The following is a 110384-nucleotide window of genomic DNA, read 5'->3' on the forward strand; positions in this document are numbered from 1 at the left end:
TCAACCTTAACCATATTTTGAAACTCCTTATTAATTTGAGTTTGGCTTGAACTCGGTGCGATCGATGTGCAAATAATCATTCAGGGATTATTTAAATATATATATGTATATATTTTTAACTTGCGCCCTTTATAGTTGTATTTAAAAGTTTACATCATAAGTTGCAGAGTCAAATTAAGCATTGCCTCACTTGTACACCTCGTTTGTCACAAATTGTAATTTTGATATTGGAACATCATCATGGTGATCATGGAATATTATAGATGGAGTCTTCAAGTACTTATAGCTATGTACTTCATTGGATTTCTCTGCTTGGGAAGTGTTGGATACATTATGGGTGGTTCTCTTCCAAATGTTCAATGCATGGAGAACGAGCAGGAAGCTCTTCTGAAGTTCAAAGAAGGCTTGGTCAATCATTGGGACCGCTTATTCTCTTGGATGGTTGAAGAAGAAGCTGATTGTTGCAAATGGAGAGGAGTTAAATGTAACCGCACCACAGGTCATGTCATGGCTCTTGATTTACACAGCCAAAGCCCAAATGAGTCCTTGCAAGGTGAGTTAAATTACTCTGCTTTGCTTGATTTGCCATATCTAACTTACCTAGCCTGGAACCTCAATGATTTCAAACAAAGTCAAATTCCCCAGTTCACTGGCTCTCTTCCTAATCTTAAATATCTCAATCTATCTAATGCAAATTTCAGGGGAAATATTCCCAGTGACCTTGGAAATCTTTCACGGTTACATTCCCTTGATTTGAGTAGTAGTAGTTACCACTCTCTTGGAGCAAACAACCTTGACTGGCTTCGAGGTCTTTCTTCCTTGAAGATCCTGGATTTGGGCGGTGTTGATCATAGTAAAGCAGTGAATTGGCTCAATGAAATCAATATGCTACCTTCTCTTGTTGAACTGCACTTGTTTGATTGTAACCTTAACAAGCTTCCTTCATCTTTGCCTCGTGTGAACTTCACGTCGCCTGAAATTATTGACCTCTCACTTAACAGCTTCAATTCTCCTATACCTTGTTGGTTGTTCAATATTAGCCATAGTCTTGTTTATCTAAACTTGACAAGAAATCAGTTACGAAGGCCCCATAACCGATTCTTTTGGGAACTTGACTTCTCTCACTGTTCTTGATCTCTCCCATAATAATCTGGAAGGTGGAGTACCCAAGAGTTTGGGATTGATTCAGGAAGGAAACCAACTCAAAGGACCTTCATCCTTGAGAGAATTGCATCTTTCCAATAATCTTTTAAATGGGACGTTAGTGCAAAGTCTTGGTCTACTTTCAAAACTTGTAGTATTGGATGTTGCATTGAAATCATTTGCAGGTGATATCACTGAGGCTCATTTTTGCGAATTTAAGTAGCTCATGAGTATTAGGTTTGTCTTTCAAATCGTTTGTTTTAAACATGAGCACAAGTTGGATCCCTGCTTTTCAACTTGATATAATACGCCTGGCATCTTGCCGTTTAGGGCCACAATTTCCAGAGTGGCTTTGCACACAAAAGGACTTGTTGTACATTGACATCAGTGATGCTAGTATTTCAGACATCGTGCCGGATTGGTTTTGGAATATCTCTACAAAGGTAGAGCACATGATACTTGTTTCCAGTCAGCTCAGAGGAAAAGTGCCCGATTTGTCACCATTGGCCAATTTTTCACATCTAGATTTGGGTGAGAACAATTTTGATGGTCCCCTGCCTCGGTTCTCTGCCAACATGAAGTCATTGAGACTCTATGGAAATTCGTTTTCCGGACCCATCTCCAGCATATGTGAATGGATGGTTGCAAATAGTTCTTTGGTTGATGTACAATTGTTTTCTAATAAATTATCAGGACTCCTCCCAGATTGCTAGACATATAGGCAAAACTTGTTCCATCTTGATTTAGGAGACAACCAGTTATATGGCAAAATCCCAGACTCAGTTTGCCATCTCTCTCTCATGTTTTTGTATTTGGGTGGTAATAGGTTTTCTGGAGAACTCCCTTTGTTTTTGATGAATTGCACAAGTTTAGTGTATATGGATCTTGGGTATAACAAATTATTTGGAAGCATACCAGAATGGATTGGGGGAAGTTTACGAAATTTTGCAATACTGAGATTAAACTCCAACAATTTCAATGGAACTATCTCTTCGCTGCTGTGCCAACTTAAGTATCTAAAAAGGTTGGATCTCTCTTTAAATCATATTTCAGGAACAATTCCAACATGCATCAACAATATTCTGGGTATGGCTAGGACAAATTATGATCCTTATACTGCTCAAGGGATGACATGGTCAGGTTATTTGGAACGAGATCATCTATCCGCAGTAATCCTCGAGAATGGCCAGGTGAAATTGATCTTTCGTCAAATAATTTAGGGCAAACTACAATGACCTTTTGAACTAATTGCAAGTAAACCAAAGGTTTGAAGACCTCCCTTCGGACAGATTTGAGGATTTTTAGATGAATTTACTCAACTACCCTTATTATTATATTGTTAAAAAGGTTTAAAATATTTGAAAATAGCAAATGACCATTTTGCCTATGACACCTTTTGTTTTTTCTCTTCCTCCAATCCATTTAGTATTTTCTCTCTCCTCTATCCGTTCCCTCTCTTCCTCCACTTACTGCCCCAACCACGACCCCTCCTCCCACCATTACTTCCACCAAACCACCCCCAAAAATGGCCACCGCCCACCTTACCCTCAAATCGCCACCACCACTCAACCTCGTACCTCTACCACTACATTGCCCATCTCAAACTGAACCACGGGCCAGCAAAATTCAGGTCACCGGCGAGGCCAGAATGTCACCGTCAGAGACAAAACAGGAGCATCCATTAAAACCGACGAGCTCCGAGCGGCAACGCCCATTGAATTCCTCGTGTTTCGAGCAGCTCCATTGAAAACCCAAAACTGAGAAGCTCCATTGAAGACTTAAAACTAGTGAGCTCCATTAAGGTCAAAGTGTCAAACTGATGCACACTATTGAAGACCCAACTGAAGCCACGCTATATATTGAAGACCCAACAGCTCCGGCGAGCTTGAAGATTGGTGTCCATGGCCTGAGTATATATATATATATATATATATATATATATATATATATATATATATACATCCACATACCGACAGAGAGAGAGCTCCATTGATGATCAGAGTGCTTCAGCGACCCAACCGAAGTTGAGTACAGAGCTTAAACGATCCAAATTAACCATAGAAGACTGAGCAAAAGCTTGATATAGAAGAGCTGCCCTGTGTGTACCGAAAAGGACCAAATCAAAGCCCTAATCGTCCCTCTAATGCACAATGCGAATCCAATCCCAACTCTGTGATCAGCAAGCACGATTTCCCAAATCTCGTCGCCATCGTCCAGATCAATCTCGACGTTAACCCCAAACCAACATCATCACGCTGTCGCCACCAGACCAGCATCATCGCATTATCGCCGCCACGGCGAGATCAATCTCGACGTTAACCCCAAACCTCACCGCCGTTGCTGTCCAGCCATCTTCTAAGGTTCTCTAGATTTTTAGGGTTAATTCTCTGTCATGTATGTATACAACTGCTTAAGGAGCAAGGAGGAACTAGTAACGGGCTAACCTGGGCTGTAGCCCAGGTTCGATTGAAAAAAAAAAAATAGTACTATCGTTCCTATAAACTCATATACTTCTCTTCCTCTTCCTATCAATCCAGCCCAATCCATAATATTTCTATAAATAAAAGAAGTTATAAAATTTACAAAGGCTAAGCCTTAAATATGAGCAAGTCCACAAACCATGGACATGCCTAATCACAAAATAAATCATAATAAAACATAACAGGGCCAACATAGTAAATCAAACACATTGTTAGTCTATGGAAGAATACCTAAACTTTTTGTGTGTAAGGCACTAAGATATAGGTGAATGGATATCATTGATTATTATTGTTAAACTAGTGAAATATTGATTTTTATTTTTGTAAAAAAAAATAAAAAATAAAAAAAAGGGCTGTGTTGATGACTTAATGATTTTTTGTTAAATTGGGTAATTTACTATATAATGGATTAATAACTAGTAAGGGGTGGAGCACATAGGTCTTTCTTTCTAATGTAAATTTGTTGATAAGGAACATATCTATTTTGCATTATTGCAGGTGTTTATTTTAATATTTGTATAGAGCATATTTCAGTAGATTTTTTACTGTGAAAATATGTTTGAATTTGGAAGTGTAAATGTGTTAGAAGGTTGTAAATTATTGAGTTTAATTGAATGACTGATGCATGAGAATTCCGTATTTAGAGCATGGATGACACACTAAGCAATCATGGATTTAATTATTTTTAGCCCCCCTACTTTGCAATCCTGGCTCCGCCCCTGTTAATGAGGCAACTAACATCTCATCGGTAGGATTTAGAATAGCGATCTGGGTTAGCTTATTAACTCCTTGCTCAATCTCTCACCCAAGCAAGCTATAATGTGATCAAATTGGGGTTTGGAACCCGTTACAAAGGAAGGAATATGAATCGAACCCTTTTTTTGCCATTGAGTGAGTATATATGTATTGCTCTCTATATTTGGCTCACTGTATGTGTGTGTATATATATAGCTCTGTGTATATAACCCATTGTATTTGTATGTGTGTGTAGATATATATATATAGCTACGAGGCTTTCTTATTGGGTCTCAGTTGGAGTGGCAAGAAGCTTCGATTGAGTCATTATTTCGGTCTTGGAATGGATATGATCTTCAATGGAGTTTCAGTTTGGTTCAAACTGCTTCAGTGCTTGCTTCAATGGAAGCTGCTGCTCAGAGCTTGCCCGTTTCAGTGTAATTACTGTAGCTTTTGGGTTGGTGGAGAGAGAGAAAAAGGGTAGGAGAGAAGGGTATTTCTGTCCATTAAAACAAGGGTTTTTTTTTTTTTGGTTATTTCATGAAAGTATAAGGGTAATAGAGTCTTACACTCAGTTGATGGGCATTTTGGTCTTTTCAACTAATTTTTCTAACAAAATGTACTAATTTTTGTAGGAAGGGGAGGTATTTGTAAAATGGATCAAACCTCAGGGGAACACATTGCAAAAAAAAGGTAAATCTCAGGTTTACTTACAATTAGGCCAAACCTCCGGGGAGGTTATTGTAGTTTGCCCAATAATTTATCCGGAGAGATCCTCAGGACGCATTTTTCTAACCAAACCAACATAATAGGGTATACTTAGCTTACTAAAGTTCAGGAGGGTAGCGTGTCCAAACAAGATCTTTCCGAGCATCCCAGGAGAAGTCACGAGCCTTATTGAATTGACTAACTTAAATTTTTCAAATAATCATTTGACGGGTGCTATTCCACACGACATTGGTTCCTTGGAACATTTAGAACAGCTCGATTTATCCAGGAATGAGCTTTCGTGCTCCATGCCCACCAGCATATCTAATTTAAATTCTCTTAAATTTTTGAATGTGTCACAAAATGACTTGTTGGGAAAAATTCCATCGACCATGCAGCGATTTGGTAAAGCTTCGTTCATGGGAAATCCCAACCTATGCTGGCCTCCAACCGCAAATGATTGCTCGAGCAATGTGACATATGAGGATGCACTTTGTAGAGGTGAGGAAGGAAGCAACGGAAATGAAAGCGGTCAAGTTGAGAATGGGGGTGGGCTCGAAACTACTTTGTTCTACATTAGCATGGCAGCCGGATTCGTTACAGGATATTGTGGGTTTTGGAGCGCTTTACTGTTCAACAGTTCGTGGAGGAATGCCTATTACCGATTCTTGGGTAATGCTTGTGACAAGATATACGTGATGGTCGTTGTTAACATGAATGTTTTGTGCTTCTTTTACCTTGTTATTGTGTTGGCACAACAAATTAAAAGGCACAGTTGCATATGGAGCCTTCTAATTAGGAAGTAGCCACATGACTGTTTGTCATGTTATTTTCATGTAGATTCAAGATAAGGATCTTGAATTGCATTCATGATGCGCAGCTCATTATTTAATAAAGAACGAATTTTGATCATTTTAATGTATATGCCGTTGCCAAAATTACTTGTCGCATGCCCTTTTGTTCACATTTTAGATTATTTCTTTGACAAAATTATAGTACAATGTAGTAATGTCGCACAAATTTATCGTAAAAAAAGGGTTTTGTGTTCTTCACCAACAAATAAAAGACAAAAAAAAAAAAGTAATTAGTAATGGCCTAACCTGCAAGGTAGCCAATTAATTAAGGTGTCTCTTGAACACATAGACTCTCACAAAATATAAAAATATTAGTCATAAATAATAATGTGTACGGAATTGAAAATTGTGTGTGTATTTGTAAATATTTTTTTATATATAAGAAACTAAATAATAATATGCGATATTAGGTCGAAATAACAATGACCTTGCTCAGTAGTGATCGCCGAATTAATGTCACAAGAAGCTAGCATAAGTGCATAACATCCATTTTGTTTATAATTTCATGCTCGGAAAAGGAAACTAAAGCCCACCAATATTAAGGCCCAGGAATGGAATTCTAGGCCCAACCCAGGACCGGACCCAACCCGACCTCTACCCAAATTTGGTGAAAAGCATGTTACTGATTTGTTGTTCCATAACACCATGCTAACTCAGCTTATGATTACATAATCATAACTCTATCACAGTAATTTATAAAATTAAGATGCCCAGGATAGAGCGGCGTTAATAGAGTTTCGGAAGGTAAGTCTTTAAGGTCTCGTTTTTAAACCACACTTCTAACTTGAATGGTGCTTATGTTGTGAATCACAAGTTTATGTCCATCAAATGACATTAAATTTACATAAATTTCAAATATAACTAGAGGATGCATTGTTGAAAAAAATTGACCAGACACTCTCAAGTAAACTTGCAACATAAATAATTAAATCACTGTGCTTCATAAAAATTAAATCACTGTGCTTCATAAATTAACTGAATCAAAATATATATATTAAAGAAAGATCATAAATAACTTAGCTCGATTAAACAATTTTTTTTAATGATTGACTACCTCCCTTACTCAAATTATAAAATAAAATTGATTAATCTAATTTTTTCGCTACTATTTCATAAAACAAAAATGAATTTCTTACGAAATTCTAAATAACTTGTCCAGTTGTCCGGCTTACACCAACTCCACGAACAAATTATTATTATTTTTTTAATCCAAAATATACATAAATGGGTTATGTGCAGTGCACAATCTAATAAGGTAAAACAAGTACTATAATATTATTAAATTGCCATTGACCAATGAAGGGAAGCCACGTATTAAGGTGAAGTATCAAGATCTGAATTTGAGGCACAGACACAGAGCGCTCATCAATTTGAACAAATGGATTTGATTTGGTTGGACTGTTAAACGGTCGAAAATTCAAAAAAGTTCAAAAACAAAGCGGGTCGATTTGCTTCAGTTAAAAAAATTATTAAACTAAAAAAACCCAGAAAAAAGAGGTCCCCACTCTCACTTTTTTTGAAATTTGAAAAACCCTCAACCCTTTTCGTCTGTAAGCGCGCCTTCTCTTCTCTCTCTCTCTCTACACATTTTCTAGAGGATAAAAGGAGAGGAGAGGAAAGCCTTTTTAGTTTGGTTGTGAACAGTGAACGCAAAAGCTTAAATCTCTCCATTTCCTTTGCCATTCCTCAAAGGTCGCATTCAAATCTCCATTTGTAAGCTCTCTCTCTCTTCTCTCTCTCTCTTTCTTACCTACACAAAGGAACATATATAGATATTTTTCATACCTCTCTTTAGTTTTGTTGAATGATATGAACTATTTTATATCCATTAATTACTCATAGAATATATATACCGTGGACCTGTTTCTATCTTGGAGCTTCAACTCTATAATGTAAATTAAATCTGCTATCTCTCAATCTCTCTCTCTCTCTCACACACACACGCACAAAAGATATGGGTCTGCACTAAATAGTTCATTTGCCATCTGGGTTCTTCTCAAAACTCTTAAGAGATTATGTGTTCGATCCAATATTTGGGTCTATAGGATTGATACCCGTTTTGCCCTTGCTAAGAGATGCGTATCTTGAATGTTTTTACAGGAAATTCATCATGGACCATTCAATTTAACCCTACTTTTGTTTAATTCAGCTATATATATGTTTGTTTCTAATTTTGTAAATTTAATGAATAGTTGCTGTTGGGAATGGCTTTATAGCTTGTCTTACAAAGTTTTTGACATTGTAATTATGTTGATTGATTTTGTTAATTTATGAAATTCTGTGGCTGACTAAAGTATTGAGATCTTTTATGTCTCTTATTGCAAATCTAAAATCATGTTTATTAAATCACAAGATATGGATGTATAGTTGATATAGATTAAAAGCTTTTATGGCTATTCATTTAGATTTTGATTATATATTACTACATGATATCTGGTCAAATAATTGTGTTTATATACGAAATTTAGATGATTTTTTAATTAATGGTTGATTGTGCAAAAGTGCTCATATTTTTGTTTCCTTTTGTGGTTGTTGGAAATTGACAGTTACCTGTTTGATATTTGTCCTAAGAGAATGGACTCTCTTCCCGATGCCATTGTTCATTACATTTTGTCACACATGAGCAATGCCAAGGATGTGGCATCTTGTATTTGCGTCTCCAAGCGATGGAAGGAATCGTTGCCTTATCTTAGAAGCCTTTTCTTTCCTCGGAACCTTTTTGATGATCTCACTGGTGGGGACACCTCCGACTGCATTGTGAGGCAGATGATCTCATCGATCCCTCGCTTAGAAGAGCTTGTTGTTTATTGCCCTTTCTCCAATGCAGGCCTTGCCTCGTGGCTATCTCTCGCAGGACCATCCCTCCGGCATCTTGAGCTCCGACTGGACAATCTTGTTGATCAGAAGTCATGTGTTGATAACCCGTCTAAATTGGACTGCATTAGAGCTGCATGGAATTTGGAGTCTCTAAAACTCTGGGGTGTCCTAATGATCCAGTCCCCCAAATGGGACATTTTCCATAAACTTCGAAATCTTGAAATAGTTGGTGCAAGATTGGAGGACCCTGCATTGTCAGATGCACTCCGGTCGTGTCCTAACCTGACCCACCTATTGCTTCTTGGTTGCGAGGGCTTGAGGTCTATCTCCATTGAGCTTCCCCTCCTAGAGCAGTGTAAGCTTGACTTTTATGGCTTGGGTAATTGCTCACTTACCCTTGCTTCTCCAAAGCTTGAATTCCTTGAGGTACATGGCTGTAGTTGGATTAGGGTTCGTGATACCCAATGCTTGAGGAATCTTTCCATCGCCAATAATACCGGTAAATTTATATTAGAATTCACTCAAACTACAGCTTTTTACGATATAATTTTATCAAATATCATTGAAGCTTATTTGGCCAAGAAAATTACTTGATCATTTAATCTAATTGTAGTTGTTTTCCTTCCTGTCACTGACTTCAGGTAGAGTTTACATGGTGGATTTTGGAAAACTAGTGGCTCTTGAGTCCTTGTCCATGAGAGGAGTCCAGTGGTGTTGGGATGCAATAAGCAAAATGCTTCAATTGGCAAGTGAGGTGAAGCATATCTATATGAAGGTGGAGTTCACTGGGGATTTCGAAGCCCTTCTGCCCTTTCCAGAGATTGATTTTGTTGAATTCTTTAACAGTCATCCCAAACTCCAAAAGTTTGACATTCATGGTGCCATGTTTGCTGCTCTTTGCCAGAAAAACAGCCTGAAAAATGTATGTAACGCATTGAATAAAATGTTCCTTTTAGGCCAAAGAATGATTCTCAAGATTTTTCATATTTAAAACTAATATACTCTCTCTTTTGCAGGTGGATTCAAGTTTTGTGATTCCTTGCCTGGAGGAGACGGTGATCACGGTTAGATCACCTTTGAATGCAGAACAGAAAATGAGCACTCTTGAATCGTTGATAAAGTATGGGAAGAATTTAAAGAAGATGGCAATAAAGATTCTCCAAATGAAGAGTAGCCATAGCAGTGCAGATGATTTCTTCGAGGATATCTGCAGGTTTCAATACATGAATCGCAAGATTGTTTCAATACATTAATAGCTCATGGAGCATTTTTTTTCCCATCCTTCATTCACTTTCCATTCAAGACATTCCCATTATTCTCTAATCTCTAATTGAATGCTAAACTTCTGATGTTTTGGATTAGATTTTGACAGTGTTCCTTTACATGCTCAAATATTTCTCTTTCAGAGCCTTCCTTTTTAGTTTAAGTTGTTGGTTTTATGCTAAATTGACCATTTGATCTGAATTTACAAGTCATTGATGTTAGGCTTTCAATACAAAAGTTCTGTTGTAGAATGTCACGACTGTCCATCTTTGAATAGGGTTCCACCTGGTGCCTTGCTCATCCAAAAAATGAAATTGGACGGTCATTGTGTGCAAAGTTATTTTCTTAAAACAAACTAAATTTTCTGATCTGCAACCTGGGTTTTACACATGCTAGAGATCTCTTGGTGCAATTGACTGGTGTTTCGAAGAAGTAACTCTCTTTCGTATGTACCTAAGGCATGTGTCTAGTTGTAGTGTTTGAACATCCATGTTTTGTGCTTTTATGTTCACCTATAAGAAAGAAAGAGAAAATTTGGTAGGTTCCAACATTTTCTTTTAAGCATTTGGAGAACTAGGGTTCTATGGGAGGAGCTCATTCTACTGTCATCAAGATTCTACCTGCTAAATTCAGTTCATTTTGTTTAGCTCTGCCAGTGTTGAATGTTTCCTAATAAACTGCTATTTCATTTGTACAATGGAAACTTGTTGCTTGCTTATAAAACAGTTTGTTCTCAACTCTATGATGTGGCAACAAAAAATATACTGTAACTTGTTTATTGATACTGGAGTAACTGGACTTTGAAACAAACTATCATTCTAGTGCTATGACCTTAAGATCAATGTCATTGTCAAGCAAGAAACTAGGCCTGGATTCAATTTTCTGAAAATTAGAAAATTGTATAGAATTTTGTTTGTTTATCAGTTTTAAAAAATCTCAATTAAAGTGTGTTTTAACTTTTAAGAGAAACTATCTTTTATTTTGAAAATAGTTTCTATTGTTTTTTCAGTTATTGAAAATTGTTTTTAAGTAGTCCGAGACAAACAAATTTTTATTTTTATTTTTTTCCACAGGCTAAGTGGAAGTCATTTTAAGAGATGGGATGAACTAACTTAAGCATGGAGCAATAATAATATCAGTAACTTGCATATCCATCCATGATGCTTTCTTCTTCATCATATCTGTTGTTAAGTCGTTACAGGAAGAATAATTCTTAAATTATAACAAATTGTAACGATGCAAATAAATTATAATGTAAAAAATTTACATAAATAAGAATGTATAAGACTACATGATGTCCATAACAAATTGTATTAAGAGATGCCTAAATTGGTTACAATTTTTTTTTTTTAGACAAATATTAATTTAATTTACGCATTAATCTGATATGGTGACAAAAGGGGTTTGGTTAGGGGTGGCAATTTAAGTCCAAATTCATTAAACCAAGAATCCCATAATTCAACCCAAATAAGCAGTGCGACTCCCAACTTCCTCAAAGTTACTGAGTCCATAAGAACAAGTTGAGCATTTCTGTTTTGGATGATTTTATACTTTCTAAAAGTTTACCAAAAATTCGTAGTCATTATTCACTTTAATCATCATATTCATAACACTAACTCAGAAAGGGAGTGCCTCTGTAAGGTTAACCAACCTCGGGGGTGTTTGTGTAATTTATTCCAACTTTTTCTATTTATTTTAAACAGTAAAAAATGAACATTCTATATAGATTGTATAAAAAAATTCATTGTCAATAAATAAACAAGTTAAAAAGAAAAGACTCTAAAACTTCCTCTGCATTCACCAAATATAAGTAGATCAGCAAAGTCTAAATTAGTTTCTTCTTTTGGAAAAATCGCTTCAAGTGCATTAACTGCAAAACTGAAACCACAATGCAGACTCCCAACGACATGATACTGAACCATGCCACTCTCTCGTTTGTTGTTTCACTCATTGACCTCATCTCTGCTTCTCTGCAAGTATAAATCCCCGAAAAAAATTAAAAATTAAGAATAAGCTGATTTTATAGAGACGATAAAATCGTGTGAGATTCATTCAAACTACATCAATAATAATTACCTGCTCTTGAGGTAGAGAAGATTTTCATGGATGGCATCCACTGCCCCTTCAAGCTTTACCAGCTCCAGCTCAATACCCTAAACATGCACAACCAAGGTGTTGAAAGGAAAATCTATCAGGAGGGGCAGGAATATGAAAAGCATTTCTAAGCCACAACTTCGACTGATTAATGTGATTGGGTACTGATGTTATCATGATGTCGTTAATATCCATAACGTCATGATGACATCAGCCCTTACTCACATGAAATTAGTCGGATTTGTTCGACTGTTGGACTCCCTATCATTTACTCAAGAAAAACTAGTAAGCTCAAGAAATTGGTTTTGTTCCTAAACTTCTGCCCATTAATTCCTCTTTGAAATTAACATGATAAATTACAACTACATTATCCATAGAACAAAACAATAGCTTCCAAACTCACCAAGTCATTTGTTCGGCTTTCAATTTTGACATTCTTTTGGAAATGGTGCAGTTCAGATTCTACAACCAATTATTAATTACTCAATGGATTAAAAAAATGTTCAAATGTCAAAATCATATCCTGGTTATGGTCACAAAAACTTGGTTATAAGTTTGGACTATAGAACTTGTTCCACAAATATATTATGCTTCAAGCTATTCTACTACCAATCCTTTTCATGATTTACCCAATGGAAAAGAAACGTTCCTTTGATCCAACTTTTTCTGTCGATGCTTCAGGTGCAGAGGAATGAGAATAGACTGCATCCTTCCGCTCACGTTATTAAATATTAATCATATTAGTCATTCGTATGGAGCTTGCCCGGAATGTCAATTTTTCACTTTTCGACTAGAAAGGAAAAAACTACTCGTTTATATGTATAGAGAGAGAGCAAGATAACACTCACCTCAATTTTCTCCTTCTTTGCAACTGAATCCCAGTCCTTTGCAGCAATTCCGATTTTCCATTCAAGGTTAACACTTAGATCTCCAGAAACCGGATGATGAGCATCCACCAAAAAACATGCCATGTAGTTCCCAGCCTCACTAGTTGTAAATGCAAACTGACCATGTGTCACATTCTGTTGTTGGTGAAGAAGGATTCCGTATGGCGATGTGACCTGTAAGAGTAAAGACATACCACTCTATTAGTCGTAGGCAGAGCAGAAATAAGGCGAGTCACGAGTATAAAGAATTGAACTTGCACCGATAAGCTTGGCTAGGTTGTTTTTTTGTCACATTTTGCAGCTTAATCTCAATAATGAAAAGGAGTTCATTGAAGAGAAAGAGTGAGAGAGGCTGCACAAGAATCAACATAAAGAACTTGCAACATCCCGCCGCCTCTACCCACAAAAGTGACTACATATTCATACCAAAAAAATAAATGCATCTGTCTGAAAATGACTACATCTTCTGCAACAAAATTATACTTCCATCCAAAATAATTAAAGGATAAAAGTTTAGCAGGCAAATTTATCGGTACTCATTTAAGTTGACCCGAGTTTTTTCTTGATTGACATTAGCTTGGTTAAATTAGATGTTACTCGAAACAAGCTTGGCTGATCTTATTCAGGCTTTGACTTTCCATTGTTCAAGGCTTCAAGCTCAACATTCTTTGAGCTCGTTTCCCCATCTCAAATGCATCAGATGATAAGGAAAAGGGAAAGGAAACAAGAAGGATCAGTCACTAATCAGAACTCTTTTAGATAAAGTAGTCAAAGCTTGCCATATCGATATCAAGTAAACATCTCAAAATGCAAAAAGGCGTTGGTAAAACATCAACTTTTTGTAAATACCCAAGACGTGTCAAAAAAATCCCATAAATCATCAAAAATTGTATATCGGGCAATTACATCAAATCAACGTTACAAACAACATTGAAATTACCAAAATACGGATCAGTAAAACTACATCGTCTTATTTAGCTAAAATTCATCAATTCCACCATTTACACCATGTCTCAATTTTTCAAAATGAAGAAAAAGAAAGACATGCCAACGACACACACCTTTTAGGATGTGTTGTTTCATTTATTATTTTGTATTTGTTTCTTCATCATAAAAATCACATGTGTGAGTGCATCTACTGTATCTGTTAAAGAGAATCAAGAAGAGAGGAATGGTTTTCAGCTTTTTATGTGGCTGCAAGAACGGTGTTGGCAGCCACATGAAAAACATATTAAAGCTAAAAATTACAGAGATGTTGGCATAACTGTGAGTGGTGATAATCGAGTCGGAGACAACAAGAAGAGCAGTGCAATATTGGATTGCTTGTGCAATACTGATGGCTCGTGATGCGTCCATGTTGAACATGGTCTTATTGTTCATTCATAATAATTTTTCAATCCAGCTGATTCTGCTATATTTCATGAAGACATTGTAGTCCCCTTGATGAAAGTTTTAGCAAAAGAAAGAGCATGTTTGAGAAAAAAAAATAATATAGTGGACCTAAAATCAACAAATTAAAGAATCACACATGATGATACTCAACATACAGCTTTAAAACCTAAGGCTTGGATTTGAAAAGAAAAGGCATTCATGTCATGATTCTGCAGCTCCATCATCGTCATCAACATTGTCAATCCCAATTGAATTGGGTCCATCACACTTATTATCTTCATTCATCCTTAATACAAACTAAAAAGAAAAAAGAGTTAGCCCAGTGCACAAGCTTCCTGCCATTGTAGGGCTTGGGAGGGTTAGATCCGCGGAGAAATTATTTCCTGTTTCAAACTGACCTTTTTTTTTTTTTTTTTTTTCCCTGCAGGTATTTCAAACCAGCAACTTCCAGGTCACAATGGAGCGATATTTTACTACAAACTATACATGCTATTATATCTTCTTTTTTTTTTTTTTAAATGTTCTTAAACTTATTATTAGTTCTTACCAAGTTAGTTTTGATTTGGCTTTTTATCTCCTTCATTCAATTTTAACTAGTTTTTCTTTTCTTACTAGCGCACTACTAATCTATGTTAGGATATGGCAATTGCATTTAATCAGTATTAGCCTATTAGGTGCCATTGCTAATTTCCTTCTCAAATATATTTATCATAATCATATCTCTTCTAATTATTCATATCACAAAGGAGATTGTTTCACCCTCATTTTTTGAGGTTTCCAAATTAAAATACTCTTGTCATCTCTTGTTCTATTTTATTTTAAGGCTTTATATTTATTAAATCTCTCAGATTTTAAATGCCGGCTTCGAAACAGTGACTCACAAATGTGTGATTGATTTTACTTTTTATTTGATAAAATTTAAAATAATTCAAAAATCAATCTAAAGAGCAAGTTAAACATTTTCGCCCTCACTCTCGAGGTCTTTTGTCAAAGATCTAACCTTCCACACCAGACTCACAAATACGTCACTGTCACCTATGCCACACACTTTTATTCAGTAATTCACATTTCAAAAGATATATATATATATATATATATATATACAAACACACACACTGACATTGAGATTAACAAATCGCAATGCAAAATAACAAAAAGACAGAGATGAATGAATTTATAAGTAAAAATGAAGGGCAAAAGTCGGAATTCATCTACCGTGGCGGAGATGGTGCGAACGGGGAGAGAGTGATCCCCGTGGATGAGGACGTAATCGCCCAATACGACGACGTTGTTATGGATTTCCTCCGACACGCATTTGGTTCCCGTCGGCGGCAGGTTCAGCCAAATCGCCTGACCCACCGATAGAAGATTACTCGTCAAGCATAGAATCAACACAGTCCACACCACCCCGGTGCGCACGTTAGCGCTCTCTCCCATCCTCTCTCTTTCTCTCTCACTCCTCAATCTTCGATCTTCAATCTTGTATGGTCCCCGCCAGATCCAAACCAACAAAACCTCCAATTGTTTCTCATAAATGTGATTACAAATTTGGCATAAAAATATGCAAATATCCATTTTCAGGAACAATATAAATGTTAATAAAAATCTTATCTCAAAATATAATTTTTGCCTTTTTATTTATACACCGATATTAAATTAAATAAAAAGTATTACAAAATATTTATTTGCTTAAATATCACAATAATTTCATATTTATTTCTTTAGATATTTTTATCTCGATTATATATTCGATTATTAATATATAGTGTTGGTAGGCTACTAACATTTAATACAGCGTGTCATTGAATTTAACTAGAAAATATGAGTATTATTTATTAAGATTGAAACATATATGAAAATATATATAATTTTTAACCATACATCTATATGGCAAAGATACACATTTTTCTAATTATGCTGCATTTTTCTTTTTCTTGAAAAATTTAAGCTCACACGTACCCCTCCCAAGGCTCTAACAGTGTGTGTGTATATATATATATATTTGGTATATTATATATTAAGATTGGTGTTTGGTTGGGGTAACATATTTATAAATAAATAAAATATTAAAATTTAATAATAATAATTTATCTAACAATTTTTCATAAGTTATTTTTCACTTTCCATCACTTGAGCTCAGTTTTGACTTCCAAAACATAAAAAAAGAAAAATATATATATATATTTTTTACCTGAAAAAAAAATTTATAATAAAAATATTTTACATTGAAATAAATTAACCTAAATTTTATTTTTATAATTTTATTTATAAATATAATATTATAAAAGTAAATACTGAGTATCATTTCAGAACGAAAATATTAACTCTCCAATCATGTAATACATATATAATATTTGAATTTGATTTAGATTGTTTATTGAGAGCTTAATTCAAATTAAGTTTGGATTCAGATTTTTTAGTTAAAAAATACAGTAATAATTACCCAAACGTAAGAAAAATTGAGTTATATTTAGGTTAAAATGGGTAGGACCCATCCAAATTGGACTCCTGTCACACATTAGCGCTAGGTAATTTCCGTCCTTTCCCATCTTCGTCTTCTTTTGCTGCTGTTTGGACACCAAAGAAAAGCCAAATATACCTTCAAATCCCTCGTCACGCGACTCACTACCAATAACCCTTTTTCCTCCCTTCTCCCTCTTCCATCTAGGGTTTAGATTCCACCGCTCTTCCCTTCTCTCTCAAGATCGCCGTCTACAGATCTCTCGGATTGTCGTGACAGGTAATTCCGACTAAGGGTTTTAAGAGTTTTCCCTAAGCTTGTTTGCTTTGACGGAAAGAGACATTTTTTCCTGAGAAAATTATAATGAACTTCAAGTTTAGGGGTGTTTAACATATATGCCCCAATATATTCTATTTCACAGATTGATCGAAACTTGATTTTTCAGGTGATATTGCTTGTGTTGTATAATCAGTCGTGGGTGGTGGTGATGTTGGTATAGAGATGGCTAGGGACAGGGATTTGTCAAGGTCGCCGTTGTACCGGCGAAGGTATTCGCGATCACCATCGCCTGTGGGGCACAGGTATAACAGGAGAAGTCGAAGAGATAGAAGCATTTCCCCGTATTCACATAGCAGGTGATACCCGATTACTTTCTATTTATTATATATGTATATACACACACGTACAGACGCAACCTAGAAAATTGATTACTGTTAAAAAATAAAAAATAAAAACCTAGAAAATTGATGTATATATGTATGTAGATGCAGCCTAAAAAATAGCTCCCGCCATTGGGGTTTGGGGAGGGTTAGATGTTCGTAGCCTTACCTCTATCGGGAGAGAGAGTGGTTGTTTCCTTTGCGAACCAGTGACCTCTGAGTCACAATAGAGCAATCTTATCGCGCCTAAGCCCACTATCATATAAATGATCATAAATGATCAAAAGTGGTCTAAATTAGGTTTGTTAGACAGTTTCTTTTCTGAATTTTGGGTTTTATCATAAATGATCTTTTGAATCATAATTGCTTATAATATTGACTTCTTTGTTTTACATTGACTTCTTTGTTTTACATGTTCTAACAGATGAATGTTGATGGTCAAGTTGTGTACTTAATGATATTGCTTATGACATCTTATTGCTCTGAGAGTTTTCACTTTCGTTGGGACTATGATAATCTATATGCTTGCAGTTGATGACCGTCATACTTTGTTCGAGTTTTTGTCCATTCTTTCCTCAATCTCATGATTGTGCTGCTCGGTTTTTAAGCCATAATGTTAGGTTATCTGAGTTTGAGAATTTATCTTTTGTACTGAAAATTGGAACAATACCAAGAGAGATATTTGAGCAAAACATCCAGAATGTTATATGATCAAGATAGTATACACCTCTTTTTACTAAAAAGTAAATGAAAGCAGTTGCTTTCCTTCAAAAGAAATGGTGCCGATGGGTGTCCTATCCGTTGCTCGATTGTTAGGCGGTTTCTTGTGATAAAAAGATGGAGCACTGTATATTCTTAGCAATGTATGAGGTAACTGCATGAATTTTTATCTCCCCGTGCTGGATGGTGGGTGGCCATGATGATAACGTATAATCTATGATGCCCAAAATTATAGTTGTTGCTTAATATTTTCTATGTTCTTACACAGGAGAAGAAGTCGTTCAATTTCTCCTCGACGCCGCAAAAGTCGTTCCCCAACTCTAAAACGGCGTAGAAGTCGCTCTCCAACACAAAGGCGTCATAGAAGACAAAAAAGTAGGAGTACTTCGTTGTCTCCTATTAGTAAATCTTCCACTCCAAGTATTGGATCAACAGATCGCAAAAATGCCAGTGAAAAATTGAGAAAAGAAGATGAAGAAGAGAAGAAAAGGTATTTTAATCCCTTAATGTTAGTATCCTGTTTTATTTTAGTGCTTTTATTTTCTTTTTCTTTTTTTAACCGCTTTTCTTTTATGCAAGTTATTTCTATATTTGTTCAATTGTCCAAAATATTAGCTTTTTTCTTTGTTTGGAATCACATAAATCATATTCATGGTGACTTTTACTGGGGTGTAGAAATTGTTACGTGGAACTTGCATTATTTATATTCTATTGTTGTAGAAAAAAATGCTTGGATATTATTGTTACATCCATATATCTATTTTATTTTATTTACGCAGTACACAGACATACAGAGTAATGCTAGAAGGGAAAACCATGGCTTAAACTTGAACCTGTATTAACATCCCACTGGAGTCTTGATTGCATTCAGGAAATAAGTATCGGCTCATGTGTGTTTGCTTTTGATTCCCTTACTTGGTAATTAATAAAGGCACGTCTATCTATTAGTGTCCTGGCACGCATACAGCTTCAATTGTTTTGTTCTTTCTTTGATGATTTGCCTAATTTATGCCTCTATGAGGTAAATTCTGTCCGTTTAGAGTAAATAAATGTGCAGGATATTCTTCAATATTCTGAAGATACTAAGTATGGATTGCATGTTCTCTTTTGAAGACACTACGTGGAACACACATGCAATTTGTGGTTTACCTTAACATTGAGCTTGTATAAGTTATTACAAGGTTATGTGGGTCTGCTCATCTGAATGTTTTACTATGCTTTTCCAGAATTCAGTCCTTATGAAAAGTTCTCATCTTCACTAATCTTTAATGTGGAATCAAATATTTCATTTTGAGCAAAGCTTAAATAATGTCTGATTAACATTTGGTTATTCCGACAAATTATGTTGATTGATTTATTAGATTATTACTTAATGAAGCAGTACTGTTTAGTGATCTGGCAACAACCAAAGTTTAAAACTGTTTGTCTCAGCTTGTAATATCAAGGGAAATTAAAGACTTCAGTTTTTCATCGAAAGGGGATCCTTCCACTCTTTCTGCCACTTCTCTTTTACATGGATGAACATGCTACCGTGTGTTTGTCATGCCACATGATTGAATTTTTCTGTTGTTTTTTTATGTTGAATTTTCCAGTGAGGTTTCGCGCCAACCTATGCAAGTTTACTGTCATGTCCTGTACTGCCCCTTCTCAAGTCTGTGATGGGTTTTGGAAGGCTTTATCGCTTTGGGCTGGGGTCGGAAGGGTGCTGCCTGGTCCCATACCCACCCAGTTGTTTCTCTGAAGACACCTACATTTCTATTGTACATGATTAAGTAACCTCCTTAGTCCTTACTGCAATCCATATTTCTTAATCAGGAAGGATTTCTAAGATACATTTTTGGGAGGAAGTGGACAATCTTCTAGAATTTTTTAAGGAGAAATTATGAAGAATGCCATTCAGTAATATGCTATTTCATTCGGTCAACACGGTCAGGATTTTGATATAATTCGTTAAGCCATTACTCAGTATTTAATTTAAGAACTCCAACAACGCCAACCCCCCCCCCCCCCCCCCCAAAAACAAAAAAAACAAAAAAAACAAACGCGCACACGCATGTTAAAGGTGGTTTTTTCATAGTATATATTGACAATGGAATTTTGGTAATAGGTTCTCAGATTTAGCAACTATTCACTCTAGATGGTTATTTAACAAATGTGCCCAAACAAATTAGGGTTTTATATTCCGGATGATGCATTTTACATTAAAGGGGTCCCAGTTATTTTAACACCCATGTTACTTTTCTTTGTCTAATACTTCTTCTATTCTTTTGTTTCATTTCAAGTAGGCCATTTTATTTTTTTTGCCTTCATGGGGAGATGAGAGAAAAAGTTGTCATTGGTTGTATAGTCACAAATGTAATTGTTGTACATGCTTGGTTGTATTCACTCTTTAGAACTTTGCCCGCCTTACTACTATTCTTTGGCCCTTTTCTGACTTTTTATTTTTAATTTTTTTTTTTTATTATTATTATTTTTGTGGGAAAGTTCAAGCAAACACACACTCACCCACAATATTGCCCCTAGCAGGGATGGAACACTCAACCTCCCCTTTGCAGAGGAGAGATCATACTATTCATCATATTCATGGGCTAATGCCCATGGATGCCCTTTGCTGATTTTCTCAGTATGACTTTTGCTTATTGTCTAGAAGGATGAAAGCTTTATTGAAGATGAACTGGATTTTTTATCTCTTGGTTTATCATATAATCTTTGCTTTGTAAATCCATTCTTTAGCTATATTACTCTTAATAAGAGTTGCATTTCTCTGTATCTTCTTTGGTAAACTCAAAAGTGGTACAATTTGGTGTTCCTTCTTTTTATTCCTAAACTGGGCATGTATTTTTCATATTTATTGATCCAACTATCCCCCACCCTTTCCTCAATCTTTCTCCAATGTTTTTTAGGATATATTTGCATTGCTTAGTTCTTCCAAGTGACACTGGATTTCCTTTGTTCTTTTATATTGTACTAAACTTCTTTATATGAGTGCTTATTGAGGTGATTCTAGTTTGATCTTGCTGTAGTTGTCACCTTCATTTGTTTGTACTCAAACCTTTTTCCCACTTCCGGGCTCGAACCCCTCCACCGCTCCTTGTGGATGGGGAGGTTATACGATTGGGCTAGAAGCCCGTTGGTTCGTTTGTTTGTTCTTTCTTTGGTCCTAGAAGCATGTTTAAGATATTGTCAACCAAGCCAATCAAATATGACCAAGATTCAATTCCGGTAGATGTTTAATTTAATTTGCTAGGATTCATTTCTTCTCTCCGTATAGGGATTTTTGAACTAATTTATCGAGTTCCCTAAAATATCATTTAGGTGCTGTTTGAAAACTCAAATCAGCGCTTAAGTGCGTTTGATAACGCAATTTGAATGTCACTGAAAACGGTAGGCGCCACTTAAAATGGAGTGAAATTTTAAGTGACAGGGTTATCACTAATCACTGAATGCTAACGCTGAAAATTCAAAGAGACATCAAAAAATAATATTTACTTTTTAGTTACCACTTAAAAACTTCAGCACTTAAAATTCATCTCTCAAAATTTTCAGTTTTATCAAAGAGCACCTTAGTGATTTCATTCAGTCCTATTGGGATGCGTAGTGATTGTTATTTTTCAGTACAAGCTCAGTTGATCATGTATTTCTTTATCTACGCACCTTAAGTTTATTTATTTTTCCAAACTATCAGTTCACTATAAACTGTAACTTTTTCATTCCTGTGATGTCTCTTTGGATGCAAAATGTCTGTAATCATCACAATTTTGACCATTCCCATATTTCCTTAAAATGTAATAATAGGCAAAGGCCGTAAATTCTATGGACCAGTAGTCTAGGTTTCATTTTGTAAATAGTTGATGAAGTCAGGAAGAGGTTTTCAGCTTTTTATGTGATTGCCCATCAAGATCGCTTGCTGTTTACAATTTATAGTGTAAGAGGATTGTGAAAGAGGTCACCATCCTTAATTTTGGTGAATGTTTCTTGTCTTCTAAATAATGAAGTTGGAGGTTTATGAATACTGAAATGATCGTGTCTGGAGGTTTGCCTTAGTTGGCTCTCTTTAAATCGTCTAGAATCTTGGTGAAGGCTTAAGAATGTTTCTTGTGTACTGAATAATGAAGTTGTTGGCTCTCTTGTCGTCTTTGTAACACATAAACTTAAACACACACAGAATTATGGCCACATATATAAAGAAATTTAGAATCTTGTTTTATAAAGACTCTATTTCAATATAAGAATTGAAGTGTTTTGGTGATCAGTTATAAAACTGCAACAGGTTACTTGACATTCTTCTCTACAGGCTTTTTGAAGGAAGATACTGCTATAGTTCAACTTGTTATATTTGATGATGAAATTGGGTGCCTCGTTTATCTACTATTCACCAGTTTTGAAACTCTTTTGTTTGGATCAGGATTCGGTTAGAGGTATGCCTTATAAGCATATATTTAGTTCCTTTGTCGACATGGAAGGTTAGTTCGTGATTCATTATAGTTATGTAGAAACGAGAGAAAGAAAAATGGAAAAGCTTGCTATGTCAGTTGCCAGTTCACTTCTACCGTTATCCATCTTGAAAGATTTCGAAATCGAAAATGTTCTTTCCTTGCATGGGTGGTCATTCGCTACTTAACCTCTCTCTTGTTTAATCAGGCGTCAACAAGAGGCAGAACTGAAGCTCATAGAAGAAGAAACTGCAAAGAGAGTGGAAGAAACAGTAAGAAAGAAAGTTGAAGAGAGCTTGAACTCTGAGGAGATCAAGCTGGAAATTCATAGGCGATTGGACGAAGGTCGGAAGAGACTTCTTGATGAGGTTGCAGCTCAACTTGAGAAAGAGAAGGACGCTGCTCTTATTGAGGCAAAACAAAAAGAGGTGAGTATTTTAAACAGAGTCCTGCTAACAAATTCACTTTGTTTAACATTAACCTTTTCAATCACCTGACTGCAACACAGATGTTTTTGTCGTGGTACACGAACACCCTTTTAGGTGTTTAGGGCATAATGCAGTTAATTTTTTTTTTTCCTCACCTTCCTATCCTATTAATCACCAGCAACAGTATTTTGGTTTGGACAGCTCAGGATTTGCTGCCTTCCAGAGAAGTCAAAAAAGTTTCAAAATGCGTTGATATTAACAATTGATTAAAGTATTACATGTTTTCGTGAAAACAAAATTAAAGCTAATTGCCTGAGCTAACCTAGCTGCTCTGCATGTGCCTTGTATCAAGGGGCATTGCTGTTATGATAGATTCCCTTTCTACTGTTAATCCCTACCTATTTGTTTCCATGAAGAACTCAGGATTTGCTGTCTTCCAGAGAAGTCGAAAAAGTTTCAAAATGCGTTGATATTAATATTTTGGTTTGGACAGCTCAGGATTTGCTGCCTTCCAGAGAAGTCGAAAAAGTTTCAAAATGCGTTGATATTAATATTTTGGTTTGGATAGCTCAGGATTTGCTGCCTTCCAGAGAAGTTGAAAAAGTTTCAAAATGCGTTGATATTAATATTTTGGTTTGGACAGCTCAGGATTTGCTGCCTTCCAGAGAAGCCGAAAAAGTTTCAAAATGTGTTAATATTAATAATTGATTAAAGTATTACATGTTTTCGCGAAAACAAAATTAAAGCTAATTGCCTGATCTAACCTGGCTGCTCTGCGTGTGCCTTGTATCAAGGGGCATTGCTGTTATGATAGATTCCCTTTCTACTGTTAATCCCTCTACCTATTTGTTTCCCTGAGGAGCGCTCTTATGAGGTTTAGTTAAGAAAGAGATTGCTTGTGGCACAACCACTATAGTTGCTTGCTTATTATCTTTTGTGGAGAGATCAGTTAACTAGTTGGAGCGCTGTTTATGTCCCCACCACCACACGAGCACACGCACCCGACCAGTATTGTTTCTTGATGTATGCAACAAAATAAACCAAAGCAATGCAGTTTATTATTTTCTTTAATTTGATTACGACAACATGATTTGTATTTTCATATAGGAACAAGCTCGAAAAGAGAAAGAAGAGCTAGAAAGGATGCTTGAAGAGAACCGGAGGAGGGTGGAAGAATCCCAAAGAAAAGAAGCTTTAGAGCAGCAGCGTAGGGAGGAGGAACGCTACAGAGAACTGGAAGAGATTCAAAGACAAAAAGAAGAGGCTATGCGTAGGAAAAAGCAGCAAGAGGAGGAAGAACGGGCAAAGCAGCTGAAATTGTTGGGCAAGAACAAATCCCGGCCAAAAGTGTCGTTTGCAATTGGTTTGAAATGATTAATAACAAAGGCCAGGTCATTAGATCGCTCTTCTATATACATGGCCAGAGTTCCTCTGGATGTGATTCAGAGGAAGTTAATTGTGGAAGTGGTACAGTATTAATGTCTTCACACTTGTTTTTTCTTCTGAGCTGCTTAGTTTATGTTTGTATGAGTGGGGACATGGAATGAAGTGATACAGGTTACACATTCAGAGACATCAAGGAGGAGGGTTTTGTTTTTTTGAAAAGTAAAAATTTCTTTGAGAAGATATGTGAATGCACAAATTACTCCCTTCAACTGTTACTTCAAATCCATATTACAGTAAGCTCTAAAATTTAATGTATAGATTGAGAACAAGTGTTAAAATGGGGGCACTTTCTCTATGCCTTAGTCCTTAGTTGACATGTCCTTCAAAACCCTATCTTGATATAATTTGGCTTGTTTGTTGGTTTAAATGTGCGTACATTGTATATTCACAAATTATATAGACGCTCTTTTCGTTTTACTTTATTTAATTAAGAAGTTTATCGTTTCATAGTTCTTTATGTTATCATTTCATGTACGAACAATATTGCTTTAAGAATCTAGAATAAATATAATAAATTTTTTGAGACTTCATTTTTTTTTAAAATATATATATATTATAATTTTTGTTTTAATTATTACTAATATAATGTATATCCTAACATAAAAGAAATAAGGTTACTTATAATTCAAGCATATTTCGTAGTGCTTATGAAATTACTTTTTTATTATTTTACAAATTTTGTAATGGCCTTTAACACATGTATAAATATTTACACGCAAACATAATAGCGTACTGTGTACAAGCGCACTCATTCTGAAGAAAGTAAAAATTAGTCGGAGTCTTTTTGGTCCCAACCATTGACCAGGATGTTGATTTGCCTAACTGGGCCAGATTATTATTGGGTCGGACCGGGCTGAAAAATGTTGGTCCATTAAGATCAGCCCCGTTGTGATAACGAATTCAGACTGGCAGGAAAGTTTTCAAAATTCAGGGTAAAGATGGGACCCATTTATTTTTTCCAAAACTTTATTAGTGATTATTTATACCAAGTAGTTACTAACGGTGATTTTGCATATAAAAAAATTGCCCTTTCAAAACCTTCATTCATAGTTACCCATATAGCAACAAATGAGATTAATTATGACTCCTCCAAAGTCTTTAGTCTTCTTGTTAAAAATTCGAACCTTGTAGAAATTTTTTTAAAAAAAAATTGGTGTTAATTATTAAGGTTAAAATCATTAAACTACGCTCTGCTAATTAAATTATGCATAAAATTTGGTGAAATTAGAAACCCCTGAATTAAAAGAAAGTTATCATAATCATGAAATGACAAAATTAATCTTAAAATTTAATGTTAAATTAGAAGTTGATATTAATTATTCTAAAATTATAAAATACCCCTTCAAGTGATCAAGTGGGTCTTCACCCTCTCTCTCTCTAAGGCCCCATATAAATTAGGGGTGTACGGTTCGATTTAGACTGGTTTAAGAGTTTTTTGGAACAAAATCAATTCTAACAAATTTATAAAATTTGAAATCAAACCGAACTATTTGACCAAAGGAACCAAACCAAACCAAATCTAGAAAAACCAATTTGGTTCGATTCGGTTCCTTCTTCTTTTTTTCTTTTTCTTTTTTTCTTTCTTGTTACAGAATTATTCATATTTTAAAATTCACATACACAACAATAAACCAAGATACCAACACATTCAGAACTATTAATATACTCAAAACTTTCAAATCATTCTTTTCTATCAGTTCTGGAGTTGAAGTGAATAAATTCAGAATTGCTAGTAACCTAATACATTTAGAATTACTAATTCAACAATAAACAATTAACCACAATTCAAAATTCAACCACTATATATATATAAAAGCATCGTCTAATAAATTGATAAGACGTAAGAGAATTAAGGGTGGACCATAGGATTGATAGTTGTTACAAACTTTTAAGTGATTTGGATTGTAGGATTATATTATATTGTATATATGGTATAATTTAACAAATACTCCCTCCGTTCCTCAAACATGACACTTATCACGGTTCCTCAAACAGGACACTTATTATAGGACTGAAGGACTATATATATATATATATATAACATAACGGTTCGGTTCGGTCTACTTCAGTCCTAAAGGATCTCAAACCTTGACCAAATCAAATCTTTACGATTTCACAAATTTAAAACCGCGACCGAACCAAACCATTAGCAAACCAATCAAAATTGTCCGGTTCGGTTTGGATTTTCAGTGGATTTTTGTGCACTCCAAATATAAACTCTTCTAAAAACTTTTTTTTTAAAATAAAAACTCTTTTAAAATTAATTAAAAATTAAATGGAAACTCAAAATTGTATATAACCTAAAAATTAAAACTCTTTTTAAAATTAATTAAAAATTGAATAGAAACTATTGTACTTTTAATAATAATAAGTCTGTGTGTGTGTGTGTGTGTGTGTGTGTGTGTGTTATCTATTTAACTAATATTCTTTTCATTTATTTTACTCCCATATTTAATGGATATAATCTTTAAAATATACACAAAAACAAAAATTGTTGAAATTATTTTATTTTCTTTTTAAAATTTAATTTTTTATTACTATTTTGGTTTTAAATGAATATTTCTAATTCTTCTGTGGTATCCAAATCATTTTGAAAAAATATTGAATTTCCGAGAATAACAACCATGTACATAAAACTTCTCATCAATGAATATTGAAAATTTTTAGTATAAAAATATAACAACTAAATTTCGGAGACGTTCTCGATGCCTTGTCCTCTATTTCATATACAGTAACTGGGTTGACTCAATGACATGAGAGGGTCGACCCAGTGAGTCAAAAGACCGCCTCTCTGATGAAGAGTCTGACAAGACCTGTTCTCGGCTTTCAAGAAAAATGATGGTCCCCCACCTCTTTCTCTCACTTCATCTACTATCATCATTAACGTATGATTACCTGTTAGTGGGTCCCATATTCAGGTCAACCAACCACATCGTTACACGTAACCAAGTTTACTGATTAGTGTCAATGTGGGTTTTGTCTTGTCTCCTCCAGGTGGGACCCAAGTCAAACTGTACAACAAGTTAACGTACACCAGCATTAAATTCCAGCACGTGAAGGCTTCCCACCGTTGCATCACGCGCCTTCCATGCTCGTCATTTACACTTTCGAGACGGTTTCAAAACTAAGCTTTTTGCGTCGATACTATTCCACGCGCCGATATATAGCGCGTATATGGAGTTAGCGGCGTCGAAAAAGGCCATCGGCGAATAAACGGGTCTCCCAATTCCTCCGCTCCCGCTGACAATCGCCGGTGAAAGTACAGGCTGTTTTTTTAATTATACTTTCATTTTTTCATCAATTCTTCTTTTCTCTATTTTTTTTTTCATTTTTTTGTTGGCCATAAAAATAAAAAAAATGAGTATAACTTAAACTTATTTTAAAAATAATTGATGTTTAAATTTACTTTTTAAGCATGTCTAATAAAACAATCGCACATTAACACTTGGTAAAGAAAGGGATTAAAGATTTAACTTATTAGATAGAACATTGTAATAAAAACATGTATAAATATACTTATTTATTGAAGAAAAAAAAAAAACCATGTGTGTGTGTGTGTATATATATATATATTCTACTCTATTTTCGTATCAAATTTGAGCTCGTGTTAAATTAAACGAGTCAAATAAATAAGCATTAAACTTGACAAGTAGTTTGCCAAGCTCGAAGAACTCCGCTTTGATCCATTTTAAGGGGTCAGATATTCACCGCACTATGTAAATTAAAAAGTATAAATAATAATAAATAAATAAAACAACCTTCATATAATCGAATTAGAGCATTACAATATAATTTTAGAAAAATCACAAAAATAATTTTATTTATTTAAATTTTCCAACAATCATCACCGCAAAATTTAAGGGAGTTAGGTTACAAGCATGCAAAAAATAATAATAATAATAATAATAATAAAATAAAATAAAAAATAATCTCTTTTAAACCCATAATCCCTAAGTTACGATGGAGCAATTTTACTTTGGTACGTCCCCAACATAATGATGTACAACGACATGATCGGTACCAACACAACAACCACTACTAACAAAATATCATAAACCCTTTTTTTTGTGTTTTTTTTTTTTCCGGCTATATGATAGCCACAACTATTATTGTACCTACTCTCATTGCCCACGGGAGATACATATTTTTGTATTAGCTAATTTCAATATCAAAAGTGTTTGACCGAGTTGTAATTTTTATTTTATTTTGAATTTTAATGTCAAAAACAAAACTACATGTGTTATCATACTTCAATTGGACGAGATCATTATTTAAAGAAGGTATGTTGAATGATGACACTTTGTACATTTATGTTTTAGGTTGGATACGATTGCAATTAGGATTTTTGTATAAAATTACAATATGACATGTCTGAACCATCCTACCTTTCATGGTGAAGAAAAAAAAAAAAAAAAAAAAAACCATCCGACCTTTCCCGACCACCACACTTGGCCATCATAAATAATATAATAATACTTAGGTCCTAAGATCAATACCATACTCATTACTGATGTGAATTAATAATAAATGAACATGTCATTTTTAATTATTAAATTATAAATAATAATTAAATCGTTATATCTGATTTGATAAACAAATATCCTAAATCCAATCACACCCTTGATGGATGACATGGATTATGTTTTGAACCGCTGACCCTTTTAAATGAAATGCCTTTCCACTTGTGTCATACCATTAATTATCATAAATTAATACTTATAGTAACTCCAAGATTTGCCGGTGGGACTTGATCAACAAATATGACAATGAATTCATAAATGTTTTTAAAAGAAGAATCTTTCTCATATTCAATGCAAAGAGAAAAGCTAAGTCTGACTTTGTTTCTTTTTCTTTTTTCAATAGACAAACTAATCTGATTGTTCCATTATTAACCTTGACCCTAAATAAAATAAAAAATGAATATCCAAACCCTACTCGTGGACAGTCTCAACTTTTGTTTGTTGTAAGCAGCTGTTGGATTTCTCTAGCTAAGGCATCTGGTTAATTAAAAGGAAAATAAGTAAAAAGTTTTGGATTTGGTCTGCACACGTACTACTCCCAAGAGTTAAAAGCTAATCATAAAGAACAACACACACCTCTCAGTTATGTATGAATGCACCTGTTTAAATTTTTATCCCCTTTTTTTATTATTATTATTTTTTTTATTGCTAATTTGAGGTTTTTTTACTTTTTTGAACAGTACCGGATTAATCCTCTTTAGTACGTTGGATTTTTTTTTTTTTTTTTGGGTAAATAGTAAATAGTATATAAGATCTTTTGCTTCACTTGCAATGAGAAAATGAGATGAAACTCAATTGTTGAAGAATGTACAGTAAGAATAGATATTGAGTACGACGGGTATACTGAGTTATTGGCATTCTTCACCCAATAAAAAATGTATCACACCTACTTATAAAAATACTGATAACAAGATTTACTTCTTGTATTTTTATCAATTGGTTATATTAATGACATACGTGGTATATATGCTCCTAGCACCCAATGTCTTATCGTCTAAATTTTCTTAGTTGTTTCTCATGCCACTCCCTTGACAGTGAGTTTTGGAGTAACGTTAAGTTTGTTCCATTATAATATGTAAGTAAGATCATAAGTTCGAAATCAGAAATGCTCAACTGTCTCTTTCACAGTGATGAAAAGTTTAAATTAAATATTTTTTCTCTTTCGCGGTGATGAAAAGTTCAAATTATATATTTTTTTTCTCTGTCAATTGTTAATATTGTAATGTTGAAGATATTTCGATTGATTTCAATTTATTAGAGCAAAATGAATAACACCATCCTAGAAGAGTCTGAGTTCATTCATTGAATACATTGAATTGGGAAAATACATTTAATGTTGAAGGAATTTAAATTATAATTCAAATAAAATAGATTATTTTTTAAAAAAGAAATTTTTTTTAAAATAACGCGTTTGACACGCGCTACAAGAATTGGTGTGCCTATCAAAATTTCTGGTTGTTTGAGATGTCATCAAATGAGCTGTTCACAAACACACACTCACAAACACTCTCTCTCCTCCCCTCTCCCTCTTTAAAGCAACATGTGGCCTAGGGTTTCAAAGTAGGGAATATTAGTAGCAAGTTTTGCTTCCCATCTCCCTCTCTCCTTGAAGGCCGAAGCTTTGTGCCGAGAGAGAGGATCATGGGTTGATGTTATTCTTTGTGGGTTGGAATATATATGTGTGTGTGTTAGTGTGTGTGAACGTGTATAGAATTAGCAGAAAGAAAAATGGAGTGGTGTTTGAGGGGGATGTTGTCTGGCTCGACGCATTCAAGATTTTGAAGGCATCGGACCAGGCTTCATTCCTCTCAAACCATCTTCTTCATGTATATATATAGTGCGTGTGTGTGTGTGTGAGAGAGAGATCAGTTTAGATTATATGTGGTGTGTGGTGTGTGGTGTGTGGTGTGGTGTGTAGATCTGATTGAGGGTAATGTTGTCTGGGTCGAGATCATCTATATAAGGTGATCGATCTCGTCTCTTTGAAAGATTTCTTGACGTTTTGGGGTTCTGTGAAAAAATTTAGACTTAAACCCTAGATCATAAGGGATCAGGAGCTTAATTCTCCTCAACAAGCGTCTCTCTCTCTCTCTCTCTCTATATATATATATATATGTATGTATATATACCAAACACATATATATACATACATCTAAACCTAGGTCATGTTAAAAATAATCCATTTGCAGGGTTTGTTTGCAGAACTTTGCATATATTGTTAGATAATACCAACAAACTACATCACTAGGTGCCATTGACTTTGAAAGGTATATCTTTCCATGTTGACCATGCTTTTTTTCATCTTTCTTTTGTTTTTTGTTTTTGTTTTCGTTTGTTTTCCTATCTGATACTATTCTCTCTCTCTCACGTTTTCCCTAGCTATAAGGGAACAAGGAATTGATGTGATGTTTTTTAATGGCTGTTTGGATGATGATTTTCTCTTGTCACTCAAATAATCATCTTATATATGTAGGCTGGACATTATGGTAAGGTACTGTAAAACTCAATGCTATAACATGAAAGTTTGTGTTCGATCAGTCTAGCTAGCTAGGTTTCTAGGCACTTAGGGTTTGTGAAGTTCAACTTCCCTATTTATCATCTGTGTGTGTGCCTCTGTGTGTGTGTGTGTGTGTGTTAGCCCTTGTAACAATTATTTTTTGTTAACTCTTATATGGCGCGCAGTTACTTATTTCTAGACTGGAAAATAAGTCTAATTTAGAGCACTTGTGTTAATATATTTTCCCAAATATTAGGTAATAAAATGAAGTGTTATTAATTTTGAAATCAAACAGATATGTATACAGCAGGAATAGCATTGTCATTTGACTGAATGGTGTACAATTAATATGTAAAAAATATTAATTAGAAGCACACCATAATAGCTGTGGCCAGCTTCAATGGTTTATTTACTAGTACTCATTTTTAATATATATATATATATATATATATATATATTTGTTACTTATCTAATTTAATATATGGGTTCAAAATATTAAATTTGTAACTGATTGATGGCTTAAATGGTTGGTTTGTTGTGAAGTATTTAAGAGACACTGAAGCTGATTGAAAAATGTGGAGGCTTTTCTGTTTCTCTGCTACATGACATCTGGAGGACTGAAACATGTAAAAAGAGATTCCATGCATGCACTCATCCAGGACACAGAGAGAAGAAGTTTCAACCCACTCGCATGCACGTACTGCACGTGCAAACACATTTTTTTTTTTTTTTTTTTTTAATTCAAAGTCATCTTTGTTGTTTTAATCTGAACAAAAACACCAGCTTGTTCATTTTATGATACTATATTTGAATGTAAGTACAATTGAATTATTTAATGAGGTAAAAAAAAAAAAAAAAAACGTACAGTTGTTTCAATTTGTAGCTCATGGCACTTGAAGGATCCGGTTTTCTTGGGGGCCAGCTTCGATCGATTGCGAAAATCATGGCACTTGAAGGACCTAATAAGGTTGTAAACATGGAATTACCAGTCTATTGTTCAGAACCCGAATGAGTTTGACATTTATTGGTTTTACAGTTTAGTCTTCTGTTTTATAGTTAGTTAGTCCCTAATGCTGATGTTTCCCTCCTAGGGTTGTGGCTTCATCTTTTGTTGTTTGGCATTTATTATCTTCAAAGGGTTCTAATTAATTATTTACCACTTATTTAGTGGGAAATCACTATGACCTAATCAAAGGGCTGTAGTACCGGCTCATGCTTCTCAGATTGTGGAGGTGCTTGGGTGTGTACCGGTTCTTACTCCTCAAAAGGGAGATCTAGAGTTTAGAGGTTGGTGTGTGTTTGGTTACTACTTATCTATGGATGACACAAGTTCTAATTTATAAAGACACCATATGGAGATGATCATATTTTCTAGGAATGCACTATTTTTACTGAGGAAGACACGGGAGTAGGGTGAATACCGTTTTTACCGATGAGATGATATTTTCTAGGAACGCCCTATTTTTATCAAGGAAGACACACATGCAAGGTAAATACCATTCGATGAAGACATAAGTGTGGGGTGAAAATCGAGGAAGACAAGTGATTAAAATAATAAACATAAAAACCTAATTACTTGAAGAGAAATACAGAGCCGATAAAAAAATACTTAGTGCAAGACTATATGATGAAGTATTTTAAAAAATTAAGTGAGGATGTATTTAAAAACTTTACAAAATATATAGATTGACGGGCCGAGAAGTAACTTATGGTAACTAAAAAGAAAGAAGGGGATGAGATTGAGAAGATAAGATGAGGCTAGACCGAGGAGGTGAGAAAATAGACGAAGGAAATGAGAAATCAAACTGAATGAAGTAGGATAAATAGACGAAGGGATTAAGAACAGCAAGAACACGAGGGAAAGTATTTTGGAGAATAGTATGGCTGCTCACAGACAATGTAAACTCCACGTCATAGTAAAAGGTTTAGTAGATTGAGTGAAGTCATGGCCTTTAGATGCGAATTCCAAACATTGTTCTTTCGATTTAATTATCAATTTTCTTTCCTTACAAGTAAAGAGAAATTATCTCTTTCTTTCTTTTTTCCGTAAATAAGTACAGAAATTATCGATCACAAAAATAAAATAAAATAAAATCGATTAAAAATATTTCCCAATGCAAAACTCTCATGGCATATACTGATTGCATAATCATTACAACATAGAACATCTGTCAATACACTCCAATTATCAACTACCAAATCCTTCCTCTGGCATAAATGATAGTAATTAATACTTTCCTCTTGCAGTAATTAAAAATAATAAATTTTCGCCAATCTGAAGTCACCACTGTTATTATTTAGTACCTTATAAAGCAAGTTATGTAACACGGAAGCGCACCATACCATGATACTCTATATATAAATAACAATCATTACAAGATAATCAACTAGGATGGACTATTAGAACATGAGAGAGAAAATAAGTACATTAATTGATGTTTTGTTTGAGAACACTGAATCCGCGCATTACAATTTGAAATTGGATCATAAGTATCATGCGTATATTAAGCATGGCGATATTCATGAGCTGAAAGATGTAGCATACATACGAAAGAGTGATCACAAATCCAGTAACTCCATGCGCTGAAAGTTACTGTACATACTAAAAGAAAAGCACATTTATGATGCCAAGGGATAAATTTACAATGAATGATAAAAGAATTGCATGCAATACAAGCTCTGCAAAATAAATATCTTCTGACCTATATATAAAAAGTACATCGAAAAAAAAAAACCCAAAATCTTCCTTAACGTTGTTCGGGGAAAACTTTCCTCAAAAAGTTGATGAAACGTTCGGAATACAACTTGGGTTCAGCAACAGAAATTTTCATGGGGTCGAATTTCAGTGATTTGTATGCGCGCTCTACTTTCTTTTTCATGTTGTATTCCTGCAATATATCGATTACGCCGAGATATAGGACAACATCATAAACCTCAAAAAGTTCAACTTCAGCTGAATCAATATTTTCCTGCAGAAGCTTGCGATTAGCCTGAGCTGGCATGTTTACTCCTAACTGCACACGTAACCTGAAGAAATTGCAAGAGATTGACAATCAACTACCGTAATTCTTTTTTTAAAAAACAAGTGTGATCTATTGCTGTTCCCAAAATGTAAGTTTGCGAGAAGTACGTACTTTAAAGTAGAGTTGCAAGGTGGCATCTATAGTGAATAAGAGCATAAAATGCATGTTAGTCGTTTACTCGTTATAGTTTGGTTACCTACAGTGAAGACCAACAATATTACACCACCAAGAAAGAAAGGGGACTGTGACAAAGGATACGGGAAATGTACTTCGGGAAACATAAAATGAATTATGATTTTTAAGCAAAGATGGATCAATGAATAGAGATAAATCAGAATGGTAAAGAAGGATTGTTGTAGTTGACCCCCAAACTAATAAGAAAAGGCTTTTGAGAGACAGATTTCTAGAAAAGGCAAACAAATAAAGATGAAGAAAGATGGACAACAGTAAGAAATAAGAGAAGACGGAAAAATATGATATTATATTGATATAATGAAGATTACACGAAGGTACTATATATAGGAGAAGGTTTGGGGTTAGGCGAGTGATGAACAAGTAACCTATAGATAGTAATATGATAGGTGTAATCATATATGGTAATTTGTAATATGTAAGAAACCTAGATAGTAGGTAAAGGGGTAAACTTATAATCTAACAGCCCCCCTCAAACTCAAGGTTAGTATGAACCCAACTTGAAATTGAAGGTAAAATCATGAAAGCAGCCTGACGGAGATGGGTTTTTACCCATGATGCAGATGGAGGCACGCTTAACAACTGACGGGACACTATTGCTGGCTGGTTCTGACATGGCACCACTACTGGCTATGTCCGACATGGCAGTTGTCGTGGCTGGTGATGTGGCACTACTGCTAGCACCGATGACGAGGCTGTGTCTTACATGGCAATGGCTGGTGATGTGGCATTACTACTAACACCGCTGACGAGGCGGAATTATGGCATTATTGCCGTGGAACTGCATTGATGTGTCTTGGAGGCTGATTGGGCAGCCAAATAAGACTTTTGCTTATTATAAACTTGAGATTGAAGGTTGGGATAGCATAAGTTTGAAGGTTAATCGCCGCCAAGAACTTGAAATTGAAGGTTGGGATGCGGAAGCATAAATTTGAAGGTTGGTCGCCGCCCACCGCCGGTGACTACGATAAACTGGTATATTATTTACTAGATATCGCAAGGCTCTGATAGCATGTTAGAAATAAGAGAAAATGGAAAAATATTATATTGTATTGATATAATGAAGATTACATAAATGTACTATGTATAGGAGAAGGTTTCGGGGTAGATGAGTGATTAACAAGTAACCTATAGATAGTAGTAACATGGTAGGTGAAATCATATATATGGTAATTTGTAATATGCAAGAAACCTAGATGGTAGGTAAAAAGGTAAACTTGTAATCTAACAAAAACAAATTGCCACAAAAATCATTTTGTTAAGTTTATTTCAAGACTCACCTATGACATTGAAAGGAACAGCAATTGCTGGGAATACGAATGCATAGAAAGGGAACAAATTATTGTGGAAGGAAACACAATCAATGTTGTTCGTCATGAGAGTTAATAAACGCAGAGCCTTGCTAGTTAATCATTAAGAAATTAGGGTCATAAGAACAAAACACTCGGTAAAAAGTTGCCTAAAGAAGTGGGCCAATATAATCAGGCATAAGTCGACAAACTCACTCAGACAATACTTTATAAATTAGAACTTAATTCTCAAGCCAATCAAATCTATGGAAGTGGAATTCAACCATCAACAACCCATAAAATATTTGAGACATGCTTCCCAGTTAATGTATAGTGAATGTTTACTAGCATGTTGTGTTGATTAGATGTGTATCAGGGTTAATCATTCCATAAACTTGAACAGAAACTCAAGGTAGTAATTTCAGTCTACCAGCTAGAGAAATTGAAAAGAAATAGAAACTACCTTCCAGTACCAGGCAGAAGGAGGTCAACTTCCTTGTCACCTACAGAGAATGCTCTCAAATTATTTCCTCTAATGTGAGGACCTGGTGTGGTGTTGACAGAGCTAGGTTCATGAGTTACTAAAAGCAGACCATTTGGAGGAAAAAAGAGCTCCCCATGTGACGTTGCACCTGGAGGAAGTCAAAACATAAGCTGCACACCATTTAATAATTAAAATATAGAAAAATCAATCTATAGCGGGACAAATTCCAAAGAAAATTTTCAAGCCAACATTATGTCATTAAACAACAGATACACACGCATATTCCAAGTCAATATGACATTTTCTGATCAAGAATGAGGGGATTGATAATTGAAATTTTATAGTGGACAAGCATGATAATTGACATGGACATCAAAATCACTTTCTACTTTTGTAGCTTCCGACTCTTTTCCAATCTCCACCAACCACCATCCTAAAATAAAAACAGAAATTATTCGTTTGCAAACACAGTATATAACCAAGGACATAGAGGAATGGGAAGTACGAAGCAAGTGCAGGAAATAATTTCTCCTTCAACTCTTGTGAGGTTTAATTTGACAATATCAATAATTCACACCAACGACGAACCCAGGAATTTTATTTAACGGGCCAACCTTGAATAATAATAAATTTTAAATTTATTTGTACCATACAAAAATATAAATGTTGATTGATAATATTTCCATTCAATACATATAGGGTTAATTATCCTGACCTCGCCAGAGGTTTGAGCTTATTACCTTCGGATGAAAGTTTTGCAAAAATTTGAGTAAGCTCTCTTGAAGTATGGTGAAATTACAATCAACCCCAAGTCCGTTAAGGGTCCATCAATGCTATTAGATAAAAAAATTTAAACACCAAAAATACCCTTCAATATACAAAATTCCTACTAACTATTGTAAGATAACAAATTTAGCCACATGCTATATCACAAAAACAATAAATTTATATCTTTTTAATATATAATTCTAATATATGTTTTAGCAGAACATGTTATATATACATACATGACACACACACACACATATATATATATGTGAAGAAGAATTAGGCAATGGGCAACCAACACCACCAGCTGCTCTGCAACCATCATCTCTCCTCCCCCTCCACCGCCGCCTCTCTCCTCCACAACCACCATTGCTCCTCTCTTTCGGCGATTCCAGATCCAACTCCTCTTCAAAACCAAACACAATTCTTCTGCCAAAAACCAAATTCTCTCTCTTTGAATTGCAGTGAATTGATGAAAATCATTCTTTTTGTGGGAAATAAAAAAAAATAAAAACAAAAACAAAAATTGGGATCATGAGATCCTTGGTCAACTCTCCAAATCAATTGCAGAGGGGGAGAGCGATCAGAGGCAATGAAACTGGGGCTTTAGGCCACAAAACTTTGAGGGATTCCATAAGTTTTGAAGGATGTATTCCCGCAACTTGAATGCACTAACCTCGCTGCATGTATACTGGGGTATAAGTACTAAGCAGTGGCGAGAGATAGCCTAGGACGATTACTTTTGGAAATGCTTATGTGCCAACTGCCAAGAGATTCCCTTGGGTCAACCAATAATATAAGGGGCTACATTTAAAGTGATATATATATACACGAAAAAAGAGAAAATGTGGGGTGGTGGGTCAGGTCAAGGTGGTGGCGATGGTGGTGGTGGCGATGGTGGTGGTGGGGTTGGGTTTGGCAGCGGCGGCGGCGGTGGTGGTGGTGGTGGTGAGCCAGAACTCAAATGTTAAGTAGTAACATGGTAAATTCGTTTTTATGCTTACATCAGCAATAAGAGTAAAAAATAAATATAATAACAATGAGGGTAATATGGTAAAATTACACTGAACACTTAGGTCGTTACTTTGACAGGAGGTGTCAGAGTAATTTTTTCAAAACTTTCATCTGGGAGTGATAAACCTAAACCTCAAGGGAGGTGAGAGCAATTTACCCATACATTTAAAATTGTATTCGTTGAGTTTTCACCTTTTGGAAACACAAGTTGTGTAAACATGCTTCTTCCTCCCTTCTCTCTCTCTCTCTATTCATCTTTGTGTTGAGTTTTAGGATCAAGGGTGTTTTTATAAATTTATAGGGGAATTATACAGTGATTTAAAGATAGACCGACAAAATTAAAATAACAAAAAGGCATTTTTTCTCACCTTGTCAAAAAGAGGAAAAACTACAAACAAGAAACAAAAGAAAGGTAACTTTTAATGGGATTAGAAAGCCGTGAGATTAGAGTTACTAAATTAGGAAACAAACCTCCACAATATTGATCAACGGAACCAAGTCCATAATGCATCGTGTCACTTTTAGAACTACAATTAACCAATCCAATCATCGGCCTTTCAGAAAATGGAAGTAGTTTCCCCAAAAGTTATCGTCCATTAGCTTCATGACCATTAAATAGTCTTCTCAAGTAAACAATTAAGCTGTTTGAAACAACTCCAACTAACTCTTTTCCATTTCTGTTATCCTCAAGGCATCAACTTCCCAAAATACTCGAGAGAAACAATTAATTGTCCAAAAAACCAAGATCCATATCTTATCCACTTGAGCAATCCCCCACAACCATGCAGATTTTGCCATGCACCACTTTCTATTTAAAATACCATAGCTTAATAGTAGAAGAAAAAAATTACAAGAAAATGAGAACACAATAGAAAGAGAGGCAGAGAGAGAGAGAGAGAGTTGATGTTAAAGCAAACACCAATGGCCATCTTTCCTTGGGTGAAATTACCAACTTCATAAAATCTCACGAACAGAAGTGAACAAAAATAAAAAAAATCCCTGTTAGCATTTATGATACCACGATTTATGGAATAACTTATCATAATAGCAGAGATTTGACTATGCATATAATAGCACATATATGATACCACGATTTATGGTATGACTTACCATAATAGCAGAGAGTTGAATATGCCATAGAATATGCTTTAGAATAACTTGTGATTTGATTTTGATTTGATTTAGTTTCTTTTTTTGTAATATGAGCATGTACTCATTTTATCTATAAATACTAGAGTTCTGAATGAGTAATTCATCTCATTTCAAGCCTTTACGCAATTCTCTCTTTTCTCTTCTTTTTATATATTTCTACTTTGTATCAGAGCCAATACCTTTCCACACCTTTCAGCAGCCTTGCTACTTATGTGACAACTACCTTAGGTTGTTTGTGACATCGTGTGACGTTGCCTACACATGTTTTTCTGTATTGCTGTTTTGTAATCGAAAACAGGTATTTTTAAGTTTTACAATTTCTTTTTCACTCTTCTGGGATTGGGTAAATTGGGATAGTTGGTTTCCAACACCTAAAAGGGCTTGGGTAATAAAAAAATTAGTTTACAAAGAGGTTCCGAATATTAAAAAGGAGGCTGTCTGGCTATATGTAAGCGGGAAGCGCTCCTTAAAAAAAAAAGGTATGTATTTCGATTTTTCGGGAATGGTCTGAGGAGACCCTTTGATTTATTAACAGAATTTGTGGTGTTTTTTGGAGTTCTTTTTATTGTCGTGTGACAGATTATGGCAGATTCAGGATCCTCGACTGTTAATTCTCTTGGCTCACGTTCTGTGGGTGGTGGTACCATTTTTCCCACCAACTCATCAGAAAATCCAGCACTTCAAATCACCACAGTGAAGTTGGATGGTTCCAACTATTTGATTTGGGCACAGTCTGCCAAGATGTTCATTGGTGGCAAAGGCAAGATTGGCTATATTACTGGTTCTGAGAAAGAGCTAACTGAGTCAGAGAAGGCATATCCACAGTGATTTGCAGATAACGCTATGGTTATGTCTTGGCTAGTCAATTCGATGCAACCAAACATAGCTGTTGGCTATATATTTATGAAGACTGCTAAGCAGATTTGGGATTCAGTTCAACGCACTTATTCTCAGAGGCAGAATAATGCATGAATTTTCCAACTGGGGCGAGATATCACCAAGATTTCTCAGAGTGACTTGACAGTTTCAGGTTACATCGCCAAGCTTCGTGCTATTTGGGAGGAGATGTCATATTATGATTCCTTCCACTCTTGGAAGGATCCAGATGATGCAGTTTTATATGCAGGAATTGTGGCGAAGAATCGAGTGTTTCAGTTTCTTGCCGGGTTGAACGACGAGTTTCAGTATGCTCGTGTTCATTTATTGGGCTTATCTTCATTCCCTACTCTTGAGGATGCATATTCCTATGTGTTGTCAGATGAGAACTGCCGAACTCATCCATTAGGTGTTGTTTCTGTTGATCGTTCTGCTATGGCAGTTCGGATTCCCAACCTTTCAGGAACTTCACCATCCCAGTCAGTTCAAAGCACTACCACCGGTCCTCCTCTGGGACGACAACGTGGACGGTGTGACCATTGCGGAAAAATTGGTCACATCAAATCTCGTTGTTATGCTCTACATGGACTTCCCCCGCAACAGAAACAACAGCCTGGATCCTCTGCACATTCTGTTACACAACCAGTCTCGTTGTCAACTCCTGACAAACCTGCCTCTACATCTTCTGCCACAGTTACCTTAACTCAAGCTGATTTGGACAAGTTCAAGCAATTCTTCAACCAAATAGAGGCATCATCTCAGCCAACCTCCACTTTTGCCCACTCAGGTACTAGTGCGTCTGCACATAGCGTATCTACATCTTCAACACCATGGATCATTGATTCTGGTGCTTCAGACAATATGACTGGTATGTCCTCACTCTTCCAATCTTATACTATCTGCTCTGGCCAACGCAAGGTCCGCCTTGCGGATGGCTCTCCATCTTCCATTGCTGGGAAGGGTCACATATCAGTTACTCCTTCATTAACTTTGTCAAATACACTTTATGTTCCAAAGTTGACTACAAATCTTATTTCTGTTAGTAACGTTACCAAACAATTAAATTGTAGTGTAACGTTCTTTCCCTCTCATTGTATTTTTCAGGATCTGGTGTCGAAACGGACAATTGGCAGTGGGCGTGAAGTGGACGGTTTATACCTGTTGGATGCTCCTTTGTCACCTCAAGCACATTCAGCTTCATTTTCTAATATTGTTTCATCTAATAAAGCCCAGCTTATGCGTTGGCACATGCGTTTAGGACATATTTCTTTTGGTTATTTGAAACATTTATTTCCTTCCTTATTTTGCAACGTTGCAGTGTCAGATTTATCCTTTGAAACATGTCATATGGCTAAACATGTTCGTTTCAATTATCCTGCTAGTAGTAATAAATCTGCTTTAACACTTTTTGATCTTGTTTATTCAGATGTGTGGGGTCCTTGCCCAGTTACTTCTAGTCTTGAATTTCGATATTTCGTGTTATTCTTTGATGATCATAGTCGTGTTACATGGGTTTATCTTATGAAAACCAAAAATGAGGTATACACCATTTTTAAAAATTTTATGACAATGGTTCAGACTCAATATGGTCGTACCATTAAAAAATTCCAATCTGACCAGGGTACAGAGTACACTTATGGGGAGGTACAATGGTTATGTACAGAATTTGGGATTGAGCATCAGCTAGCTAATGTTAAAACTCCTCAACGAAATGGTCGTTCTGAGAGAAAGAATTGTCACATCCTTGACTTAGCCAGAGCAATCTGCATTGGCATGATTGTTCCCCAGTCATTTTGGGGAGATACAGTTCTTACCACTGTTTACATCATTAATAGGACTCCTTCTAGGATTCTTAACTTTGCAGCCCCACTCTCAATCTTAAATCCCAATTCATCTCTATTTTTTATTCCTCCGCGAGTCTTCGGGTGTGTGCTTTTTTTAGCAGTTGGGGCAAACTCGTACAAAGCTTGACCCCAAGGCTTTGACGTGTGTATTTTTGGGCCATTCTCACTCTCAAAAAGGTTATAGGTGTTACCATCCTCCCAGTCGTCAGCGGTTTATATCCATGGATGTTTCTTTCTTTGAGAATACACCATACTATAGTGGTTCAGTTGGTTCTCAGAGTGAATGGTTCCCATTGAATATAATGGATGATCACCTTCTTCCTTCTTCAACTCCTCTACCATTACCTGTTTCTTCTTCTATAATTCCTCCTCGTCATACCCCTCCAGCAAGGGGAATTGTTCATTTTTCACAGGTTTATAGTCGGAGACAACAGGTACAAGCTTCTACTCCCACGATCGACTGCCCTGTTCCTTCGGCACCAGCTCCACCTTCTCAAGCTATTGTTTCGCTTGATGATCGCCCCATTGCTCTTCGAAAGGATAAGCGTTTTTGTACTTACCCTATTTCTAATTTTGTTTTTGATTATGCTCTCTCACCCTCCTATCGGAGTTTTCTTGTTTCTGTTGCCTCGGTTCCTGTTCCTTCCAGTGTTGTAGATGCACTAGCACAACCTCAATGGCGTGATGCTATGACAGAAGAACTACAAGCACTCGAGAAAAATCAGACTTGGGACATGGTTCCGCTTCCTATTCGACGAAAGGCTGTGGGTTGTCGTTGGGTGTTTACAGTTAAGCATAATCCAAATGGGTCAGTTGCTCGTTACAAGGCCCGATTGGTTGCCAAGGGTTATGCTCAGACTTATGGCACAGATTATCAAGAGACTTTTGCCCCTGTTGCCAAGATGAATACCATCCGTGTATTATTTTCCGTTGCTGCAATTCGATCTTGGCCTCTATTTCAGTTAGATGTCAAGAATGCATTTCTTAATGGTGATTTGCAGGAGGAGGTGTACATGGTTCCTCCTCCGGGCTTTCGTTCTCCTGCTCATTCTGGTATGGTATGTCATCTTCGTCGTATTGTATATGGCCTCAAGCAGTCTCCTCGAGCTTGGTCTGATCGCTTTGGCACTGTTATGCCCAAGTTTGGTTTCCATCAAAGTGCAGCTGATCATACCTTGTTTTTACGTCATTCAGGCGATAAGACAGTTGCTCTCATTGTGTATGTTGATGATATTATTCTTACCGGCGATGATACTACCGGAATTAATGAGGTTAAGAGCTATCTTGGCCGTCAGTTTGAGATTAAGGATCTTGGTCTCCTACAGTACTTCTTAGGCATTGAGGTGGCTCGCTCCAAGACTGGCATTTTCATCTCTCAACACAAGTATATTCTTGACTTGCTTTCTACTTCTGGTCAGCTTGGCGCTCATCCTGCTGATACTCCGATTGAGCAGAATCATCGGTTGGCTGATCCTGAGGGGGAGTTGTTGTCAGATATTGGTCAGTATCAACGACTTGTGGGGAAGCTCATCTATTTATCCATGGCTCGACCTGACATTGCTTATGCTGTGAGTGTCGTGAGTCAATTCATGCACTCTCCTCGTGCCCCACACCTTGATGCAGCTATTCGGATTCTTTGCTACTTAAAAGGGTGTCTAGGCCGTGGTATTTTGTTTGCTAATCATGGTCACTTACGTGTTGAGGCTTGGACAGATGCTGATTATGCAAGTTCAATTTCAGATAGGAGGTCTACTTCAGGTTATTGTACCACTATTGGTGATAACTTGGTTACTTGGCGCAGTAAGAAGCAGGATGTTGTCTCTCGATCTAGTGCAGAGGCAGAGTATAGGGCTATGGCTCTTGGGGTAGGTGAGTTGCTTTGGCTGAAAACCTTGATGACAGACTTGTGCCTTCCAGTGTCGCTTCCATTCTCACTCTATTGCGACAACAAGTCTGCCATTAGCATAGCAGCAAATCCCATTCAGCATGACAGAACTAAGCATATAGAGGTGGACCGTCACTTCATTCGAGAGAAGATCATCTCTGGTCAAATTTGTACTCCATTTGTCACAAGCTCTCAGCAGCTTGCAGACATTCTTACAAAGGGCGTCAGCAAGATTGTGTTTGAGAATGCATTGTCCAAGTTGGACGTTTCAGATATCCACGCACCAACTTGAGGGGGAGTATTAGCATTTATGATACCACAATTTATGGAATAACTTACCATAATAGTAGAGATTTGACTATGCATATAATAGCATATATATGATACCACGATTTATGGTATGACTTACCATAATAGCAGAGTGTTGACTATGCTATAGAATATGCCATAGAATATACTTTAAAATAAGTTGTGATTTGATTTTGATTTAATTTAGTTTCCTTTCTTGTAATATGAGCATGTACTAATTTTATCTATAAATACTAGAGCTGTGAATGAGTAATTCATCTCATTTCAAGCATTTACGCAATTCTCTCTTTTCTCTTCTTTTTATATATTTCTACTATCCCAAATGTTAAAAACAAATCCATTTTTCCAGATCTGTCAAATGGACTTGGAACCAGTCGTATAATTATCAAGGAGGAGGAGGTAAGAGTCTCACACGCTATATTAACAGCAAGAAAAATATGAACCAATTGGGTTTCAAATCAGATTCATTAGAATAGCTGGGATATGATCCATCCAATTTCAGGAGAAGTACAGAATCCACAGATGATAGGGGTGTTCTGCAGTTTCATATTTTTTATGTGAAAGTATTTTCATTTCTAAGAGTATTTCAGATACTACGAGGCAGCCAAGAAAAGTTGAGGCTGGAGAGAATTGAGTTTTTTCATTAAAGTAGTACATGAAAACAGAAAACAGCAGCACCGGCTAATGCTTCTTTTCTTTTTAATTTCTTAATTGGTACTCACACACACATGCCTCCATTGAGGCTCAAACCCCTGACCTCCCTTTGGGAAGTAGGAGCCTGGTACCGTTAAGCCATTGGCCTGTTGGTACAACAACTAATGCTTCCGTTGTAACATTACGGACCTGTAGCAATTAAAACCACATTACAACAGGTAAAAGTCACAACCAAATTTAATGAACATATCCATGCTATATCATGATCTCACATATGATCTCAGCTGTTAAATGTTATCATCATGAGCAGAATATATAAATAAAATTGACAGTGAGAGCCAATATATTTTAAAAATTATCTAACTGAATATATGTGTGTGTGTGCACTAGTAAATCTAAGTAAAACAATTATGAGTTCAAGTGTGATATTTTCAAGTTGGAAAGGGATATACCATCACTGGGAGGTATACTCTCATGCTTGTGCGGTGTGTCAGGAGGATGTAACAGTGACTTCAGATGCTCAGGAGCTCTAAAATGTAAACCTAAAAGGAGGCTATAATCGATTATTTTTTGAGATTCTAAGAACTTGCAGTCTAGAGAGAGCTGTCTGCAAAAGAAGAGAGGAAAGAAAGAATTCCATTGATAGTCAGAATGTGGATGAAATTGCCCATAATTTTCAAATGCATATCTAAGATACAAGCTGCATATTCATTTAATCAGAAGTGAAATACATTATAAACACAAGTATAAGCACAACAATAAACCACATAAAAACTTCAGAAAGAATTAGTAGAGATGAAAAGTGAAAAAATGAACAAAATTATAGGGGGAAATACTTCTTTCATTTTGGAGTTGATCTCAAAAAGTGACAGTGACATTTATGAACCCCCCGTCACCAAAAATTGTCTTTATATTGCCATTATAACATGTAATGTTTGTTACGGCTGTTTTTTTTTTAGTTTTATTGGCCACCGATGATCATGTAATAGTTGTGACAAGTATTTCAAGCTATATTTATGTAAGCCGGGCCATGAGTTTGTGATTTTTTTTTTTTTTTTTTTTTATTCTTTGCACATAACAATGAAAGTAATCAACAAGACAACATACACAGCAAATCTTCAACAACATAAAGGGACATGGCTAAAAGGATTTTTGTATTAAAACAAAATTCTATAAAGATAAAAAGTCAATGATATGCTATAGCAAAGGAAGAACGAGATATTCTCTCAAAACAAATGCCCTTATATTTAAACCCACCCAACCCAAATCCATAGATGAAAGACAAGATGAAATGATCTGAGCTCCGTCAAATTTCAAAGGGGCTAAAGATTACATCTGAAGTCCTCCAGAATAGCTAACCCCTTTCTTTGCCAACAAATCTGTCTCCTCATCCCCATACGGAGAACCTGCAATTTGTAGAAGGCATATATAACTATACCCTTTCCCTAATATGGTGGCTATACTTCAAAGAATCCAGTCCAGCTTTCTTCACCTAGCAAACTACAATAATTGTATATCATACCATTATAAAACTTCATTGAAGACACCTCTCTTTAGTTTTTAAGAATAACCAGTATCTTCGCTTTACAGTAACTACTATATTTCCTCCAAGGTCTTTGAATATGCCACCAACGCGAAACCTGGACTACTAATGGAGCACCCATCAAGATTGAACTTCATGACACCATCGGTGAGTAATTTCATATTAGAGATGGCTATACTCTACTCAAAAAATAGAGATATCGAATATAGATTATACACAACTGGTAAGAAGTCTGCCTTCTAAAATTTGAGAATTTATATTAAAATCATGGATACGAGAGGACTACTATAAAAAGGAGTGATGGTGTCCAACATCGACATGGCTTGTTTCAAATGTCTCAATTCATATCTTGATCTTGTGAAGAATTGAAAATAAAATAAAATGAAGCAACACGAATTCTCAGCTATCTACTGATATTAATAAAAAAATAAAATAGCTAGTAGAAAATAAATGGAAAATAAAGCATTTTAAGTCTTGTGTCATGCCTCGCCGTTGGCAGGACAACCCTAAAATTCTAGATTTATATAGAGTTGTAAAGACTTGTGTAACATTCTCTAAAATACTGAGTTGTGTAGTAGTCTTGTAAATATCCTAGATATTCTTTTGGTGTATTCTACAACCCATTCTACAATTCTCCCGACCATTGGATAGGCAACAGGTGTATAAATTCTAAATAAAGAATATCACAAGCAAGCAAAATGAGGAACTTACTCAAAAAGAGACTCTCGCAATGATTTATCCATATGAAATTCATATGGTAAATCAAGATCTTTCAATGTGGTACTTTCATTTATCTTTTCTTTATTTGTAATTCTCCCTTGAGTTGAGCCCTTCAGATCAAAACGACGATGTATTCGCAATTCAGTGCAAAACATATTCCCCATGACTACAAAGCGAACCTGGAATGCAATAAATTTAATGAATATGTACGGATCACTGGGAAAACTCACAGCAGTAAAGAAAACTAGGATAGAAAACCCATGACAGTAAAGAAAACTAGGATAGATACCTTTTTTCCGCCTCCCAATGTCAACTGATGAAGCCCGAAAAATTTTGTTATAAGAGTATTTTCGTGCTCTTTTACATGATTATAATAGGTAGGAAGCATGTTAAGTAGCACCTACAAAGCATAAGAAAAAAAATTAATAAAATAAAAAATATACGAGGCTAGAGTTACAATCTAACACAATTTGAATATCTCAACCTGCTATTCCAGTAAAGGCTAATTTCAGTTAGAATGTCCGCAGTATCATAGACAATGATGTGAGATTGCAAAAAAAGCAAAATAAATAAAAAAATAAAATGAACAAACAAGTTAAATGAAAAACTTTATTCCCAATAAGGTAAAATGCAACATTAAAAAGTACTTATCATCATTGAGCATTTGCAGAATAATTTACCAATTCTGTAAAGAACTGGAGAAATCATCACCATCACCACTACCGGCATCACCAACTTACCAAAACTTTACCCACCTGCTTATAAGTTGACATAAACCCTATTTTTCCATTACTGCCTACAGCCTTGCCCAGGACCATTAGTTAAATTATGAGGCCATGTGTCAACAGTTATCCTTTTAGCTCTATTCTTTTCCTTTTAGTGCCTTCAAATTAAACCTGGAGAGACAGATGGACTACCAAACATATAACATATATCATAACCACAAAGGGACTGTCCAATTTTTCAAATTTATAATGCAGAAAGAAGTCACTAGACGCCACAACTCAAGAAATAAAATATGGTGGCAGTAATTAATCTCTCGTTTGCATTTGTTTTCCCAATATGTTGATTTTTTTGCACTTTGTTCTTCAAGGAATTCGTTATACCTGTATGTCCTTGTCTCTACATGTATAAGAAGGGTTCATGCGTTAGGGACAATGAGCAGGCTTGATATTGTGTTGGGCAATCCTTGCCATTTTAAACTTTTGGAGTAATTTGGTTGTTTAGCACTTATAAAAATAAATAAGTTAGTGAAACTTAATGTTGCCAAAAAAGATATGTCATTGAGGGGGAAAAAGAACTAAAGAATCAAAATCAAGAAAAAAATACAAAAGAACCCACGCGCCAAGGAGATGCACAAAAACAAGATCTTGGATCCCTTCTCGTAAACCAACTAAAAGATATTGAAGATTATCCAGGATCAGACATGAAAAAACATAATAAAGAGAAAAAATACAAAAGCAACACAGAAGAAACATTCAATTTCTTCCTGAAAAGGTATATGCCTTTTCAATTGAGATGGGATGGTTCAAATACTATCTAACTATATTGTCTCCTGCTTAAAATGATAATTCAAGAGAAAATTATACATCCTCTATCCAAAGGAGAGAGATCAGTGTAGATACAATTCCGATTTAAAGAGATTTTAATCTTACAGAATTGATGAAAAGGGGATACTGAATATCAAACCCATTCATCAATTTGTAAAAATCAATGGACCAGTTTTTTATGTATCAAACCCTAGGCATTTCATTGGTTCATAAAGTAAGAACCAAACTATTCAAACATACTGAGGAAAAAGGTATCTTCAGCCCATGTGAAGGTTTTGGTTGATTTTATTAATTTACTTTTTCATATTCTTTTAGTAGCTTCTTAGTTATATTTCCTAAGGGGAAGGAAAGGAAAAGATGAGGGGTGGAGAATGCTTCCATTATTTGGGGAAGGGGAGAAGAAAATTGGAAGGATTGGAGGACTGATTCATCAGTCCTCTTAGCCCACTATTTTGTTTCCATCCAAAATTGAGGGAAGAGGGGAGAGGGAAAAAAAAAAGAGGAGGATACATGGTGGATAAAATTAAAAAGACTTTATTACCATTATTTAACTATAATAACTTATTTAAAGAGTATATTAGTAAAATAACATCCTTTCCACTCAAGTTACTCAACCGAAACAAAAGGGAAGATGGATACCCTCCCTGCCCTAGGAATGTCTCTCTCACCCGTCCTCCTCCCCCTTTGACCTAGTTTCCCATCCAACCAAACAGAGCATAAAACTCAAGAGTCTATATTTCGAGGGGTCAAAGCAAGAAAGGCACTTTGAAGATTTTCTATTTATTTTTCTTCGTTAGAAAAAGAGAGAAACCCCTGCTCTTTCCCTTGAAATTCAATACTCAATTAAAAATTCAATAAAATAAATAGGAGACTGGAAATGGAAATATCTTTCTCATATTCGTTCTCCATTATATTGTAGGAACAAGACTGTCTAATGTATCAATGTGAAAATGTTTTAGTACTGAAGCCACGATATTTACTTTGATGTTCCATTTTCCAGGTGGATCTGAAAATTTTATATATAATCTGAAACCTCAGCAAGGTAGGATTCTTCATGTTCACAGGTTATGTTCTATTGGTCTTTCTTTTTCCATTTTCTTTTTTTGCATTTTTTTCTTTTTTTATGGGATAAAATGAGAAATACAGTAATTAAAAAATGGATTTGAATCCAACATAAAAGGAAAGTAAAGCAATGTTGCTTGTGAGATACCCTGAGGAAACCGCAATTTTTCACAGGAAATTTTTTTCCTTGTGCTTCATAGGTCTTCGTAGAAGATTAAGTTACTATTCACTCATTATTACTAAGTTTGTGTGAATACAAGGTGAATTAACTAACATGGAAGGTGTTATAACAACAATATTAATAAGTTTGTGTGAATAGAAGGTGAATTAACTAACATTGAAGGTGTTATACTAACAATACTAATCAAATATAATTGTAGTACGGAAACATGTTCAAACCTTCAGTTCAGATTTTCTTAAAGTCTTAATGAAAAATCTTTCATCATGAGAAATATAAAAAATGCTGCCACTTTTCCCTGGAGAAGAAAGCTCCCTTAGACCATCATCGCCACATATGGACATCATGTACTCTGCAGCATCTAACCTGAACAGCTCCCTCAGATTCCTGAGAATGTAATTTTTATGCATACATAAGAGCCTTTCTAAAACTACAATCACATATTCAAAACAAAGAACAACGACAACGGGCATTGAGAGGCGGTATTTTTCAAACAATTCAAACCTTAAAAAGTCGAAAACAATGCTAGAGGAAGGATATAACTCACACAAAAGCTGTAAAGACAAAAAAGTTAGCTTCAAACTACAAAGAGAGTGTGATGCTGATGATACAAACATAGCCTAAATTATTTGCACAAAGTATCTGTTCTCATCTCTATTGAAGATTTAATGGAGAAATCAATGGAGGAAAATCTTTTAATAATTTATGTTGTTTCCTATTATTGAAGATTTGGTGTTACTATAAGAATCAGTGAAAAAAAATCCTCCTCGTTTCCTATTTTCTAATTCTTTTCATTCTCATAATTTCTTCTCCTATATAAAGGAGCCTCCACCATTGTATTGTATATGAATTGAGAGGGTATTATAAAAGTGATGTAGCCCTTTGGGCTCTTTGTGCCGTGGATGTAGGCCCTACCACGTAATATTTGTATGTTCTACTTGTTTTATTTATCTCTTCGTTTCCGTTATATGCTTTACAACATGGTATCATAGCTTAATTTCTCTTCCTAGGTTCGGACCCCTATTTTGGGGTATTCCCTTGGCATCTAAAATGTTGCTAAGGGTTTCTTAATGCTATTTGTGACTTGTTTGGGCAGCCGGTTTGTTCGGCAGTAATGTTCTTCACCTTTGTCGTGTCTCCGACAGTTTTTATCGACTTGTTTGGGCTACCGGTGTGTTCGGCAGCATTGTCTTCATCTATACCGTGTCTCCGGCGGTTTTTATCAACTTGTTTGGGCTGCCGATGTGTTCAGTTGCATTGTCCTCGCCTTTGTCGTGTCTCCAGCAGTTTTTTGTTGACTTGTTTGGATTGTCGGTGTGTTCGGTAGCATCTCTCTTCTCTCTTCATCAATCACACTTGTTGTTAGGGCTGCAACTCGGGCAGGCCCAACCTAAAATAACCCGAGCCCAACCCGAAATTATTTTGTGTGTTTGGGCAATGTTTTTCTAATTTCGGTTTGGGCCTGAGCTATATATTTTGAACCCGGATTCAATTCGAGCTGGGCTTAGGTTGATATGAATGAAGCCCAACCCGAGCCCGAAAATATTATATATATTTATAAATATACTTAAGTCACAAGAGTGTAATAGCCAAGTTGGTAGTGTGCTTGAAATTTATGCTTAAGGTTTCAGGTTCAAGTCATGGGTGCAGCATTAATTGATTTATTTTTTACACACAAATTCTTCTGAGGTGGGCTTGGGCAGCTCGGCTCGGGCTTAAGGCGGGCTTGAGCTGGGCTTGGGCTTGGGTTGAAGATTTTCTATATGAGCCTAGCCCAAGATGAGTGCCAAGCCCGCCCGAGTTGCAACCTTACTTGTTGTTACTCGTCATCTCAATGGCAAGTTAGGCATTCATGCTCCAACTTGAGAGGGAGTATTGAAGATTTAATAGAGAAATCAGTGGAGGAAAATCTTTTAGTAATTGATGATATTTCCTATTATTGAAGATTTGGTGTTACTAGAAGAATCAGTGGAGAAAAATCCTCCTTGTTTCCTATTTTCTAATTCTTTTCATTATCATAATTTCTTCTCCTATATAAAGGAGCCTCCACCATTGTATTGTATATGAATTGAGAAAGTATTATAAAAGTGATGTAACCCTTTGGATTCTTTGTGCCGTGGATGTAGGCCCTAGTGGTTGAACCACGTAATATTTGTGTGTTCTACTTATTTTTTTTATCTCTTCGCTTCCGTTTTATGCTTTACAACAATCTCAAACTCAAATTTTACATTCTCATTGTTTTGGTGTTATTCATTTCTTAGTTTTAAAAATAAAAATAAAAATAACTTTTCACCCCGCTTCCGTTTTATGCTTTACAACAATCTCAAACTCAAATTTACATTCTCATTGTTTTGGTGTTATTCATTTCTAATTTTTAAAAACAAAAATAAAAATAACTTTTCACCCTCTAACTTCTATATATGTTCCCTCTATAGTCTAATTTTCATGAGCCGCCATCATCAAAAGTTTCAAAAGTCTAAATTCATTTAAAATTAATTTAGTCTCGAAACTCAAGTACTTTAAAAGAGGTCATTAGAGAACCACATAGAGGTTATCAAAAATTACATTTTTTATAAAATGCTTACATCCATGTTAATACTTCAAGTCCTATTATGCATTGTTGAAGAGCTATTTTCACGTACTTCCTAACATTCTTTAAGTCCTCAAAAACACTTTCAAAATGGTCATACATATCAAAGCCAACGTTAGGCCCTCTAAAGGCACTTTGGTTATTTTACTTGTTGGGTCAAATGGTACACACTGAATATTTCTGGGTCAAATGAAGTTCTTATTATATCTAAAGAACTTGATCAAGCCCAGAGACACTTCAAAACTATCCCAGTAGAGTCAAAATCAAGTTGTTTATTCTAAGAATCGATAACCTTAACCAACGGGTCAGTGGCCTAATGGTATTAGGCCCTTGCTTCCTAAAGGGAGGTCATGGTTCAAGTCTCAGTGGAGGCATGTGTGTGTGAATACCAACTATGAAAAAAATAATCGATAACCCTAAGGAAGGCCGAAGTCTTATAGCCAATACAAAATCAGGGAATAATTCCTATTTCTACAACCGAAAAACAAAAATGTATGATTAAGACTTGATTCTATGTACAAATGCCAAAAACCACGCATTCAATAATAAATAATATAGATAACCTTGGGACATTGCAATCATTACTTCATGCAATTGTAAAAGCTTGAATTGACAAGTATAAAAACGCCTATTCAAGTTTGAGAGCAGTTATTTTGTAAATATAACTGAGTGTGTATTTAAACCAGCCCTCCAAGCACCCCACCTCAACAGCACTAACACTGGATAATGAGAAAACCATAGAAGTCATGACGCGCATGTAGAATCGCGGTATTAATGTATACCTGAAGACCATAGGGCAGTAGTCCTTCCAATAGAAATCAACGGAATAGTGTGGAGGTGTAAACTGGGATCCCTTTCTGGGAAAGTACATTCTTATTCTAGCCCGTTCTCCAAAATCTGAAGCTCTCACTTCACGCATGGGCACTGGTGTGATTTTGCCAACAGTGTACCTGTGAACTTCAAATGAGATAGTTAAATGAGATATTCGAGCAATAAATCGTTACTTTTCATGCATTATGAAAAAATATATGAATGCACAAACAGTGAGCTGATATATATTAGCAAAGGTCAGTCAAAAAATATGTAAATAATCAGTGTACTACATACTATCACCAGTGCTACTACAAATATAATAACAAGAAGAATTGTCATAGTAGAAGGAAAGGAAATTGTTCTCTCTTCATGTTTTACCTTATACCAAGTTGCAGATTGAGCATCAGACAATAGCTCTGATGGCCTTCAAGAATGTCCCCACAGAACTTTTTTTTTGCTTCTTTTGCATGAAACTTGTTCTGCTGTTTACCTTTGAGTGATAGTTCAGCACTATTTGTAATCTTTTCTTTAATCAAAACCCCCTGCATGTATTCCCTTTCATAAACTACGGTACTATTATCTTTAACCTCATGTTGACCTTCATCGGAGGCAAGAGATAATTCGCAGGAAGTGTCACGAGATGGAAATTCTCTAACAGAATCAACGGTCCATTCTTCGTCCAATAAAGTAGTTCTATGCGATATTTGACCTGAACCTCTTAAGAAACCATTAATAGAAACCTTCTCAGAAAGACTGCGCTTAACACTAGGTTTTGGAGCTCTGCACTCCAATTTGACTGAAGAACTCTGAGACAGCAACCCTTTCCTCGTGTCATCATGTCCATCATAGCTACACCACTTCGCTAGAGATGGATGTTTACTTCCAGCAGGATAGTATGTTCCTTGTCCATCCTTTAGGCCCTTAGTCCATGTCCCAAAATAATAACCCCCATCTGCAAATTTGTAACATCCTGATCCATGTCTAAACCCATCCAGCCAGGAGCCATCAAAAAGATCACCATTGACCCATTTCATAACTCCTCGACCACACATTTTCCCAGCTTTCCAATTCCCAATATACGTGTTACCATCACTCCAAGCATATCTACCACTGCCTTCACGTACTCCCTCTTTCCATGAACCATCATAAATATCTGAATTATGATACAGCTTTCTTCCTATCCCATGCTGGATGTTCATCCTCCAGGCCCCATTGTATAAAGACCCATCAGGACTAGTAAAGGTCCCAAAGCCATGACGGTAATCCCCAGAAAAATCACCCTCGTATTTTGCTCCTGATGGCCAAAAAATCTGTCCTTTCCCAGTCATTTTTCCCTCTTCCCAGTCACCCTCATAAACTGTTCCATCTGACCAAGTATATCTTCCCTTAACATGGGGAAGCACTCCCTTGAAACTACCAAGATAGACGTCTCCATTTAAGAAGACTTTCTCACAAAGACTGAAATATGCAAGTTAAATTTAGCATAAATATTGTGTAAACAGGTATTCTTTCAACAATAAAAAAATATGAATGCTAAGGAGTGAAAATCACCTCTCACCACTTTCCATGGCCAGTTTTTGACAACTGATCTAGCAGTCCTGGACAACTTTCAATTAACTCATATCAGACACCTTGGTTAACCTTAAGCAAGTCACTCAAGCACTTCAAGACAGAATTTTCAGTCAACAGCCAAAGCCAGAGTCAAATGGTGATGCACTGACAATGAAAACAACCATCTTATTTGGAATGGGCCCTGAAACAAAATGAGAATCAGAACATTAGAGGAAGCTCCAAGTTATCTATAGTACAAAAAGTAATTAACCGGGCTTTTATTCCTTTTTTTTGGTATTTAGTTTTCCTAAAAAGCAGTGTGGCTAGATAGCAGCTGCATATCGTATGGTGTATAATCTAGCAACACATTATTGTGCCTACAGTAGCAGACCATGATGTTGGTTGTTTTCAGATGATGACTCGTGTTAAGTCTATTCTTTCATTTAAAAAGAAGGAGTTGCTTCTCAAATACATTTTTATGCGATTCTGCCACGCAAAATGGTTCCAGTTTAGTGGTTCCAGTACAGGCTTCTAGTGTGCAGAAGGAAAATCAGAATGACAGATCATTTAAGATGATTTTTTCTGGTAGCAACCTATCAACTACTTTTAGCCCAAAAAACACCTCGTTATACAGTTGGTGTCTGTATCAGCAGATCAGAAAACCTTAATTCAACCACTTAATGAGTTTTATTTTCCTAAATAGTAAATAAATCTTTGTAGCATTTTCACTTCAGAATCACTAGGAAAGGAAGGGGCAAAAAAATATATATAACAACTTGTGTGGTGCAATCTGTGGTGAGTCATTTTCTGTATCAGGAGGAAAGCTATAATCCCAAGATGAATATAAATTTACAGCCATGTGGGTCAAATTCATAATCTAAGAATCTGCAAATTAGCAATCCATATTGAAGTACAGATCCAAAATGTCAGGTGGATCTGAGATGAGCACTTCTATAGATAGGTATATTGAACATTTAGGCCCTTTAAAATGCCAGTGCAATTTTACTAAACTTTCCAGGTGTATCCATGATTAAGAATTGTATGCAGATGGCAAAACAATACAATGGCAGACTGATTCTTATTATAAAAACCAATTTCCAATTTACAACCAAAATACCTCTCATCTTAATGATAAGGATGACTCGACACTTATGTGTAATGAACTCTTTTGTAGAACAAACTCACCAGCAGAATGTGATATTCCAAAGCATAAATATGCCCACAAACTTCCTACGGCAGCTGAAAAAGGTAAAATGAGTATAGATTTTATACAAACCACAAATATTATGTGAAATGATGAATAATGAAGGTCTTAAGAGAATATGAAAGGAAGGAGACTTTATAAAGAAGCTTGGAGGTGGAATCATAAGATTTAAACAGCAGTCTAATCAACAAAAACTTGTTAGAAAGCTAGGCAAAGACGTAGGAATAGGTAATTTCAAAGGATATAAATGATCTTGTAAGAAGCTTAAGAAACAAAATGAAGCTATAATACAGTGTATGATCAAAAGGGCATCACTCCATTACCAAATGCCGGTTCAGCCTATGTGAGGAAATGGGATGGGGAAGACCGGAGAGAGACCTAATAGTTAGTATTATGTTGCACAATGTAAGTATACTAACTCGAATCCACATCATTACATTTGCCAACCCGAGCTTATACCATTGAATCAAACAATGGCCCCCAAATCGAGGTGTATGATTATTTTAACTAAAAATTGTGTACAAAAGGTGGGCTGAAAAAGAAAATAGAAATATGGGAACTAGCAAGAATAAAGATAATTTAAAAGATAATTTAGAAGTTGGAAATTGTTGATTGTAAATTGAATATTGTCCAGTAAACTTTACCTCTTAGAAAAGCTTTACAACTCTTTCTGGAAAATCCTGCTAGTTTTTTTCTGTTTCTTCTTTGGACAATATTCCCCAATTGCAGGCAAGCATAACTTTTACCTTGGCAAGAAACACACTCACACACCCACTTGCCCCTATGGGAACTAGAACCCTCGACCTTCTACTTTGGAAGGCAAGGAAGCACCACTAGGCTAGAGCCTTCCAAAATAAAAGCTGTTGCCTATACAAACAAAGCTGTAGCCTAAACTTTATCCAGTACCACTAATCATGGTTTATACATTTACCTTAGAGATTACATTCAGTGCTTCCACAGAGATAAATTTTTGGAGGGAACGGAAAAACATTAAGAGGGCAAAATAGAAAAATTAAAATACCGTAGGAAACACTAACAAAAATGAAAAATATAAACCAGAAAACTTGAGCAGAAAGCAGTGATGTCAATACACCGTCCACATGGAAATAGAATAACATAGAAGTAAACATATTAGCATAACTACACAAATCGCATGGAGTGAAGCATAGAAAATAATTATTCAAAGCATTTGTTTAATTTTTTTTTTTTTTTTATGATAAGTAAAGCATTTGTTTAATTTTTCAATTCCTATTTTGAATGAATCATAAATTAAGACTTGAAAAGATTTCAATCAATTGGTTTCAAAGATGATTTATTTATAGGTCATATATCCACTACAACCTAAAATATTTCAGATTTCATGTACACTAATTAAGTTCAATAATTGGCTAGAAAGTGTCGGAAGAAGATTGTCAAACATGGCCTTATACCAATATCATGAATGCATAATACCATTTTAAAGTAATCATCCTCACAAACGTGTCATTGCAAAAAAATAAAAATAAAAAAAGGACATCGCATTGTCCTTTAAAGAAAAAATAAAGCCCAATATTGATCACATACTACCAGGAGTGATTATGCTCCCATTTCTTTTCTAACCTCATAATTTAAAATGACCTTTATCTCCCTTTAAATGTTACGTACAAGACCATCAATTTTATATCACATCCAAAAATTTCCTTACTACAAATCCTAATTAACTACCTTCTAATTATGGAATATTACTAAATATAGTCTAAATTACAAAGTTGTATATAATAGATCAGGTGATACATATGATACAACGCAAAAATGCACTGTTTTCTGGTTCTTTAATAGCAGATTTTTTGGTTGTCTTATAAAATAAGAAAAAGACGGAATAATAAAAAATTTAAAAAAAAAAAGCCAATAAAGAAATTCGATGAACTCCAGAAAATGCATATAAATTCTCCATTGAAGCTTAAATTTACAAACTTGCATCTTGTATGCTAGAAATTGAACCCCAAAAGATACACCAACACATTGCACATGTTGTTCCCCATACCCATACAGAATGTAAATTTAAAGCTGTACTTCTACAAATCCATTTTTCTTTCTAGAAGTGTATTTTTAAAAGATTTGTTGACTTCAAGAATTGTAAATTTTTATCCATATACATGAACCAATGCAATAAAATTTAACACTGAACTCATCTAAACCTTTACATATATTAAGTTAGATATGACATAATTAATCTCGAAAATCTCTTTTCTTTTTTCTTTTCTTTTTTTCTATAACTTTTTTTTTATACTGTATACACATATGCATTAAATATGTATGAATAAATATTAATGTCTTAAATATGTCCATTGGAATCAATTTGATACTCTTGAAAGACTGAAAATAAAATAAAAGTAATTCCTCACCAAATCAAAAGTAAACTATTTCATTGTTCATTAATTTTCAATTGAATAAAGTAATGAATGTGCAAAACATTCTTGTTAAACATACACAACAAAGCTAAGATTTAACAATTCCAACTGGTACAAAGACGAACTAACCTCAGGTGGATTGAACAGGGACAGAGTATCGAAAAAAACCCTAAAATTGAGCAATAGAGTGATCCAAATCGATTTCAGAATCGGAAACCAGCTGTGGCGTTGAGTTCCACCGATTAAAATTGACACTTCAACTTTCTCTCTCTAAAACCCTCTCTCTCTTTCTCTCTCTCTCTCTAAAAACTCTTTCACAATCTCTTTCCATACTGCTGTCTGATTCATAATAGCAAAGAATGGCTTGGAGGATTGTCTGCTACTGTTCTCAGGTGAACACGTGTCGTTCATGCAAGTGGTGCGATCCATGTCCATTTAACTTTGATGATCGTGAAGTCACGGTAGTCACCGTCCCTACGGGATCAGTGCTCTGTGGGACCCACTTTGATTGTGATGGTGTACTGATATAGCGTGGTGCCGAGTCGTAGCGGATGTTTGTGGCGTTAAACTATCTGCCACGTAAAGGGCTGCGATTCTCTGTTTGGATGCTCGGCTAATATAACGTGGATTCTTTTGTTCCTCTATGTCTCAGTGATCATGTGGGGGAGGGGTATAAGATAAAGATGTGAATTAATGATCCTTATTCGTTTTATTTTTTTTTTAACGCTCCGTTTGTACTTGGGTTTGTGTTACCGTAAATTTTAAAAATTATTTTCACTCTAAGATTAAAAAATTATTTTTATATAAATTATTTTATTCTCAAATGACGAAAAATGATTTACTAAAAAAATTTCATGTAGGCCATTTTTCACATATTATTTTAAGTTATGTAATCATTCCTATTGTTATTGAATTTCTATATCTCTTTCACAAGTAATCTTTTTTAATCTTCTTAATTTAAAAATTAAGAAGTATGGATACAAATTTGAATTGATCCGGAAACAAATTTGAGTCTAGATCATATTATGGTATACAAAGAGAGTGGAGAGAGAAATATTCGAAATATATATTTTACATGAAATGTAGCCTTAGTACCTTACATCTTCCCTAAAAAATTTTTTTCTAATCTTGTCTGCGTCAGGCTGTACTAAATAGTACAAAACTAGAGTACTATGCTGTACTTAATAGTACAGCATATATTAAATTATCCAAATACTAAAACTAGAGTTTGCACTGTATGTGACGAGATTAGAGGTTTTTCTATAAATGTATAGTTGCATCAAAAGTTTGTGCTAAGTTTATATTATTCACATTAATCCTAAATGAAATCACAAAAGAATTAAAAGAAAACATCATTTGATGGGTCATGGTGTGTTAATCTATATTTATGATATTAAATATAACTATCAATAAAGATTTTTTATACAAAAATTAAATTTTTTTGCTCATCGCATGATGTCATCATTACATCATATAGTGTACCATAAATTGAATTCACTAATCACCGAATTCGGTTCTTAAATCATTATTCTTTTTTTAAAAAAATGTATTTATAATTATTTAAGATAAATTTACGTGTAATCCCTTCAAAGTTTGATGAATCTGTTCATAATAATTATTGGAATCCACGCTACGTACGGATTATTTTATAGTTTATTATTCATATTTATCTGCATATATATATATATATTATTTGTAACGAATTACAGATAGAAGGAAAAAAAAAAAAAAAAAATTTGACACTTGAGATATGCAATAGTTCTTCTTCCCATTTAGTCCTTATGGACTTGTTTGGTTAGCATGAAATAGATAGAAAGGAAAAGAAACATAAATTTTTTAAATTTGTTAGGAGTTTGGTTAGCGTGAAAGAGAAAAAATTTAGGAAAGTAAATTATCGCAACTGCTTAATTTTCCTCAAAATATTTCTCGCAAAAAACACAGAACACAGGGAAATTTTACTTTCCCATAAAAGTGGTGCATTCATATCTGAAAAATTAGGATTAATGTTTTTACGTATACAATTTACAATTTAATTCAGACATAGACTTTTCTCGACTTTAGGACTCTAAATAAATTAGATGTACCAAACTAATTTAGTTTTAATTCTACATATGCAAGATGTATCAAACTAATTTAGTTGAAGCACAATATTTCGTTTAGACTCAAACTTTTTTTTCTTTCTAACTTGTACCTATAATCACAGATATCAAATTATTAAATATCATATTCATTGTTTCATTTTGAATTTTAAATTTTAATTTTGTTCATAATTCAAAAGATAAAGTAATGTCTTAAAAGAGTACAAAGTAATCTTATAACTAAAAGGGTAGTTTTGATAACTACAATTAATCTTATAACTAAAAGGGTAGTTTTGATAACTACAATCATTTTCTTTTCATTTTGATGCTTTTCAAGCTCACAAAATAATATTTTCTCACAACTTTTTTGAAAAAAATTATTGCTAACCAAATGCACGATGGAAACTTAATTTTATTTTCCTTTCTTTTACTTTCTTTCACTCTCACTTTCCATCATAATTTCCGTCTAACCAAACGGACCCTATATGATTTATAAACATACTTTTAACAAAATACATTAAAAATAAAAATATATATATTCTTTACAATTATTTTATTTTAAATTGTAATTTACTAATTTACCCCTGAATAATTATTACTGGATCCAATGACATGGTACTATAATACTCCTGAACACTTCTAAAGAAAACATACTACGTGTTAATTAGTGGGGCTAAAATTGAACGCAAATTTAGTAAAGAATATTAATGATGATAGTTACGCTTTGAAAATTAAATGATTCCCCAGGGTTAACACTTTTGGCACTTAGGTCATTAATACAATAAGCATGGTGAGATTGACAAATAGGATAGGCTGGAGTTGGAATAAACGGAGGCAAGTAGTTAGTGATGTTTTGTGTGACAAACAAATATCATATAACTTAAACATATACATATATATATATACACACACATATAGAATAACTATTATGCTAACTATTTTATATGGCGCGGACGGAGTTTTAGACGTAAAATAATAATAATAAAAATAATAAAAAAGAAAAAAATATAAGAAAGATCAATGTAGTAAGATGAGAATATTAAAATAGATGATTGGAGTGATTAAAAAAGATAGCGTTTCGAAAAGGAAGAAATTAGGTATAGCATCTATTAGTGACAAGAATAAAAAGATAAAGTATATTTAGATGCATTGACAATAAGAAAAGAGATAATTTATATAAATGGTAGAAGGTGAAAAGGGTGTTCAAAATTAATAATGAAATCATTAGAAATGATTTTAAAAAGTTAAATATTAGGGTGTAATAATAAAGAGTGAAAAAAGAGAATTCACTTATAGATCTACACATATGGAATTAAATAAAAAATAAAAAATGATGATGGTAGTGGTGAAGAAGGAAAGGAAAAGGAAAGGAGAGATGGCAGTAACCTCTTGCTGTGGTTGGTTGGTAAATGAGAAAAAAAATGATATTATTAACACCTAATTATGTTTAGTACAGAAAATAAAATGATTTATTTTATTGAATTTTTCTGTATATCTTTTTACATTAAAAAAAAAAAAGAAAAAAAAAGAAAAAAAAAAAAAAGAGTTTTCTTGATAAATAAAACCCATTAGTTTTAAAACGCCGGTTGGACCGGTAATGGACCTTTCGGGACCGTCCTACTCTAGATGAAACGCTGGTTCTTGACGGTGCGCGACTTTGTTCCTCAGTTTCTCTCTTCAATCTTCCCTCTCTAGGGTTTAATCAGTGTCCATGAAATGGAATCAAATCTCTCAAAAGGCAATGTTGTTCACACTTCTACAGCCACTTCTGGAAGACCCACTTCCCCTTTCAGCATATGCACCCATTTTCCAGTTCTTGACTGGCCACAACTTCCTCAAACAAGGCCAACAACTCCATGCCCACATGATCTCCCGAGGCCTCCGGCCCAACGCTGCCGTTGGCGCGAAAATGGTGGCAATGTATGCTAGTTCAGGTGATATAGACTCAGCTATAGTCCTATTTGATCGTATTACTCACCCATCTTCTCTTTTGTATAATGCGATGATTCGAGCATATACACGATATGGGTATTATGAGAAAACGATTGGAACCTACTCCCAAATGCATATGCTAGGTCTCAGTGCTGATAATTTTACGTTCCCTTTTGTGCTAAAGTCCTGTGCGGATTTATCGTATGTTAATTTGGGAAGATGCGTTCATGGGCAGAGTTTGAAAGCTGGGTTTGAGTTTGATTTGTATGTGGGGACTTCTTTGATCGATATGTATGCGAAATGTGGTGAATTGGATTATGCTCGTTCGTTGTTTGATGAAATGCCCGTCAGAGATGTTTCGTCTTGGAATGTGTTGATTGGTGGGTACATGAAAGAGGGCATTATTCATGTTGCTGAGGATTTGTTTGGGAAGATGTCGAATAGGAATATTGTGTCTTGGACTGCAATGATATCGGGGTATGCTCAGAACGGGTATGCGGCACAAGCACTGGATTTGTTTGATGAGATGTTGCAGGAGGGCTCGGAGGTAAAGCCCAATTGGGTAACTGTTATGAGTGTCCTCCCTGCATGTGCACATTCAGCTGCTCTTGAGCACGGGAAACGGATTCATAATTTTGCAAGTGAAGTTGGTTTAGACTCTAATTACTCTGTGCAGGCTGCACTTGTTGCAATGTATGCTAAATGCGGAAGTCTTGTTGATGCCCGGTGCTGTTTTGACCGGATACATCCGAATGGGAGGAATTTGGTTGCTTGGAACACTATGATTGCTGCATATGCTTCTCATGGCTGTGGCATGGAAGCTGTGTCAACTTTTGAGGATATGATGAGAGCTGGTGTCCTGCCTGATGCTATCACATTTACGGGCTTGTTATCAGGATGTGCCCATTCTGGTCTTGTTGATGTCGGCCTAAGATACTTCAACTGTATGAATACAGTGTACTTTGTGCAACCAAAACACGAACAATATGCTTGTGTTGTGGACCTTCTTGGCCGTGCTGGGCGATTGGTAGAAGCAATGGAGCTTATTTATCAAATGCCAATGACAGCTGGACCAAGCATTTGGGGTTCGTTGTTGTCTGCTTCTCGGAAACACCGGAATTTAGAGATTGCAGAGACAGCAGCTAGAAAGCTGTTTGTCTTAGAACCAGATAATAGTGGAAATTATATTCTGCTTTCAAATATGTACGCAGAAAGGAGGATGTGGAAGGAAGTAGACAATTTGAGAGCCATGCTAAAATCTCAGGGTGTGAAGAAGAGTCCAGGATGCAGTTGGATTGAGATCAATGGGAAGGCTCATCTATTTTTTGGAGGAGATACATCACACCCACAGGCAAAGGAAATTTACATATTGTTGGAGGCATTGCCTGAGAAAATTAAAGCAGCTGGTTATGTACCAGATACTAGTCTTGTGTTGCATGATGTGAGTGAAGAGGAGAAAGAGTATAACCTAACAACTCACAGTGAGAAGTTGGCCATTGCTTTTGGGCTTCTTAACACAAGCCCTGGTACTGTTCTCCGTGTGACTAAAAACCTTCGAATATGCGGAGACTGTCACACGGCCACCAAGTTCATTTCGAAAATGTATGGACGGGAGATCATTGTGAGAGATGTGAATCGGTTCCATCATTTTAAAGATGGGTTTTGTTCCTGCGGTGATTATTGGTGAATTAGAAGACGTTAATGCTGTTCTGAAGAGTTGTTGATTAAGATTGAAATGAGGCTTTAAGTCCCCATATGCACCATAATTGGTGCACAATTTGAGAACTCTTCAGAAATATCAAGGCAAGTAGGGTGCAGTTGGGTTGTGTTCGAATTCCAGTTGTTTCTTCAAAGAGGGGTTGGAATTTAAATGTTAGTCTTTTACCGAAGTAGCTATTTAGATACAAGATATAAGCATATGGTTACAATGAAGAGGCTTTTACATGGGCAGCTTTTTAGATACAATATATAAGAATGGTTTCAACGAAGTGTATAATATCATTACTGAAGTTTGATACTGGCCATTGCTTTGGCTTCTTAACAGGAACACTGGAATTTATCATTTACAATCTCCCATGGCCTTCACTCGTTTGAAGGCACAAAAGTTCTTTTTACACTATTTTGGAAACCCAAGGACTCAATCGTATGGATATGTGAAATACAGGATTTCAAATTCTAGCAGGAAAATGCATCCTCCCTCCTTGATCGATGCTAAGATCCCGACAGCTCACCTACGTTTGGTTGAAGGAAAGGAAGGAGAAGTGATGGAGTAAAGATGGAAGGAGGGGTGAAGTATCTCCAGGTCCACCATTTTGCTTTCATTCAAAAGTGGAAGGAAGGGGAGAGAGAGAAATGAGTATTTCTTGGACAAAAAACTTTTCAAAGGGAGGTCATGGTTCGAGCTTCTGTGAAGGTAGGCAGCCTGAGTGAATTACTTTACCTTCCAGAGAGATATATATATATATATATCCTCTTTCTTTTCCACTCAACTAAACAAAAAGGAGGGATGGGCACTCTCTTTTCTTGAAATGCTTCTTCCATCTCTCTTCTTATTCCTTCTATTCATTTTTTTTTCATTCCTCCTACCAAAACAATTTACAAACTTCAAAGCTTGAATAAAAAGTCGTCTCTCTTTATCGGATATGCCTCAGTCTCGACATGGTTTTGTACCCGCCATCAATTTGTGAAACGTATTTTATAATGGTATGAATTTTATATCACTCTTTCAATCTTGTTCTTTGAATTTTTAGCAGAAAAGGCCAATCTCAATGCATATAACGTCATTTGGAAATTAGAACCCTTCGTTCTTTGTTATTTTGGAAATTGACACTTGACAGTGATGCCATGTGATTGTAGTAGACCATCTCTATGTTGAGAGATATTTGACTTAACAATCCTCCTCATGTGATGGTGCATTGTCATGTTTTGCACTTGAATTGACATTTAGACTCCGTGTAAATTGTTTTTCTCAGAATTTTTTTTTTTTTTCATGTAAAATATTTATTTATTTTTTCTGCAGTGTTTGACAAAAGTTTAGGTCGAGGTTGAGATCGAGTCCATCGGGTGGGAGTCTGAGACGTAAGAAATAACTTGCCGAAAATTGATTAATAAGTTATTTTTTTATATTTTAATAATTTTTTTTTCGTAAATATTTTATGACGACCGGACACCAAAAAATATTTTACGGATTAGAAGAAATTTTTTTTCTAATTCGTGAATTTAATTTTGTCCCTCAGAAGCAAATTCTTTTTTAATTTCTGAATTTAATTTTATTGTGGGAAACACTAAATCGTCAAATTAAAAATAAAATAATAATAAATAAAAAAATTCAAAGTTTAAACTATAATTTTTCCATTCTCAAATTCCCAAGACCTCCAGAAATAACACACAAATACATGTGACATTTACCATAAGCAAGAATGAACTAAAATGTACCTAAACACAAAAAAACTACAGAAAAGGTTCACAACTAAGAATGAATCCTATAATTACAAATCTTAGTTGTCATGCTCATCATTTTTTAGTTTCTTTTATTTACTTAATAGATATCTAATTACAAGTTCTTCAAAAAGAATATAGTAGTAGTCTAGAAATATCAATTGGGTTCGAATATATATATACATATATTTGCAATAAATTATATACACACTTTACTTTGTTTAATTAAGATGCTTACTATTTTAGAATTTCTAAACCAATCCTTTCATTTATAAATATAAAACAATAATATCTCTGAGACTTCAAAATAAATGTATAGATTTCAGTTGCAATGTTATAAAAAATAATATTAACTTTTTCGATTTTAAAGTACTAATACTGTGTATGAAAAGAATCCATCACTCCTAAGTCGCAACTTACACACTTGTGTCCTCTCACAGGAATCTCTTTTAGAACATATGCTAAAGAATTATAGCATATGCACAAATATTTTTATACATGCACATATCATATCTATATAAATATAGTCGATCAAAATTTAAAGATCTTTTGATGCTTTCTCCATTTTCACAGTGCTATAATTCTTTAGCATATGTTCTAAAATTACTGCACAAGGCTATGGTGTCCTCTCACAGGAATCTCTTTCCTCTTGGAAAGAAAGTAATCTGTAACTGATTGACGCCATCTAGAATCCTTCTGGTAGAGAAGGCCAAGGGCTTTACATGGTTCCTTGTGAAAAGCAGCTTTTCAAATTTATCAATGCGTCTGTTCAAAGCATCATTAGCAGACATCCTTTCTCTAATATTCGCATCTTGTCGATCACTCCATGATCAACAAATGGAAGTTACGCTACTCCACGGGAGGGAAAAAAATACAAGTTATGCTATATAATTATATTCACACTATAAAAAGGTAATTTCTATACATTCTGAAGCAAACAATACGGTTATTTTTGTACGTTGGACTAATGATTTGCTTATAGGTAACCGAGGTTACTTTTCTTCCCGTCCACGTAGAAGTGTAGAACTCAGGTTTAAAAATAGCAAGCATAAAACCTTATGGTGATTCCTCAGTTGGAACATTTGAGTAGCTGCAAGTGTAACTCTCTACCTTCGTGTCACTTACTTCAACTTTGGTCCATGAAATTCTCCATGCCTGTAGCAAACTTCGCCTGCATCAAAAAGAAATAACAAGTGCATGAGAAATGGAGAGAGAGGGCGAGGAGGGATGGGGTTACAAAATGCATGTACTAGCCAGCATGAACTGAGTCTTCACTCTTCAGAAAGAGTTCAACCAAACAGTGGCATGTTTTGCACGTAGGGAAAAAAAAAAAGGGGTAAATGAATTCCCAAAAATAAAAACAGAGGTAAATCTATATTTCTTCAGGGCCTTCAATGGAGCAGCGAACATTCTGGGTTAGGTAGTCGCAGCGGCCAAAGTAGTTAGAGCATGTCGGTCTTGACTAAGGAGCCACACAAATATCATAATTTGGTAAAGTAAGCACACTGATGATTATCAGGGCAATGGATAACATCCTCTTTAATCAGTCAGATATGCATCTGGTACTTCTTTTGGCAAAGTAAGCATACCTATACCAAATACAATGAAACATGCAGGCCATGCCAACGCACGTTTCACATCAATTATGTCACCAATGGAATATATTTACATGTCCCAAATTCATCCCACCAATATTCTATATACTTCTGATCAACATCCCACTAATTTAATCATGACCGTCAGACTCCAGTTCTCTAAAAATTCAACCCTAAAGGCCCATTTTGAGCATTTTTCTTCCAAATAGTGGGGTTGAACATTGGTACTCAAATTGAGCACCAGATCACAATGCTGGCACATACAATGGCAGAATGCAATATATGAAGTTCCTAATTTTCAAAGCTTGTCCTAATTGATTTATCATCTTTATCATCCAATCCTTATCCCATGTGAATGGGATCTGTCACATGAATTATCTTTTTTATTCTTTCCTATGACACTATATTTCCTCTAACATTTAATTTTTTAAGATCATTTTTAATTATTTCATCACATGTAAGTTTTGGTCGGCCTCTTTGTCGTTTACCTTCTAGGCAAACAACTCTACATCTTCTAACCGGGACACTCTACCTCTTCTCCGAGACATTTTCAGATCCACATTGTATATGGCCATACCACCTTAGTCTATTTTCTCGGATTTTAACATTAGTATATGCCTAGTTTTCTCCTCACACGTTCATTACCTAATTGATTTCTAATTTATTTAAAACCTTCCTCCAAATTTATTCCAAACACCCCAAATTTATGGGAAAATATAATCCCAATTCAAATCGTATGGATAGTCAAATAAACTTATTTCAAAATCCCATTAAATGCATTGATGTCATTTCTTTGTGGTCAACATCATATTACTCTCGTAATTCCTTGGAGTCTAATATAGAAATACTTAATAAATAACCAGCGATGTTAAAACCAGTATAAATGCATGATACACTGTCAACTCTATGTATGATTCCACAAAAACTCTTTAGTAGAAAGTCAACTTACATAATATGAACCATTTGAGTTAAAGCCAATGTGCTATCTGATTCTGACACTCAACCCAAAATTGAACCTCGGATTATTTGAGTTAAATCAAGTGGCTTTGTGAAGTATTAGGGATCTATTTTATTTGAATGTTGTTGGAACCTTGCATATAATTCTAGAACTATTGAATTATGGGTCTCATTTGAGCTCATGCTCAATGAAAAAGTTGGATTTATGTACATAAGTTCATCACACCACTTTTTATATAGGGCATCTATTTAAATCATTGTAGTGAGCCACTGGATTCCCTAACACCAAGTTTTATGGAGGAAGTCACAAGAGGATGACCAAAAATGAAAGAGTACCTTTCCGTTTCAATACTCCTCTTTGCAAGCATGAGTGTCAAGAATACGGGAACCATTGCAGCACACAAGTGCTTGAGAGTGTGCCCACTGACAATATGATAAGTCCATTTGTAAATCGGTTTATCTGCCGCTTCTTCCACCTTAGCTAAAAGATAAAATCCTGCAAATCATGGAGTGCAATCTCACTCAGCACAGCAGAAAGCATTCAAAAAATCAGGTATATGAAAGAAGAACCATTTGATAGCGAGTATCAACCTGCAGCCCAAAGCCAATATGTGGAATGTGTATACATTGGAGGCAACAAGATAGCCATTAATGGAATAGCAATGCAAGGTACAAACTGTACCAATGCATATGGGCGAAGGTCATCAAAAAACCTGCAGAATGAATCGTACATTGTCAGAAATTGTTTGATTGGAAATGGCTGGTGTCAGCCGTGCTCATGCAATCCTCTAGGGAGAAGCTCAGACACTGAAATTCATAATTTTTTTATTTGTTATTTATTTATTTTGTAAAATGGCATCGCAATAAGATGTTAAAGGCCAAAAAGACACTATTTCACTTGGTGACAAGTTCTCCCAAATCCAACCCATGTGCTAACTCCAAACTAGCCTAGCACTTTCTCCCTCTACAACCACTACCAACTGCAATGCTATTAATCTTGACCCATATTTGCTGAGACAAAAACATTTCTTCAGAAATATTGCAAGGAATCCATCAAATAAAATGAACAAACATAATCCTTTTTCATTTAGGAAAGAATAAGAATCTTACCTCCAATACAAAATGCTTATTACGCCCGCCAATAGTAGGGGAATAATGGACACAGTTCCCTTTCGCTGATCGATTCTTTCAATAATAAAGATTGCAACAATCGACGTAAACGCAATAGTCATCTATGATAATTACAATCAAATGTTAACAAAGTAATACTTAAGATACAGTCAGAATACTGTGTTCAATTTCATCAGAGAAATACACTCACCGGCAAGCGATCCCACACAAGACTAGCATCGTTTGGCTTGAGATGATAGTAAGAGGATCCAAAACCAACAGCCGCCACACCAATGAAAAAACACGTCCAGCCCAAAAGCTCACCTTGCAAGCTTTTGGTGCAAAATTTTAGATAGCATCATGACCGTTAAATATACAAAAGAAGGATCTTGTTTAACTTAAGCATCCTAAGGAATTGATAATCATCTACAGCACAATACCTCAGCCTAAAATAGTTCCCATGAAAGCAAAGGATAAGGCCTACGATACCAATAACAAGGAATGGGAAATTTGAAACCACATTCAGCATATTAGGTATACCTGATATGCAAAGACAAACATGTCAGTTGCAGCAGAGTATGATAGAGAAATAAACAACTGGCGCTGTTCAAACTCAAAGGAAGCAACAATTCTAAATATTTTACAACGGCAGAAGGATCCAACCTAGTAAATTATGCCTAGACAAGGAAGAAAGGAAGAAAAGCCCATGTGGACCCCACCATAGTAGTCACATGAGTGGTACATTTTTTTTATATTTCAGGTGAATCCATATGATTCTCACCTCTGTTTTAAAAAAATTAAAATACAACATTCAACCCCGTTACCATACTAGGATGAGAATCCTGCACCACCCCTTTATAGGGTGACAAGAAATACCATTGAAGCTATTCAAGCTACATTTGGTGGCCCACATTATTTTAACTTATTTTGAGAAGAAAAAAAAAAAAGAAAAAAGAGTTTTTTCATGACTAGCCTATTTAAAAGTTTTGCAACATAAGGATGTTTTAGCAATTTTATCTTTATCTAGTGTCAAGTTTAGTAAACTTTTGGATGCAAGTTTTGTCTACTTGTTTAGAATTAATATAAACGTCCCTGTTGGCAAGGAATCTTCAAAGTTAAAAGTTCCTCTATTGGGCTGACTATGCTTCTATATGAGCAAGCCTTGTTGACACAATTAGAAAATTTTTGAAACAATAAAATTTTCTCATTATTTTTATTGTCAAACGCCATTAACATTCTTTTAACAGTGAGGCACCATTGACCCCTTAATAGATCTAAACAAATATACAACAAAACCTTAGTAAGATCTAAGGTTATTAAGATTGTTTCGCAAAATCAATAACCACAACAGGCCCTCCGATCAACCTAAATGAATCTCCAAAACCCTAACTCTTCACTCATGGAACCCTGACCCTAATTGTTTACCGTTCCAGCCCCAAAACCTTGAATTTTTTTTCTTAATATTGAGAAATTGTATCATGCTTTTCTCTTTAGTTTCTAACTTTCTCATCAAACTTAGCCTTAAACCTCAACCAATCTACCCTTTATTCCAACCTTGTCTTCCTGACTATAATCTCTAAAAAAAGCCCTAACCGACCATTAACTTATCATAGTTAGCCTCTATCCCCTTTCTTAAAGCTCCATCCTACATCTGCATACTTCAATTATTTAATACCACATAAAATAGACACTTACAGAAACTAAAATCTGATACATCCAAACACCAAAGATACCAAATCAAAAGTTGGGGATCAAGGTTTCAGACAGTAAATATAAAAAACTAAAACTCATGCAAGTATCATCCATAAGAGTATGGAATATATATATATATATATATATATATATATATATATATATATATATTATATTTTCAATTTGTTAAGATGAATATTTTAAAAATTCCTTCAAAATTGATAAGCATATGCATAAAGATGTCTTGAGCAATTATCAATATGGTACCTCAAAAAAAAGTCTCCTCTTATATAACATGTCTGGTAAAATCAAATGCATAACATGTTTGTAAAATAAAATGCATAACATGTCTGGTTGACTTCAAATCCTTCACGATATGAGATATATCAAAATTGGTACATCTCAATCTCAGCCTATCCCCAGCAAAGAACATTGAATATGGAAAAATAATGACAGAAGTCAACCAAAAAAAAATAAGTCAAATCCGAAACCCTAAAGTAGGAGAAACTTCGTAGAATTGTGATTTTGAAATCCAAAATTTAACGAAAAACAAAGAGCTTTGGAAATTGAGGAAAGCGAGATTACCGAAGAATTTGCGTTTGTCTGCAAAGTCATGATAAGCTTGGGACTGAGGAATGGCTGGTGTCACGATCATCAGAACTACAAAGCATAGAATCGCCACAAGCCATGAGTATATAGTCCGTTTTCTCATATCTCTGTGATGCTTTGGTGTGTGTCTGTGGAGACGGACTATGGAGACGTTGGTCTAGAGAGGGAATAAACAGAGTCGGACAAGTAAAATAGATGAAAATAGCAATTGGCTAATTGCTCTCTTCATTCCCTTCTTCTTCTTTTGTTTCATTTTACTACGTATGTTGTATCAAATTCATGGCCCAGTTGAATTTTTTTAAAAACAAAAATGAACATATTTCCAAAAATAACCTTAAGTTTTTCAAGTTTATAACATAAATTTTATTTTTTAAAAACTAAATAGATAATTTTATAAAAGGACAACACAATATGTGCATTTCTTTTTAGGAAAGAATATAAGGTAAAAAATGCAAATGGTCATTAATATTTTCTCATCTATTAGCCAATAGAAAAGAGCAAAAGTTAGAAACATGATGTAATAAAATCATATTATTGAAAAACCTTGACAAATCATGTCTTTAAAATATTTATTTTTAATTTTTCCTTTGTCAGAATTTAGTTGTCAATTTTTAGACCTCAACCTTATCTATCTCTTTATGTATTTTACTTTTTCTTTTTTACAAATTCTAATATTATTTTTAATTACTAATGTGTAATTGAGTTAATAAATATATCATCATCTCTTTAGCATACCAATAAATGAGTATTACATTTTATAAATAATTTGTATCTCGTGCATTTGCACTATAATAAAAAAAAGAATAATGATATAATTGCCAAACTGTTAAACCCCAATTGGAGGCCGAACCCACATTCTTACTCTGTCGATGGGGTGATTCAAATATAAATTCTTCTCTCTGACAATTAATGCTTTATATTTTGTTAGTTTATAAAAAACCTTTCACTTTTATAAATTTTACTACATATGCCATCTAACTTTGCAAAGCAATGTCCCGGATATTTTTTTTTCTTTTTTGTAAGTTTACACTTAAACTTTCTAATTGGATTTAATTAAACTCGAAAGTAATAAAATAGAATGATAACTTTTTAAAAAATTATAAAGTAAAATTTTTAAAAGAAAATAATATTTAAATAATAAACTAAAAAAAAAAAAAGGACAAATAAAACTAAAGAATTAACTAATAAGATCTACCAATATGTCTGGTAAAAAAATTTCAAGTGTAATTAAATCCAATTAGAAAGTTTAAGTGTAAACTTACAAAAAATAAAAATATAAGAAAAAGAAAAAATTTTGGACATTCTTTTGCAAAGTTGGATGGCATGTGTAGTAAATTTTATAAAAGTGAAAAGTTTTTTTATAAACTAACAAAATATAAAGCATTAATTGCGAAGGGAAGAATTTCTATTTGAATCACCCCATCCACTTGAAGAAAGAAGATGGTTCCGCCTCTAATTTGGGTTTAAGAGTTCGACAATTCTATCATTACTCTTCTTTTTATTATAGTGCATAATTCGACCTTCAATTCGGGTTTAAGAGTTCGACAATTCTATCATTACTCTTCTTTTTATTATATTGCATAGTTCGACTTTCAATTCGGATTCGACAATTTTATCATTATTCTCCTTTTTATTATAGTGCAAATGCAAGAGATACAAAATATTTATAAAATGTAACACTCATTTATTGGTGTGCTAAAGAGATGATGATATATTTATTAACTCAAGTACATATTACTAATTAAAAATAATATTATAATTTGTGGAAAAAAAAAAGTGAAATACATACAGATATAGATAAGGTTGAGATCTAAAAAATGACAACTAAATTCGGACAAAGGAAAATTTAAAAATAAATATTTCTAAGACATGATTTGTCAAATTGGCCTATTCTAGATGGTTTTTTTAATAAATGATTTTATTACATCTCGATAAATCGAATGATATATGAATTGGCATTTTGCCCTTACTTAACATCTTTTTAACTTTTTCTTTTCTTTCTATTGACGAATAGATGAGAAGGTATTAAAAACCGTTTGCATTTTTTACCTTCTGTTCCTTCGTCTTAAATGTAGTGTTTGCTATCTTTTTTATTTTTACTATTCTTGGCTCTAAAAAAAGGATGGTTTGCATTTTGGTTTTTCTTCAAAATGATGGGCATTTGTCATCATCTAACTTTTTTTTATTTACTGTAGCCCAAGTAAATAATAAATATACTAAAATGACATGACTTTAAGTGTTTTTTTCTCCTAATTTTAATTTTTTAAAAAAAATTTGATTGCTGATTAAAAATAAAATAAAATAATAACTCTTTAATTCATGAACAGTTAACTAATTGCGCTCAATGATCTTCAAATATTAAATAAAATTTATTGATTAAGTTTACTTATTCATTAATTTTATAAAAATATAATTGATAGGCATATACTATTAAATAGCCACATTGGATCTAAAATTCATGAAATAGATTATTAATCGTATTAAATGATTATAAAAAATTCAATAAAACACATATCGGTGTACTTTGGACACCACGTGGATATATTAAAAACTTAACTATTGCGATAGTTAATTTTAACACCAATACATACCCGATTACATTAATTGCGTCTGTGCCTGTGCAACAACAAAGCTTGTAATAGCCATGGGGGCGTAGTAGTGATGGTAAGAGCTTAGTGTTTGCACTTTACAGGTCAGTGTTCGAACCTCTCAAGCCTTCTATGTTCTTGACTCATCCGGTGTGTGGCTATGGGGCTGTGCTACATTACCCCCAATTTGGTGTCATGGAGTGGGGTCCCTAAAGGGCCTTATTTCAAGGAATTCTGGGTCATAAAAAAAAAAAAAAAAAAAAAACAAAACTTGTAATAACAATTGTGGGCCACAGCCCCCGGGGGCGTAGCAGTGATGGTAGGAGCTCGGCACTTGCACTCCACAGGCCAGTGTTCAAACCTCCCAAGCCCCCTATGTTCTCGACTCATCCGGTGTATGGCTATGGGGCTGTGCTACATTACTCCCAGTTTGGCGCCATGGGGTGGGGTCCCTAAGGGGCCTTGTTTCAAAAGTTCTGGGTCATCAAAAAAAAAAAAAAAAACAATTGTGGGCCACAGAGATCTTTGTGCCTATTAGCTATGCTGACTCATTATGGCCTCGTTTACTAACGCTTTCACTTTCTTACTTTTACTTTCTTCAAAAATAAAATCATACTTTTCATTCCTAAAGTTGAAATATAAAGTAAAATTATATTTATTAATTTGTTATGCTTTCAATATTTTTAAAGTAAGAAATTAAAAAGTAAGTTTAATAATTATATAATTTTATTTTGCTTTCTATTTGACCATTAATGTTATATAATATATATATATCATCATTGCTGCAATCCTAGGGTTTCTTGATCGGTCAAATATCATGTCGTACCTCTCTGTTATGGAAACTTAAAAGTTTATGAAGAATTGCTTTCAAATCCTAGGGTTCCACAAATTAAGAGTATTTGGTTTCTAAACCTGCGTCTCGCCTTTATAGACATAGGTCTCTTTCCCTCTCTTTGGGTCTATCTTTGCTCCAATCTTTGTCAATTGCCTGGCCCAAGTCTCTCTGGTCAATAGAGACTGTTTCAACCCTTTCAAAAATTTTCTTTCATAAGTCCTCATTCTGGACTGAAGAATTGCCTTGCAATTGATGCCGGAATTGCCTTGCAATTGATGGTGGGTTTCGCGAGTGTTTGTAAAGAGAGAAAGAGAGAGACATAGGATGGAGGCGTTATAACATAAACCAAAGAAGATTTCAGATGTGGCGATGGTGGAGGTGGTTGTCGGCCATGGCGATGGTGGCGGTGGTTGTCAACGGCGAGGGTATGCCCTTTAGGGATTTTTTTTTATATTTTTTTTCTTCTTCTTCTTCTTATGTGATTGGTTGATGGATTTGGGTATATTGTTGATGGTGTGTATGAGAGAAGAGAGATTGGTGCTTCAATCCAATTTTGAATACAGAGAAAGAGTGATTGGGGCTTGATCCAATATCTAATACAGAGAAACTGAAGCGACATCATCGTCTTCTTCGGCATCGTCGTCTTCGTCCAGATAGACAGAGAACGATACTGATAGAGAGAGAGTGTGGTGGCCAGGTGGTGTCTTCTTTCGTCGTCGGTGGTTAGTGTCTTCCATTGTTGCCGGTTGGGGGGATGAGATGATGATGATAGAGAGGGAGAGGAGAGGATGATGGGTGATGCTCGGCTGATGGGTCAGTGAATGCTACAGTAACAGAAAGTATTTTCTGTGTACAGTGGAGAAAATAAAGAAAGTAACAAATCTTTACTTTCTCTTTCCTTCATTAAATGTGAAAGTACTTTCTAAAAGCTGAAAAGTAAAATCAAACATAATTTGTACTTTTACTTTATATTTTTAGGAATTGAAAGTTAAAAACAGGAATGATTCCTGTTAGTAAACAGGCCCTATGTTTATCATTTTTCTACTTCTAAAAGTGCCACGTAAGAACACACAAGATTTGGTTCTGGTATAGTGATGCAGTTGAGATGGTTGGGGAATGGGATACTAGAATTTATCTTTTTAAATTTGGGTTAGACTCATACTAGAATTCGCTTGTTTTTTAGTAAAATTATGTTGTGTGTTTTTTTATAGTAGCATTGAATTTTCATTTATTTATTATTATTATTATTATTTTTTATGTAACGTTTATTATTATGCCATCACATTTAAAATGAATAATTTGATTTTTGTTTTGTATACAAAAGTTTAGATGTAAAAAGAATGCCTTATGATTGAGATGTAATTTGACTTTGTTTTTTAAGAGTAATTTCAGCAATATGAAATTCATTAAACATTATACTCATTTCCTCACACTCTTTCTTCAAAACCTTCATTTTCCTTTATTTTTCTTCCACCAATTTAACGGTGTAAATTTACCATGCATTTAGGGGATTCGAACTCGTAACCTTTATGATGTGAGATAAGAGTATTTGTTATGAGTAATGATATTTGCACCGATTTATTGCACCGAATGTTTCTTGATTGGTTATTTATGCATAGTACATGTAAATGGATTGACTTATTTCTTTATTTATGCATAAATGGATCGATTAAAATAAATAGGCCTGATAATTCATTACAACAAATCTCATAAATAAAGAAGTGGAGCCCTCCACTTACATGTACTATACATAAATAACCAATCAGAAACATTCGGTGAAACAAATCGGTACAAGTATTATTACTCGTTTGTTATTAGGTTATCCCTACCTCATTTTTTAAAAGCAAAATAAGGCGCCGTTTGGGGAGCTTCCTGAACCCTCAAAAATGTCTTTATAATTTTGAAACATTTATTTGAAAAAAATTGTCACGTTTGTTTGCATGTGTAAGGGACTTTCTAAAAAAGTCAACGATCATGAAGCTCGTTGCAGAAAAGTAATAAAATGCTGCTTTTGAAACATCCTTTAAAATAGTCAAAATATTTAAGGGTCGTGATAGATAGGCTGATAATTTTGGCCGATCAGTTTGGCAGAATACATGTGGCAGGGGCAGTAAGCAAATTAACCAAATTTTTTTTTTTTTTTTGGTAAAGTGGATTCCTTCTTTTTCTCTCTCCTCTCTCTACCAGTGCCACTTCCATGCCTGCAACCATCATCACTGCCCAGATAAGCGAATCTTTGGACCCTCATCGCCTCTTTTTGGGCAGCTCTCGCCGAAGCGAAATGGCAATCTACTTCGACCTTGTTTTCGCGTTGCTCGGGAATTGCCTATCAGACAAGACCATCGAAAGAGCGATTTTCATGGAATTCGGATTCTTGTAGATAGATGATGGAAACTTTCGCTTACTGATCGATCGATTGAATGAAGATTGGACTGAGGGAAAAGAAAGACAAACAAACCACTAATGAGAAGCTAACCTCCCGGTTTTTACGTTTCCAGCCAAGCTTGAAATCCATCATCACTTTATGGGGGAGTCTAAGGTCCGGCGATTTTCTGTCATTCTTGAATCTAGAGAGATAGTCAGGCAGTGGATTGAGGAAAATCACCAATTGACGTTGTTCATTGTGCTATCGAATGAAACCCCTTCATAGATTAAGAAAGTCTTTGACTGCCCTTCCCTGTCTTGCCAAAAAAGGCTTGTATATTAAGCGATTCTGAAATCAGAACTGAACATCATGGAATGCATCTTTCTCTACGCAATTACGAAAGAAGAACATGGACTGTTTGAATTTCATTTGAACAAACTGAACTACAAAGAGCATTTTGAGAAAGAGCTGGGAACAAATCTAGCAAATGGACTCATCAAAGAATCAATGAATCGACTCGTTTTTCGCTGATTGCACTCTCTAGCTCATCCCAGTCAAATTTGAATTCTAGAAGTTCACATCCTTATAAAGAAATCTGAATTGGAAAAGAATTCTAGAAGTTCACCTCTTGCCTGTTTCTCTCTTCGATTCTACTTTACCCTTTTTTGTTTTGTACGAAAAAATGGATTTGTTTGTTAGAGAAAGAGAGTAGAGAGGAGAGAGAAATCAACAGATGTTGACAACTGGACAACGATGTATTTCTGCCTAACAAATCTGCTAAAGTAATCGGCCCAAATATCATTTCCCAATTTTTAAAAGAAAAATTTGTTATTTTACTAATTTGCCCATGTACTTTTTATAGATTGATAATATTGTCTTATTATCTTATTCCTTCGTTCCACCACTGCCGCTTTTTCGCCACTACCACCTTTTACTGTCATCGTTGCCACCTTCCACCACCACCGTTGCAGCCACTGTCACCTTTTCAACACCACCACCTTTGCTATTACATTCTAGCACCACTTCCCCTCATGCCCACCTTCCACCTCCATTGCCACCTTTCACCGTCGCCTTCACTATACCTTTCGCCACCGCCACTCTTAACCGTGACCTTCTACCATTGCTACTGCCAAGACATCCACATTCCACCGGCCACCACCACCTTCTATCACCACCAACATCGCAATCACCTTCTACAACCATTTGTATTGCCATGATGCCATCGATTGCCTTCCACCACTGTCGCATCACACTTTTTGTTGGATAAAGGATATTATAGTCACGAAAAAAATAATATAAAAGTTAAAGTATATTTAAGAAATAGACTCACCAAATGCCTTTTTCTTACAAATTCCTTTAAACAAAATTTATTTTACAAAGCCCTTATCAATGAAACATGATAAAGCTTCCCCAAACGGACCTAAATATTTGAGTTCTTGTACGCTTTTCCAAATTATTGGTAGGTGAAGGAACAAAAATAGCATTCTATAATAAAAGAATAAAAGAATGTGTAATTTCTATTAATAACAAAGAAAAAATAGGTAACTTTTTATTGATTAGATTATGAGATTAATATCCAATTAATTGTAACTCCAAGTATCAGATCGGATCCGTTGGCAAAAGTTGGCAAAAGTGATTTAATGGGTCGGGTTAGGCTACATCCAATTGGACCAATTCAGTATAGGCTCACAGGTCTAATTATCACCTTTCAGACATGGTTCCACACGTTCAGAAAGCACGTGACAGAGAGCCCGTGGGTCTGCCTTCCCGGCATAATATACCCGTACAAAACTAAACAAAGCCCCGTGGGTCCCAAACTACGCCTCTGCTTTAGTACAGTAGTAAGTAGTGAAAGGGAAGCGAAGCAAAAACCCTCATTATACCCCTCTCTAGGGTTTCATTCTCTCCCCAGCCTCTCTCCTCTCCCCCTCATCATCTAGAGAGAATATACATATACATTTAGAGAGAGAGGGTAGAGTATAAGAGAAACATGGCGCAGTCACTCGAACTTCTACTAATTCAGTTCTTGATGCCGGATAACGACGCCCGGCGGCAAGCGGAGGATCAGATTAAGCGGTTGGCGAAGGATCCGCAGGTAATTCCGGCTCTGGTGCACCACCTCCGCACTGCCAAGACGCCTAATGTGCGGCAGCTATCGGCGGTGCTTCTCCGCAAGAAGATCACAGGCCACTGGGCCAAGCTCTCCCCTCAAGTCCGTCAACTCGTCAAGCAGTCTCTCATTGAGAGCATCACCATGGAACACAGGTCTCTCATACGCCTATGCATGCTGGTTGTTTCGATTGTCATTTCTTTGCCGAATTTAAATATCTAATGATGTTTAGAGACTGGAATTGGGAATTCTCACACATACATAGAAATACATGTTTTTATTTGTTTAATTTTGGATTGAATTAGCCAATTTGCCAGTCCAATATTTCTATCCTATGATGCACATGATTTAGTTTGCTCTTACATGATCCTAATTTTAATTTGCTATTATTATTATTATTTTTATGGTACGTAATGCTCTATGGAAACATGTAATTTTTTTTTGAAACTGTGGACAGAAGTCGGCATTACAAGTTTTTGGGAAGGAAAATGCATAACAACTGATCTAGCCGGATGTTCCAGAAATTACTAATAATAATGACCATTTTTGTTGTTGTTTTGGAGGTGTGAACGTTACCCGAGTCTCTGATGTCTTTGATAGGTTAGAGTGCGAGCAGTGAATTTGAACTAGAGGGTGGCGAATAGATCTTCCTTTTAATAAACTTTTCAAAAATCAGTTACTTCATTTTAAATTCGAGAGGATTGATTTTTCAGTTATTGTTAACTTCGAATTTCAATAAATCAATACATTGTAAATGACATAGAGTAAAGAAGAGTAGAAACACAAATTTTTTACGTGAAAAACCCTAGATTGTTGATCTACTCCTTGAGGAGTATTCAATCGCAGATGGTCCTTTGAAAAACCTAGATTGAATAAGCACACAATCTCTCTCTAGGACTTTTCTCTCTCAAAAAATAAATAGAGATGCTCTCTTCTTACCTTAGACTCACCTTTACTCCATATTTATAGCTAATACAGGAGTTCCATACTTTTTAGGTAGTTGAAACCTTATAAATTTTACTTTGAGAGAGTTTCCAAAAGCGTAGTCAGACAAGTTCCATTGATCGAGCTTTTAATCAAAACCTACTGTAACTATTTTGATCAATTGCCAATTCAATTAATACATTCTGGTATTGAACGTAATTTTTGGTGGAACACTGTTGATTGCTTGACCATCAATTCGCTCTGGAAAGGATTCAATTGATTGACCAACTGACTTGAGCACACTGATTTGCACTGTTTTCCAGCTTGATGTCTAGTTTTGAAAAACATTTACAACTTTAGGTTTTGAAAAGCCAATGTTCAAAAACATTTTCAAAACCGTTTACGAGCCTATCAAGATCATAAAAAGGTCAAACTAAGGTCTTACTAAAGTCAATTTACCTGATACCTAAATGTTTGATTGAGGATGCGAACATGTTGTCAGGATCTTTGCAATTCAGTGTCTGCCATGCCTTCAGTAGATACTATCATATTCACGATCTGGTCAAAGCACTTTGCCACATTACAACACAGGTTTGGAGTAGGACATGAAGCTTATTATAACAAGCTTGATTGCCATACTCATATGTCTTTACTAGAATGCCGGTGTGAATCCTTTTGAGTTTTGATTCCATCTCAATTCCAGTTGTTTTGTTTTGTAGTATTTTCTAAGTACAAACTTTTATAATTTTTGTACGCACATTAGAAATATTTGAATTTGGCAAACTTGTTGATTTTTGGTACAAAAGTTTGTTCTCAATTTGGATTTATTGATAATATCAATGCTTAATATTTTTTTTTTGGGATTGGTAACATCGATTAATGAACATAGTACTGAAGTGCTCTGAGGAGACTGAGAATTATTTCACGTGATGGTGTTTTTGTAGCCCTCCAGTGAGGCGAGCCAGTGCAAATGTAGTGAGTATCATTGCCAAGTTTGCTGTTCCAGCTGGAGAGTGGCCTGATTTGTTGCCATTTCTATTCCAATGCAGTCAGAGCGCACAAGAAGATCATAGAGAAGTGCGTTAATATTTTTTAAAGCTTTTGCATGCTGCTTGCCGTTTATTCTTTTTGCACATTGATTCTATCCTTTTCCTCAGCTAATTGTTGTGGTAATAGGATATGTGCACAAATCATCATGGTTATTTTTGCCAGGATAATTATCTCAGTCTCTTGGTTGTGCATACATCAATACATGTTTTAAATTCAACCATAGTTTAAAAGAAGATGATTCAATCTTATTGGTGGTTTGGAGCGGCATATCTTATCACAGGATGAATCCAACTGACATTGTTGCAGATGGAAAAGTTAAAGTGATAAAATAATTGATCTTCTTTGTCACCGAATAAAAGAAAATATCTATGTCTTTGAGGATTTTTAATTTTATTAATCTAAAAAGAATAATTTTAGGTGATATGCTGGAATTATTACAATAACATTTTTTTTTTTTTTAAAATTCTTATTATGTATATATTTTTATTTTATTTCTGTCTTGGAACAAGTATTTCATCAAATATGGAATAAGGATTGTACACAAGAAACAAAGAACGTGGGAATTTAAGAACACGGCATTATAACTTCAAGTGCTGCACAGAGATCTATCTATATGATATTTGCCCTTCATAACAACTTTGTGATGGTGTGTCTATCACCGAAAAACAATTAAGTTAACCACTTATGTGTTTGCTTTTTCATTCTGACTACTACTTCTACGTCTGAAACTTTCCTATTTTTTCACTTATGGAAAGATCATGCACTTCCCCTCCTTTAGTTTTGTGACCTTGGAGTTCATCTTCACATTATTAATTTCATGACAAATTTTGCTCAAACTTCCATTCCAATTTTGTATTACTAAGCTTCTTGATCATGATAAATTGGCGTATCTTTCACACCACTTACTCTTAGTTTCTTATATTAAATTTCATGAATGATTCCTTTTATGTACCATTGAATATCCTATTTATATTGTTCACACACTCACTTCCTCCAAGGTGCTTCATATTGCCTTTTATTATCTGGGGACTGCTGTCTTATTATTGGGGTCAAAAGGTTGCAAGACCCTCTGGGTGTTGCCATTGCTTCTCTATTTTAGATTGACACAAATATATATATATATATATATATATATATATTATTATTATTATTATTTTTAAAATCAACTGTTATAACCAAAACAAATTTCCTTGTGAATATTCCATTATTTTCTTTTAAAAGCATTATGCCTGCCATAATGGTCTCTGAAGTTGCACTTATTTTTGGTCTCTTGTCAAAGTCTAGGACATTCCCAACATTCCATGATAACTTCTTAGGCATTAATAAGCATGCCCTGTGCCTGCATTCAACTTTGCTAGCTTATTTTTATATATTATTCCCCATAAATTATACTTTAGACAATGTTCATTGTTTTTGCTATGATTTTCTCTCCATACTTTCCATTTGTGCTACACCCACTTTTTCGAATAGCCTTGAGAAGCTTCTCATTCTCATCCTTAAAACCAAGAATGGAACTTCCAATCGCTTCCATGACTCCATGAGTACTTCACCTTTCCAATTCTTTATTCAACATTTTTTCATTTGCTCCTCTCTCCAAGGTATAAAAATGTAATTTCCATTCGTTCGGTAAGATGTCGACATGAGAATCTTCCTAGTCTATTTTTTTTTTGCTTCATAAAACAAAAAGTTGGGTCTTCGCTTGATACATTGATAAAATGCTTGGGTTGTCACTCTTGAGATCAAAGTTCTGAATCACGAGAGCAGCTACTTTTTGCAAATAATAAAGTGATAGGTCTGTATCCAGTACAGACCCTGGCATCATCGACTAACATGGACTACTACAATAGTGAATGGCCCCTTTCTTGAGAAAACAAAAATTCTTTACTCTCTTCCCTTCCCCATTCATATGGTGCCTTGAGATCCCTAGATTCCTATTAATAATGTCCTTGACTGCGTGCTCCTAGTATCACATTAAAAAAGGGATACTGCCCAGTTCTTGTTCTGCTACAGCAGTGTCCTGGGAAGGGAGAAAGACAGACCTAACCATTGATATTTCACAAAGTGATTGTTGCAAGACTCGAGATCACATAAACGACACTGATGTTCAAGTGTTCAACCACCGAACCAGGCGATGACTTTAATCTTGATTTGACTTCATGTGTACAAATGATAACACGACACAACTCATGTAACATGTTTAATAAAAGAATTGTATGATTTGTAATACTTTATAACTTGTTTGACAATCTATATAATATTTTTCGTAATTATAAAAAATGCAAATATAAACAAAAAATAAACCTTGAATTAAGAATTATGGAATGAAGAAAATTTCCTTTTATCGCAATAAATCATACAATTAACCAAGGATTTCATTATAGTACCATACTAAAATAGATTGAGCCCTCAAACTCGAATACGACATGGTTAATTAAATGGGTTAATTGGTTCGACACAATTATGACACAAGTACAATTAATGTCAACTCATACACACTAATTTCGTGTTGGGTTTTGAGTCAGTGTCAAATTTGCCACCCCTAGTATGGTCGTTTTGACTTCAAATCTAAAATACCTTTTTAAATTTTTTTTTTTTTTTTTTTTAATTTTATATTTTAAATGAAGTTAAAATGCATTCTTTTTGTTCTTTGTATTTTTTGGGTCATTGGAGAAATATTTCACGTGAATGATTATTTGTAGAGTTTCAGGTTATATGAGGCTATAGTTCTTCTTTAACTTGGTTATACACACTTCATGTGTATATTTCTCAGCCTTATATATTGAAATGGTTAACTAAATTTAGTAATTGCTTGTACATATAACTTTTTTTCCATGACATTTCTCCTGGTCTTGATTATCATCTCCTTTCTATCATCTCCTAATAGGATGGTTTATTGGCATATATATTTGACCTTAGCTTGATTTTTTGGAGGATGTTATTGACTCATTGCCCTTGTTTTGTAACCATTGTATAAAGCTTCAGTTCCTTTTCCATTTTTCCTTAACTATTCATATGGGAACTCTTAGACAGGGTATAACAGGCTAACACATTGCTTTCTTGTTTTTTTGTTTTTGTTTGGTGTTTCAAGGTGGCATTAATTCTTTTCAGCTCTTTAACTGAAACAATTGGGAATTCGTTTCAACCACATTTTTCAGATCTACAATCTCTTCTACTCAAGTGTCTACAAGATGAAACTAGTAACCGTGTCAGAGTTGCTGCTCTCAAGTAAATTTCAATCACAAACGGTTTGATAATTTTTGTTATGTTATTTTGGTGCAAGAGATACTTGTAAAGATGCTGAATTGCTAAGAACAAGTTTTGCTCATATTGAAATTTATTATGTGTTACCAGGGCAGTTGGCTCTTTCTTGGAGTTCACTCACGACGGGGCTGAAGTGGTGAGTAATTTAACTGCTTTCCATAATTATAATGCTTATGCCATATCTACTTTGTTAATAATAGCGAGTCATAGTTACTTTGCAATAACTGACCATGTATTCTGTCTAACTGAAAAGCATGTGTGATTATTTGATTATACTTATATAAAAAAATTTGTATGGTTATGGGATTTTTGCTTGCTAGTGCTCTATTAAATTCCCTACAAATTCGAGAATTGTCACCAAACTTTAGACCGAGTGGTATAGGTCATGACCAAGTGTCTGTTAATCGAGTGTTCTGTTAATCAAGGGTTCTGTGAGGTGGACTTGATATAGATCTAACATTTGTCATTTATTGCGCAAAGTAGCTGCTCATTTTCCTTTATCTATCAATTCTTTCAGTTGGAGGAGCTTCGTTACTTTTTATGAAATCTGTCTGAACCAATATATATTCTATATTTTTTATAGTATACTTCGTGGCAAAATGAATTTATATTTGCCAATGAATTGGCCGGTTGCAAGGAAATGAATGGTCAGTTCACTGACCTAATTGTTTGGTTTGGTGTATTCTCGTGACTTCACTAATCTTTAGCATACTTGTGCAGGTCAAGTTTCGAGAGTTTATTCCCAGCATTTTGAATGTTTCAAGACAATGCCTTGCCTCTGGCGAGGAGGATGTTGCTGTAATTGCCTTCGAAATATTTGATGAACTGATTGAATCTCCTGCACCTCTTCTGGGGGAATCAGTCAAAGCCATAGTGCAGTTCTCCCTTGAAGTTTGCTCAAGCCAAACTTTGGAACCCAACACACGCCATCAGGTTAGAAGGAGCATCGAATTTAGTTTTTCAATACTCTAATCTACCTTGAGTGGTTGCTGAAGCCTATGTTTATTTTGGTTGTTGCATTGCCTTCCTTTTGTGCTTGATTTTCTAAATCTCTTGATAGCTTCCTGCTTTTGTCTAACGCGTCAGGCTATTCAAATAATTTCATGGCTTGCTAAGTACAAATCCAATTCCCTAAAAAAGCATAAGCTGGTCATTCCCATACTGCAAGTTATGTGTCCATTGCTTGCGGAATCAACTGATAGAGATGACGATGATGATCTTGCACCAGATCGAGCTGCTGCAGAAGTTATTGATACCATGGCTTTAAACCTTTCTAAGCATGTGTTTCCACCTGTTTTGGAATTTGCATCTTTGAGCAGTCAGAGTGGAAATCCAAAGTTTCGGGAAGCTTCAGCGACAGCTTTGGGTGTCATTTCTGAGGGTTGTTTGGATCTAATGAAAGATAAGTTGGAACCTGTTCTTCATATTGTCTTGGGGGCTTTGAGAGATCCTGAACAAATGGTTAGGGGGGCTGCATCATTTGCATTGGGACAATTTGCTGAGCATTTGCAGCCTGAGATTGTATCTCACTACGAAAGTGTTCTTCCTTGCATTTTGAATGCCCTGGAGGATGCATCTGATGAAGTCAAGGTACATAAATGTTGGACAAGAGATTGATTTTGGAATGGTTTATATCTTTTGGAATTCTATGAATGCAACTCTTTCTTTCTGTGCAGGAAAAATCATATTATGCACTGGCAGCATTTTGTGAGAACATGGGTGAAGAAATTCTTCCTTTTCTTGATCCTTTAATGGGGAAACTCCTTGGAGCCCTGCAAAATAGCCCCCGCAATTTGCAGGAGACCTGCATGGTAAAGATATATTTTCCATACTTTGAAGACCAAGTTAATATAACTGGGAACTACTGTTCTTTCTTATATCTAGTTAAGCCTTTCCTTGATATTATTGCAGTCTGCAATTGGATCTGTTGCATCTGCTGCAGAACAAGCCTTCATTCCATATGCTGAAAGGGTTCTGGAGTTGATGAAAAATTTCATGGTGCTTACAAATGATGAAGACCTCCGTGCACGAGCAAGAGCTACTGAATTGGTTGGAATAACTGCAATGTCTGTCGGGAGAATGAGGATGGAACCAATTATACCCCCTTTCATTGAAGCTGCCATTTCTGTAACTAACTGTGACACTTTTCTTTATCTGGAAGTTTTTCTCGTATTTCCAAGCATTTGATTTATTGGGGTTAATTTCTCAGGGTTTTGGGTTGGAGTTCAGTGAGCTTCGGGAGTACACTCATGGATTCTTCAGCAATGTGGCTGAAATTATGGATGATGGATTTGCACAGGTATGCAAGGCTTTGGTTGTATTCAATTTGTGAGTAATTGCATTTGCATCCATGCTAATGCCTGGCTTCCTTATTTTTCTTTTTCTTCTTCTTTTTGGTAAAACAGTACCTTCCACATGTTGTACCTCTGGCGTTTTCCTCCTGCAATCTTGATGATGGCTCTGCTGTGGATATTGACGACTCTGATGAGGTTGAAAATATGACTGGATTTGGTGGAGTGTCGTCTGATGATGAAGCTCATGATGAACCAAGGGTTCGAAATATCAGTATAAGAACTGGAGTATTGGATGAAAAGGCTGCAGCAACTCAAGCCATTGGATTATTTGCTCTGCATACTAAAAGTTCCTATGCACCGTATCCTTTGTCATTTATGGATTTTATTTGTATTTTTGTTTTAATATGTACAACCACACTTAGAAAAATGCTCATCGTAATCTGAGTTCTTTGATTATCTTAAGCTACTTGGAGGAGTCTCTGAAGATTTTGGTTAGACACTCAACTTACTTTCACGAAGATGTTCGGCTTCAGGCAATCACTGCATTGAAATGTGAGTAACCAGATCAAAGTTACCAGGAAATACCACACCATAGCGATTTGCGATTATTAATGCATATTCCAAAAGATGGTGCACCTCCATTCCAGAACACAGAATTTAGCATTCCAAGATATATGTTTTTATTCCCTTTAGATTTATCGCTTAGAGATTGGGAAAAAAATGAACTAACAAAATTAAGTCTGGAGGGATATTTATAGGAGGCGGCCATAGTGAGAAGGAAATTGCTGTCACTTCTCGAACTACCTGGTCAGATTCCTAGTGATCTATATAACCACCACGCTATACCATTTTCTTAAGATTATGCATAATGTTCTCATTGCCGTTTTGGTAGCAAAATTACGTGTGTTGTAAGTAATGCAGCACCATCTGCTTATGGTATAGAGTTATGATATTGTGTATCCAGCTGAAGTTTTACAATCTGTATGCTTGATCTAATCAAATTGCTCTTTTTGCTGACGAGCTTTTTAAATCCAATTGGTTTATGTCAAATTATAGTTTACAACATTGGAGTGTCCCTCTTTAACATGTGTTGATCTTGTAACTGCCTTTCAGCACTTCCTCATATCTCAGAAAGAATTTTGTAGTTTTCTTCTAATTTAAACTTGCATTGTTCTTGTAAATCTTATTGTAGCTCAAGTCCAACTGTTTGGCTTGGGACCTGGGAGGCATCCTAACCTTAACATTGACATCTTACTTTTAATCATAAGTAGTCATTACCCGGCATTGATCCCCTCTAATTCAGGGTGTTAGGAGGGGTAGACTGGATACCGAGCTAATCTTTGGCACTAAGTGCACAAAGTGGCTATTCTTAGACTCTTAATCACAAATAATCACACATTATATCGAGTCAGTGCCTCTTAAGTTACATGGTTCTTATTCATGCTCATTAACTGATCTGTTGCTGCAGATATTTTGACAGCTGCACAAGCAGTCTTCCAAGGTCAGAATGTGAGTGTGCATAATCCCCTCACTATTTCTTTTGCCTTATTATTATTTTTTTTAAAAAAATAAAGTATTTCTACCTTGTGAGAATGATGGGATCTTTTAATATATCTTTGTGATTACTGTTTTTTCAATAATTTAGGTCAGAATTTCGATCACTGATTTGTAAACTTGTTTTATTTTAAGATTGATGTATGTTGAAATATTCCACTATCCAAAACCGTCAGGCAGATAACTACTACTACTATTTGGGATTGATAAGTTGCCTTATATAGCTGCCAGCTGGACCTGGATGTCATGCTAATACGGTCTTGGTTTTGCCTGTCTTTTTTGCAGGATGGGCCAGAAAAGGCGAAGGAAGCTCTAGGTAAGATTATGATTTAGTAATGACAGTTTGAACGTTATTTGTACATTTTCAAGGCTGTATTCGATTTTATATTGATCAGTAACTCTTTGCAATTGCAGATACTGTGATGAATATTTATATCAAGATCATGACTGAAGATGATGACAAAGAAGTTGTTGCTCAAGCTTGCATGAGTACAGCTGACATTATCAAGGATATTGGATACATGGCAGTTGAGCCATGTAAGTATAAATCCTGTTGGTTTAATTTTTCCATCTGTTGAAATAATATTGTGTGTTACTTATTATACTAGTGTAATCTGCTTTCAAATGTCATTTGATTTCAGATATGCCTCAGATCGTTGAGGCTACTTTGGTATTGCTAAGGGAGGAAGCCGCTTGTCAGCTGGTAGAATCTGATAGCGAAATTGATGATGATGATACTGAACATGATGAAGTACTTATGGATGCAGTTTCTGACCTCCTTCCTGCATTTGCGAAGTCCATGGGTTGTCATTTTGCACCCATCTTCGCAAAGCTGTTTGAACCTTTAATGAAATTTGCGGTGGGTTAGCAATTGCTACTGACATGACACTTTCTCAATCTTTAGCCATTGGTTTTTAATAGCTCACTTGCTTTATAATTGATCTGCAGAAAGCTTCACGCCCACCACAAGATCGGACAATGGTGGTTGCATGCCTGGCAGAAGTTGCTCAGGATATGGGCACTCCAATTGCGGGCTATATTGATGTAATTTTTTGAAAATCTGAAACGAACTGTTTAATTTAAATTTTTTAGTGGCTTCTGTTTATATATGCAGTTAATTTCTGAGAAATTGTCTCATGTTTCAGGCCGTGATGCCCTTGGTACTCAAAGAACTAGCTTCATCAGATGCAACTAATAGGAGGAATGCTGCATTTTGTGTTGGAGAGTTATGCAAAAATGGTGGCGAGACTACTCTGAAGTATCCTTCTATATGCAAATATTTTTCTGTTTCACTTTTTTGCTTTGCTATTCTGATAATTCTGTTACCCCTTCCATTTATGGTGGAGATTTTATGTTTCATGCGAGTGCATTTTTTTATGATGAATCTTTTTTATATTTATGTTGCTTTTAACTAGTTTGACTTTGAAGTCTATCCTATGATATTCCATTTGTTCTTTTGGAGCATTTTCCTTTACATTCGTGCCAGATACTATGGTGATGTATTGCGTGGACTTTACCCACTATTTGGGGAACCTGAGCCAGATGATGCTGTGAGGGACAATGCAGCTGGTGCAGTTGCAAGGATGATAATGGTGCACCCTGAGTCCATCCCCTTGAATCAGGTATATCGACTTGTCTCTTCTCATACTTTTGTATTATCTTTTGCCTCAACTCTGATGGGTGCTTTATTTATTTTGTCTCAGGTTCTTCCCGTTTTCTTGAAAGTTCTTCCATTGAAAGAAGATCATGAGGAGTCCATGGCTGTCTATGGCTGTGTCTGCAATCTTGTTCTGGCATCGAATCCACAGGTTTGAATTCCTTCCATCTTATTGAAGCGAAAGTGATGAGACTATATTCTTTTGTTCGAACTTTAGAAAGTTGTCTTTTACTGTCATTCTCTTTTTTAATTTCTTTATTTTCCCACCAAAATATAATGTCATTTCGTATGATTTCTCCTTCCTTTACTAACTATGTTCAAATTTTATTTTTCCTTTCATTTATATGCCAAACAGATCTTGTCCCTAGTTCCAGACTTGGTCAATCTTTTTGCCCAAGTTGCAGTATCACCTGTCGAAACTTCGGAAGTCAAATCTCAAATAGGCAGAGCTTTCTCCCATTTGATCTCTCTTTATGGACATCAAATGCAACCGATTCTGAGCAACCTACCACCTACACACGCTAACGCCCTAGCTGCAATTGCCCCCAAAAGTTGACACCTAATTAAGCATGCTGGTGACGCCATTTTATACTCCTTGCTCAACTTTTTCGCCAATGAGCTCAATTTAAGAGGAGATCGTTTCTTTTACTCATTTTAAAGTTGGGAACGGTTCCTGAATGAAGGCTGTTCTTGACCAGGTAGTTATTCATATGAGATTGTTGCCAGTAAATATCAAAATGAAATTCTTCACTCTTGCTGGTATTATTATGTTGTACCTTTTCAAAATTTACTATTTGCATCATAATTCACAATCTTGATTTGTTATTGCAGGCTTTGGTTTGCCTCCATACTGACAGCTATGGCTCCGTTTTTCCCGTGTGGAGACATTGCTGTTTCTTCCAATTTTTATTTATTTTTTTTAAATGTATCTTATGATATTTGTATTTCTCATTATTTAATTTTATCAGTAGTTATATTTATTTTACCATTGGGTGTGGTGTGTGTTATAGTAATTTGTTTGTTTGTGAGCTCGAGTCGCTGAGAATACTGTTGTGTGATGATTATGTAAATTTCGGGAATAAGAAGGGTGATATACTTATTTTTACTCTGTGAGATTAGATGTGGTGTTGTATAAAATATAGGTACATGCATACATATTGAATTTTACCTTTTTTGGAATACCAACAATGTTTTACTAAACAGTGGTTTTGTGGTTAAAAACTGACTATCCGGTTTCTTTATTTTTTCTTCCTACATAGAGTCACAGTGTGACGGGTGGGTACTTGTTCATTTATCAAAAGTTTAAGTTGTTGGGTAGTATTGCATAAGCTTAAGCTGTTGGTTCAGGACAATTGTTAATTTTTCTTGTGATTACTTTACGAGAACATTGAATAATAATTATATGAAAATTCATTTATTCTTGTTTGAAGACAGTTTTTATTTCAAAAAAAAAAAGAAAAAAAAAAAAAAACTTTTAATTTATTTGTTTAAAGAGTAATTAAACAAGCAAGATTTGCTTTAGATTTTACTTTTGAGGATTCACTATATCAAAATAAAAGCTGGACATTGTTCCCCTCTTTTGGTGGAGGCAAAGCCTTAGAGAAACAAGAAACCAATTTTTTCTAGTGTAGTGCTATTTTCGCTTTAAAAAACATATATACTCTCTCCACCAAAGTATTTATCATAATTCATTATAATCACACTTCCAAACCAGTTGTCTCTTCCTTCTGCCTTTGCAGTGATTATCCATTTTAAGCTTGGGTAGAATTCTTTATTTATGTAGTGTCAAATCATTTTTATTGTCTTCGAATGGGGTGATGTGAGTGGAGGGCATCGGTCACTGACGAGCATTTTATCATCGCTTCGTCCGAATGTTTATACATCTTCCAATGGGGTGATGTAAATGGAGGGTGGCATTTTATCGTGGCTTCGTCTCAATGTATATATTTAAATATATGAGTAGTGATAGAATGTTCCATCTCCCACTTAAAAGTCATATCGTCTTGTTCCAAGTTATTCAAAATAAATAACTAGCGCGCTAAATGACGAATTTCTCCTTGTCGACATGCTAATTTATATGACTGACCTGCTAAATGTACGAAAAGCAATGTTAGGAATTTTTTTTTTTTCACACAATAGTTGATATAAGGGGTGCAAAAAAAAGAAAAGATACTTGGTTCTATTTTCTCACTCAAAAATAAAACAGATTCATTTTCTTAGTTTTTGAGACATGTTTTACAAAATTGAATCAATTTTTTTTTTTTTTTTTTCAATCGTGTGACCATTACTCATGATTGGGAAATGATCATGTTATTGGAATGAAGAATCAATTAATAACCTTTATTATCAATGGTTGTTGTTTGAGATAAATTTTTAGTTAAAATTTAAGGTTATGTTTGGTATAGTGAAAAAAAAAAACTAATAATAATATAAGTTAGGAGAGAAGAAAAAAAAGGAAATTGAGAGGATATTGTTAACTACTTATTGTATTTGATTGATTAAGAAAGAAAAAGAAAAGAAATGATAATAATTAAGTTTGAGTAAATAAAAAAAATAAAATTATTTTAATAAATTTATTATCATACCTATTTTAATAAATTTTGACTTTTATAAAAATAATGACAAAATTGATATTAATAAAATTTTATTAAAAATAGTTATTTTTTCTTTCTTTTCATTTTGTCCCACTTTTTTTGAAAGATAACAAAATCACAATGTTGTATCTTTTCAAATCCCTCCATTTCTTTTCTTTTCTTTTCAAGTTGTATGCCAAACATTATATTTCAATTTCTTCCACTAACTTTCATTTCTTTTACTTCTATCACCATCCAATCAAACTGGGCTTATATTATTTCTTTTAGCCATCTGTGGCTTCTTCGGATTTTGGCTCTATAAAAATGCCATATCAGCTTTTCGAAGAGTCACGTTAGCAATTCCAAGAGACACGTCAGTAGTTTTCGCTCTCCAAAAACATGCACTTCATCAGACTCTCCGAATTTTCGCTCTCCAAAAATAATAATAATAATAAATTAAAATTAATTTTATTTAATTTTATTTTTTTTCCTAAACGGCTATATTTGTAATGGCTATATTTTTAATGGCTATATTTTTAAGTAGATGGATTTGTAATTTTAATTATTTTTTTTACAAAAAGTTTTAAAATTTTTTTAAAATATTTTTTTAAAAAAATTATAACCGTTAAGGTACTATTTGTGTCGGCCAAACAATGTCTTAACGGTCAAATGCATTATTTGTGGTACACATTTAAAATTTAAAACAAAAAAATAGAAAAAAAAACATATTTTAAGGGAAAAAAACAAAAAAACAAGGTTTTTAAATTTATTTTTGGCCAAAATAAATTTATTTTTGACAAACAGTGCCTAAACAATATATTTTTTATTTAATATATTTTATTTTATTTTAAAATAACAGCCCAAAATAACCTATTTTTAGGTTTTAAAAATAAAAAAAAATCTGCCAAAAAATCTGCCAAACAGTGCCTTACTGTTCGGCTCACAGTGGAAGGAGCAAAGGAATAAGACAAAAAAGGTGCAGCAGAAACGGCGTCGTTTTGACCCAAAAAAAACAAAAAAAAATTCAGCGATCCTGGGCCGGCTAGCTGAATACCGCGAGCCGGCCCGCTAGCAAAAACTGGGCCCACCCGTTTTAGATAGGGCGCTGTGAGCCCATTTGGTCCTAGCTCGCGGAAATTGGGCTTCCGCGAGCCCGCTGCAGAGGGCCTTAGGAAAGAAAAAAAAACTTTGAAAATGATGTGAGCATGTCTTGCATATAGTTGTGATACATGGATATAAACATATAATTCCAGCGTCTGATTGTAAAAAGAGATCATCAGCAAGAATGTCAAGTGTTAGTAGCTATGTGGTTTGCTCCAATTGTGTTCGTTCTCTCCGCAAACGCAGTCTCTTCGAGACTTCCTCTTACACTACACGCCGTTCCTTCCCCTCCTCGTCGCCGTTTCACTCTAATTCACCCCAAAACGATGCGTTTCGAAGTCACACACTCACTCTCTCATCATCATCATCATCATCATCATCATCAACAACCCTCTTCTCCTCTCTTACAGACTCTGCTGCTTTGCCTTTCGACCTTTCCCCTCCTCCCATTGACCACGACCTCCTCGTAAGTCTTCCTCTCTCTCTCTACATCTTTATACAGGGATTTGTATTTTACATGGTTGTAAACATTTATTTGATAGATTGATGAAATTTGAATTGATGTTTCAATGCAATATGTAATCAATCAATAATATATAAAATTAATTGCGTGATAATTAACCACTATAAGAAAACTGAGTGTTTGTTTAATGAATTATTGGAATTATATGAATAAAATGTGGTCATACTGAAGAGATCGATAGAAGTTTTGGCATGAAATCTAAAAGGGGTGATTAAAAAAAGAAGAAGAAAAGGTTACATTAATATTAGTGGATTAGTGGTAACTTTACTTAAATTACTATCATAACATAATTTATGGGTCCGGTTAATTAAACTTCAAGATGTAAGGAAAAAAATTTTAATTGGAAAAATTGTTTGAATTTCTTTTAGTTTTTCCTTTTATTATTATTATTATTATTATTATTATTATTTATTTCTAGATTTTGTATACAACCTTGAACTTCTTTTCTCTCTTAATACATGAATTGCAGTTAAAAATGGAAATCTACTTACCTGTAATTGGGAGTAAAATGGTATGAAGAATTGTCGATTTGCCATGGCTGGGTAGTTGAAATGATATTTGGATTGGCACCCTGTATCTGTGGTGAAATTTAGTTGAAAAGAATTTGTCCGAACTTTAGAAACTTGCTGGGACTTCAAATTCAAAATTTAAAAGTTAAGAGTTTGCTCATTTGCTTTTGTAGCGGTTTTTGTATCCAGTCATTTTGAAAGATTTATAATACTTTTTCAATCATTGTTAAGATTTCATTTATGATTTTGATTTGCAAAACATTGAATGAGAAATATAATTCTACTGTGCCCTTGATTGACTTATTTCGGAGGTCAAGTATTGCATCATTCAGGGATCGATCTCTCCAACACACACACACACACACACACACACATATATATATATATATATATATATATATATATATATAATGTTCTATTTCATTGTAACTAGCAGTTAGTGGCAATTAGTTGACAAGTACCATCCGAACTAAAGAACGAAAGAGAAGCATTCAGAGATTGTGGAGTTATTTATATATTTCTGATCTTCTACTTTTTAATTTTGGAGTCATTAAAAAGAAAAAAGAAAAAACCTATGGAGACTGCTTTATTTATTTATTTTTCTTCTGATGTGTTTTCATTAGAATTGTGCAGTAGGAAGGTGTGTGTCACCTCCTCTTTCACCACTTGTAGTGACTCTTTACTATTGATATTTAGAAAATAATATGAGGGCCTTTGTAATGTGTAGTTTCTTGTGTCTTGCCTATATAAGAAATATTCCGTATTCTGTATTATTTGTTTTGCCATATCTGGTCATATTTTTACAAACAATCCTACATTTAAATTCTTGGTGAATGACTTATTTGTCCTAAGATATTGGTTGGGTGCTAAATTGACATGATTTTATCAATTTAATTCTTGTCTTCTTAAAGAGATGTCGTTGAGGATTCTGGTAATGATTTATTTGTTGTATATGCTTAATTTGCCTTTTTGTTTTTACTCTAAGTTTTCTAGTGCTCTTATTCCTTCATCCCTATGCCTATAAGGTTCATTTCCTGAATCTCTGCAGGACACTGTGAGAGGTGGGGGGGCGGAGGTGTCAGAAGATGGAATAATTGAAACATTCAATAATGATGACGAAGCATTAGATGCAGTTGATAATGGCGTTGTGGTGCATACCTGGTTTTATTAGATTTACTTCTATTATCATTCCTCCTTGTATGCTTCTTGATGTCTCCATTACATTTTCTTAGAAGGAAGTAAAAAAGGCTCTATGTTTATATGAGCCCCATAATAATGTGCATCTCCGTGTTTTCTCACCACGAATTGAAATTTTAAATTCAGATATAAGTCTCCACCCTTACTAGTTCAGTCTTACTAATCTCATTCAGTTGAGACCTGATTTAATTCAGAGTGGTTAATAAAGAGCATGCAATTGCCAAATATTTGAACATTACTAAAGAACATGCAATTGTCACAATTCGATAATTTATATTTGAAAGGAGTGCCTGATATAGGACTTATCTTTAAGCCTTGCAAAGAAATTGGATATTGTTGTTCTTACAAATGCTAAATGAAAGGGAAACAAAATGGACAGAAGATTTATATTAGGGTATTGTGCATATGTAGGAAGTTATCTGGTAAAATTGAAAGTAAGATGCAAAATGTTGTGGCAAGATCAACTTTTGAAGGTGATGCATGGATTGCTAGTGATCTGGTTGGTGTATCATGAGAGGATGAAACATTTTAAGATAGATTGCCATTCTTATTATGTGAGGGAGTTAGTGACAAGTAAAAATGTAGTCACTTTTTATTTTCAATCAAGAGCTCAATTGATGTATTTTTACTAAGGCACTAGGAAATACCCTTTTTTATGAATTATGTAACAAGCTGCGCATGATAAAACTCTGTTCCAACTTGAGGTTCAGTGCAGGGATTTTACTATAATGATTTTAAGTGTTGGGACCTTTATTCTCCTTTGTTTCTTTCCTCTTTTCTTCTCTGCAGCCATAACAATTTTTAAAGCTAATCTGCCTAAGATTTCATTGTTTATAGTTTATCTGCAGATCCAGGGTATGTTGCATGACATAACAATTATATTTGAAGTCCATGTCTAGGTTCGTTTTAGTTTGTCTACTAGCTTCATATCTGAAAATGTACCATATCAATTCTTTATCCTTTTATTTTATTTTATAATTATTAGTTTTTGTGTGTGTGTTTTGGGTTTTTTTTTTTTTTTTTGGGGGGGGGGGGGGGGGGGGGGGGGGGGGGGGGTTGTCTGGAAAGTGCGCTTTGTCTCAGCACTCTAATAGCGTTTATCTGCACTAAGTGGAGCCCGATTTCTAGGGGCATTGCCTGCATATCTTATTGGATGATAGTTGTCTTTGAACTGGTTGCTTAAATGACCAATTTTTTTTTATGTTTTAGGTTGTGGACCTTTCACATTATGGCCGGATAAGAGGTAAACTTTTCCCTCTTGCACTTCCTATAAATGAAGCAGGTCACCTTATGTTTTATCACATGTGACTTGTATATATTGATGATCAGGAAATCAATTATGCTTCTAAACAAGACTTCTGATAGTATACTATGTTTAGATATTCAAAATTGACAATGTGTTTCATGATTATATTAAAGGCATCTATAAATGATAAATTTTTTCTTTTTATTTTTTTTTCCTGAATAATAAATTTTTGCATTAGGATCTATGGTTTTTTTTTTTTTTTTTTTGGCAGACCATGTGTTTTGATGACAAGGTCTCTTATAATAACACAACTATCAACTATCAGGTTTTGCGGCATATTTGATATGTGAGGTGGGTAGGGGACAGGCCATTCATTGTATCTCATCTGGAAGCACCTTTCATATTGAATTAAAACTGTTTCTTTTAGGATGAGTTGATGCATGATCAATTATGCTATCTGTTTTTTAAATAGTCTGATTTTCTCAGTGATCAAGTCAATAGGTTCCTGTAATGGAGTGAAGTTACATAGAAATAGGAAAGTGATACAAGAAACGATACCGGAGAATTTATGGATAGTCACCGTATATCAAGGATTTCAATTATTTTCGACCATCTATTAGAGAAGTCTGACACATTCCTTCATACTTTTTTTTTTTTTTTTTTCAATAAATGGAGAAGTATTGTTGCCAGAAGTTTCTTCTCTAATAGTCTATGGGATGTGCATCTGTGGAGTTGTGTCAGAGAGAGAGTGCGCGCGCGTGTGTTTTGGTGGGGCGGGGGGGGGGGGGGGGGGGTGTTTCGCAGAGAGTTGGGAGACTCCTTTTTTTTTTCAAAAAAAATCATCCTTTTTTCTTCAGTCAGTTATTGTGACAAAGCGAAAGAAAGCACATTGGAAGTATGAAATCCTGAGGCATAGGTCATAACTGCTATGTTTTTTATAGTGTAATTCTGAACCGTGTCAGTATAATACCTAGTGTGCAGAATGCTTTTTGGTAATTGTTAGTATAGTTCTATGATGCTTCCATTTTGCATTTTGAGATGCTAGCTCATAATTGAATTTGGAATGTAGTTATGGATTTTTACTTTGTTCCTTTCTGCAGCCAAGTGTCAATTGTAGTGTTCTGGTTACTTTCCTATTGGGTTTGTTCTGGATTTTCCAATTAGACCCCTCAATTGAGTCCTTACGGATTGAGGATTTGAGGTGCAATGGTATTTAATTTGATGCACTTTTGTTTTCTTCTATATTAATTTAATGGGTTTGATTGACATGAAGTCAACGGAGAAGACCGTATTCAGTTTCTTCATAACCAAAGTACTGCAGATTTTGAATGCCTTCGGGAAGGACAGGTATTTTGTGGAGATTGAACTTATTCTTCTTTAAATGTTTGATTTTTTTCCCTCCACAGTTCTGTTCTACTGTTGATATTCCTAGAAGGTTAAGGAACAGGATCTAAATATGGTTGAAACATGTAGGGGTGTGACACTGTTTTCGTGACACCGACAGCTCGAACAATAGATATTGCGAATGCATGGGTTATGGTAATCCTATGCCATCATCTTTCATTTATAACAATTGGCTTTTCTATATATGCTAGTGATGATATTACATATTACTTTTTTAATAAGAATTTTACATTCACAGAGAAATGCAGTTACATTGGTGGTCTCTCCGGTGACCTGTGGAAGCATAGCCGAAATGCTTAGGAAGTATGTTCTTGATATTCTTGTAGATTCCTTTATATCGTCTATATATTGTTTGGTTTTTGATCTCCTTAGCTTGGTTCAGTCTTTTTGGATGATATTCAGTTTGCCACTAACCCCACTTTAACCAAAGGACAACTTTAGAGGGAAGGAACTTCGTATCTCCTCCTTCAACTATCTACCAATCTTTTTGCTTCTACTGATGTGGCGTCTTTGCATGCCTACTCAAGTCTTAACTAGACGGCTGTGTGAATGGGGTCAAGGGTCCTGAAATTATTGAACCTTTGTTTCTTCCAGCATCAGCAGTTCGGCACTATCTCCTATCTTCAGAAAAAGCCTTGAAACCACTTAGAAGAGTCAAATTTTCAGCAAAATGTCTTGCACTCACTTGAGAGCATCTTACTCATATTAAGCACTGTTCAAAAGATTATTAGTTTAAAATTTTAAACTAGCACTATAATAAGGACAATTAAATTGTTAGCTATATTAATTTATGGAGATTTAAGTTGGTCTATTGATTTGCTATATATTGATACACCACTATCTGGGTTTGATAAAATTCTTATTTGCACGATTTTGTAACATTTCCTTGTTACCTTGTAGCATATCGGAGTTTGGTTTTAAGCTTTCATTATCCAGACTGGAATCAATTTGCTAACGTATAAGACAAAGCCTTTAAATTTTGGCATGGGTGAGCGGCTGAGTTTATTCTTTTTCCAGATAGGTTGGGGGTCATTAGTGACTGCAGACTTTTCTTGGGTGATTGCATAGGTCAGTGGGGGAGAGCAGTTATGAAAACAAATCTACTGAGGATTAGATCTTGAAATGTTGTAAAGAAATCAAAATAGGCTATGTTGTTTCTTGCCTTTGCATAGATAATCCTCAAAGTTGTGTGAAAAGTTGAAAGCGGCAACTTCTTACCTTTGTGAGTTACGAGTTTTAAGTTCCAATCAAAGAGTCCTAGCTCCTATCTTAAAGATTTACGGTTTTGGAAAGTTGGATAAAATTGCTATTAGACATTTATGCTAGATTTTTTTAATGAAAAAATATCACTTAAAGAATATTAAATGATTGATCAGTTATGGTGTGATTTTGCTCACAAACATATCAATTAATTTTTCTTTTCTTTTTTTCATTATTTTTGCTGTTATTAGTAAATGTGATCCACAACAGATATATTATTACACTCTCTGAACAAAAGAATAAAGATTAATTTTTATTTTTATTTTTTTTCCCCTAGTTGTTACTCACCTCTCCCCTACCTCCTTACCCCCCAAGGAATTGTTTGCCCCCAAGAGGAGTCGAACCTTAGACCTGATGCTTCAAAAAATGTTTGAGCTAAAGAAGTGAGTGCAGTGCTCCAACTTCTTGCTAAAAGGACTGCATCACTTGATATCAATTGGAATGAAATGTAGAAGGAAGGGATTTAAGTTGAATAAAATTTAACCCAAGGATGTCAATACCTTAATTGAAAGACAAATGAGATAATATGGAAGTCACGTCATAAGGTGTATGAACAACACTTTTAAGTGAGAGGTCGTATGAAAAACATTGTTCATCTTTGTTTTAGAGTGGGGGGAGGTACTTTAACCCTCTGTACTGGTATATTAGGTTTCTAAGTATTACATATATTGAAGGTTTAGGCACTTTTGCAGTGAATAATTCTTGTAAGCTTATGGAAAACCTTGTATACTCTAGCTGGAGCCAGACTAAAATACTGTTCATCTATACTAAGAATAAAGTGAAATTTCTGAAATTACTCCTGAAAATAAATTGTTTTGAGCTTTCCTTATTCCCATGAAAGTTGCTGTATGTCTTAAATATTTTGTTGTTTTTATTTGTAGGTATATATTTTTCACCGATAACGTTGAAATACATGACATCACCAAGGAAACATGCTTGTTTGTACTAGTGGGACCTAACTCCAAAAAAGTAGGGGATGTGATGAAATTTTCATTGATTGAAGTTTTTCCTTTCCTTTCCTTCCTTCTTCTTCTTCTTTTTCCTCTAATCTGATTGTGGATGTTACTTTTGATATTTTGTGGTGCAAAAATAGGTCATGGAGAATTTAAATCTTGGTGACCTTCTTGGACAACCATATGGCTCACATAAACATTATAGTGTAATCTTCAAGTTACTTTCCTTTTTTGAACACCTTTGTGAGAATTATTTATTTTACTTAAATCTGTTTTCAGGTTTATTTTTATTGTTCAATTTCTGTGTAACACCCCCTGTTGAATGTGCATAAATGTCTTAATAAATTAATTTTGGTCAGCATGTAAGAAGTTTATAGGCAAGTTATTTACCGGAGAAAAAAAGTTTATGGGTGAGTTGTGTGCAGGCATGGCTATGCGCTTTGCAATAAAACAATCTATTTGTCTATTTATTTAGACATCTTTCTTCTTTCTAATGAACTTCTATATGTGCTTTTATATCTGTATCTTACCTCAATAGTTATCATTTTCTGATTGTTGTTTCGTTGTTGTTATAAGTTATAAAGAAATAGTGATGGTGGTGGTAGTGGTATTTTATTTTTTGAGCATCATATATCTAAGTTTTTGGATTTGCCTAAACTATATATTTATATGTATTATGTATATCTAATAAAGATTTTCACTCATGATTTGTCCAATTTGGATTTGCATGAAACCTTCCCTGAAATATGTACTTCTTGCTAATGCGAAGAAGTGAAAAATTTGTGTTTGGTCTGTAATTTTGAGAACAGTTTTCTGTTTTCAGTACAGAAAACTGAAAATAGAAAATAGTACAAATTTACAAAAAAACTCCACTTGGTTCAGTTTTCTGAAAACTCAGTTATAAAAAGGTCTGTTTTTAGAGAACTGTCTTTTATAGTTCTCTGAAAATAGATTTCTGTTCTCTGAATTCTTGAGAACTATTTTCAGTGTTACAAACCAAGTAGGCCGCACAATGTATAGTTTAGTTTATGTTTTTTTGGTCCAACACCTGTTTTTCAATTTTTAATTGGGGTGACGGTGAGGTTTGAACTCTAGACCTTTGGTTTTGATACCGTGTTAACAACCATCTATCCAAAAGCTTAAGCTTTTGGAGAGGGTGTAACTTTAATATTTATATCCTTCAACAGTTTCCGTACTTGTGCAAAACCTATAACCTCATTAATTTTAACTAGATATAAAATATTTTTAACAAGATCGAGTGTATGATATACATCTTTCCTGTTAACTTACGACTTATGAGGTAAAAGTTCATTAATTCTTTTGGTATTTTTCCCTCAATATTTTTTCATTTTCAGGTGAGTGGAATGCCAATAACTGTAGCAGTGGGAAATGTCATCTCTGAAGAAGGTTTTTCACTGTTAATATCACCTGCTGTTGCTGGTTCAGTCTGGAAAGCTATTCTAAGTCAGGGCGCAATCCCAATGGGTTCTAATGCTTGGGAAACATTAAGGATATTTCAAGGTCATTAATATCTTGATTTAGTGTTTTGGTTCATCTATCATTTGTTGATGCTTCTTAATATGCTTTTTGATAGATTTGAATGTTTGTTTTGTAGTTACTTATTTTTTTTATGTCAACCTGTTTTTCTGATATAGTCTCACATTCTCAATTAAGTTCTGAACATTTGAAAAAATGCATGTCATTCATATGCTTTCTCATTGACAATATAATGTGCATGGGTTGATAGGCTAGATTAGCCATGGTCCGTTGTACACAGTCAGTATCCATGCAAATTCCTTGCGGATAGGCTAATTTTGAAGGAACCATGAACCCGGCTTGTAAATAGAGGTGCCATCGGTGGTTGTAGAAATCCAAATTTTATTTCCTTCCCCGCGTGCTTAGAATTTTAGATCACAGGAGGAAGGAAGAAAAAGAATTCCAGATGATAATTTAATTGAAGTTTATAGTCTCCATCTTCGGGATAGAATACTGTGGTTTCATGTTTATATAGCTGTAACCAAATTAGTTTGTGCAGGAAAACCTGCTCCTGGTAAAGAGCTCACTAATGAATATAATGTTCTGGAGGCTGGTCTGTGGAACTCAATTTCTATGAACAAAGGTGATTTGTACCAGAAATCTCTTCCCAAATATATGTTGTTATGGTTAACCTAACACGAAAATTTCCTCAGGGTGTTACAAGGGACAAGAAACCATTTCTAGACTCGTAACCTACAATGGCGTCAAGCAGAATTTATGGGGAATTTGTCTCTCATCACCAGCAGTGCCAGGCAGCCCCATTACTGTTGATGGTAAAAAGGTGCAAATCATTTCATCCTCGGTTATGAATTGGCTAAGTTGAAAAAAGATAGGGAAGAAAAGTTTGTGCCACTGGAAAAGTACGTCTCTCCCAGCTAAAAGATTCTACCATTGACTTGGTGCATTCATGGCCTTGAGCGTAAACATTACATTCACATCTTTACCCTTTCTCAAATTCTCAGAATGCTGCATCAGGCCTTTTGAATTATATGCTATGCAATACCGTAGCTCAACTATTAAGCTTCCTACATTTTGAATTTCAATTTTCTTATCCCGCCGTTATTACCTCTTATCCTAGTTCCCTCTTTGTAACTTCGCGGGCAAGAAAAATTGAACAATTTTTTTTTTTGTATACTCGTGTAGGTTGGGAAACTGACAAGCTATGCAGCAAGAAGAAAGAAATCCGAGCATTTTGGTTTAGGCTATATCAAGAGGCAGGCTGCTGCTAAAGGAGACTCGGTAACTGTTGGAGAGAACGTTGTTGGAACATTGGTGGAAGTTCCTTTCCTTGCTGGACAGTGTCCGCCATCAAAGAGCTAGAATCCTCTTCGTCTTCACTTCTCCTGCAGTGGTCAAAAGTAAGTTAATGCAGTTTAAGTTGGCAATGTGACAAAGGACATAGCTTCTGCCCATGTAATCTTATGTAAACTTTTTTGATGCTCAACTTTATATCGAGTGAGAATTCTTTGGCCATGAAAACTGAAGATTTTCAAACATCAACACCTGTGTTTTGTGTTTTTGGAGGTGTAGAAGCCAATATTTCTTCTTCTTCTTCCTCATTTATTTATTTTATTATTATTATTATTATTTTTTTCATATGTTGTTAAACTCCTATCAGCTTTTTCAATTTACTTTAAAATATTATATATTTGTGGGACTGTATCTCCGTGTTTATGTGCGATGTGGGGTTACTATTGAATTGTAATTTGTATCAAATGAACCTCAATTTTGGAACGAATAAAATAAGTGAGGTAAATTATTCTCACACCTGAGGTTTGTTCAAATCACTGTTGGATGAAATTTTTTGCAAAATCATGACATCCTTTTAGAGAATTTTTTAGATGGTTCCACTAATTACAACTGAGCACACGCAAACAAAAAGTTGATTTTTCTTTTTAGAAAAAAATTCACATTTCCTACACAATTGTTCCAATATAATACTATAATCTCCATCCCTGGTTAGAGTTAATACCCTTGCTACTGTTGACGGTCATATAAGTTACTATAAAATGTCCTTCATGATGCTTATATCATTGCTGATGTAAGCAAAATAAAATTGTAAACTAAACATATATTTAGAATTGGAAATAATCTCTTGTTAGAAATTCATCCAAATTGACTGCTCTGAATTTTTCGTAATTACATTTTTGACATCCACTGGTCAATGATGCGAATGAATTTGTTACTAATAGATGATCAAGTGTTCGTTATCTTATATATATATATATATATAGTTGCTCATCATTATTTTTATTTTAATTGTGTATGGTATGCATGAAGCTTCCTCTATCCCTATCCCATAGGTACAATGTTTAAATCAATAGAAAACATTTTCTTCTATATGAATCAATAATTTTTATTACATTCCAAAGTACACAGCACTAGTATTAATAGCAAGAGTACCACTCACCTTTTTTATATTAATTCTGTATGGTGTGCATGAAGCAAGTATGCAGCACTAGTATTAGTAGCAAGATTACCGCTCACCGTCCGTGCCGCCACCACCATCTCTCTCCAATTAAAGAGTCTTCTTTTATCCCTCAAAAGGGTGAAAGAATCTATAAGACATTTTGGGGGTCCCTAATTTCACTCATCGAATTTTGGTAATCAACTTGTTGATGCTTAATGTCAAGCCCCATCTACTCTGCGGAGATGCTACGCCGACATGCAGGTGACAAACGAGTGATGAAGACTTTGCTTAGCTTTTGAATGGCATGACAAGACTTATGTTCTAAAGTGTTTTGCATCAGTGTAGAGCTTGTGAAATATTAGAAAGAGTTGAAGATCTTAGAATATTGAAGAGGTTTTAGACGTGTTGAGAAGATTCTTAAAGTGTTCGGAGTTTTGTATTGTTGCAAATGTCCAGAACATTTAGATGGAGTGTTCTAGACAGTATGCATGGTGTCTATAAATAAGGTGAGGGTCACAAGCTACAAGAGCATGTGTTAAAACCCGGAATAGAACTATTCTCCCTTGCCAACCAAAGTGGTGTGAGGGTTGGTGTGCGGAGCTAGGGTTATCAGCAGTGAGTGCATTCTGAATATATTAAGGCAATGTATAATTGTGAATATAGTTGTTTGAATGGTTACTAATTCCTATTTCGTTCTATTTGGCATTGGGTTTGTGTTTTAACAAGGAATTAGTGTAATTGGCGTCATTTAGAATGCAATAAAATTAGAGATACAATATTTAATTATCTCTATTTATATATTATATATTAAGTATATTAAGTTTAAATTGGTAATTCCATATGTTTAGTAGGGTAACTAATCCAAAGGTAATTTATTCAATAAATATGTATTAACATCCTTCTATCTATATCGTTTTATATTTTGAACCATACCAGAAATAACACAAATAATAAACAAGTATATCTTATAAACACAATTAATAAACAAGTATATGAAGTATACGTTATAAACATAATTAATAAACAAGTATATGTTATATTTTAGGTGGGATTGATCTCGGTTGATTAAATTGTCTATTTTAACCTCAAAACCCCACTGTTGGGTGCTTGTAGCTTAAAATAATATACACAGCCATAGGTCATATGGTCCCACACTATCTCATTTACCTTTTCAAGTGGGAGGGTGGCAAGAGTTCAAGTCTTTAAGCCATTCTTAAGTTATTTGTCAAAAAAAAAAAAAAAAAATTAAAATCACGCACATACACCTGAATTACTTGAACAAATTAACCCAGTTAGTGAGTTTCATCGTTACTTTGGCTAAGTAGCCAAATTGAATTATTAACCCAGATAGTCAGTTAGTTCATAATCAAAGTGGGATGTTCTTGTATGATGCATAGTTCTATATATATTTTTCTTTTAATTTTTTTTTTATATCGAAATTAATATTGGTGGTAATATCATTTCCTCATTCTCACAAGTAGAAATTATTAAATAATTAATGATATTGATTCCATAGTTTGAAAGCAACATTTTCAGAACCAATTTTAAGTTTGGCTTTGTTGGTTTGAGTAATGGGAGGATAAACACGACCTGATGCATCCATATATTGAAAGTCAACCTTGCAGAACCAACACTAATTCTTGAGTCTTCCCATAATCTAATTGGGAATAAAAATTAATGTTTTTATTCGGTCTGTATTTAGGTTTATTTAAGAATAACATCAATGAAATAATTGGTTAATGTTCAATTGTACCAACTAGAAAATCAAATGGGAACTACCTTAGATGCTGATACATTACCCAAAAAAATAAAATAAAATAAAATAATATACATATGTTTTATATACATATGTTTATGTATATATTCTCTTTCTCTTACTTTCCTCCATCCAATTCTATATTCTTCCATATTTTCCATCACTTTCCCACTAATTCACATAAGTTAATCAAATTCAAATGGTAGACTTAATAGCCAAAAAGGAGAAACTGAATAGAATTGAAATTTTTTGTGAGAATTATACTCGCTCGACTTATATTAGCGTTCTTCATTATAATATGGTTCTCGACCAAGTTAAACTTTTTTTTTTTTTTTGAAAAGTAAAGTTAAATAAATTAAGAATAAACATTACAGATGGATAGCATGAGGAAGGCGATAAATACAAGACTCGGCCCAATAAGAGCCAGCCCAACCCAGAGACATAACAGCATTTGCAACTAACCCCATATAACAGCCTCCAAAGGAGGAAAACATGACTCGAACCAGCCGAGTCAACAATCCGGCGATCAGCAATGACTGCAACAAGGTGTGGTTCCACCTTCTATCAACAGTCCGGTGGTTTGCGAGGTGGTCGAAGGACTGAGGATAATTTAATTGAAGTTTATAGTCTCCATCTTCGGGATAGAATACTGTGGTTTCATGTTTATATAGCTGCAACCAAATTAGTTTGTGCAGGAAAACCTGCTCCTGGTAAAGAGCTCACTAATGAATATAATGTTCTGAAGGCTGGTCTGTGGAACTTAATTTCTATGAACAAAGGTGATTTGTACCAGAAATCTCTTCCTAAATATGTATATTATTATGGTTAATTAACCTAACACGAAAATTTCCTCAGGGTGTTACAAGGGACAGGAAACCATTTCTAGACTCATAACCCACAATGGCGTCAAGCAGAATTTATGGGGAATTTGTCTCTCATCACCAGCAGTGCCGGGCAGCCCCATTACTGTTGATGGTAAAAAGGTGCAAATCATTTCATCACCAGCAGTGCATTCATGGCCTTTAGCACAAACATTACCTGCACTACCCTCTCTGAAATCCTCAGAATGCCGTATCAGACCGTGTGAACTATACGCTATGCTATACCATGGGCTTAACTATTAAGCTTCCTATAATTTTAATTTCATATATTTTTTTAACAAGACATTATTACTTTTTATCGTAATTTCCTCTTTGTAACCTGCGGGGCAAGAAAAATTGAACAATTTTTTTTTTATACTCGTACAGGTTGGGAAACTGACGAGCTATGCATCTAGAAGAAAGAAATCGGAGCATTTTGGTTTAGGTTATATCAAGAGGAAGGCTGCTTCTAAAGGAGACTCAGTAACTGCTTCTAAAATGTCTTATAGCTTCTTTTATCCCTCAAAGAGTGAAAGAAGCTATAAGACATTTTGGAGTCCCTAGTTTCGCACATCGAATTTTGGTAATCACCTTGTTGATGCTTAATGTCAGGCCCCCATCTATCTGCAGAGATGCTACGCGGACATGCCGGTGACAAATGAGTGATGAAGGCTTTGCTTAGCTTCTGAATGGCCTGACAAGACTGATGTTCTGAAGTGTTTTACATATGTGTAGAGCTCGTGAAATATTAGAAAGAGCCGAAGATTCTAGAATATTGAAGAGGTTTTAGAAATGTCTAGAACATTTATCTCGAGAGTTCGAGGCAGTATGCATGGTGTCTATAAATAAGGTAAGGGTCACAAGCTATAAGAGCAACCTGTTAAAAGCGAGAATAGAAGTTTTCTCCCTTGCCAACCAAACTGGTGTGAGGGTGGGTGTGCGGAGCCGTGTGGTGGCAGCGGTGAATACGTTCTGGTTATATTAAGGCAATGTATAATAAATTATATTTAAGCAATATGATATTAGTTTGATATGGGTTTTGTATGAATGTCGGTTTGGCTTGGGAAGTGTATATAGAATATGCAATATTTAAATTGAGCGAATTGCAGAAAAAATAAGTACTAAATAAATATTGAGGGGCTATTGATTGTGATGTTTCAAAACATTGCCACTTATGTTAAAAAAATATTATGTTTTATTCTAAAAAATGTAGCGTTATAAAGCCTTGCAAGAGAGTTTGTGTTTGTAATAACCTCCTTCCGAACATGTAAGGGGACAAAGAAGGCTCAAAGACAATACAATATTGCAAAAACATAAAAGATTTGGTTTGTTTGGATGTAAAATATTTTTTGGTTAATTCTACCTACAGCTCCTGACTTTTATCTATATTTCACTTACACATTTTTTATGTTTCATAATTTCACCTACACCCCCTGTCAGTAACCATAGTCTAAATTCTCAACAGAAATATGTGATTTTACTTTTTTGCCCATTAATTATATATTATTATTTATAATTTAAATGAAAAGACCTAAAGACCCTCTATCTCTCTCTCTCTACACACAGGCACATTATGTAAACGCAGGTGACCAAGTCGGACGTCGGACGGCCAATTATATCTTATCCAATGTACTTGTTCAATTTTTGATTGGTAACAACTATAATTTGTTATACTCCTATATCACATTAGATATGATCGTCAATATATATTTTAAATTTTGATTTTCATTTGATTGATATGCATATGGAGCCAAATGGGTCAGTGACGGAATCGAAATCAATCCCAATTGGAAAGGAAAACAACCTAGATGTAAAATGATTTGGGAGAAATCCCCAAAATTCTGGGACTGAGATTTGGTGAAGTTTCATTGAAAAATGTAGGCCAAGGTGTTGGCGATGAAGATGAGGTAGCTGACGCAGAATTCGGCCTGAGAAAGGACGATCATGAAGTCGATGGAGACCGGCCGATGGGTCCGCAGAAGGTGAAACCCAGGTTGCCGAAGGAGTTGATCTTGGTGAATCCGTGGTGGGATTCGAGTCTCCGGCGAGTGTGGACCAATAGATCCGGCTGTTGGAGATGGCGGCTGTGAGATAGATCAGGCAGCGACAACGGATCCGGCGGAGACTACTGGTACGGCCAATTGTGATGATCTCTGGAGCCGGCGAAGATGAATGATGGCGATGGTTGTAGCAATCGACGAGGCTGATGTCGTAGAAGTCCTGGGCGGATCCGAGGGTGATATCGGTGAGGGTGGCTGGAGGGGCTCCGCCGGCGCCGTTGCAAAATAGAGTGCCGCTGCAGTCGTCTTGTTGGGGCGAAGCTTGAAGCCGCCGCGAGCGAGGATGGGTTATCTTGTTTGGACGCTGAGAAAATGAGAG

The 110384-nt window shown here is 34.9% G+C and overlaps 9 protein-coding genes and 1 long non-coding RNA gene across 14 annotated transcripts; 7 read left to right on the forward strand and 3 right to left on the reverse strand.

Annotated features, from left to right (window-relative positions):
- The first annotated feature begins 288 nt into the window (after positions 1-288).
- Positions 289-1856, forward strand: LOC132295882 (receptor-like protein EIX2). Its single transcript, XM_059794146.1, has 2 exons — positions 289-1021; positions 1474-1856. Exons 1-2 carry the CDS (start codon positions 289-291, stop codon positions 1854-1856), a joined length of 1116 nt encoding a protein of 371 aa, XP_059650129.1.
- Positions 1857-7278: 5422 nt separating this feature from the next.
- Positions 7279-10708, forward strand: LOC132294355 (F-box protein At1g10780). The gene is made up of 4 exons (XM_059792177.1): positions 7279-7633; positions 8467-9236; positions 9379-9659; positions 9754-10708. The coding sequence occupies exons 2-4, from the start codon at positions 8495-8497 to the stop codon at positions 9988-9990; spliced, it is 1260 nt and encodes a 419-aa protein (XP_059648160.1). The 5' UTR covers positions 7279-7633; positions 8467-8494; the 3' UTR covers positions 9991-10708.
- A 911-nt stretch (positions 10709-11619) lies between these two features.
- On the reverse strand, positions 11620-15935 carry LOC132294356 (transmembrane emp24 domain-containing protein p24delta4-like). Its single transcript, XM_059792178.1, has 4 exons — positions 15589-15935; positions 12943-13155; positions 12077-12153; positions 11620-11970 (listed from the first exon to the last, which is right to left on the reverse strand). The coding sequence occupies exons 1-4, from the start codon at positions 15808-15810 to the stop codon at positions 11826-11828; spliced, it is 657 nt and encodes a 218-aa protein (XP_059648161.1). The 5' UTR covers positions 15811-15935; the 3' UTR covers positions 11620-11825.
- A 998-nt stretch (positions 15936-16933) lies between these two features.
- LOC132294357 (uncharacterized protein At1g10890) lies at positions 16934-24777 on the forward strand. Of its 3 annotated transcripts, none has more exons than XM_059792179.1 (5): positions 16934-17113; positions 17280-17469; positions 18482-18703; positions 22855-23074; positions 24182-24777. In XM_059792179.1, exons 2-5 carry the CDS (start codon positions 17336-17338, stop codon positions 24446-24448), a joined length of 843 nt encoding a protein of 280 aa, XP_059648162.1. In that variant the 5' UTR covers positions 16934-17113; positions 17280-17335; the 3' UTR covers positions 24449-24777. The 3 variants fall into 3 exon arrangements, with proteins under 3 accessions (XP_059648162.1, XP_059648164.1, XP_059648163.1); XM_059792181.1 differs by lacking the exon at positions 16934-17113 and adding an exon at positions 17918-18363 and having other exon boundaries at positions 17329-17469; XM_059792180.1 differs by lacking the exon at positions 16934-17113 and having other exon boundaries at positions 17329-17469; positions 17918-18703.
- Positions 24778-30511: 5734 nt separating this feature from the next.
- Positions 30512-32277, forward strand: LOC132294359 (uncharacterized). Its single transcript, XR_009478041.1, has 2 exons — positions 30512-31307; positions 32081-32277. It is a non-coding gene; the product is annotated as an uncharacterized LOC132294359 (long non-coding RNA).
- Positions 32278-33945: 1668 nt separating this feature from the next.
- Positions 33946-59003, reverse strand: LOC132294360 (phosphatidylinositol 4-phosphate 5-kinase 7-like). 3 transcript variants are annotated; one of them, XM_059792185.1, is made up of 11 exons: positions 58758-59003; positions 56220-56264; positions 55035-55236; positions 53862-54941; positions 53453-53620; positions 50302-50467; positions 47580-47690; positions 47282-47469; positions 45480-45634; positions 36505-36673; positions 33946-34564 (listed from the first exon to the last, which is right to left on the reverse strand). In XM_059792185.1, the coding sequence occupies exons 3-11, from the start codon at positions 55049-55051 to the stop codon at positions 34285-34287; spliced, it is 2334 nt and encodes a 777-aa protein (XP_059648168.1). In that variant the 5' UTR covers positions 55052-55236; positions 56220-56264; positions 58758-59003; the 3' UTR covers positions 33946-34284. The 3 variants fall into 3 exon arrangements, with proteins under 3 accessions (XP_059648168.1, XP_059648165.1, XP_059648166.1); XM_059792182.1 differs by having other exon boundaries at positions 56220-56273; XM_059792183.1 differs by lacking the exon at positions 56220-56264.
- Positions 59004-61905: 2902 nt separating this feature from the next.
- LOC132294361 (putative pentatricopeptide repeat-containing protein At3g49142) lies at positions 61906-65279 on the forward strand. The gene has a single exon (XM_059792186.1). It carries the CDS (start codon positions 62418-62420, stop codon positions 64323-64325), a length of 1908 nt encoding a protein of 635 aa, XP_059648169.1. The 5' UTR covers positions 61906-62417; the 3' UTR covers positions 64326-65279.
- Positions 65280-66933: 1654 nt separating this feature from the next.
- On the reverse strand, positions 66934-72289 carry LOC132294362 (uncharacterized). Its single transcript, XM_059792187.1, has 7 exons — positions 72016-72289; positions 70179-70278; positions 69950-70070; positions 69739-69860; positions 69220-69341; positions 68965-69124; positions 66934-67247 (listed from the first exon to the last, which is right to left on the reverse strand). Exons 1-7 carry the CDS (start codon positions 72140-72142, stop codon positions 67133-67135), a joined length of 867 nt encoding a protein of 288 aa, XP_059648170.1. The 5' UTR covers positions 72143-72289; the 3' UTR covers positions 66934-67132.
- A 7377-nt stretch (positions 72290-79666) lies between these two features.
- On the forward strand, positions 79667-91782 carry LOC132294363 (uncharacterized). Its single transcript, XM_059792188.1, has 21 exons — positions 79667-80092; positions 81806-81938; positions 85000-85136; positions 85263-85308; positions 85893-86105; positions 86259-86762; positions 86849-86983; positions 87084-87299; positions 87382-87471; positions 87578-87825; positions 87930-88018; positions 88935-88975; positions 89306-89336; positions 89435-89557; positions 89662-89879; positions 89969-90064; positions 90166-90278; positions 90507-90642; positions 90724-90828; positions 91033-91375; positions 91509-91782. Exons 1-20 carry the CDS (start codon positions 79818-79820, stop codon positions 91231-91233), a joined length of 3150 nt encoding a protein of 1049 aa, XP_059648171.1. The 5' UTR covers positions 79667-79817; the 3' UTR covers positions 91234-91375; positions 91509-91782.
- Positions 91783-94493: 2711 nt separating this feature from the next.
- On the forward strand, positions 94494-104637 carry LOC132294364 (putative transferase At1g60990, chloroplastic). The gene is made up of 12 exons (XM_059792189.1): positions 94494-94817; positions 96432-96533; positions 97790-97823; positions 99100-99173; positions 99300-99365; positions 99469-99533; positions 101372-101459; positions 101584-101649; positions 102799-102964; positions 103479-103562; positions 103633-103760; positions 104123-104637. The coding sequence occupies exons 1-12, from the start codon at positions 94536-94538 to the stop codon at positions 104297-104299; spliced, it is 1332 nt and encodes a 443-aa protein (XP_059648172.1). The 5' UTR covers positions 94494-94535; the 3' UTR covers positions 104300-104637.
- The last annotated feature ends 5747 nt before the right edge of the window (positions 104638-110384 follow it).

The sequence above is a fragment of the Cornus florida genome, unplaced genomic scaffold, assembly GCF_030987335.1.
Source record: "Cornus florida cultivar Cherokee Brave unplaced genomic scaffold, ASM3098733v1 CherokeeBrave_3.0.0_Hap2_Chr02, whole genome shotgun sequence".
Lineage (NCBI taxonomy): Eukaryota > Viridiplantae > Streptophyta > Magnoliopsida > Cornales > Cornaceae > Cornus > Cornus florida.

What these genes read in the sequence shown, in the direction of transcription:
- LOC132295882 (XM_059794146.1), top strand. Translation starts at nt 289, where the DNA reads ATGTACTTCATTGGATTTCTCTGCTTGGGAAGTGTTGGATACATTATG. An exon ending in CTTCAATTCTCCTATACCTT is followed by an intron (nt 1,022 to 1,473) that starts GTTGGTTGTTCA and finishes CTTGCCGTTTAG; the next exon opens with GGCCACAATTTCCAGAGTGG.
- LOC132294355 (XM_059792177.1), top strand. Translation starts at nt 8,495, where the DNA reads ATGGACTCTCTTCCCGATGCCATTGTTCATTACATTTTGTCACACATG. An exon ending in TTCCATCGCCAATAATACCG is followed by an intron (nt 9,237 to 9,378) that starts GTAAATTTATAT and finishes CACTGACTTCAG; the next exon opens with GTAGAGTTTACATGGTGGAT. An exon ending in AGAAAAACAGCCTGAAAAAT is followed by an intron (nt 9,660 to 9,753) that starts GTATGTAACGCA and finishes TCTCTTTTGCAG; the next exon opens with GTGGATTCAAGTTTTGTGAT.
- LOC132294356 (XM_059792178.1), bottom strand. Translation starts at nt 15,810, where the DNA reads ATGGGAGAGAGCGCTAACGTGCGCACCGGGGTGGTGTGGACTGTGTTG. An exon ending in TTCGCACCATCTCCGCCACG is followed by an intron (nt 13,156 to 15,588) that starts GTAGATGAATTC and finishes TTACTCTTACAG; the next exon opens with GTCACATCGCCATACGGAAT. An exon ending in CTTCTCTACCTCAAGAGCAG is followed by an intron (nt 11,971 to 12,076) that starts GTAATTATTATT and finishes TTATACTTGCAG; the next exon opens with AGAAGCAGAGATGAGGTCAA.
- LOC132294357 (XM_059792179.1), top strand. Translation starts at nt 17,336, where the DNA reads ATGGCTAGGGACAGGGATTTGTCAAGGTCGCCGTTGTACCGGCGAAGG. An exon ending in GATGAAGAAGAGAAGAAAAG is followed by an intron (nt 18,704 to 22,854) that starts GTATTTTAATCC and finishes TTGTTTAATCAG; the next exon opens with GCGTCAACAAGAGGCAGAAC. An exon ending in TTGAGGCAAAACAAAAAGAG is followed by an intron (nt 23,075 to 24,181) that starts GTGAGTATTTTA and finishes ATTTTCATATAG; the next exon opens with GAACAAGCTCGAAAAGAGAA.
- LOC132294360 (XM_059792183.1), bottom strand. An exon ending in CATTGGGAGGCGGAAAAAAG is followed by an intron (nt 47,470 to 47,579) that starts GTATCTATCCTA and finishes ATTGCATTCCAG; the next exon opens with GTTCGCTTTGTAGTCATGGG. An exon ending in GAGTATACCTCCCAGTGATG is followed by an intron (nt 36,674 to 45,479) that starts GTATATCCCTTT and finishes GACTTCCTCCAG; the next exon opens with GTGCAACGTCACATGGGGAG.
- LOC132294361 (XM_059792186.1), top strand. Translation starts at nt 62,418, where the DNA reads ATGAAATGGAATCAAATCTCTCAAAAGGCAATGTTGTTCACACTTCTA.
- LOC132294362 (XM_059792187.1), bottom strand. Translation starts at nt 72,142, where the DNA reads ATGAGAAAACGGACTATATACTCATGGCTTGTGGCGATTCTATGCTTT. An exon ending in GGGAACTATTTTAGGCTGAG is followed by an intron (nt 70,071 to 70,178) that starts GTATTGTGCTGT and finishes TTGCACCAAAAG; the next exon opens with CTTGCAAGGTGAGCTTTTGG. An exon ending in ATAAGCATTTTGTATTGGAG is followed by an intron (nt 69,342 to 69,738) that starts GTAAGATTCTTA and finishes TTCATTCTGCAG; the next exon opens with GTTTTTTGATGACCTTCGCC.
- LOC132294363 (XM_059792188.1), top strand. Translation starts at nt 79,818, where the DNA reads ATGGCGCAGTCACTCGAACTTCTACTAATTCAGTTCTTGATGCCGGAT. An exon ending in AACCTTTAATGAAATTTGCG is followed by an intron (nt 89,880 to 89,968) that starts GTGGGTTAGCAA and finishes ATTGATCTGCAG; the next exon opens with AAAGCTTCACGCCCACCACA. An exon ending in AGTCCATCCCCTTGAATCAG is followed by an intron (nt 90,643 to 90,723) that starts GTATATCGACTT and finishes ATTTTGTCTCAG; the next exon opens with GTTCTTCCCGTTTTCTTGAA.
- LOC132294364 (XM_059792189.1), top strand. Translation starts at nt 94,536, where the DNA reads ATGTCAAGTGTTAGTAGCTATGTGGTTTGCTCCAATTGTGTTCGTTCT. An exon ending in ACATTATGGCCGGATAAGAG is followed by an intron (nt 97,824 to 99,099) that starts GTAAACTTTTCC and finishes ATTGACATGAAG; the next exon opens with TCAACGGAGAAGACCGTATT. An exon ending in TGGGACCTAACTCCAAAAAA is followed by an intron (nt 101,460 to 101,583) that starts GTAGGGGATGTG and finishes GTGCAAAAATAG; the next exon opens with GTCATGGAGAATTTAAATCT.